The following is a 144,179-nucleotide window of genomic DNA, read 5'->3' as shown; positions in this document are numbered from 1 at the left end:
TTTCCAGAAATATAGAGAGCACTGAGAGTCCATCTTGTGAGGTGGCAATAGAGATACACAAAATATCAACACTGGACGGTCCTAATAAAGCACTTAGGAAGCAAGGGATTGGTGATACGGTATTGAAAGGTATCATATATTTCAATATTTCAGTCAAACAAATGAATACAATTAAATTAAGTAGTTATTCCTAATATGTCTGTACAAAATGGAGAAAGCAAAGAATGAGCTCAGGGATTTGAATTCCCAGCTCAGGAGCCACGTAAATGATCTGAAAGCTTCTACGTCTGCCTGGAAAACATGCTCATCTCCTATCTGTTTTCTGACAAAAAAAAAAAAAGATAAGTTGAATGGGGATATGATAGAGATCATGTATGGAGAATAGAAATCATAGAGCAATTAATGGCTGACCCAAACGCCAAATATTATTCTTCCAGTGGCTGAGTAACAAGGCAAACTGAACTCCCAGCCTCTTAAGGTATCTATGCTAGGGTGAGAGCAGTGATTGGGAAGGTGTGGGCTATTGAAAGTTGGAATAGGGATGAATGGAAGATTCACTCAGCCTTAAAATTCTCTGAGTTTTCTTTGCCTCTCTCAGTAGCCTCTTTGAGTTTTCTTTGCCACTCTGAGTAGCCTCTCCATCCACATCAGAGATTAACCCTACCCTGCTTGAAGAAAATGTAATGGTCTACTGTGAGGAAGTTGTCCTGCAAACACTAAGGCTCCCTTCCACAACCTCTCTTTGTTTCTTGTCCTATAATTAGACTAAAATCTCAGGAAGCTCTTAAAGGTCAGGTACAAAGTATGACCCATAAGGAATGGTGCTACTCTTCAAAAGAACTACTTGATTTTTCTAATTTAGGGAAACAGAATTTTGGGAAATATGTGTGGCAATATATATTAAGGTGTGGGATAATGATGGAAAAACCTCCATAAAATTGGATCAGACCAAATTTATTGATATGGACCCTCTCAACACAGATTTCTGCATTTAATATTTCAACTTGGGGAGTCAGAAAGGGTTCTATCAGATTGTTTGCTTGGTTGGCTGAAACAGGGACAAGAAGGTGATCTACGTTAAGTGAACTTGAGATGCCAGACCTGCTTCGGTTTACAGTAGAGGAAAAAATTCAAAAGCTTAGAGAAATTGGAAAGTTAGAGACAATTTACTATTTAGGAACCACTGACCTAGCCTGGGAGGTTCCAGAAGACACAACATTCAACATTACTGTGAGAAATTAATTGCTCTGTGATTGCTCTTCTCCATACATGATTTCTATCATATCCCCAGTCAAGTTATCTTTTTTTTTTTTGTCAGAAAACAGATGACAGTCTCTTCAATAAATGGTGCTGGGAAAATTGGTCATCCACATGCAGAAAAATGAAACTAGACCACTCTCTTGCACCATACACAAAGATAAACTCAAAATGGATGAAAGATTTAAATGTGAGACAAGACTCCATCAAAATCCTAGAGGAGAACAGAGGCAACACCCTTTTTGAACTTGGCCACAGTAACTTCTTGCAAGATACATCCACGAAAACAAAAGAAACAAAAGCAAAAATGAACTATTGGGACTTCATCAAGATAAGAAGCTTTTGCACAGCAAAGGATACAGTCAACAAAACTCAAAGACAACCTACAGAATGGGAGAAGATATTTGCAAATGACATATCAGATAAAGGGCGAGTTTCCAAAATCTATAAAGAACTTCTTAAACTCAACACCAAAGAAACAAACAATCCAATCATGAAAAGGGCAAAAGACATGAAGAGAAATCTCACAGAGGAAGACATAGACATGGCCAACATGCACATGAGAAAATGCTCCGCATCACTTGCCATCAGGGAAATACAAATCAAAACCACAATGAGATACCACCTCACACCAGTGAGAATGGGGAAAATTAATAAGGCAGGAAACAACAAATGTTGGAGAGGATGCGGAGAAAAGGGAACCCTCTTACACTGTTGGTGGGAATGTGAACTGGTGCAGCCACTCTGGAAAACTGTGTGGAGGTTCCTCAAAGAATTAAAAATAGACCTGCCCTACGACCCAGCAATTGCACTGTTAGGGATTTACCCCGAAGATTCAGATGCAATGAAACGCCGGGGCACCTGCACCCCGATGTTTCTAGCAGCCATGTCCACAATAGCCAAACTGTGGAAGGAGCCTCGGTGCCCATCGAAAGATGAATGGATAAAGAAGATGTGGTTTATGTATACAATGGAATATTACTCAGCCATTAGAAACGACAAATACCCACCATTTGCTTCAACGTGGATGGAACTGGAGGGTATTATGCTGAGTGAAGTAAGTCAATCGGAGAAGGACAAACAGTGTATGTTCTCACTCATTTGGGGAATATGAATAATAGTGAAGGGGAATATAAGGGAAGGGAGAAGAAATGTGTGGGAGATATCAGAAAGGGAGACAGAACATAAAGACTTCTAACTCTGGGAAATGAACTAGGGGTGGTGGAAGGGGAGGAGGGCGGGGGGTGGGGGTGAATGGGTGACGGGCACGGAGGGGGACACTTGACGGGATGAGCACTGGGTGTTATTCTGTATGTTGGTAAATTGAACACCAATAAAAATTAATTTATAAAAAAAAAAAGAAAACAGATGAATCTTAGAGAGTAGCAGTAGATACCATTAAGCATAACAAAGTGGTGACTCCAATTACAGCCACTTTACCAGATATGACTTCATTCCTTGAGCAAATTAACATATGCCTCAGTACAAAGTATGCCACCACTGAGGTGGCCAATCCTTTCTTTTCTATATCCTTGTAGAAAAAATTCACCAGAATTCGTTTGCTTTCTGCTAGAAGGCTAGTAATATACCCTAATTATCTTACTTCAGGCATATATCCAGCCCTATGCGATAATTTAATTTGCAGGGATCTTGATCACCTTTCCCTTCAATAAGATATCACACTAATCCATTAGACTAATGACATGAACCTTATGAGACCGGGTAAGCAAGAAACCACAATTATTCTAGACTTATTAAGAAAATTGTGTGTCAAAAGGTAGAAAATAAATCTAACAAAAATCCAGAGCCTTCAACTTCAGTGAAATTTCCAAGTGACCGGGGTGTAGAGCATATGGAGATACCTCTTCTAAGGCTAAGAATAGATAGGTACATCCGAACCCTCCTACAACCAAAGAAGAAGCACAACACCTAGTGGGCCCCTTTGGATTTTAGAGACAATATAGTCTTTATTTGGGTATGTGATTAATCCTTTTACTGAGCGACACAAGAGCTATTAATTTTGAGTGGGGCCCAAAACAGAGAGAGGCTTTGCAACAAGTCTAGACTCCTGTGTCAGTTGCTCTACTGCTTTGATCATATGATCCTGCAGATCTGGTGGTGCTTGAAATGTCAGTGGCCAGTAGGAACGCTATCTGGAGCCTGTGACAGTCCCCTAGATGAAGTTACAGTGCAATCCCTCAGGGTTTAAAAGCAATGTCCTGCCATCCTCTGTGCATAGCTGCTATACTTTCAAGAAACAGGTCCTAGCAGAGATTGAATGATTAATCATGGACTACGAAGTTACTATGCAACCTAAGCTGCAAATGATGAACTGGATGTAATCTGACTCACCCAGACATTAAGTTGGGACGCCCAGCAACCCTCCATCTCAAATGCGAGTGGTATAGACACTAACTGCCTGAGCAGTCCCTGAAGGCACAAGTAAATTATATGAAGAAGGGGCACAAACACCCATGATTCCCACTCCTGCTCCACTACATTCTCTCTCCTAGTCTGCAACTATGACCTCAGGAGGGGTTCCCTTTGACCAGCTGACAGAGGAAGAGAAGCCTCAGACCTGGTTTACACTACTTCTGGATGAGATGCAGGCACCACTGAAAGCAGACAGTCGTGGCACTACGACCCCTTGAGATCAGTGGTGAAGGGCAATCTTCCCAGAGCAGAGCTTTGAGAAGTGTACTTAGCTGCTTATTTTGTTTGGGAGGAAAAACGGCCAGTATATACTGAATCATGAGTTGCAGACATGGATTAGTGACAACGAAGTCTAGGTAGGAGCTTCCTGAATGGGTGAAAAAAAAAACAAAGATATTTGTCTCTGATGTGAATGGTCACCAAAAGGTTATCTCAGAAGAGGAAAAAAAAAAGTTAATGAAAGGGAATAAAGGGAAAGGAGAGAAAATGAGTGAAAATATCAGTGAGGGTGACAAAACATGAGAGACACCTAACTCTGGGAAACGAACAAGGGGTAGTGGAAGGGGAAGTGGGCGGGGGTTTGGGGTGACTGGGTGATGGGCACTGAGGGGGACACTTGGCGGGATGAGCACTGGGTGTTATGCTATATGTTAGCAAATTGAACTCCAATAAAAACAAATTTTTTAAAGGTCAAATGGATAGAATGACTCTCTCTGTGGATGCTAGTCAACCTCTTTCCCCAGCTACCACTGAAATGACCGAGGGTGGCATCTGGTTATAGCAGCCCACGCAGACTATATACTATCTGGAAGCAATTGGCTTTAAAGACTGTGGAGTGAATTCTTGAAAACTCAGTAATTGCACTAGCTGGGTCACCACATCTTGCTGGGCTGGGGCAGTGTTCCCCAGGAGGCTGTACATGTTCTGAATCCGCATCCAATAGATGCTCCCACAGCCAAGATGCATGGATCCAGGAGTCAAAGGGTGGAAATGGGAATGGCACCACTCATGTATTATTTCTAGTGACCCACGAGCAAAATTATTGTTTCCTGTCACCCCTTCCTCATGATATGCTGGCCTAGAGGTCTTGGTTTCTTAAAGTGGGTTGTTTCCACCAGGAGACACACAATGATCCTATAGAATGGGAAGCTAAGACTGTCACTTGGTCAAATTGGGCTTCTCAGGCAAAGAAGAGTTAATGTGCTGGCTGCAGTGATAATACTGATTACCAAAGGAAAGTTGTATTACTAACCCACGATGGAGGTAGGGAGGAGTATGTACGGAATACAGGAGCTCCCTTAGGGCAGCTCTTAGGTCACCATGCTCTGCGGTTAAAATCAATGGGAAACTATAACAACACAGCCCTGGCAGGACGAGGAATGGCCCAGACACTTTGGGAATAAAGATTTGAGTCACCACACTAGATAAAGAGCCATGAATGGCTGAGGTGCTTACTGAAGGCAAAGGGAAAACGAATGAATATTTGAAGGAAGTAAAAATCTAGTAAATACCAGCTACTACCGTACGGCCAGTGGTGAGTCCGTTTCTCTGGAAACCCCTGGCTAATATTGAAGGGCATGGAAAACATGGCAAGATGAAAAAGGAACCAGCACCGATTTCACAATAATAGGAAACTGACACCTGGCAATGTGGTGATAGGAAAATATTCCTCAATTATTTTACTATTTAGAAACAACAAAAAAAGGAGTTTATATGTACATTCCCATTTGCATTTGTATTTATTAAAACAAATATTTCAAAGTATCATGTTGTATTCTTCAATAAGTATCTCAAAATTGGGGTTCCTGGAAGGCACCATGGGGGGTGCCTGGGGGGCTCAGTCAAGGAAGCATCTGCCTCAGCATCAGGTCATGATCCCAAGGTCCTGGGGTCAAGCCCCTCATCGGGCTCCCTGCTCAGTGGGGAATCTGCTTCTCCCTCTTCCTCTGCTCCCCCCAACTTGTGCTTGCTGTCTCTGTCTCTAAAATAAATAAATAAATCTTAAAAATATAAGTACCTCAAAATTGCCACATATTATATAATATGTCTTGAGTTTTTCTTCCTCTTTCTTTAAATCCAGAGGATTTTAGACAAAGATCACAGTAAATAAGTTTTCTTTTTTATCAATAAAATAAGGTAAATTCTTTGTGATACTTGGGAGTAAATACTTAGATTTTCTCATATCTACATTTTGTTGATTTGAATAGACAATACAGATATGTAGCTAAAAAACAAAGAAAAAGAAAAAAAAAAACGAGATCATTAAAAAGAGTAAACTGTGAAGAATAAGTTACTCTTTCACTTCAGTTCCAGAATTTTCCAGAATCCTTCCTCAGAGGAGTCACTATTTATACTGTGACTCGTTGAGAATTCATATAAAAGTTCTTGTGTGCCTTTCATGTTTTATTTCATGTTTTTTTAACAGTATAATGATAGATTTTCTCCTGTACCATGCTTTTTTCTTATAATTGTCCACTGTCATTGTGTTTGATTTATGTAAAGCTTCAAATTAGTTGCACTGATGATAATTTTCTCCATCTTCTACTAATAAAATTTACATTGTTTATGTGTGTGTTTTCCCATTAAACACAATATTGCAATTGGCCATCTTATATACCCTTGTTTGATAGCCCTCTAATAAGACTTTGGCAGACATTTTAAGAGGCAAAACTGAGATACACTGGGTCATAGCAAAACAGTTAGAAAAAAGTCACAATAGCATAGTTACAGAATCAGAATTGAAATATATACCTATTTAGTAGGCACGCCCCCCCCCCACCAAATGCCACGTAAATGTATTTGAAAGAGGCCAATTCCTTAAAGACTTTTGTCCTATTCCATTTCTGTTAGAAATGCCTTCTTAATCTTCAGGGATTTTTAGGACACAGTTACACTTTTAACCCCTAAGCAATTCTAGCTCTGACATGTTGCTTCCTCTGGGTTTGTAATCTGTGTTGTGGACCTCACCTCCTCTTCTCTTTATACCTTTTCTTGCTCAGTTGTCCAAATCTCGAATCTTTTGTGTTCTGTAAGATGTCAACCAAACCTGTGTGAAACAGATTTTAATGAATGTCCTAGAGGTGGGAAAGTGGGAATTGAGAAGCTTTACAACAAAGACCACACTGAAAGTTACTTTGAAATTATGTTAATATGTCTTTATTATTTTATGGATCTTGATAGTTTTCATCAGTCATCTCTTCTCAAAGCTTTCAATTTCCCAATCTGTCACTGAACACATTCTTGCTCTGCTTTTTCCCTCTTTACCCTTCTACAGAAATCATGTACTATAGAAATGTTTATCCAATCTGCTTGAAATACAACTTTTACACTCAACTTTCTGCTTAGAAATAGACTATGGATACAGTCAGTTTTTTCAGTTCTTGCTTTAAACAAGTTTCTGCATGTGATTTTTCTCTTTCAATTACATAAAAAAATTGAAATAGAAGCATTAGATTAATGTTAAAGAGCAATAGAGAAATAAAGAGGTGAAAACTAAATTCTGGTGCTATGGTCATGATGATAAAATCTCTTAAGCTGCCACTAATGCTTCATATTCAATTGGTGATCCCATGAAGAGTGTATATATTAAATTTTTTTCTTTCTTATTTCTTATTCTTATATAAAGACCACAAAGCTAGAAAATTTTATTTTTTTATATAAACATATGCGTAAGCCCCAGATACTCCCCCCCCATGGTGTCAAAAAGTGAAACATTTTTTTAATAACAAAACCATTGCTATTGTGTTAGCAGATGCTATACAATAATTGACGGCTGTGGAATTTAAAGATGACATCTTCCAAGCTCTAGCCATAGGTAGTGGTGTGGCTATGAGGAAGTTATTTAATTTCTCTCAGTTTCCTCATATGTAAAATGCGAACTAAAACAGCACTTATTTCATGTGATCAACATAATGATAAACTGTTTAGCAAATGTACAATATTTAGAATCATACTCAGATTACACTAAGCCAAAAAAAAGTCATAATACACGTAAGACAACATTCAAATTTCGTTTTCTTTTTTTTTTTTTTTTAAATCCTTTTTCTTTTTTTTTTTTTAAATTTTTTAATTTTTTATTTATTTATGTATGATAGACACAGAGAGAAAGAGGCAGAGACACAGGCAGAGGGAGAAGCAGGCTTCATGCACCGGGAGCCCGATGTGGGACTCGATCCCGGGTCTCCAGGATCGCGCCCTGGGCCAAAGGCAGGCGCTAAACCGCTGCGCCACCCAGGGATCCCTCAAATTTCGTTTTCAATTAAAGGTAAATAATTCCATGGGAGAGTTAAGCACCAGAAAAACAGAAAGGCAAATGTGTACACCAAACTGAGAAGAAATGCAGGGGAATATGGGCTACAAAAAAAACCCCCAAAGTATTAGAATTTGGAAGAACGGTGATTATGCAAATTTATTTAATGTAAAACACATCATTGTCAGTCCTATATTTTCACATTCCTAAATATAGGTGAAAAAGATAATACTTTACAGGGAATCCAGACAGGAAAATAAAATCCGCATTTTAGCATTTGAATTTAACATGAAATGTATATAGTTGCAATTAAATGCGAGAAAAGCATCTAAAATTGTAGTTTAGACTTGATCTTTAGAGTTATTCATATTTCTGAGTTATTTAAATTCTGCTTACCAGAACAACAAAGTTGTGTATTTGGAAGATACCAAAAATATGAGTACCATCTAGTGGTAAAACAGGAGGTAAGCAGCAGGCTGTGAGAAGGGGGTTAAAACAGGTCAGGGGAAGGCACAGCAGGGATAAGATTATAAGGAGGAATGAGGTTACGGTCAGAAACAGTAAATCTCAAGAGTCCAAGTCTTTATTATAGTGGATATGGGTGATTGGATGGTAAAGCACCTGAGCCGTAACAAACAGGGAAACAATGCACATCTGTCAAAACCATGCTCCTGAACACATTTCTGTATAATGAAGACACAACCAAAGTTTAGAACTTCACCGTTGGAGTGACTGGAATTTAAACCTGGCACGTCAGTGCACAGGAACCACAACACAGCACCAGGCCGGAGACGGTGCAGGGGGCTTGGGTGGAGGGGGGGGGCACGCAGGTTGCGGTATAAGATACAGAGGTAAGCATTGTGAAAACTGACTTGTAATAGAGTCGTGGAGTCTCCATTCAGCATAACAGTAAAAATTATAGAAACAACAGTTTGTTTTGGAAGAGACTGCTTCAGTTATCTTAAAAATCCTGGTAAGAAAAGAAAAACACTGGTAAGGAAAACTAAGGCTCGGCCAAGAACTCAGACTTAGTCTGAGCAAGAATATGAGTTCAAGACTGGTTACAGATGACGAAGGCAACAAATACATGATGCTTTCTCGAAGTATATAGCAATAAAAAATTAATATGAATGTTGTTCTAGTGCCTAAGGAAACAAGTGTAAATAGCCTGATAAGTTATAAAATCCCAACCTGTCTCAAAGAAATCAAAACCCACAGAAGATGAAAACTATCTGTGCCATTTGTATATTATGAGCAAACAACAAAAGGAAGGAAGGAAGGAAGGAAGGAAGGAAGGAAGGAAGGAAGGAAGGAAATGGAAAGAAGGAAGGAAAAGAAGAAAAAAAGAAAGAAGGAAAGAAGGAAGGAAGTTATAAATCCACACGTATTAAAAAAAGTCTAATTTTAGCTATAGGAATAATTTTTCTTAGATACCTACATGAAAATGAATAGTTAATGATAGCAAAATTAACTAACAAAATGCAATATATATGTGTGTGTGTGTGTGTGTGTGTGTGTGTGTATTTCTCCTCAAACACATACGTATATAACATGTGAACATCTTTTTGAAGTCTGGATGCCATGATTCATAATGTGTTTGTCATTTTAATCAATTTGAGTTTTCAATCTCTGTTTACATTGATGAAAATTCATGAGGGTCCGGTAGAGTTTTGCTGCATGAAACCAAGCAATACTACAGATGGCTTGAAAAAAAAAAAAAAGAAATCAAAAGAAATAAAATGCTTACAGATATGAGAAAGGTAGGAGGAGTTTAAGAGTTAAGGCCTACTAGACAGTTGAAGGGCACACAGGTTCTGGGAGACCACCCTTACTTCTGACACGAACAGCAAGTTTAGGAGGTTCCTCAACCCACACTCAACATTCATCAATTTGCCAGAAAGGACTCAGGATTCACTGAGGGCTGTTTCTCCAAAAGCTACAGTTTATTACAGGGAAAGGATTCAGATTAAGATTAGCCAAAGGGAAAGACACAGGGGAGCCTTCAGAAGGAGGCCCAAGCAGGGATTTTACTGTTCCTGCAGGATCGGGGCTGCTGGAGGGGGTTGTCGTGATGAGCATCAGCAGACCCTGCTTTCGGGCACTGCTTACATTCCATGGTGGTTCCCACAGGGCAGTGTCCCACATGGACATCCCTGTCGTCAGCAGATTTTGGTTGCCCCTCTGCTGACCATGTGCCTAACCCACTGGCCATCACCCTTGAGCTAGTGACACCCAAACATAAGAACAAGCAACATATAATGTGACTCATTGCACGATACAGTGGCAGCCTTCTGAGCAGGACGCTGTCCATTCACGGGGGAACCACCAATAAACCAAGACATTTCTTCATTGGTGAGTGAAGAGCATGACTCACATGGCCCAAGTGAGCGTGGTATGACCATGGTTTCTAGCACCTCTTCAGGAGCTTCCAAAGTCACCCCTGAAGGACAAGAGGCTCTCTGGTTGTGAGAGTGTCCTCGTAGTCCCCTGGTAGCCTGTTCCTGCAGAAACCACCTCCTTTTCATTAGGGAACTCTTACGGGCACTGTCTTCTCCACTAGACTATCTTTGGCATCACCCAGGAAAATATAGGCTCGTTTTATAAGGTTTCGGGATTATTTGATGTCTCTCAGTCATAGTGACAGTTTTAATGATTCCTAATAGCAAGGAAGCAATTCTCTCCTCAATGAAAAACTGCCAATTCAAACCCCAGTGTCACTGCTGGGTGGACGCACAAGCTTTTGCCTTAAGCTCCAGGCTGCAGTCTACCCAAGGGTATCATTCAGCAAATTCACAACCTGTGGGATTTCCGGCAATCTTATGGGTTTCCATTTAGCATGTTCAGTCGACACTAGGGGAAGAGTGGCTTCCATGCTTGCTGTTCCACAATACGAGGTCTATCTCCATAATACATTCAGGTAAATGAAACACAACCCCATTACCTAAAATTTGTCCAAACATACACATTTTCATCTAAACTTTTACCTTAATCTCCTCAACCTTTACATTCCTATCTCCTCCTAGTCTAACTGTGCCTCCCATTGTAACTCCACCAACAGATTTTAGAACCATAATGAATGAAGTCCCCATTTCAAGGAATCCTAAAATTTTTTCACCTTCCTCATTTTACCCACTTATATGTATGACCTGCTGGGGTTGAGCCAAAGGATCTAGGCCTACTTCTCAGCACTTGTCTTGGTTAGATTACTGGACGAGTGTCCCAGGCAGTTGGAGGTTGGGCTTCTCATTGTTATCCTTGCCTGTGACCCTCTAAATGTCTTCAAACTAAGATTATTAAGCAGGTTTATTTAGTATTTATCAATGTTGGGGCACCATCAGTCCATTCTAGCTTCCCAGAATACTTTTAAGACCCTACTGACATCCACTGTCTTCATCCCATTTCTTACTATTAAAAATTTTCACCTTAGTGGGGTACCTGGGTGGTTTAGGCGGTTAGGCATCTACCTGCAGCTCAGGTCATGATCCCAGGGTCCTGGAACCAAGCCGGGGTTCAGCTCCCTTCTCAGTGGAGAGTCTGTTTCTCCATCTGCCTCTGTGTACCCCCACCCCACCTCACCCCTACTTGTGCTCTCTCTTTCTGTAATAAATAAATAAAATCTTTAAAAACAACATTAACTTTTATAGGATGAAACTCCAAGACCTTTCTTTTTTTCTGTTCTCTTGTAAATAATCCTAATTTTGTCTACTATCCATTGCTTTAGCTCAATTTTCCCCTTTGGTTGTGGCTCTGAATACAGAAACTGATACTCTGACTAGGATCCAAGCATGGTTCGCCATCAGGATTAATCCCAAGGTCCTGTCTTATTTTTGCTGTAGCTATTAGAGATAACAATAACCAGGGGATTACGTATGTCATTGATTTCTTGTCCTTTGCATTTACTTATGCATTCCTTAAGAAGTCAACTCATCAGAAGTCAGATCCATGATTCCTAAATTCACTTGACACCTTTCACTTCCAGGAACTGACTGCAGCATAGCTTCGGTTCCATAAAACGGGCCATCCCGTGGCCATCCAAGAGTCAGGGGTTTGTTCATCCTCCACCATCTCATCTTTTTTCACAACACATATTCCCATGAATCAGGGTTGTTTTAGCAAATCCCACTTTCAAGCCAAATGTCCAGTTACCCAAGCTGCACACAGTCCTCTGAAGACTGTCTTCACTTCTAACATCAACTGAAAGTTTGAGGAATTTCAAAAACCACCCATAGCTTTGATAATTCTCTGGAAGGACACACAGGACTTACTGAAAAACATTATTGTTGCAGTTAAGGCAATATTCAGGGGAAAAAAATAACAGTTTAAAGTCAGCCAAAGGGGACACATGAGTGGCTCAGCAGTTGAGCGTCACCTTTGGCCCAGGGCATGATCCTGGAGACCTGGGATCAAGTCCCGCATTGGGCTTCCTGCACGGAGCCTGCTTCTCCCTCTGCCTTTGTCTCTCCCTCTCTCTCTACCTGTGTCTCTCATGAATAAATAAATAAAATCTTAAAATAAATTATCAATCTTATTAGAAACACATTTAAAAAATAGATAAACTTAGCCAAAGAAAGAGACACACAGGCAGACTCTGAGAAGCTTCCAAATATGAGCCTTTTGTTTTTCTCTCCCTTACCTTACTATTGGGGTATCTGTATGTCAACATGCAAACAGAGTATTGCCAAACAATGAGACTCGCCCTAGCCCAGTGTCAGAGTATTCCATTAGATATTCATGATTGATTATTGTTTTCCCCTGTGGCTAATCTGGGCCCTTAGGTTGACTGATACCGCATGACCCCACTGTGGTCCCTTTGTGGCTCTGGCATGATCAGCCCTGACTGTAAGAGTGTAGCAGTGTGGCCTGACCCATCCTAAACAAAAACTCTCCTATCCAGTATAATCCAGACTCACTTTTAGAAGCTGAGGGAAATGCCATACCTCTCTTTGGGTAAGACAAAGTTATGTACTACACAGTAGTAGCACACTCGTAGGTCATTACAAGTTTCTAGGCTGGGAGTTGGGTAAGAGTTCATATTAACAAGTCCATGGGATGATAATTTGGGTTTACAATGTTGGACTTCATTCCAAGAATAACACAGCACCTTATACTTATATGATTTAAGTCTGAAGAGATTTAAATATGTATAGAAATATATATATGTCATAACATATATATATAATATATATATTGTGTAGATATACAGACATGGATATGGATACTATATAGATGGAGATATATAGATATAGTTTTTTTTTTTTCTGCAGCAACTGTGTATACAACTGGTCTATTGCTAATTAGGGATCAATTAGTCCATTGCAGGAATCCAAGTGAAAACTGATGGCCAGAGATGAAGAATATAAATTACTGTAAGTATCAATACTGTAAGTATCTAAGATGAGATCCTGGTGAGAAGTTCTATATGTAAAAACATTAAACAGACTATAGTATCATATTGTATACGGAGACTGGTGGATAGTAAGTGTTTAGAACGCCTTCAAAGAAGTATAATGTCCTAGACAGTGGATTAGAATTAAAAAGAGAAAAAACGATTATGGTAAGGAGAGTTTCCACTAGAGAAGTTAGTCTAAAAAAGGCAGGTTTGTGATTTGTATAGAGAAGAGCAAATCTGAGAGGAAACCTCTTCCCACCTGCACACACACCTGGACGACAGGAAGGTACATGCCCTCCCTCACATCATCAGGGAAAGGTTGTTTACACTATTATAGGGCAAGGACGGCAATGGAGCAGGACAGGTTAGGGAACCTTGCTTGCCCATCAAGGCCTGATAGAAAGTAAAGAACCACACCAGGCATCTGAGCTCTTAAAGCTACCGATATCGGCAGAACATGTGAGGATCATAAAAGGTAGGGTAGGGCTCGACGTCAGTCAGCGACGAAAGCAGAAAGTCAGAACAGATGTTAAAAAAAAAAAATCGCAAAGTAAAAATCAAAAACAAACAAAATCATAAAGTTTGTTGAAATTGAAGAGATGGTTTCTTGGGCAGGACAGGTAACCAGAAAGAATGAGGAATCCCCTGGAAAAGAAACACAAGACATAGCTTTCTTGATGCAAGAGAAACCACTTTAGACCCTGGCCATCTTGCGATTTATGCCTGACCAGCTCTGCCTACCCAAAGTGCATTTCTTGCAAGAACTTCTTGGCATATGTTGAAATTGCAGAGGAATAGACCTCGGTAGTTAAATGATTTTAAGGGAATCAAAGGATGTAAGGACAAATGGGCCCCATCAGGCCGGGAGGTGCCCTAATCACATCAGGGACAGTAAGTCAGAGATAAAACTCCCAGTGCTGATTCAAAAGTAAAGATTGATCGGACGCATATTCCTGAGTTATCTTTGCAGAATTGAAACCCCTTTGAGCGCTCAAATACCAGACCAGCTGGAGCCAGAGAACTGGTGATGCGGACTCTTGTCAGCCCTCATCATTTCGGACAATTAAGACCTGGACTCTCTCCCCTTAAGGTGACTTTTGCCCCGATTCCAAACTGAATTTCCCATTGCACGAGCCTCTCCGTGAATATGTGTGAACTATTTGCTTAAAACTTCCCCGGATTGGTTGTTTGAGGAGAACCAACTTTGGGAAGTATCCTTGGTGTTCTTCTCTACTCGCTGTAGGTAAGACCCTTCCTTCTCCTATTCTTTGGTGTGGTTGTGTCTTTTGGCTCAACACCCACCCAGAAGTGAGCCCGGTTGGAGGCAACACAGAAGCATAAGCAGACACCTGGGAAAGGATCAGCTCTTCTAGGGCCTATGGCAGGAAAATACTGCTTAGAAATAAGAAAACCAGGGACATCTGGGTGGCACAGTCAGGGAGCACCCAATTCTCAGGTTTGGTTTTGGTCGTGATCTCAGGGTTGTGAGATCAAGCCCTGCATCCATCTCTGCGCTCAGTACAAAGTTGGCTTGAGATTCTCTCTCCCTCTCCAACTCATCTCTCTCTCTCTCCCTCCCTCCTCTCTCTCTCTCTCTCTCTCTCAAATAAAATAAATCTTAAACAAAAATAAGAAAACCAAATATCTGTCCAGGACTTTCCACTAAGCACTTGTGGTAAACTAAACAATGCCCTCCACCCTGTATTTGCAGGAGTGATTAAACGAAATAATCAATCCCACGTTTGTATTCTCAATCTGAGACTGATTCATCTTGAAGTGAGGCCATCCTGGGTTTTCCAGGTGGGGCCTGATAATCCTGAACCTTACCTGTGATCCTAGAGAACAGTGTTCTGGAAAAGGGCTACTACAATGAATCACCTTCCCCATGTGACTTAACTAAGACCCATGGATACCACCTGCACCTCCCCGACGTGCCCTTGTTTACCTGCACTAGGACCAGGCACATTTTCCATATCCCCCTTATTTACCCATAAACAAATTGATTAAACTGTTAAGTCCTTACTCATCAATTGTAACAAATTCGTATCAACTAAATTGCAGTTAAGATTCTCTCCTACCCCGAAATTTGGCCACCGTCAAGCAGTCTGAGCCAGCACACAGCCCTTCCTTAGGGGACCCTGTGGGAAAACAGGCTGGCCTCGGGGTACAGCATCCTCTGATCTACCCTCCAGTCAGACCACCCTTTCATCTCACTTCCTTACATTTGGTACTTTCTGCTTGTTTGCTTGTCTGTACAAAAGAAAAATCTTGTTTTGCCTGTTTTCTGAAACACAGATCTTGAGTTCAGAGCTTTCTTCCTATTACAATAGTATTTGCAAATACAGTTTCTCCTACCCCTGGCCTTGTCTTGAACATGACAGCTCAGTGTCATCACAAGAATCTATGTAGGAGGGAGCCTGTGGAGCTGGAGTGAGAGAGAAGACAGGATGACAGAGGCAGAGGTTGAAAATGATACCATCGCACTGCTTTACAATCACACAATTAGGAATTAGGAAATGCAAGCTTCCTCGAGGAAGCTGGACCAGGCAAAAAATGGATTCTCCCCTAGGGCCTCCAGGAGGAAGCAGACCAGCTGACCCTTGACTAAAGCCCAGTGAGATTTATTCTGACCTACAGAATTGTAAAAATAACTAATTCGTATTTTTCTAAGCCACTGAGTTTTTGGAAAGTATTTGTTATAACAACAAAAGGAAACTAATACCCTTCCCATGTGAATTGGGCCGAGTCATTTCTTAATTTCCCCACGTGTGAAACGACTCCATTGAATAGGTTATTTTCCAAGGCTGTATTCAGGTTTAACCTTCTGTTATAATATTACAGCCAAGGCTATGTGTCCAGGGTATTAAGCCAAACAGCACAATTTTGCAGGTTTTGAACTTAGGCTTTAGAAATTAGGTATCAAATACTGAAATAGAAAGACATTTTGGTCTAAACGTGTAGGTGATGTGAATATGCCAAGGGGCAATGACAGCCTTCCAAAATTCATGAACTTGGAATTAGATTAGAAAAAGGCTGATCAATCGTGAAAGAATACAAACATGGGATTGTACAATCCCTTTACAATGGGATTGTAAAGGACCAGAAGCAAACCCCAATTACCAAGTGAAAAAACAACCAACCAAGAGAAGAGTTCAGCCACTAAGGCTGGGGAGGAGATATAAGTGGAAGCAAAAGACAGAATGACTCTCATAAAAAGCCATCTCCGCTCTTTTCATAGTGAGAATTAGGTTCATCCCAGGGTTATGAGAAGCCCATTGATTAGGATCAATCTAGGCTGAAAATGTTGACCTCAGACACGGAACTCACATAGCTCAGGAGACAAAGCAATTCCAGAACCACGGCAGGCAAATGCAGAGCTGTGACAATGTGACGGTGTCACAGCGACATAACCCTTCGTGTCAATTTCTGATAAAACTGCAGTAATTACCACAAATTACCACTAAAAGATTTCAAAAATGTACAAGAAAATTAGTGGTATTTTTAGGCTTCCCGAGAGTCCTAGGGGCTTGACACACATGTATTCTTATAAGTCAAATGCCTCCTAGAATATTGATATTTTCAGTTATACTCCAAGAAATATATATATTATATATATTATATATAATAAATATATTTTATTTTATATTTAAATAAATAAATTTTAACTTACATATATTGATTTTATATTTTAATATATATATTTCTGGGTTTGCGTGCATGCGTGTATGTGTGTCATGAAGAGCTATGAGATATTTACGAAGTGGTGAGGTTGCAGTAGTCAGCCCGGACCGCCATAACAGAATAGCACAGATTGGGTGGCTTAAACAACAGAAATTTATTTTTGCACAGTTCTGGAGGCAAGAAGTCTGAGATCAGGGTGCTGGCCTGGTGGTATTTGGGGAGGTTACTCTTCCTAGCTTGGACAAGCTCATCTAGCTCTGTCCTCACAAGGCAGAGAGCACTCTGGTGCATCTCCTTCTCCTCAAAAGACTTCCCAGTCGATCAGATCGGGGCTCCCCTTCAGGATCTTATTTAACTTTGATCACTTTCTTAAAGAGCTTATTTCCAATACAGTTGCTTAGGGTGTTAGGATTTCAGCATATAACTTTTGGAGAGACATAATTCAGTCCATAGCAAAGGTAATATGCAAAAATCCCAAGCTAAAATTGAGATTTTATTATTATTGGATAAAATCTGTTTATTTTCATAAAGGTGGGAAGCTATGACATACTAATAGGAACAAAATCACCTACATTCCCATTCCCCCCTGGTCAAATGCTCAGATTTATGGCAAGTTTGATTACAGTCATGGGTCTGTAAATATTGATTCTACAGAATAAAACTTCAACATTTGACATCACAGCAAAACTTGTTGCAATAAATTTACCAAAACATTATTTTATTATTTTATTTTTTATTTTTGTAAAAGATTTTATTTATTTATTTATTCATGAGAATAAATAAGAGGCAGAGACACAGGCAGAGAGAGAGGCAGGCTCCCTGTGGGGAGCCCGATGTGGGACTCGATCCCAGGACCTCGAGATCACACCCTGAGTTAAAGGCAGATGTTCAACCACTGAGCCACCCAGGCATCCCAAAAACATTATTTTAAAAACTTTAAAATATAATCAATCTATATATGCGATCAAAAATTTTTTTGAATAATAGACAAAAATAACAATACATTTTTAATCTTTTTTTGTTTTTAATTTTATTTTTTTTTCATTTTTTATCTTTTGTCTGTCTACTTCCTATCTTATTTTTCCACAAGTGGAAGATACATTAGTGCAGTATATCACGTTCTCCTTGGTAAGTACTCCCCTACTCTGTCTCTTTATGCCAGCACCCTCAATGTTCCGGGCATCAGTAGTTACCACAAATGTGTCCCATGTACCCCAGAGTACAGATTCCTCAGTGCTTGGGCTTCTAGGTGACTCCTGGGCATATGGGACCTCTTGCTGGTAACAGTTCCCTCTACTTATGCCAGGGGGTTGTACGGCACTCTGATGCTCTATGTGTGCCTCAACCTGAAAACATTTGGTAAGCGTTGCTTAAGACTTAGGTTCTAAAGATACTATGATGTGCTAGCCCCCAAAATAAAAAGTCATAATGAGACAAGTTAGTTTTTATTTGGGATCAAAATTTCAGGGAGCACAGACTTAGGTAGGACTCCAAATACTGTTCCATTTCTAGAGTGAAAGCAAGGAGTTTTTATGAAGGAAAGGAAGAGGGACATTTCCAGGAGTCGAAATATTTAAAAAAAATTTTCTGGGGTGCCTGGGTAGTCTGTTGTGTCTTTACTCTTGATTTCGGCTCGGGTCACGATGTCAGGATGGTGGGATGGGACCTCCTGTCAATCTTGAAGAAAAAAAAAAAGATTCTCTCCTTCTGCCTTTTCCTCTGCCCCTTCCCCTGTTTACAAGGTCTCTGTCTCATAAATAAGTGAATCTGATTTTTTTTTTTCCAAGAGTGTTAACAGGAACAGCTGCTCTGAATTAGATATGGATTGGCTACTGATTCTGTCTTCTGAAAACCCACAATCATCAATCTTGAGATCAGAAAGTCTATTCTCCCACCGGTTTCTCAAGCAATTGTTGAACACAACTGGCAATTTGGGGCCCAGTTCAAACGAAGATGATCCGGCAGTTTTTCTACAGCAGCTATGCTGCCTCTATGCTAAAATGACTTCGGTCATGTCATTTTTTCACAAGTGAACATATTTGAGAGCAAAACATACTCAGTGTTTCATGCCCCTTATTATCCTAGACTTCCTAGGAAGTCTGGGAGTGGAAAAAGGGATAAAAGTTTTCAACTAAAGAGTACAAACTGCAAGACTTTTTAAAAAAAGTTGTGCCAGTTCACACGCCCCCTGTTATGGTCTGAAGTGTATCCATCCCCCCAACTCACATCCCGAAGCCCTCTAGCCCAGTATGGCAATATTTGGAGACAGGGCCTTCTAGGAGGCGATTCAGGTGATAGGATGAGGTCATGGTGGGGCCTGAATCCTAAGGAACTGGTTTCTCCATAGGAAGAGGAAGAGGTGACAGGAGTGTACATGAAAAGAGGAAGGGCCCGTGTGGACACAGTGAGAAGGTGGCCTGCAAACCAGAAAGCGAGGTCTCTGGAAACCAAACCTGCTGGCATCGTGGTCTCAGACTTCCAGTCTCCACAACTGTGCGAAACTCAGTGCTGTTGTGCAAGTCACCCAGACTGTGACATTTTGTTATGGTAGGTTGAGAAGAAAAATACCCTCATTGCAAGTATAATTTTCATTTTCCCAAATAGTTATCTAACCTTGATTCAAATAGAGACCAAGAAAGAGAATGAAAAAACAAGTTAAAATAAACCACTACAATATCTGTGGTAGCATGCAGTATCACACACTACATGTACACGTGTGTATGTATGTTTTTTTCTTAGCAGGGTTTTTATTTTATTTTATTTTATTTTATTTTATTTTATTTTATTTTATTTTATTTTATTTATTTATTCATGAGAGATACACAGACACAGAGAGAGAGAGGCAGAGACACAGGCAGAGGGAGAAGCAGGCTCCATGCAGGAAGCCTGAGGCGGGACTGGATTCCGGGTCTCCAGGTTCAGGCCCTGGGCCGAAGTGACACTAAACCACTGAGCCACCCGGGCTGCCCCATAGCAGGGGTTTCACAAAAACAAACAAACAAACAAACAAACAAACAAACAAACAAAAAACCCACTGATTTCAAATCAAGTAATTGCAAGCATTAAATTTACCTGCATGATTTCTAAACTCAAAGACACTGGAACTATTATCTTCTCAATGTATGCTGCAACTGCCAAAGCAAGTAGCATTGAAAGAAGAGAGACAACATTTTAGAGATTTTTTTTTTCTGGAGACAATAACTAAATAAATAAAAATCACATTTTGAAAGATGTTTTGTCAATAAAAAACATTCTAATGTATTTTAGAAAAAGTGAATTGATGTTTGAAATTAAAAAGCATTTTCAAAAGCTACCAGTAGATGGTGTGACAGGAGTAATCAAAATTGAGGAAGCCTCCATATACACGTTCTCAATAACCACTCTTTTAATTTCCTTGTTCAAGAGTAATTTTTAATAATAGAAATTAATTTAATACGAGTCAATGTCTATATCAAGTTTATCTCAATTAGATCTACACTGCTGCATGATTGCCTCAGTTATTCAAACACAGATAACAAAAAGGATGTAAAATACATTTTTTTCATTTTTTTCTTTTTCGTTAAGTTCTACATACACACATTTCAAAGCTTTCTTGCCTATATGTACCTCATACCTCATACAGAATATGTGCACACTATGTTTGCATGTTTTTTTTCTTTCAGTGCAGCACATCCTCTTCTATAAATGTAAATAGAATCCATATTGGTTTGTGAGAAAATACTGTCAGTATATTAATGCTTGGAGAGGCATTGCTAGAATTAAATTAAATAATAGTCTTATTCCTTTAGTATCAATACTCTAACGTATATTTGATACATATATCTGTATCAAAGACGATATCTATGCCAGGAAGCATGTGTATACCTGCTTAGAGACTCAGTTTCAGCTATGAATATTTCATGAATACATGTGACCAGTCTATGAGAACCAGTGCAAAATCAAAATAATAACGTGCGAAATATAAAAGAACAACTGCTTGCACTTCCAAATATTCTACTTTGTGCGATCATTGCCACAAAAATTCCCTGTCGCCTCGGTGGGCTGGAATAATGACAATCACTTGATGTGCTATATGAAACAGTCGTGATCGTTTTTATGATAGAACTTTGTTATTCAGCTTTTTTATATGCATCCCTATTTCTTTTCTTTTTTTAAATATTTTATTTATTCGCTATTTTATTTTTATTTATTTAAAGATTTTATTAATTAATTTATTTATTCATTTATTCAGGACACAGAGAGAGGCAGAGACACAGGCAGAGGTCCCATGCAGGGAGCCCAATGTGGGACTCGATCCCAGGTCCCCAGGATCAGGCCCTGGACCAAAGGCAGGCCCTAAACTACAGAGCCACCCGGGCTGCCCTACATCCTTATTTCTTAGGCTAATTTACTCATGGGATGAACCTGGCCATTCCCCTAATGGCCTAAAGGACCATTTTATCATTTATCTAAGATTTATTCTGTACCCAAGGTTACCGACTGTGATGTTCAGAAATTTGCTCCAGGGCTACACCTACCCGCTCCCATGTAGGATCACACTTCCTACTTTTCTTCTGAAATAAAGTATGGCCCCATGACCTGGTTTTGACTCATTATTACTTTGTGATGATTTACGGATCAGTACAGGGTTCACCATAATTTTTCCCCTGCATAATTTGAACTTTATTAATCAAATAAATATATACTAGGAATATAGGGCAGTCCCTGGTACACAGGAAGTACCTAAGCAAGTGCTCACAATTCTCTACTACTTAACTACTCAATAGGCTTGTCTAACGTTAGTCAGGCCTCTTGCACTCCTCTTAGGCCCTAAACTTTGGCTCATCCTAAATTTAAGCCAGCACTAAAGTCCAAAACGTGCCCCTGAATCGCTCATGCCAAGAATCTACTGACCACAGAAAGACATTTCCTGCTGAAGCACCTGGTTTTGCCCCTCCTCACCCAGACGGCTTGCACTACTCCCCACAAAGTTCTTGCCAGTTTTGCTCATCTCTGCCTATAAAAGGAAAGCCTTTTCTCCATTTAATTTTGAGACACTTGCAATCCTGTAGTCATGGTGCTCTCCCTGTTGCAATGGCCTTTCAAAAAAAAATCTCTTCTTGTCTAAATCTTGATTTTTTTGACGTACCATATGTTTATTTGCTATTGTTATCAGCATCTATAAAGATGGTTCTATGTTTTTTTGTATCTTTTTAATATATTAATAATGTACGCTAATATATTTTCTAAAGTTGGCCCATATCGACTTGTTTTTGTTAATTTAGAAATACAATACTCATGCGTTTCTCATATTTAACTCAATCTGTACCTATAGAAGGTGAAATATTTGAAATTGCTGGCATTCATTTATTCGATCTATAAAATTGGCCATTTCAATGATTCAGCCTAAAATTTTGATAACCGAGGAACATTCCATATCATCTTTTTTCCATTCACATTTATGCTGGTTTATAGATTGAATTGGGAAATTTCTAATATTCATCGTTGCTCTTGTTGTTCCTCTTAAATCACTTACAAGCATGAGAAGTACAAATTTATTGTTATCCTTTTTTTAAAAAAAATTTGTTTTATTTATTCATGAGAGACACAGATAGGGAGAGAGGCAGGGACGCAGGCAGAAGGAGAAGCAGGCTCCATACCGGGGGCCCGATGTGGAACTCAATCCCGGGCCTCCAGGATGTGGGACTTCAGCCCTGAGCTGAAGGCAGGCACTTAATTGCTGAGCCACCCAGGCGTCCCAAATTTATTGGAATCCTATTTGGTTTTTCACGCATGTTAGGAACATCTTGATACTGTGTTGATCTTATAGGTGTATTCAAGTTTTCTGCTTATTTTGAAAGAAATTCTAAAGCAATATCAAAATTTCTTAGTAAACTTATAATTCAATTGGCTAAAGTTGTACATCGTTACTATTGCTTGTTTGGAAACCATGCATTACATCTTTCTTCCTCTAATGGTTATCAATAAATGTCTGACATTGAAATATGAATGCATCGTTTACTAATATGTGGAACTAATTACTCACCAGAGAGTAATCTTACCATTCTTTTCTTTCTGTTACACCAAACACCTTCAACAATTCACTATTTGATATCATATTAGGTGGTATTTTAAATTCTATCTGTTTTTTTAAATTTTGCTTTTTAATACCAATTTTAGGTTCACAGCAAAATTAAGGGGAAGATACCAAGATTTCCTTTGTATTCCCTGACCCCACACATCCATAGCATCCCCCATCATCAACATCTGCCATCAGAGTGGGACACTTGAACTTCCACCACAACTGATGAACTTACACTAATACCTAATAATCACCCAAAGTCCATAGTTTATATTAAGATTCACTCTTACTGTGGGTTTTGGGCAAATGTATAATGATATGTATCCACCATTATAATATATAGAATGTTTTCACTGCCCTAAAAGTCTGTGCTGTACCTATTCATTTCCCCACCCCACCCCTAGCAACCACTGATCCATTTTTCCGGCTCATTTTTAAGGTCAGATTCAGAATTAGATTTTATTACCTTCCTAAAATATTGCTGATTTTTGTTTTTTGCAGGTATATCAGTTACTTTGGATATGGTTGAATTTTTAGAGTAGTGTTTTCGTGGCTAGACACATGAATCTTAGCATATATTTATTGCAGTCTTCATTTAGCACTATCGCTAAAGCGCAATCTTTGTGGGGGGGTCAATACTTAATATCACTGGTGTTGAATGCAGTCTATCTCCCTTGATTATTCAAAGTCCGTCTATCTCTGAACTCTATCAGAAGTTTTTTGTGGAGCTGCCTGGATGGCTCAATCAATTAAGTGTTCAACTCTGGGTTTTGGCTCAGGATTTTTCATCTCAGAGTCGTGAGATGGAGCCCCACAAGGGGCTCTGCACTGGGTTTGAGGCTTGCTCCAGATTCTCTCTCCCCTTCTCTCTCTCTGCCCCTCCCCACACCCTCACTCACTCATTCTCTCTCTCATTTAAAAAAAAAAAAGTTCAGTTTTTCACTCAAAGATTTTTGGTAGTTATTCCTCTACTGGCCCTTGGAGTATAACTCTAAACATGCATATAGCTTAGCATTTATCCACTACTCAAGAGGGCCTCTATGCAGGCTACTTGGTCTCTTCTTTGTCTAATCTTTCCTTTCCAGTACTCTATCCCTCTATCCCTCTATCCCTCCGATCTGAGCTGTCAGTGTCCCTGATCTCTATCTCCTCAATTCATGGAGATTTTCTCCTCTGGATAGTGTCTGGAAAGTTTGTGTGATTAGAAACACAAGCAAGCAAAGAGCTCATATGTTTTCAAACTACCTTCATGTTATCTTCACCCATTTCCTTTATCTGTGATGCCCAGAAACTACCAGCTTACTCTGTTTCTGAATATTTTTTTTCTTTAATTCCACATATAGGTGAGATGATACAGTATTTCTCATTCTCCATCTGATTTATTTCAGGTACATGATGCTGACTAAGCTCTGGGCACTGTAACATACAGAATGGGGACTATAGTCAACAATACTGCATTGTTTACTTGAAAGTTGCTAAGAGAGTAAATCTTAAAAGTTCTCAACACACACACACACACAAATTATAAATATGTGAAGTGATGGACGTATTAACTAACTTTGTTGTGGTAATCATTTCACAATATATACATCAAATCATCTCGTCATACACCTTAAACTTACATGATGACATCTTGATAACAAGATTCAACAAATCTACACTTGCTAAAGACAGTTATTATGGCTTGTTTTTAACTAGGAAAATAGGAGTGTTAAAGGAGCTGGGATTTTATGCAAAAGGTCTTTTGTCAAGAGTCTTTGAAAAATAGGTCTGATGCCTTCAAATGCTTCAGCTCTCAAAGGATACTAGGGGAGTTTAGGGAGAGGGGTGGTGGGCACTATTTTCTTTTCAAGTGCTCTGTTTCCCAAAACATTTTATGAAGCCTGAAGGGACTCAGGAGTGTGAATTAGCCTAATCTGAATGTGGGAACTGTTTTCAAGGGCTTGGAGAGCTTTGAGAAAGGCCAGAACACTGGGGCATCTATCAGAACTGTTGCAGGGCAATAGTGAGTCAAGGGGAACTCGGGATTTCGAGGGTGAACATCAAATATCAAACTCCAATTATTAAGTAAATCTCTTCCGCATAGATTCACAGGCCTTCAAAACCTATGTTTGGCTTTATGAGGTTGAAAAGATACAAAAAGTGGTTTAGAAAAAATAAAATAAAATCAAACTGTAAGTTTTCTGATCCTGTCAGAGATTGTTTACCTACTCTGAGGGATTATGGTGGGATAATGTGTGGTGTTAAGTGTGGCGCAAGTTGTGTAAATGTCTATCAGAAAGGGTATCACATGCTCATCAACTGGGATTGTTATTTCACCCAGTGTGTTTAAGGGTTTTGGAGGGTCTATGGAAGCAAATCCTACAGAGAGATCATTGAATCTTTGAAGTTTGTTGGATTTGTTTTCCTTCTAGACAAACTGTAGCCCAATTTTCTGTTTCCTTGCAATATCTGGGGGTGTATCTGTCCATGTGAAAATGTAGGGAGGTCCAGGGAAACTTGAAAGCCTGGGGATTGGGTTTGAAGGATTTGAAGAACAAGGTGGAACAAGGAAGCTGAAAGTTCATTTGAGGTCAGAGTAGGGAGGGAACAACAGTGGAGAGGACAGATTATCCTTGAGACTTTCAGTAGGCTCAGATAAATAGACTGAAATTACTGCTTTGCCTGATTCATTTTAGACTGAAAAAGTTACATTTTAACTTCCTCGCATGATGAGGAATAAGCAAGCCATTGATCGATTAGAAGGGAGTTCCTGAGAATGCCAAAGAAGCCATTTTATTTATCCTTAGAGGAATTATTCTTAGAGGTATAAGCAGTATTAGTACTGTATTTGTAGAACATACAGTCACTGGGAGGGGAGAGGGTGCAAAGAGTTACTCATAGATAATGAAGTCAAAGATAAGAACCTAAAGAGCCAGGAAGCAATCCCATTCAAATAATTCCCATGCACAATCCCATCACCAGGGACCCAAGGAGCCAAGAATACTCTTCCATACAATTCCTAGTCTGGAGATTGAGGAAGAACAGAAGAGGTTGTGCAGAAATGTGAAGCAAAAGTCTCCTTGCCTGAAAGAATCAAAGTAATTCCTTACCCTGGTTCAACAGACAAGATGTCTATAGCACTGGCTTCAGAGTTGAACTCAGCAAAGTATCTCTGATTTAAAGAATAAGGGAACAATTCAAATCACTTACAGATGGCAGGGGTCTGTAGTTGCCGTCCAACCTCGATCACAGTTACAGGACTAGAAAGCCACCAAATCAAACCAAATCTGGAATTAATAAGAAGAGATTGTATTTGAAAAGCTATTTTAATAAGAGGCATGCTCCAACCGACAAGATCTGCAAGCATCTTAAAGATCAGGCAAAGGGGAGCTTTTCTTATATAGGAAGGATAAGACAAGGGTAGAAGGAACCAGGATCAGGGATGGGGTCAGGAAATATATTCTCAAATCTTGATACTTGGTAGGAGCAGCTCTGCCTTGCAATTCTTCTTGAGCTAAGGATGGGTATTTGTTCAGGGTCCTTTTGATCCTTATGCACAGGGTATACGCTAGTATGAGGTAAATATCAATTCTGAAGGCCAATTGGTGCATCATGGTATGTAGGTTCTCCAGAGAAACAGAACAATAGAATGTATAAGGAGGGAAATCAATTTATTTTAAGGAGTTAGCTCATGTGATTATGGAGGCTGGGAAAGTCTTCAATCGGCAGATTTAAGATATTACAGTTCAAGGCTGAAGACCACTTGCTGGAAGATTTCTTTCTCATTTGGGGAGATCTGTCTTTTGCTCTATTCAGGCCTTCAATTGATTGGATGAAACCAACTCAATATATGGTCGGCAATCTACTTTATTCAAAATTCATAATTCCAATATTAATCTCACCCAGAAACAGCCCCAAAGAAACATGCAGAATACTAGGTTATTAAATAAGATGTTTTTTATTTGTAATAAAATTATGTATTTATTTATTTGAGAGAGGGAAAGAGAGAATGAGTGGGGGAGGGGGAATGAGAGGGAAAATATCGAGAAAGAATCTCAGGCAGACTCCACGCTGATCATGGAGCCTGATGTGGGACTTGATCTCATGACTACAAGATCATGACCTGAGCTGAAACCAAGAAGCAGACACTCAACCAACTGAGGCTGAATATTGCTTGACCACATATCTGGGCACCATGGCCTAGACAAATTTGACACAAACAATTAATTATCAGAGTAGATAAGAAGATATTTTTTGCCAATCTCTCTTTTCTATTGCAGTATGACTCACAGAGTGATGTGCGTAGATTTGTCTGGGATATTACTTATGTAGTCAGAATTCCAGACACTTCTGCTTAGTATTCTAATTCATTAAACCTCAGATAACGGGCATGAATTTACAATTTTAGCAGTCTCCCAGGGGAATACAGATAAAGGTGGTCACGCACCTTCCTTTGAGAAACAATGTTAGTGATTTTCTTCTGACATTCAGTGTTTAATTAATGCTTTATGAAGTCGTGGGGTTTTTAAGCACCTACAATTGCTCATCACAGTCATGTTTAATAGTCTGGAAATAACATGTCATGATCTATAATACTTTTTAAACCCATTAGTTTCTTTTACTTTTTTTCATCACTAATTTACTGGGTTCATTACGTTTACATTTTTTTTAACACTCTGTATTGTAAGACTTGTTAAATGTGAACCTTAAATATCACGCTCTGTAGATATTCTCTTAGCTGACTTATTTATTCAGTGTTCAGTTAATTTGGTGAACACTGAGATGGTGATACCTGAATGGTAACAAGATATTTTAGCATTTTGCTCACTAGAAAATATAGGCCCATTTTACAAAATATGTGTAAAAATCCAATTCAAATTAAAAAGTAGAAATAAAAAGTTAAAAAAATGGGAAATAAAAATATATAAATTTAAACAATATAAGTATATTTATATTAATTTTGAAAAATATTAGAAAAATGTATATTAATTTAACAAAATAGTGGTTTGGGCTATCCTATAATTAAAAGAGTAATTTTTAAACAGGAGATTAAAGTATTTTAATTAAAAAAATAAAGTATTTTAATTGCCAACCCTTGGATATTTAAGACAAATTACCTGTAATAAATATAAAAATATAATAACTATTTATTGGTAATATTTCTAAACTTTAAAGTTCTCTGTGGTGTTTGAATAGATACAATATATGTGCAGCTACATAAAATAATGATAATCCCATTTTCAGCAAAGTCAGCATTTATAATATTGGATGCTACATGACAATAGAGGAATGCTTCCTGATTTTTAGTAAAATTTTAGTAAAAACAATTTGTAAGGTATGAAAACAATATATTTCCTTGTACTTGTGCGTGCAGACTGATAACACTCCTGTGCACTTTTTACAAGAAAATTAATCAAGAATGAAATTCTAGAAAAGAGAAACTAAAAGAAAACATGAGATTCAGGAAATATTGCCTTACTTTAATAATAAAATGGAATAGAATGCAAAAATATTAATTATGATGAAGAAGCATATTTTATTTACTTTTAAGATATAGGTACTTTGTATTGATAAATTACAAAACACTGTAAACTCTGAATTATATAACAGTTTAAAATCTTTTTGTTGATGCATATACTTCTCAGAGAAAAATAGAAAGTTTTATTTATTTTTTAAATAGAAAGTTTTAAAGAGCAACCTTCTCAACTGTCCACCACCAAAATAACAAACATTCCCTCTTTTTTTAAGTACATGAATATTCTACTTCGCCTGAATTGCTTATTTTCTGTACAATGAATTTCATCACTTCCGAACTCTTAAGGTAATATTCACTATTGATTGTCCTTTTCCATGTATAAGTTCTAAATCACCCTTCCTGCTAGATCTTTCACATCTGCATTTCAATATATTATTTTCTGTTCAATTTCAGAGATTAAGTAGCTCTACACCAGATAAGACTCAAATTCTCTGTCCTAATTTTTTTCTATATCCGATACTTAAATCTTCCCTTCATTAGGAAAAAATATGTCAACTAGCTCTATTTTCTATCCTTTGTTGAAATCTTCAATTTAGTTTAATTTTGGGTTGTGATCTTACTGCTCAGTTCACACTATTTCCTAAAGCAGTTTTCATCTTATAACAAATGTAAGCAAAATTCAAATAATTTGCATTAACAAAATTATTTCATTTGTTCATACATAGATATAGATATTTGGATTTGCTTATATATGTCAATAAATTAAAACCATTTCCCTGACATATCAGCTAAATATAAAATCAAGTAATATGTTTTAAAGACATTGTTTTCTAGTAGATGGGTTAATGTAGATTGCATTTATTTGAAGAACTTACCTGTTATTGTACATCTACTATCTTGTGCATTTAAATATGTTTGAATATGAACTTATTTTATGTTTTGTCTACTTTAAGAGAGTTTTAAGTAATATTAGGAAGTTGCATATCCTATTTTACTTCTAATACAGATTAATTTATTATTTAAAAATAGTATTTATAGGGGCGCCAGATGGTCCAGTCATTGAAGTGTCCAATTCTTGTTTGTGGCTCAGGTCATGATCTCAAGGTCATGGGCTTGAGACCTGTGTAGAGCTCTTCACCCAGCAGGGAGTCTGCTTGAGATTCTCTCTCTCTCTCTGCCCCTCCCCTGTCTCATAAATAAATAAATAAATAAATAAATAAATAATAAATGAATAAATAAATCTTTAAAAAAGTATCTGCAATAGAGAAACTTCACAAACATTTCTCCAAGTAATGATGGTTAACATCACTAATATGTCGTGTAAACATCATGTACACCCCAGACAAAGGTGAGCAGGGCACTTAACCTCTGATTTACTTTTTCCAAAAATCTACAATTCCAGTCTAACAATATGAAAAAAGAAATAGGCCTCGATTATGATGATATATATATACCTGGGCTACATACATTAAGAATGCAAAGATCATGAAAAGCAAGAAAAGAAGAAGAAGAAAACTTCACTGACCAGAGGAGGCTAGAGTGGCACAACATCTAAATGCAATGTGATATCTTGCATGGGATCCTGGAACAGAGAGAGAAGACACATAAAAAACAGGTAAAATCCAAATAAAATCTGGAGCCTAATAGTTCAAGTAATATACTGTTAGAAGATGAAGTAGGGACAGTCAAGTACCTTCCAGACTGAGAAGGCACTTTGAGACTGAAAAATGAAGAAAGTCACTCTAAACTGTTACATAGAGTTTTATCCAGAGTAATTTACTGATGGGGGGAATGGAGAGAACATCGGTCCAGGCCCTACACAGCTATTCTCCTCGAAGTCTGGACCTTCATGCACAGATGGGATGACAAATAGACCGTGGGAACATAAGATGTTAATAATGTGACAGACTTGGTGACAGGTGTTCAAAGGAAGCTCTGTATTAACTTTGTAGCTTTCCATATTCCAAAATATAAGTCTGTCTAAAAGGATTTACACAGGTGTGCGTGTATGTGTTTACTATGGACTTCAGGTACATTTGTTGAATGCACCCCCACATTATCATCATTTACATCCATTTCTTCCATTAAATAATTCTCTATAATATGTATTAATAATTTAGTTTAGTTTTGTAGATGTCTATGTTAATCACCAATAATGACAATTTTATTTCTTCTCTATTAGACTCATTACGAAAATGCCCCTAACTTCAGGGCCCATTCTGTATTTACATAATTAACAATGTTACTCTGCAGCTTCTCCCATGATGAGACTGAGTCTGTGGAGTCATTCCAAATTTTTGCATTGGCCTTAGGATCTGCCTTTGCCTGTAGCACGTAGTAGAAGTGTTGTCGCACCGCTTCCAAAAGCATACTTCGATAACTTGGCATGCTTCCTCTCACTCTCTTGGAAACCTGCTGCTGCCGTGTGAAAAGGTTTCGGCTTGCCTGCTGGATCCTGAGGAACACCCTGTGTCTTCTCTCCTGTTAATCCACCAGACAGACAGCCAAGTGCCAGTCATGTATCAGAGCTGTTTCTGGAAGAGCCAGTCTCCAGCCATACCTACAGCTAACTACTAAAATATGAGCGCAACCGAGGCCAGCCAAGCCTGACCCAGACCAGCGGTACTTGCTCAAGTGATCCATAGACATAAAAATCAATAAATGGTTCTCGTTCCAAGATACTATAGAATGGGTAACTGAGACACCTACTTTATATAAATCATATGTACATGTATAATAAACCTATTTTTTCTTTATACCTTATGGACTTTTTCAGTATATTATTTTTATGTAATTCAGGGAATTCACTTCTATGCTAGTCTGGCAAATCATTTTTCAAGAGTATAGTATTTTAGATTCATCACCTTTACTTGATCTATGAAACCAAAGAATTGTTTTCTCCATCAACTCATTAATTGTGTTGTCTACATTTACAGATCTTTTGATGATAAGCTCTGTTTCAATTCTTAAACTATAAAGCAGAGTTAACTTTGGCCATTGTTATTTTTAAGTTGTTTTTAACATGTATTTATTTATTTATTTTTGACAGGGGGTGGGGAGCGGGGAAGAGGGAGAAGGAGAGAGAGAATCCCAAGCAGACTCTGTCATGACCTGAACTGAAACCAAGTTCATCGCTCAACTGACTGCCACCCAGGCACCCCCACTTTGAGCAATATTTAAAAGTTAAATTGTGGTTTCAATTTTATGATACTTAAGATTTGTTTTTCATAATTTATAAATAAGACATACATAAAATGAGCTGTATATTGTTTATCTGTTCTAATTATTTTAAGTAAATATTCTAAGCAATTAACTCCTTCTTAGCAGTGAGGCAGAGAGATAAACTACAACATCTTGAAAGTAGCTTTGTATTAGGAAAACTAACATCAATAGTGTCACCACAGTTCCCTTTGGACTGAAATAGTGATAGTTTATATGTGTAAACTTGGCATATGTTTTCAATGAGGAAATGAGGAAAAACATCTTTAATTTCTGCCCAATGTGTATATTTTTGAAAATTTTGATCCCATGGTTTTTCAAAGCCAGCTTCTCAATAGATTCTCTCCTTTGAGGATTTCACATGCAAGTTGTGCAATGAGGGTGATTGGAAGTGGATGCAGAGAGCAGAGATTGAATAAACTTTCTCTTCTTACTTTTTAAAATTTTAGTTATTTACTTAAATAATCTCTGTACTCAATGTGGGGCTTGAACTCACGACTCCAAGATTGGGAGTCATATGCTCTACCAATTGAGTCAAAGTAGGTAACCCTGGAATTTCTTTTACTGAATTTTTTCAGCCCAAGACACAACCAGAATAGAGATATTTATCTTTTGCTCTCCTTTTTTCTTTTGAATTGCTATTGTATTTAAGGGGATCACTTTAACAATTAAGTGAGTTCTTACTAGTAAGAATTTTTGGTGATACATTAGTGGATTCATAGTAGATTTTATTACAAAACTTTCTTGATTCTATAATAATTTCAAATCCAATTTTATTAAATTCTAGATAATAATCACACTAATAAAATACTTTGATTTTATGTTTAAAGTATGTCTTTACAACTCTAACTACTGATCCCAATGATAATTATAAAGGGAAGATAACTACAAAATAAATTTTGATATGCATATTTACAACTATATAATTTAATTTGGCATCCAGGGAAATATACATTTTGCCATATTCTCCTGAGCATTCATATTTCTAATTATTACTATAGATTTTATAATACAACATACTTTATAATTACATAATGATTACAGAGATTGAGTTTAATAGACATTTATGATAATTCATTATTCTATGCTATTATATTTTCATGTAATATCTGGCTTATCCTTGCTCTTCTACAAAGATTTAGAAGTTGGCCAAAGCAATATAAATAGAAAATACATAAATAAAGAAACATCTTAATTGGCTGACAATTTTAGAAATGAAAGACCTGTAAAATTCATTCTGAATATCTGATTTGTTCAATGACACAGAGCCGTTAGTTTGAAAGGGTGATTTTTATTTTCTAAGATTTACTGAAAATTAGAGGTATGAGTTTCAAGCTCATTTAATTTTCTGACCTTTGTCCTTGAAGTAAAAACGTCTTACTCTTAAATATGTATGTAAAACTCTGCTCTATTCATGTTAGATTTACTATGGTGCTCAAAAAATAAAAGAGGTTTGATTAATTGAAACATGTATATTTAAAAAATAAAATATTAAAGAGTTTGGGGTAATAGATCATGCTTTATTTGTTGATTTGGATGGTATCATCAGGTAATTACTTTATACTAATTCTTCATATTTTCATGCATGTTTTCTGCTCAGTGATAGATTTATATATATGGTCATATAAATTCAAAACTTTTCATATGAACTTACTATCTTTTAATAATAAATAGGTTTTATTAAAATAATTTTAAACTAAGTCCACATTTATAAATCTAAGTCTTTAAAAGTATGCAAAATTCATTAATTTAAATGACCATTTAAGTAATATGATCATCTAGATTATGTTACAAGGATAATTTTTCAACATATTAGTTTTCAAGGATTTTAGGACACAGATATGTATCCATTTGAAGTTGGAAGAGAGAAATATATAAACACTCATACAGCGGGCTAAATCTGTCTGCTTAGGCTATTTGAACTCCTAACAAGACATGAATTATTTGATAAGGTGGATAAAGTTAAAAGAGTCATTGTCATTCTCACATATGATCAGTGTTATCAAGTCCTGCAGGATGACAATTAAAAGTTAAAATTGAAAAAAAGGACACATACAATTAGAAAAATATCATTTTAAAAATCCAAGGAATTTTAGTAAGTAATTTGAAATTCATGATGATTACATAGTTTAAACTTTGTACAAATAGCATATTATTACTATTTACCCTGGCTTCTCTCCACTTATTTTTTTAAATAAATTTATTTTTTATTGGTGTTCAATTTGCCAACATATAGAATAACACCCAGTGCTCATCCCATCAAGTGCCCCCTTCAGTGCCCATCACCCAGTCACCCCCACCTCCCTGCCCACCTCCCCTTCCACCACCCCTAGTTCATTTCTCAGAGTTAGGAGTCTCTCATGTTCTGTCTCCCTTTCTCATATTTCTCACTCATTTTCTCTCCTTTCCCTTTTATTCCCTTTCACTATATTTTATATTCCCCAAATGAATGAGACCACAGTTTGTCCTGCTCCGATTGACTTATTTCACTCAGCATAATACCCTCCAGGTCCATCCACATAGAAGCAAATCGTGGGAATTTGTCATTTCTAATGGCTGAGGAATATTCCATTGTATACATAGACCACATCTTCTTTATCCATCATCTTTTGATGGACACCGAGGCTCCTTCCACAGTTTGGCTATTGTGGACATTGCTGCTATAAACATCGGGGTGCAGGTCTCCCAGCGTTTCACTGCATCTGAATCTTTGGGGTAAATCCCCAGCAGTGCAATTGCTGGGTCGTAGGGCAGGTCTATTTTTAACTCTTTGAGGAACCTCCACACAGTTTTCCAGAGTGGCTGCACCAGTTCACATTCCCACCAACAGGGCAAGAGGGTTCCCTTTTCTCCGCATCCTCTCCAACATTTGTTGTTTCCTGCCTTGTTGATTTTCCCCATTCTCACTGGTGTGAGGTGGGATCTCATTGTGGTTTTGATTTGTATTTCCCTGATGGCAAGTGATGCGAAGCATTTTCTCATGTGCATGTTGGCCATGTCTATGTCTTCCTCTGTGAGATTTCTCTTCATGTCTTCTGGCCATTTCATGATTGGATTGTTTGTTTCTTTGCTCTTGAGTTTAATAAGTTCTTTATAGATTTTGGAAACTAGCCCTTTATCTGATACGTCGTTTGCAAATATCGTCTTCCATTCTGTAGGTTGTCTTTGAGTTTTGTTGACTGTATCCTTTGCTGTGCAAAAGCTTCTTATCTTGATGAAGTCCCAATAGTTCATTTTTGGTTTTGTTTCTTTTGCCTTTGTGGATGTATCTTGCAAGAAGTTGCTGTGGCCAAATTCAAAAAGGGTGTTGCCTGTGTTCTCCTCTAGGATCTTGATGGAATCTTGTCTCACATTTAGATCTTTCATCCATTTTGAGTTTATCTTTGTGTATGGTGCAAGAGAGTGGTCTAGTTTCATTCTTCTGTATGTGGATGTCCAATTTTCCCAGCACCATTTATTGAAGAGACTGTCTTTTTTTCCAGTGGATAGTCTTTCCTCCTTTGTTGAATATTAGTTCACCATAAAGTTCAGGGCCCATTTCTGGATTCTCTATTCTGTTCCATTGATCTATGTGTCTGTTTTTGTGCCAGTACCACACTGCTTCTCTCCATTTCTAATGCAGTATACATTCAGTTATTAGATTCAACTATTTATCCCTGCAAATTACAAGAGTATATTTTATCTCATTAGAATCTGAATACATTTTTATAGTTCTATTTCCTTCTCATCCTTATTTTTCTCTTTACCTGATAAGGTAATATTAACTTACCAAAGTTATTTATATTATTCTCAGGAAATTTAAAATAAAAAGTATCTGTAATGCCATGTTCATTGCAGCATTATTCACAATATCCAAGGTATAGAAACAACCTGAGTGTCCATCTATGGATGGGTAGATAAAGAAAATGTGGTATATATGCAATGTAATATTACGCAGCCTTTAAAAAGAAATCTTGTGATTTGTAACAACATAGATGAACCCGGCAGGCTTTAACTAAGTGAAATAACCCAGACAGAAAAAAGACAAATGCAGCATGGTATCATTTGTACCTGGCATGAGGAAAAAAATATCCAACTCAGAAACAAAGAGCAAAATTGTGGTTCCCAGCAGCCCTGCGTTAGAGGCAATGGCGAGATTTGGTCAAAGGATACAGATTTCAGTTATAAGATGAGTAAAATCTGAGGATTTAATATATAACAATGTGACTACAGCTGATGAAATTTTATTATATTATTGAAATTTTCTAAGATAAAAGACCTTAAATTGTTTACACACACACCCCCACAATGGTAAACATGTGATCTGATTGATGTGTTTATTAACTGGGAATCTTTTTACAATGTATAGGTCTAACAAATCACTTTAAATATTTTCCAGTTTTATTTGTCAATTATACCTAACTAAAGTTAAAAAAAAACTTACTCTGGAAAAAAAATTAGTGAGCTATATATATAAATATTTCCATTTGATATTATATTCAAATTATTATTATTATTATTATTATTTTATATATATTTAAAGTAACAATGATTTTTTAAGGTGAAATTATCAGAAATTTATAGCAGATGTCTCCCTGAAGAAAGATTTTCATATCTAGATATACAACAAAATATTTAAAATGTAGTCCAAATCCATGAAGTAGATAGAATATATTAATTAGGCTAATAGTTATAATTCTAATGATTTGGCCTTGAGCAATCCATTAATCTTTCCACAGTTTACATATTGGTGAAATTAAAATGGGTTGGGATTTTGAAACTATAGGACACAAGTATCTTTAGGTACATCTCCAGGCAACTAACCAATTCTAGGCTCCTCACTCCTAGACAATTTTTAAACCGGACATTTATGAATGTAACCATCTACTATATTATACTCTGTAAAAAGGTTTCTTTTGTAAAATTTTTGTATGTATTTTAAAAAGTGAGAGAACCAGTGTTAAATTAGAGCATATGTTCCTTCAGTCTTTTAAACACTGTGATACACATTTTCCAAAATATTACATTCTTACACATTTTTTAGGTATTCTTAATCTCTTATTTCATAATCAATTAGAAAGTGGCTGATAATAAAAAAATATGACATTAAAAGCAATTTTTAAAAGCAGAACCACTAGGAGATTTTGGTGACGGCAACTACTGTTTTTCTAGAGAGGATCTATACACATTCTCTCTTCTCTTTCAAAATCTAAGGATGTGATCTCTACACAGACCATCAATCAAATCTTCACTCTTGAGACTTTACACGTTGAGAAATTCACCCAAAGTTTCAAAATTGATTAGAGATAATCTCCAGAAGGAAGTGAGCGATTGGGCATGCCCAGATTTATAGATCCACAGATCATTTCCTTCAGTGACACTTCCCAGAGACAAAGGGAAAGTATTTGCAGTGACTTTGCCAGTGGCAACATCCTAAGTACAACATACTAATGCCTGGATCTCAGCTGTGCCAATCTTTGCTTTCCACCTAAATTCAATTCTCCATTCATCCCTTAGATTCTAAAAGAAATCAGTTAACCTCCCTCAAAATTCCCCCTTTTTCCCCTAAATAAATTAAATTGGCTTCTAATGTTTGAATAAAGAATTCTGACTTAGCATGTTGTCTCTATGTTCTCTTCCTAAAACTCTATTCATTAGTTCCTGAAAATATTTCATAAAAAACAACCACAGCAAGAAACTCCTTTACCCTCTCAATATTACTTCCTTATTTCTTGAATATTGAGACTAAAAAACAAAAAAATCTCACTATTGTCAAAATGTACTACTTTGCTCTCTGGAGACTAAAAAAAAAAAATAATGCAGCATATATAGGGCATCATTAGGTGTCCTTTTTAATGAGTGTGATACAAGCTAGACATAGAAGAGGTTTCATAACAAAATAGCAAACACTCAGGTCTTCAGTTTTTGGAAAAGTTGTTTATTTTTAATGTTACTGGAAAGGTCCCTAAGGATATTCCCCTAAACAAACATGTACTAAGTTTACTAAGTATAAGCACATGACTAGTCGTGTGACAGTATTCTCTGTGCTTAGACATTCCCTATTAGTTTTTATTTCTATGGCTATGTTAAAACAAATGGCTAATGTTCTGTTTTGGTGAAATCACTAAGGTTTACTAAATAAATCGAGCAAAACTAGACATTTAATTAATGTACAATGTGTACATGTCCTATATTTTGACACTATGTATCAGATGATAAGAATTTTGTGAAATGTTTAAATAAAATAAAAAACGAAAAAAAATGATGATCAGATTTCAATGTCTCTCAGGAACGTTATGTCCTTTCTCTTTGTCAAAATATATTTTTATTTTATTTTATACTTTTATTTTTAGAACACTTCAACAGTAACTTATTAGAGAAATTAAAAGCTAAGTTTTTGAAAATATTGTTTTTAAAATTGTGTCGTATATTTTTATGTTACTATTTTAATGAAGATGAGATCTCTTGTATTGGGGTCTTGATTCATTTAAACAAACCAACTAATATGAACATGATACTCATATATACATAAAAACAGTACTAACTTAAAACTAAAATCATTTGGTTCAATAAAAAAACATTTTTTTGCAAAGAGGGAAACTGAGGAAAAAAGAGACAAACAATTAAAGGACCATGAAGACAGATTAAGGGAAATAAATGACAGCCTAAGGAAGAAAAACCTACATTTAATTGGGGTTCCCGAGGGCGCCGAAAGGACCAGAGGGCCAGAATATGTATTTGAACAAATCCTAGCTGAAAACTTTCCCAATCTGGGAAGGGAAACAGGCATTCAGATCCAGGAAATAGAGAGATCCCCCCCTAAAATCAATAAAAACCGTTCAACACCTCGACATCTAATAGTGAAGCTTGCAAATTCCAAAGATAAAGAGAAGATCCTTAAAGCAGCAAGAGACAAGAAGTCCCTGACTTTCATGGGGAGGAATATTAGGGTAACAGCAGACCTCTCCACAGAGACGTGGCAGGCCAGAAAGGGCTGGCAGGATATATTCAGGGTCCTAAATGAGAAGAACATGCAACCAAGAATACTTTATCCAGCAAGGCTCTCATACAAATACTTGAAGTGTGTGATGCATTCATGTACAAAGCAAATAGAAATAAAAAATTCAGAGCGTCAAGTACATAAGGCAAATCAATTTCTCTTTCTGAATGAGGCCTCATCCTAAACCGAGAGCATGGTTATATCCTTGAATACTGCTTATTGACACTGAGAATGTGCCTATGTATTTCATTTCAAATTATGAATAAAATATGGGCTTATAGTTGTCTACATGGATGAGGTAAATTGAACAAACTATATTTGATTATCATCTTCTATTCCAAATTCAAACACAATTAATGAATGAACTATATTGACGATAAATTATGTCAGTTTTAGTGTGGAGAAATTGATGATATTCTAACAAAATTCCACTTAAGTGGTTTTGTAAGAATCTTACTAATGTGCGTATTCAAACACTACTAGTATTTCTAATGAATAGCACAAACTTCCAGCCTTGCAATATAATTTATTAACCCGGAAAAATAATTGACATTATTATACTGAGTAACTAGTTTTACTGATCAGTGTGTTCCAGAAAATGTAGTGAAAAACATAAAATATATTTATAGAATTATATTTTCTTTTTTAAAATAACACCTTTTTTACATTTATTTATTTATTTATTTTAGAGGGGCAGAGGGAGAGAGGATTCTGAAGCAGACTCCTTGCTGAGTACCAAGCCAGATCCAGGGCTGGATCCCAGGACCCTGAGATCATGATCTGAGCTGAATTCAAGAGTCAGACAACTCAACAGACTGAGCCTTCGGGTGCCCCTAGAATTGTATTTTCTTTATAGATTTAATTTCTCACAATAATTTAAAAAATCAATTTTTCAATGATAAAATACGTGTGTGAAAACATGCAATCAAAACACATGCATTATCCCAGAGTATCCATCTGTGTGCATTCTGGCTTTTGTAAAATTTAGGATGTGAAGGTAAAATTATTCTGTTCAGTTTTGTTAAGAAAAGTTATCCTAAGACTTTAATATTAAGTTGCAAAAGTATATATTTTTAAAATACTACATGATAAAAGTGAACAGAGAGTTCTGCAGAATATTTTTAACATTTGTTATTTGAGTAATTCGAAGAACAATACTATGTGTTTCCTTAAGAATACATTTGTTGATTATCACTAACAATGCAATTTGCTTTTACTGTTACTTATTTCTTCTTTGATCCTTTCACTGCTTTTTCTCAAAATTTCTCTAGATACAAGTGTTCTCATATAGTATCATGCTTGTTTGATTCATTTTCTTTAATAGTGTCCCATTTTCTTCAATTCTAAAATAGATTCATTAATAATGTAAAAAATGTCTTGATATGAATCGAGATGAAATGTCTTACAGACTACGACGGGAGTATTTTTCCGAAATATTTTCAAAATATTTTTCAATTTTATTTTGTTAATAAGAGTTTAGAGTCTATCCCTAGAGCACATATTTTAATTTTTATCGGCTTTAATTAACGCCAAAATAGAGTAGGAACCCCGAGTGTAGTTGCAAATTGTACATCACGCACAGGCTGCAGATGAGCAATTGAAACACAAATTCTATTGAATAATCACAAACATTCTTTTACTTGCGTGTCGGTAGCAATATATTCATATGTAATTAATACAAACTTTTTTTGTTGTGTAATTTTCCAGTTTATGTGTGAAGAATTTGGAGTTAGTTAGAAGACTTATTTCATCACTTTCATCAGGTTGCTGAATTTCTTTATGCCAAGCTTTTCGTATTATTAAAGTGGAGAATGTAATAGCATTTATTTATCTATGTATATTGTGAGATTCTTCAATATAATTCTATTATTTTAGAACATTTTATCCATTGGTTTGTTTCGAATCTGTGCTGATGAGTAATGGGAACTATTTAGTCATATCTAACACTTATTTAAAAACTGTATTAAATTCTGAGTAGATAACTGTATGGGTAGATTATAAGAGGGGAGACATATTTATTAACTAACAATAAAATTTAGTTTAGAATGACTGTCTTCTGTAGACATGACCTTAATTTACCTGACGTTTTATTAGGATCAAATTAACATCCATCATTTAAATGCCTGTAATTATCTATTATCTGTCTTTGAAATTTAACATTTGTTAAACTGCTCCTATGAAAAAGCACTTTGAAAAAAAAAAGGCAAGCCATAAATGCAACCCTGAAATAGCAGGTTTATAAATGCACAGTGACAGGGTTTATTAATCACCGCAATGAAATTAACAGTGCATAGTTAAGATGAAATCATTCTGTTTATGGGCTAGAAGAATATCACAGAGACCTTTAAATGTATTACTGTGATTTAATATAAATCCAGGTCTAAACTTTAAAAATAATTATGAGTTCAGTAAATTTCACCCTAAGCTAAAAATAGATTTGAAATATGGGGTTTATTTCCCCCCCCCTAATGAATGCCTAAATAATGCCTTCGAAAAACTTCAGGATGAACATCTCAAAATCAACTACAGTTTTCAGGGACAAACAAGTGGAATGTACATGAAGATATCGCATTATGTTCCAGAAGGTTTAGAGATGTTGGTTCTTTATCCTCCTTACGTCTTTAGAACAAATTACCTAAGAGGGAGGCTTGATTGTAGAAAAATTTCAGAAGTGATAAGTTTTATATAAACAAGATATCATAATAGGTTTAATTTGCAGAGGCTAGGAGCATAGCAGAGATTGTTGCTATTTATCCTGTCACTACTCCATAGTCAGTGATGAGGAAAGCAGTTTTCAAAGTAAGTGTTTTTTCTAGCATATATAGAAGAACGTTTCAAACCTTTAAAAACTACCTGATTAACATTAGTGAGTTTATTTAACCCCTAAAAGAGCTCAATTGCACCAACTAACATTTAAGTGTACAGCTTAATGCTAGTTATCTTGCATGTCGCGTCCTATGCTCTGTATTTTGTTTTATTTCTTACAGGTTGTAAAGAATTTGGACTTGGATAAACTCTTTTCAGTGACTTTTCTTTTCCAAACATTAAAATAAAATCCTTTTGGTAGAAGATTTGTTTCTTTTTTTTTTTTAAGATTTTATTTATTTATTCATGAGAGACACACAGGCAGAGACAGCGAGAGGGAGAAACAGGCTCCATGCAGGGACCCCGATGGGGGACTGGATCCTGGGTCTCCAGGATCAAGCCCTGGGCTGAAGGCAGGTGCTCAACTGATGAACCATCGAGGCATCCCAGAAGATTTGTTTCTTCAAGTAGTTCTGTGCGTGCCCTTTCAATCTTCTCTCCCTAAATATTCTCTAAATTTCCCAAAAGATGGTGTAAAATCCTAATATATGAAATAGAAAATAAACAAAGTTGAATTCCTTTCAGAAGGGCACGTTTCTATATTTATTTTGGTGTTTATATATGTGTATATGATAAAATAAACAAAGATTCCTAATGATTCTATCCCAGTTGAATCCAACCCATAGAATTCATTGTAGTCTTACTTATTTTGTAACCTCTTTTTCTGAGGGCAGGAAATAAATATGAGCGCCATTACCCACAATTCATTACTGATTTGTTCAACCCTAGTATACACGTAAATTCATAATTGGTAATCCAGATCACTACGAGAAATTCAAGTTGTCAACTAAGTCACAGTCCCTGCTTGCCTTCTTTCCTTCCTTCCTTCCTTCCTTCCTTCCTTCCTTCCTTCCTTCCTTCCTTCCTTCCTTTCCTCCCTCCTTCCTTTCTTCCCTTCTTCCTTCCCTCCTTTCTTCATCCCCCCTTCCTTCCCTCTTTCCTCTCCTTTCACCTTTCTTTTCTTCTTTCAGCTTACAGCTTTGGGGCACAAGAATGTTCTCTGGTGTTCCTAACTTGAGTTTCAGGGATGGTCTTCATTAGTATTCACCCTGAGATAGTCCTGGGTGCATCCTGTGCTCTTGCCCATCACAGAGATACAACTTTTTCCCTGCTTTTCTCCCTCAACCACAGTAACTTTAAGTGGTATTTTCATCACCTTTCACCTGAAGAGCAAAGCTTTTGTTCCTCCGGGGAGATAAGGAGACGTGCATGGGTGAGTTTTGATGGTTAACTCTGTCCTTCTCCCCAGGCTGCAGTAGCTTCCATCAGAGCTACTGGAATCATGGAAGTTCCCCCTGAAAGTTCAGCCTCTTGTGGGTGAAATTGTAGAGGTGGTGGCTGTTCCATTTCCAGCCTGGATCTTAGGGGAGGATTTGGAAGGACTCTCAGTTCTTCCCTGTGAGTCATTAAAGGGAAAACTGCAATGGATATTTGCAGAGTAGACTATATTCAAAACTATCTCAGGAGGACAAAGAAGTTAAATCTCACTGAAATGAAAAGCAGGTTTTCAAATGTTGAAATGAGCTAGTGAAAAAATACGGAAGGACATTAGGAGGAAGGCTGGTCAACGTGATTAGGTGATCTGGTCTGATAATCATTGCTTATCAAAGTTAGGTACCTATCCTATCTTAGACAGGGAAAGGGGGGCATTATTATTATTATTATTATTATTATTATTACTATTATTATTATTATTATTATCATCATCATCATTCATGCTTACATTTCAAAGGTATGGCCCCCAGGTTCTGGAGAAAGACATTCCCGGGTTTTAGAAGATATATATCTCAAAGAACAGACAAGAAAAATTTACCTTTGCAAATGTTCTAAAGTAAATGCTCTAAGAAAAGGGAGTTCAGGGTCCTGTAGTCAGGAGGAAGCCCATCCAAAATCTTGATCAGAATGCAGAACTTCCTGGATGAAAAGTCTGTAAGAGGAGCATGCATGTGTCTGGAATCCCCTGGTTGCCCCCTCACATTGACTAGCTCATACCTAGCTCATACTTGGTCTTTAGCAGCTCATTAAAACCAGCTTATTTCCCTAAGTTGGAAGGGCAGGCACTATGCTCTTTTGAGCTCCCTACATCTCTGAGATGAACCTGGAAGCGCAGTAGCTTGTGCTTTCAATTACAACATTTGAATATGGTAAGTTGAAACTATCAAGTCTCCCTATCAGACAAGAATATTCTGCAGTAGAGTGTTTAGATGCATTTGTTAAATTGATTTATTTATATACAAGAGCATCAGTTGTAATAGACTTTGTAAAAAAAAAAAAAAGAACCTGAGTGCATGTTCCTCATCATATAAATATAAACGTACATACTGAGGCAGAGAAGTTGTAAGTGCTTTCTTAAGCATCATATGTCTAATTTATGACTACAGCTTCTTGCTCCCAAGTGCAAGATTCTTTCCTCTACATCATCCGTTCACTTATATTAATAATTTCTTTTTTTTTTCAAAATGCACTTCTCTATCCTATTTATTATTTTCAGGCTTGCATTCACTCAATAAAGTGATGGAAAAATATACTGAGTTAGTAGTAAACATAGATAACTATGCTGGTGAAATAACAATAAGTCATTTAATATGGAAAACATTTTTCAGTCTTTTCATCCCTAAGGAATATTGACTTCCTTTTGTATCTAGTTAAAAGCCGAATTGTTTCTGATCTTTTGAGTTTCTTTTTTGAATTATGGACTAAAATCATTTAGCTTTCTGTCTTTAAATATTTAACTCCTGATGGTATTTTTTCTCCAAAATTTTGCCTTTCCATTATATATATCTATATATATAGAGAGATACATATATATATATATAAAACTTTAAAAACGAAAAATATATATATTTAAATTCTTTGTAAAATAGTCAAGCTATTTTCAATCTACTTCTGCAAACTACAAAGAAAACACAAAACAAAAAATGAAATTATAACATGCAGGAAGGCAATATTTTTGTTTTTGTCGTATATGATTCAAGCTAAAGAAGCCTGTGTGACTCATTGTGACTCATTAATGAATTTGACATGTCATTTTATATGTTGTTCAAGCTTACTGAACCCTCTAGTGATCTATAATATATAATATACTACTAAGTTTAAAATTATCCCTATGTAATTAAAATGAAATTTTAGGCTACAATATTCAGATAGTATAAAGAGTAGAAGCATCTAGTGTCACTGCTACGAGGACTGCATGGTAGAGAGCTGTTTTATTATCATGCTATATTTTTCTTTTCTTTTTTTCTAAGATTTTATCTATATATTTATTTGAGAGAGAGAGCTGGGGGGAGGACAGGGGGAGGGACAGAGGGAAGGGGCAAAGTAGACTGCCTGCTGAGCAGGGAGCCCAACATGGGGCTTGATCATTATCTGAAGGATCATGACCTGTGTCAAAGGCACACGTTTAATCAGCTGAGCCCCTGTGCTATATTTTTCCAAATTCCAGATGTTTATGCAAGGTTCTATGAAGTACTTTCCAAACAATACAGAATGTATTAATCTAGCATTTAGCAACTATACTAGTCATGGAGGACAATTAATAGACTTAGTCATAGTGATGAAAAAAAATAAGTAATGGAGATGATATTTAAAAATCATGATTCCTAAAATGGAAGAATGGACATAAGGCTATGGATTGTAAAGTATGGAAAGATTACTCGTCTTGGGTTGAAATAGAAATGTCCCATATATGATGCATGGTCATATATGAAGTGTCAGTCAAATTATTAGGGAGTTGTGTTTATACTTAGTTATTTCATCTCATAACATCTACATGAGTGAAATATCATTATGTCCATTTTATAAAAAGTAAAGAAATAAAATTGCATTTGGTACTTTTCCTATGACTGGGAGTATGCTGAGTACTGAACAAAAGAAATATGATCACATTTATCATGGCTCAAATCCTATTCTAGGAAGAAAGGCATTTAAAATTTATAATGTTAATTATTTCATTACGATTGTGTCAATTATCTGATGGAGAAGTAAAAGTGACGTGAAATTGTCTAACAGGAAACCTAATCTAGTCTAGTATGTCCAGAAAGACTTTTTCATTTCCAACTTGATGTATGACAGATGAATTGGAGTGAGACCATAACAAGAAAATTTATAGCAGTGATAACAGCATGTGAGTCTTGGGGCCTGTAAGTGACCAGAGTTTCTTCGAAGAACTGAAACTTGATCGGTTCACTTGGACATTAGTAAGCAATGGGGAGAAAAACTTAGGATGAGTTTGGAAAGTTAGAAAGAGGCCTGTTCATGTTCACCTAATACAGGGATAGAGACCTCCGTTATAAAGGCAAAGGGGAGCCATAGAGAGGTCCTCGGCGGGAAGTCAGCATGACCAGAATTGGAATGTAGACTGTTAATTCTTACATGAATTATGGCAACAGGAAGGTCTTTTGGGTGAGGGGCAGCAGTGATGGCTCTAAGCACTCAACCACCAGAACCCCAAAGGCAGCAGTGCAGACAACTGCCTCTAGAGGCATCTTCCCATTTAGTGATTACCTCTGACAAGAAGAAGGAGGTAATCTCATACTTTATTTATAACCACTGAAACCACATTCATGGGAAAATGACCAGGCATGTACTATGCCTGATGCAATTTCACTTATATGGCTGAGTCAATTATCTATCATCTATAAATTTGACTTTCCCTGTATGATCTCAGCTTCATTTTCTGAAAGAAGGCCCTTCGAGCTGACCAACAGTCCCCTCCTGTCTTCTTGTTGAAAGCAGTCTTTTCTTCCATATGGCTCCAAAATAATGTCTTGAGTTTTAAAGTTTTTACTGATTGTAATATTCAATAAATTTTATTTTTCTGAAATGTAGACCATATGGAATACATCTTATTTTTAACAGTACATATGCCACACACAAAATATACCCCAGACTTTCTGACAAGAAGAGAGGACTCTTACAGGGTACATTTTCCATGTGTATTATGACCTAAGAAACTTTTTAAAAATATTTTAACACAATGCATTCCCCTCCTGATTGCATCCATCAAATTTTTTCATAGAGATTCTATGTGTATCCTAGAAAATGAGAAGTTAAATGGATGTTAGTGTACACACTTCATCATGATTTATTAATTCCTTCTTTAATGAGACATCCCTAGGTGTTCAGAAAGATATGACACTTGAACTAGCACCTGAAAAAACACACATTTTCCTGATATCTTAAAGGATTGTTATTTGCCAGGCAGAGAAAAGAGAGTGCATGAAGACAATGATGCAAAAGAAAATCAAGTTAATAAATGTTAATTATCCAAGTCTATAAAGAAGCACTACTACCAGGACTTAATAGTAAACATAGGAAGACTGATTAATATCACAGAATTGCAATTAATTATACTAAAGAACAGAGAACTCCGAAACAGTGCCTCTTTTTCTTTCTTTATCAACCAACCAACCACAAACAGGTATTAATTAACAGGTTGTAGTTATACATAGGGCCTTCCTTTGTCCTGCACAGTAATTGCTTTGGGAAGCTTTCCAGACATTTTAATTTTTATTGTTCCAGTAAAAGCAATAAAGAACTAAAATTATTTTTTTTAATTTTTGAAATATTAATGGGACTGAAGGCACAGTTCCTAAGACTGTTCAGACCTTCCCAGTTTCATCAATGCAGAATAGTTACCTCTCATTGTATTCTTCTCAAGAATCTATTCAAAGCAAAAAGAATAAATATGAATATAAAGCAACCCAACTTCAATGTCAGTGACATGTGAACAGCATTCAATGAGGATAGAAGTCCAAACTCAGTGACAGAGGTCAAATATGGAGAGGCAATTTAGAGTCTGTAGTTACAAATTTCAGACCAATTTGGCACAACGTACTTCTTAAATATGAGCTTCAACTCAAGGAGAAAAAACCCTAATAATTGTTTGTCAGAACAACATAAATAGACCATGCAGGCAAAGAGGGAGCTTCATTGAGTCTTGTCATCACGGAATAGCAACAGAATCATATCTGAGAGAGAACAGCGATAAACACACTACTTTAGGAGTGTGCACTGGGCCACTTAACTGGTTTAATTTCTTTACATAATTGTGATTATTAGCACACATAGGTTTATTTCTAATTCATTGTTTGAGTTATTTATAGCATGCTTTTTTCCCTTTATGTGTTTTTCTTTCTCTGCTTTTTATTTATCTAATCCCTTACTTTCTGTGCCTCAGTTGGTTCTTTTAATGGTATCCTAATGAATGGAGTTCATTTTCAAGCTAATATCTATTCATTCAACAACCAGTATTCAGAAATAAAGTATTTTAACTTAAATTCCATTCATTTTTATTCTCCATATTGTTGCTGAAAGCAGCCACTTCCAATATATACATATATTATTCAGTTATTTCTTTAATGATTGATTATTCATTTATTTACCAATTTATTTTCTCAGTAGTTTTTTTTAAATTTCCATTCCTTCCTTGAATTTGTTTCCCCCTTAAATCTATCATTGTTAATTCTTTCAGCAAGGAACTATTAGCAAATGTTCTCAGTTTGTCTTTCTTAATTTTCCCCCCTACTATTGGATATAGTTGAGCTAGATACAAAACTGCAATGTGACCCTTACTTTATCTCCTTTTTTAAAAATATATTCTATTGGTGTTGACTTTTGCTCTTATTAATGAAAAGCCTTTTGTGTTAATGAAAAGCCATTTTCACCAGAATATTTTGTCCATTGTAGGTAATCTTTTTTTTCTTTCTCTCTCTCTCTCTGAATATTTTTAAAATCTTACAAGCTCTTTGTCACTAATAACTTCTACTTTCACTATGTATTTGGATGTGTGATTTACTTTTAGGGATTTTTGTTCTTCTCAGTATTTAGTTTCAAGGAGTACATTTATCCATACCGAAAAAACTTTACTCACTGTCTACTTAAATATTGTTTCTTCCCATTCTTCCTAATTTTCCCCTGAATCTCCTCAACAAACTTTATTGGGCTTTCTTATCTTATTATCCTGTTCCTTAATCTTCTATAAAAATAAATTCTATTTATACCTGAGTGATTTCCACAAATATATTTCCAATGACAGTTCCAATCATGTCGAATTAACTCTTTGAGTACTAGTTGGATTTTATTTTTAAGTTAAAAACATCTGCTATATCATGTTAGATTTTGCTATTTCATACTGAAGTATAATCTGTCACTCATTTTAAATTATGTATATAACATGATTATAAAATTTCAAATCTTATATTTTAGAACTTTGTACATGTTGAAAATTTTTGTTTTTCTCCATATTCTGTGTGAAATTAATGTTATAGAGATTGCTTTCTCTTTTCAATTTAACTTATTTATTTTGTTATATATTGGTACTCAAAAAATTTTCAGTTGAAATAGATTTAAAGCACGTTTAGAAGGATATGTTCTTCTCATGTTTTTTTTTTTTTCTTTTCTCTTATTCTCTCATTCTTTTCACTGCTATGTGTGGCTGGAATTGGCTGCTGAAATAAATACTCAGCCTGGAAATTCTTGATCTTTATGTTTAATATACTATTGGACTCCATGCCAATATGTGATATATGTTTTGGTTAATTCCTAACAAATTTTTAATGTATGCATTTGTGTGTGTGTGTGTGTGTGTGTGTGTGTGTGTGAGAGAGAGAGAGACAGAGACAGAGACAGAGACAGAAAGACAGACAGAGAGCGTTTTTTTACCTCTCTTACATGCTATGACAAACTTTATCTTTTTAAGGACCTATGATAATTAATTAATTAATTAATTACCTTGTGTTTCTTTGTCAATTAATGCAAAGCTTCCAGAGCCTTGATTTTATACTGTAGTCTTAACACTGACTATTGAGCTTGCCCAGGGCTAAACACAATTCTCCTGACTTCTTGTCTATCTCAAATTCCAATGGCCACTGGTCACTGGTCATTCCTATGGAATCTAAGCCATCCCTTCACATCGGATCATGCTCTGCTATCTCTTGATAAAATTGTCTTCTTCACCAAACCAAATTTTGTAATGCACATAATCATTACTTTAGTAATTGATGATCTAGTAGACTCATCTTTTTTGCAGGTTGGTAATGAACATCATTTTGATCAGGCTCTCATGTTTACAAAATTGGAAGCATTGCTATATATTTTTACTATGTAAATATTTTTTAAAAAATCTAAAATAACTAAACTGTTTTCTTGTGCATTAATATTTGCCATATATGATATTCTTTTGTCTTTTATTTTTCTGTCTATAATTATAAATTGAATTGGAAGTTTCTTTATTAAAAAATGTATGATACTTTCCACACAGACTGGTTTATAAGCTTATCACTTTTAAGTTTTTAGCTGAGTCTATATTTAGAATTTGAATATTATGTGTAAATGACAAAAATAATGATTATTGAACTATTTATCAGGTCTATAAGAATTTAGTCAAGCTTTAAATAATTTATCTTATGTGTAAATGTTACACCAAATCCTGAATAAGATAGGATTAAAATTAAGTAAATATAGGAGATTTTAAGAGATAGTCATAAAAAATTGACATATATATTTACAATTTTCCAGTTCTACAAAACTATTAGTTCAGTTACAGAAAACTCAGAGGGAAATTGTTTAACATAAAAGCAGTGATGATTTTAGCAAGTTTGAATTTAAATGAAAATTTAAAAAATATATCTCCATCAATATACTTTCTATCAATCTAGATAGCACATGTAAAAATATCTTGAAAATTTGTGATTTTCCAGGGTCTATCTTACTGCAGGGAATTTGGAGAGTGATTTTTTTTTTCTTGAGATTTTCTTGGCATAAAAGATACCAAAGTCATTTTGTTCTTTTCAACAATATTACTCCATTTCTACTTATAGCACAGCACATTAGCTTGTCAGGAAAAATCATCACCTAGCAGATCCAAATATGTTTATAACATTTTTATGGGCTCCTTCTAATGGATGCATGTCATCAAGAAAAACTATTTTGATATAATTTTTATGCAGCACAATGATGTTTCATAGTCTATATGAGATTTTCCATTTATAAGGGTTAGAGAAATTTACATATAAAGTGGGATAGTCCAAAGTGCCACATCATTAAGTTAAAGCATAGCACAACATACCCATTAGTTTAAGATTCTGTTGCATTTCTTTAGTTAAGCAATTTCTGTGTGCTATCATATTTCCACAGATAAGCATGGGAAAACAAGGAGCCATAAAACTTATTATTTGAGATCCACTGGTTTGTTTTTTAAGGTATTGTTTAGTTTTCATTAATGTTCTTAGAAACTTTATTGGCTATCTCTAAAAGCTTCTCTCCTCCCAGTGCTCTCATGTTATATTAGTAATGGGAATAACACCTTATTGGGAACATACAACATTCTGGGAAAGATATATTCTTCTCCAATGTGTGAGTCATCACCTTGAAAGTTCACTAGAGAATTTTGTGATCTTTTACTTTACCCAGAGTATAAAAATGTTCATATGAGAATTGACTTGGGTATGACTTTAGATTATGTCTTCTTATTGCTTCAGCACAATAATTAGCCTGGATAACAGGGAACCCATGTGTTCCCTCCCCATTACTCACAAAATATTTGCATCTTGGAATGACCACTTGGAATAATTTACTCAAGCATGTTTTTTTTTTTTTTCACATCACAGTTCCTTTAAGAGCTCAAGGAAGCCTGTAGGAAATGTCCATGGTTTTGTATTCAACAATATGGGACTGAAGATTCTCGGTCTGGTCTCCAGAGTGTCACAGACCCTGCTCCCGAGACCCATCTGATCATGCTCATTCTCATACTCTCTCTAAAGGAGCCAGTTACTGGAGGAAATGTCATTCTATGTAGATGTGCCCTTCAGTTTTCCTGGTTCACTTAAACCATTATTTTCCTAAATTACTATCTTATGTGCTTTAAATTGTTATATTCCTTTGTCTAAAAGTCTTCTACAATGTTTTCCTGACTATTAATGGGCCATTTCTTATTTCTTACCCCCTTGTTCATCATAACTTATTCTTCATCTTCCTTCTCCTCCTCCTCCTCCTGCCTTTTTAACTCTTTCCCTTCTTTCTCTCTCATCCCACGAGACTTTATTTCATAGAACAGCTACAGTGTCACAGGTGCCCCATATTTTATTTATATATAATTTTTATATTCAATTAGATCCTCAGGATGAAAGTCTTCTGTTTAAATGGCTGGATAGTGAGGGTAGGCTCAAACTCAGAATCCCTGAATGATTTATTTACTCTACTAATTGTAATGCATTTTTTCCATATGTAACAAGAGGACTGATGAAAAGTGGTTTAATTCAACATTCATCTTTTCAAACATAAAGTTCAGTGATGAGAAATTTCTGTTCTAATATCCCTCATTATGTGGTTTTTTTTCCTCATGATTTAGTTGAATACTGCAGTTCTAGATACTGCACCTGTTTTTTGAGACAGGAAGAATTGGTGAGAAGAATTGAGGAGGATAAAACACAAAGTCACACCTGTATCAGGAAAGCAAAAATATTTTCAGAAATCTCTAGCAGTATTTGGCTTATGATTTATTGTGAAGAATTATGCCATAAAGTCACTGTGGCTGCAAGGAATGAGATGAGACATTAAAAATGGCTCTCTGGAAAATACTCAATGGCTATTGTTGAACATGAATGCATTGGCATCTAGTACAATAGCCATTGGACTGGCCCCTTAGTAGTATATGGATCATAGCAGGAACATATATAACTGTTAAATCAATATATCATAAATCTTATCATTCTCACATAAATGATCCTATCCTATGTCTTCACTATGTCTGTTCATTCAGAATACGTGGACAATTTACCTTGAAATTTCTCATTCTTCTTTTTCTTAATCATGTTAATCTATTTTTTTTAAATTCTGGGCACTGAGGGGGGCACTTAATGGGATGAGCACTGGGTGATATGCTATATGTTGGCAAATTAAATAAAAAATAAATTAAATAAATAAAAAATAAATTAAAAAAAATAAAAAAATAAATAACCCCCCCAAAAAAAAATTCCCTACTCAGAAATTTAGAGATTGTCAATTAGAAGGCAGCTAATGAAAGTTTTGTTGACTATGTGAGTGAATGTAAAAAGGAATGGATAAGAGAATAAATAAGTAAACTAATGAAATGGGACTCACCTATAGCTATATATTAGTTTTTAGTTACAGCACATCAAATAAATAGTGGATTCCAGCATTGCAATGGAAACCAGTGAAAGACAATATAGTAGGTGAGTGTTACTTGTGGAAAAGCAGAGAATTTTCACTAGATTTCTACAACTGTGCTCTCTAAGAAAAGAAAAACAAGTATGAATTTGGTGCCATTTTTTCCACTCTCCTCCTCTTAGCAGTGTATCTAAATTTAATTACTCTCTCGTGCTGCTGAGATTGCATGTTTCCCATAATGAATAGTCTACCCTGGTGTTTATACACAACACTCTTCATTTCTCTTCCTAGTATAATTCCCTTTTACACAAGAGAAGACTAAGGAGCCAAAAGCTTAAATGACTTGTCTAAGACATCCAGCTAGTAAGTTGTCTAACGGAATCCAAAGCAGGCTATCTGACTCAACTGTCTGTTCTCAGACACTACCTTATTTTGTCCACTTCTCTTTTTAACTCTAAGTCCTGTGAAATCACAAGACATAACTATAGGAGAACTATTTCCTTGAAATAGTGGAAAATATATATTTGTACCTAGGAAGGGAGGTAACATTTCAAGAAACATACTCATGAGCCATCAGAATGTAAGTGTCTGTGAAAATCACTGTAACACAGAAGAATACTGAGAGAATAAACACAAAGGAACAGGGAAGAAAAACCAAGGGTAGACAAATGCAGAATAGATAGCAAGTGAAGTAAGAAAGAAGGGAATAGAAAAAGAAGAGAATAGTACTCCGTATTTCCAAATATCAGTGTTTCAAGTAGAGGGGATGAATATTCAAGGGAAAACTATTAAGGATTAAACAATGATTTTTAAAAATGGTGAATACTACACAGAGCAAACAAATATTAAGCAAATCATAGAAAGTAATAATCATGAAAGAAAAGGTGAATTATTAGCACATTATTAGAATGAACAACTTTTCTTGAACAAAAATTTCATGAAGACAAGGAACAAGGCTAAAACAGAAAGTATTTGCAGTACAAATATCTGAGTGAAACATCGTATCTAGAATTTTTTACCTCATAATTTAATAAGATACTGAGCAATAACCTAATTTAAATAAAATGAGCAAATGAGGATGTCAAATGGCCTGCAAGAATAAGAAAAAGTTATTCCAGAGCACTACTTATTCAACAAGTACGTATCAAACAAAAAGAACAAACATACACATTGGAGTCATAATTAAACAGTGATAACACCATATACTGGATAAAATATGAAGCCACAAGAACTCTTACAATTTTCTTGATAAAAGTGAAAATTAGTACCATAGCTTTTTAAAACACTTTGGCACAATCTGTTAAAACTAAATAGATACCCATTTTATGATCCAGCATTTATGAGCATATGTATGTGTTCAAAAAAATTAGTGCCTCTGTCCATAAAAAAATGTGAAATAGTTTTCATAGCATCTTATTCTAACAGTCAAAAAGCAAAGACAACCCAAATGTCCCATAGTGATAGAATGTCATTAAATTTTGATATATTCATGCAGTGTAATGCCTTATGAAGACAGGAAAACAAAGGAAGAAACAAAAAATGAGTTTTTCATAAACAACATTGAAAAAATAGGCCCCAAATAGCATATACTTTATGATATAATTTACAAGAAATTCAAGAGTAGTCAAAATTAATTTATGGTGTTAGAATCTACCTTGTTGGGAACTGATTGAGAGAAACTTAAAAGGTGCTGGATTTCTGTATGTTGGCAATTGAACACCAATAAAAAATAAATTTATTATTAAAAAAATTAAAAAGGTGCTGGAAATATCTTGAGCTGAGTGATGGTAAAATAGATGTATATTAATGTAACAAGTCACCTAGCTATATAAATATATGTTATTGTCTCTATCTCTCAAACATTTTAATAAATAGATCATAGATCATTAGTTATGTTTTTCTTCTAATAAACTTATATAAGTGATAAAAAAATTTATGTTATTTACAGTACATAGTCCAAAACCAGAATTTTGTACTGACACTTAAATTTATCATTCCTAATCAAGGCTACAGTTCTTTTCAGTCCATTTTAAAACAATATTTAATATATTCCTTCCAAAGATATTTATAAAGGTTCAAATTGTAGCTTTTCTTTCCTTGCATCATTAGGTGCATACAGTATACTTGAAGAAACCAGAAAAAATCTTGAAAAATATATTTTCAAATTTATTTTCAATTTTTTAAATACCACATGTTGTTAAATATAGCAATGACTGGTGAGTTAACAGTTAAAACCTAGGGAAAAATGTTTTGAAAACAAGTCTATTGGGCAATCATTTTAAATATCAATATCAGTATTTGATTCCGATTTCAGAACACTTGCAATGCATATATTTGAATAAAGTGATAATTTCCACCTTGTGGCAATTTCAATTCCTTTGGAATATATCCGTGATTAAAATACTTGAAGAAAAATACATATATCATTTTCTACTCCGCAAATATCTAAAATCAACAAAATTATCTAACTCTATAGATGTTAATATTTCATAAAGAGAGAATAAGGTCAGGATCCCTGGGTGGCGCAGCAGTTTAGCGCCTGCCTTTGGCCCAGGGCACGATCCTGGAGACCCAGGATCGAATCCCACGTCGGGCTCCCGGTGCATGGAGCCTGCTTCTCCCTCTGCCTGTGTCTCTGCCTCTCTCTCTCTCTCTCTCTCTCTCTCTCTCTGTGACTATCATAAATAAATAAAAAAAAATTAAAAAAAAAACTTTAAAAAAGAGAGAATAAGGTCCCAAAAATATGAGTGGAAACTTTTGCATTAGATAAGAAGAAATTAGATGAACAAGGATTCTAAGTATGTCAGGACATGTAAAGATGGGTCTGCCTAAAAATCTACATAATACTCCCAACTCAAGTATTTTTAACACTTTATATTTGGTATAACTGCTTACAGAAGGTGTTTAAATTGTAGATGATACTCAACCATAAGTCAGAGTAAAAGCATATCCCCAGATAACCACACACTCTTATAATTTATTTTTCTTAACAAATAAAAACAAATGTCTTTACTTGGTTTTATACCTAACAGTCTCTCCATGTCTTTAGTCCAGTCTACACCATAAAAAATAGTGTGGATGATGGGTAATGGCCAATGCTTAGGGAAGGGCCATTGTCTAAGGATGATCAATAATAAGATATTTGAATATGAGTAAGGAGGTAAGTTTAGAGATAAAATAGACTTTATATAAATCAAACAATCACTCATCTGAAAAACTACACATAGCAGACAGGTTAAAGAGGTGGAATTTTAACTTAAACCGTAAGCTATATTAAACTAGCATTGAGAAATTATTTTCAAAACTGAAAAAGGAAAACAAACCAAGAGAGCAGTCATTTCTGGGTGGTGTAAATATGAGGAATTTTAATTTTTCTTATTTTTAATATATATTTTCAGTTGTTTACACTGAACATAAATGCCCCCAAGACAAACAGCACCATGACCATGTGGGCAAGAACCACAGCAAAAAAAAATGGCAGCACAAAAATACGTCCCTATGGGACATCCTAAAGTCGCTTTTACATTTATAAGATTTAGTAGGTAAAATATAACCTAATAGAACAGCAATTATTAAAGCTGTGAGAAACAGGTCTTCAGGTAGATGCTGTTGTTGGTGAAGTCTCTGTAGCATGTTTTGTGCCACTCAGGGGTGTCACTGCCGGCAGCAAGTGGGTCAGAAGTACCTGTGGCTCTATGACACACTTTATTCAGTTCTGAATGCTACACATGAAATAATATTAAGATATTGAGATATGGGTGATGCTGGAGAGCAAGAATATCTTGGCGCCTTCAAGGTCCTTCTAGCAGCCAGACTAAGAATCAAATTGACATGAGACAGATGAACGGGAGAAAAATCTAAATTTATCTTCATGCATATGGGGAATCCACACAGACATGGAAATTCCAAAGACAGTCCAGGCAAAATGATGTATAAATGACGTTTTGAACTAAGAGGAAGGGGGTACAGGCCTGGGACTTCAAAGGGAAATATGCCATTCACAAGAAGATGAAAAAATATTGAAAAACAAATATTTGCTAGGTCACTCAGAAACAATGGGGCCCAGAGAACTTTGTCCAACAAGCCTCACTAGGCCCCTCCCTGTCTGCCACACCTCATCATAGACTAGCATCATTATCAATGACTATGGCTTTCTTCCTGTAGCAGGTATTTATTTATTTATTTATTTATTTATTTATTTATTTATTATATATTTATTTATTTTTTAGGCAATTGTGAGGAAGCTAAAGAGCTTTTCCTGAATCTGTTGGGGTTTTATTGTGTTCTTTTAACTCAAAATAGTCTTTATGCCAAGGTGGCCGAACTCGGGGTGGCCTGTACTTGGCCTCTTTAGTAATTTATCTTCTTTGAGGGATCTTTTTATTTACTTATGTGCTGAAAACATAATAGAGATCTGTACCAGAATATTTGATTCTCTAAAAGAGATTTAAATGGAGATTTTAGAATTTATTAAATGAAATTAAGAGTTCAATATATCATTTTAAGACCAGGCTAGATCTAGCAGAAAAAAATATTATTGCCTGGATGCACAGAAACAAAGAGAAACGAGAATGGATAACACAGGGGGAAAATGGTGTGTGTGAGTCTGTGTGTGTGTATCTGTGTGTGTTTGTCTCAATGGTAAAGAACATACAAAAAGCTGGGGGTGGGGGAAGAGCCTAAAATGCATATAAATTAAGAGAAAATACTTGAAGAATCATGAGCTGAACATTTTCTGAAACTCATGATAGACATTAACCCCCAGAGTCCTGAAGCACAATAAATCCTTGTAAGAATTGATAAAAAGAAAATTACACCCAAGCACTTCATCATAAAGCTGCTGAAATCTAAAGAAATGAAAAAAAAAATGCTGTGCAGAAGAAACACTTTGTTCTTAGTGGGGAAAGAGAAAATGTGAGAATAGAAAGATATAAAATATATATCAGGCAAATAACAGCCGAACTAAAACCTTGTATATGTACTACTGTGTGACAAAGTAGGCCTTAGGTTAAGAAAAATATGAGTGTTATAGGCTATAGGGGGTTGGAGCATATTTATATTTTAATTTTGTAATACAAAGTCTCTACCATGATGCCAAGCAAGATGTTCAATACCTGCTGTATCTTTGTCTGAGTACAGAAACTGAAGTAAAAATTGTCTAGCTCTGTGGGCCAGCTCACTTCCTTTATTTTATGGAAAGAGTAAAGTGTTTTACCGTGAATAGTAACTTACAGTAAGCAAGCAACTGCACTAAGAACACAGATATGCACTTACATAAATACTGAAATAGTATTTATAGTTGTCCCCCAAACCAAAGCCCCAGGAACAAAATGACTGCTAATACAGGTTGAAGTAAGTGAATTCTGAAGTTTTAATTTAGCTCTACAATGGAGTAGTATAAAGCAATGTAAAAGATTGTGGTAGGTCTGCATATACTGATGTTAAAAATGACACGTATATTGGATAAATTAGGCACAGTTGCAGAGAAATATTCAGTGTAAAATCTTGCTTATCTAAATTACATTTGCAATTTTGTATGTATGGGTCTGCATCTATAATATAATTTGTGCATGCATATGGAAATATATGCAAAATGTTGCAGTTATACCTCTGAGTAGTTGGACTAGGAAACTGCTTGGGGGTGGTGAAGGAGGAATCTTTATTTTTCTCCTATTCCCTTCCAACCTTTGTGTAATTTTGCTCTGCTCTGAGTGCGTGTGTGTGTGCGCCTGAATGTGTGTGTTTCAAAGAGTATTTTTACTTTCATAGAAAAATAGAAATGTGTTCACTTTTAAAGGATCACCAATGCACATAGACATACACACAGCGAAACAGGATTGCACAACATTTGCATTACCAAGATTAGTATGATTCCAGAGTCACAATGAATTGGTTTATCCATTCTGGATAGAATGCTACACCAAGCATATGTTACCATTTCCTAGAGCACTTTGAAGTTAGGACTGTACTTTGCCAAAAAATGTCAGATGGCCATCATATGCCAGTTGCTCGTAGTGACTATCGTGCCACATTTCAAACTTGGAATGAGGTTGAAATATGGTACAAAATATCACGAATGCCCCAGAGCAGATTGTTAGAAGACACTGGCTACTGTGAATTTCTAGGCACCTTCACCACCTGCATTTCACTGGTGGTTCAAAATGATCATAAAATAATAAAGCAATTCTGTGCCTTGCAAGGAATAAGCCTCATTTATACTGTTCCAATGAAGGGTGTAGAATTGTCTCTTAGATGACATTTGAATTTTCAAAACACTTTGTGGGTGCTTGTGAAATTTGCAGTGATCATTCAAAAGAAAGTTTATTTATTTTATGAGTTGAGTTTTAGTTCTTATCCTTGAAATTATCATCCCAACTTAAATTTAAAAATTAATGTAAAATCATTTTTAAATGCTCAGCTTCCTACTTCATATGAAATAAACAAATCTTTTGCTCATAAAAATTTAAAAGCTATTTAATGATTCAAATACACAAAAATGTAGGAGAAATTATTTTTCTTAACACCCACCTTTTCCACATCTTACCACCCTCACCCAATTTGTATCCAGGATTCTTCCTCTTCTAAGACTCTACTTTCTGAATCCTTAACCGCAAAAGTATACCAGTGAAGTTTTCCTGCATGTTCCTTATGCTCACGTATCGGTAGTAAGCTTTATCTCTTTTAGATTCTTGATCCTGAAAATTTTGAGTTTACTTAATACCATGGGCTACTTTTGCCATATATTTGCTACATATATTCAAACAGTATAATTTTTCTTAGCCAGTTTTCTTGCAAAATGTCAAATGATATTTAAAAAAATAAAATATAGTTTTAAATAATTAATTAGTTATTAATACTTTTCCATTTTCCTCGGTGAAGTACTAAGAATATTTTAAGGAAATTTTCCAAAATAATAAAAACATGTATGAAGTTATTTTATATTATGTAAAATATTAATATCAGAACTCTATGGGACACCTGGGTGGCTCAGCAGTTGAGGACATGCCTTTGTCTCAGGTGGTGATCCCGGGATCCGGGATCCAGTGCCACATTGGGCTCCCTGCATGGAGCCTGCTTCTCCCTCTGCCTGTGTCTCTGCCACTCTCTCTGTCTGTGTCTCTCATGAATAAATAAATAAATCTTTTAAAAAAGAAAAAAGAACTCTATGGATGTGTCATTAGATTCATAAGACATTTAGCATCAAGGCTTTAAGAAACCTTTCATTTTCTTTTGTTCTAGATCTCTTTCAATCTCATATTTGGTGGTGGTGGTGTAGAGGGGAGCTTACGGTCCATCTGCCTTTATTTTACATTTAAAAATTGTATCTTTAAATAAATTCTATTGGCACACCTGGGTGGCATCTGCCTTTGGCTCAGGGCATGACCCCAGGGTCCTGGGATGGAGTCTCACACCAATCTCCCCACAGGGAGCCTTCTTCTCCCTTTGCCTGTATCCCTGCCTCTCTCTGTGTCTCTCATGAGTAGATAAATAAAATCTTTAAAAAATTAAAACATTATAAATCAATTATATTAATGTTTGATAAAATATATATCAATGTCCCTGTAAATTATTTTTTAAATTACTTTTCCCCTTTTTTTTTCCAGTTTCATTGGAAATATTGGCATCGCTATGTAAGTTTAAGGTATATACAGGGTAACTTGGCTTACATGTATTGTGAAATGATTACCTAGGTATATGTTTCTTAACTCATATTAGCTAATTTTAAGGAGACTTTATTCATATTTATATTCCAAAATCTCACATAAAACTGATAAATCCAATTTCAGTATCCCCATATTTTGCTAACAACATATGATTAACTTTAAAATATTGTTTAATAACTTCTAAGTTTTGTTCTTTTGTTTGGAGGATAACATCCATTGTTATCTAAATCTTTAAAATATAGAAATAGAGAAAAGAGCAGTCTCCTATAGCCTCACCATACAAAGACATCCTTCTCTTATTTTCTCTCCCTATGGAAGATGATTAAATTTGCTTTTGGTGTTAATTCAGTTTTTGACACGATAACACACTAATATCAAAGAACCATGTTATTAAAATATTTTTAAAAACATTACTCCTAAATATTTTTTAAAGTAAATCAACTGGTTTCAATACTTTTTTATTTTCTTTTTTACTATCAACATAACTTTAGGCATTTTTCCTAGGAGTTTTATTTTAAAATTCTGATGTTATGAATTTAAATTAATTGGTAAATGTAAATATAAGCCTTTAAAATATTGCCAAATTGCTATACTAAGAAACAAAAGTTATCTTATTTGAATTATTTTTAAAAATTCAGAAAAAATACAAATATAAAGGTATAAAAATAACACTAGGAAAATAAACATCTCATTAGAATAAAATACAAAATATCATATATGTAATTAAAAGTGACATTTGAAAGTACTAGTTCAGCCTCAAAAATCCGTATTTCAAGCTTCACTCCACTATTGCCAGATTGTGAGCAAGTTGCTCACTATTCTTTATGCCTTTTTTTCCTTCTTATATGAAATAGAAGAAATAATTTTATATTACTCAAAATATTAATTTAAGAAGTAATAAAATTATTAGTAAAAATTCTGATGATATCGCTGGTGTGTATTTTGTTCTGAAATACTGTATTTTATTTTCAATGATAGTTTGCTAAATGTCATTAAAAGATAAGGTATCATTTTTCAAGTTATAATTTAAAAAAATGATTTCTAAGATCTAGTGTTGAGACTTCGCTTGAAAATGCAAATTCCAGAAAAGTTCATTCAGAGAATGTATAACCCTTGTTTATCTGCAACACTGAAAATGAAACTTGCAAAACTAATTTATTTTGTTGGTTGGGATAATTGAATTGTGTGCGGATTTTGGCTAATGGCATGTGGATTTCATCAAAAATTTCAACTGTGACCATGCAAGTTGAGTGACCAACAGGCCCTCAAAGAAGTCTATCCAATACCTTCTATAGATTTAAGGTCTATCCTTAAGGCACCTAGAGGACCAAAATCGAATGAGAGATTATGGGCAATGCGTAGATACAAAAGTAAAGCAATTCCCGAAGCTTGTGAAGGTGTGTGAAGGCTTCAGGGAGGAAGGGCAGTCTGCATTCATTCTGAAAAGAGTCACCATAGAACAATAAAGAATGAACATATCAATAAGTAGCATTATGAAACGTACGGAAAGAAATTGAAAAAAGTATATACATGAAACCACAGGTTGGTATCTGTTTTGGGATACAAAGACAAGAACAAGAATCGGTGCATAGTGACACTACTGAAATATTAAGAGGCAAAATCAGGAAAAGATTTCCAAATCATATAAAGGAGATTATATTAAAAAAAACAACAACTGTATTTTAAAAGGAAGCTCTTTGACTTTAAAACAGAAGATACATTTTAATTAATTAGTCTACTTATTTTTTATTTATTTTTTAAAGATTTTGTTTATTTACTTGAAAGAGCACACAGAGGGAGAAAGAGAAGTAAACTCCCTGCTGAGCAGAGACCCTCACATGGAACTCAGTCCTAGGACACTGAGATCATGACCTGAGCTGAAGGCAGATGTTTAAGAGACTGAGCCCCCCAAGTATTCTTACAACGATTTTTTTTTTTAATAAAGCACTGGAACAGCAGTGTAGATAATTTATGTTGAATGTGATTGAGATCGGGGCACTTTATTAGTATTCCAGGTGGCAAAAAAAGGGTCAACATTTTCGACACTGTTTAATGTTTAAAAAAAAAAAAAAAAAAACAAAAGAGTTTTCAGGTTTTTTGATGGGAAGTCAGCATTATGTGTTCTTTTGTAAAAGAAGGTAATTAGGGTCTGGAATGCAGCCACACATAACTGCCCAAATTCTTGCTTTAATGATCGGTTGGATTGAACTAATGTAAATTAAAGAATGGAGGGAGATAGGATTTGAAAGAAGCAGATTAGTTCACATTTGATCACTATGTATCAAAGTATCTCTACAAGATACTAATGGACAAATGGGGGATGACTCTAAAACTTGTAGAGGAAGACATAGGTTAGCTCTTGAATCTGTGAACTCTCAACCCTTGAGCATAGCTGAAATCATTAGAGAAGATAAAACTGCAGAGGATAGACAGGATGATGAGAAGTGCGCTAAAAAAAAACTTGAGGAAATATAGGATTATTTATATATTAAAAGTGCTTAATTGCAATTCAGAGTCAATTATAACTAACCCAGAGGAACTACAGGAAAGTTGTAGATTTTCGCGATTCCATATTAAGATTTTACTTGTTTTTTAAGGCATCCAATACAATGGTATTTATGAAATGTTTAACTTTGGAAATTTAAGTACTGGGAAGCGGCCAGTAAAGGGGCCACATTTCAGTGTAAACCAGAGACATCGGGCTTTATATAAACATTCACAATTGTTCAACTCTCCCAAAAGTAAGACAAGGTAATGCAGGTTTTACTAAAGCATAACTCATTCCTGCAATGCCCTGGGTGTTACTAAACATTTGGAATCTTGGTTAGTTGAAAAAAAAAAAAAGGCACTTTTTGATTGAAGAAAATATTCAACTTAGAAATAATTCAGCTTTTGTTATGGAAGACTTGCAGAGTAAATGCAATTCTTAAGAACGCAAAAGATCACCCCTGTTTGTAACAATCAACTTGTTTTCTGGTCCTTTAATACATTCAGCGTGAGAAAAGTCATGGTGTCAGTTGTTTCAGGGTAGATCCCAGTAGATTGCAAGAAACTCCCAGGACTCTTGTCAATCTCTTCAAAATAAATATTTCAAGTCAGTATAAGGTAGAACTTACAGTTTTGGCCTAAAAGGTACATAGTCATCTCCCACAACAAAAGAGAACCAAGTTTATTTATTTTTTTTTATAAATTAATTTTTATTGGTGTTCAATTTACCAACATACAGAATAACACCCAGTGCTCATCCCGTCAAGTGTACCCCTCAGTGCCCGTCACCCATTCACCCCCACCCCCCACCCTCCTCCCCCTCCACCACCCCTAGTTCATTTCCCAGAGTTAGAAGTCTTTATGTTCTGTCTCCCTTTCTGATATTTCTCACACATTTCTTCTCCCTTCCCTTATATTCCCTTTCGCTATTATTCATATTCCCCAAATGAATGAGAACATACACTGTTTGTCCTTCTCCGGTTACTGTGGCCAAGTTCAAAAAGGGTGTTGCCTGAGTTCTTCTCTGGGATTTTGATGGAATCTTGTCTCACATTTAGATCTTTCATCCATTTTGAGTTTATCTTTGTGTATGGTGCAAGAGAGTGGTCCAGTTTCATTCTTCTACATGTGGATGTCCAATTTTCCCAGCACCATTTATTGAAGAGACTGTCTTTCTTCTAGTGGATCGTCTTTCCTCCTTTATCGTATATTAGTTGAGCATAAAGTTCAGGGTCCACTTCTGGGAGAACCAAGTTTATTTTACTGGAAGTGAGGTGAGTTCTTCCTTCAGCAAATCCTGAGGGTCTTACCTGTTTGCTCTCAGTCTGGAGTCACACAGGAGAATTGTGTGGCATGAAAATTTGCCCTAAACATTCCTGCTCAATGACATCACATTTTTCTTTTTGGAAAAAAATTTGCAGAACCAGCAAAATTAAGCAAAAGAACAAAAGTAAAGATTAAAGATACAAGACTACTCCTTAAATCTTATTTTCTTCTCTATTATAGTCTCCTTTCATCGATCAAGAGATTCACATAACGAAATATTTTAAGGAAAAATAGAAACATTGACATATAGTAAGACCAATATTTGTTGAGGTATTAAAACAAATAAAGGAACTTGATATTTTTTTCTAAAATATTTGAAGTATCCAAGAGGGAGGAATTAAAGGTACTAGATTCTATCAAAATACAGATTTCATCATTGCAGCTCTCATGTACTCTGATCCAGTTGAAGGCAGCGAGAGATTCCTCTGAAACCAAGCTGACATCTGTCTCCTATAATGTTTATCATCCTTATTCTTTTTGAAGCTACTTCATGTCACCCATTCAAATACTTTATTTGCTCCAAATAATAAATTGAGAGTGTTTCTTTTTAAGCACAGAAAGATGTATTACATTTTCTCAAGCCTAGATGAAGTAATGGCATTATAATGCTCAGACTCATGTACCATTTGTAAATAAGCAAAATTACTATCATTTAGTTGTTTGCCACAAATTGCCTATCTGTTTCTCCTTCAGCAATGCGAATTCCTTTCACTCTGGAATAAGGGCTGTGCCCAAGCAGGGTGGACATGGTTCTCTTGGAGAACAATGACATAAAAAATTATTTTGGCTAGTTTTTACTATTTTTGTGTGAGAGTGAAAGTTTTTGCTTCTTTTAGAAGGATATTCATTTTCAGAAGGCGAGACTTGAAATAATTAAAACTGGATTTCATTTTGGTTTGTTTTGAATATTATACTTTGAGAAAAACCTTCTCAAGTACCAATATATATATAGTATATTATATATAGTATATATAGTATATTATATAATTATATATATATTATATACTTATATACTATATATTATATAATATCATATATATGATATTATATTATATAATATATAATTATATATAATGTACTATATATTATATATAAATATATATTAGAGAGGACTTTGACTACAGGGCTTGGTTTATTTTTTTTTCTATGTATATAACTGATTTGGGTGTGTTTGCGCATGTTAGATTTTCTCTCTAAGTAATTAGTGATAAAGTCCATGCTCTCATTCTACACCCAAAAATAGAAACCATCACTTCTAGCTAGAGATTTGTTAATATTACTATAACCTATCTATTTAAAAACCATACTTGTTTTTACAGCTCTGGTTACAAAAGGGAAAAGGAGAATGTTTACATAAGGAGCCATCAGATCTAAGAGTTGTTGCTATCTCATAATGTATTTCAATAAAGAGAATAAAAATGTTGAATATAAATAATTTAGCTGTGTCACAAAAGAGTTTGCGACCTGGTGAGATAAACACACTCACATATTTGAAAAAATGTCTTCCTTCCCTACATACTTTTCATACAGTGAAATGCACATATTTTTCCTTTATTGAGCTTCTCGTGGCTGAGAAATTAAAAATGTATGGTATGTGTTTTTAGTATCTACCTTCTTCCCCTCCTCTTAATGTCTTGAGATTCATAAATGTTATTATGAATATCAGTAGCCTATGCAATTCTTATTCTGCATGTCATTCAAATGTATGAGGATCACTCTGATTACATCTGCTTTAAGCGTTCGTTACAGATCTTTTTTTGTAGGACTATGTTTTTATTTCTCCTGGGTAAATATCTAAATGTGTCCTTAATGGGACATGTGTTAACTGAATGGTCATTCATAAATAACAGAATTCTAGTTAGTCCACATCCTCATTTTCATGGGTTTGCTGGCCCTGGCCATTTGCACGTGTGTGTGAATGGTTAGAAGCCAAGACACCAAGGCTGAGACTTGATCTCCAGGGACGTTCTTCTGTGTGTTTCATTCCTTGGCTTCAGATTGTTAGCTCGCACCCATGTGCTGTTCAATACCCAGCCGAACACTCACGTGACCCTTTGTAGATCTCCCTCATTCTGTTTACATGTAGGCCTTTCCTCTCAGCACCCCATCCCGCACAAATCCCCTTAGACTCCCAGCTTTGGTTCATGTTAGGGAATCCATAAATTCTACCTGGATTTACTCTCCCAGGGCCAGGATCTGGAAACTCTCTCCAGGCAGTAATTTGGGGTAACTGGAGGGCTAATATTTGTTCGTTGTTTCCAGTCTCTCTCAGGATGTCCAATGTACTGTTTCTTGTTTGCTTGTTTAAAAAAGTTCATCTATTTATATGAGAGAGAGAGAGAGCACTAGAGGAACACAAGTTGGGAGGGAGCATGGAAAGCAGAGGGAGGGGGACAAGCAGACTCCCTGCTGGGTGCAGAGCCTGAACTGGGAGTTAGTTCCAGGACTCTGAGATCATGACCTGATCCAAAGTCAGACGCTTAATGGACTGAGCCACCAAGCCCCTCGCCCCCGCCCCAAATTACTGTTTTGTATCCTAATTTTTTTAAAGATTTTATTTATTCATGAGAGACAGAGACAGAGGCAGAGACATAGGCAGAGGGAGAAGCAGGCCCTGCAGGGAGCCTGATAAGGGACTTGATCCCAGGACCCCGGGATCACAACCTGAGCCAAAGGCTCAACCACTGAGCCACCCAGGTGCTTCTGTATCCTAAAAATTGTTGTTTCATTTATTTCATGTGTTTCATGGGTTGTTACACGGGGGTAAATTTGGTCATTGTTACTTCATCTTATCATGGACTGTTTTAATTTTAATTTTATTTAATTTTAACTAATTTGTACTTAAATTCATCTAGCCCTATAACTAGTGTCAACAGAACTTCACATATAGCCCAGCTCTAGATGCCAAGAGAGGACTCTATTGCGTACTCAGTCTCACCACACAGCACTTTTTATATTCCTACTAGAAAGCCACAGGGTAGAAGTCCTGCAGTCAAGAAGACAGCTTAAATCGGCATTCACCATACTTTCTTTGGCTCTAGAAACATTTCATGGTGTGTTAGTTATTGATAGCTTCCTGTGGAAGTTGTGTTCCACTGAAGAGTTTTGGGAGATGCTGCTGAGAGAAATTATATTTAACACACTTGCCTTCAGCATGAAGAAAGGATTTTCTCCAGTGTAGTAAGACAAGAATTCCTAATTTTACTTATGTTGTGTGATTTGGGATTGTTTGGAATCGTCCTCGTTGCAGGAGTAGCTTTCCTGATAGAACTAAAACCAATAAAGGCTCTATCTTTTTTGGGCCTTGAGATCCATAATGTATATCTTCTGTACTTTATGTGTTATGTAATAAAAAAGTGAATAAATATGTTATCTTATCATTAAAAATATTTCCTAGATATGTTCACTGAAGGATTGAAGATGTTGCCTAACCTAGGACCAATGGGCTACCCTAGTAGTCATACTATATTCAAATTATAATTTTCCTTAAAGGAACCAGAATAAGCTAAGATATAAATAGTTACAGATCCGTGAAAGTAATTGAGAGCAGCACAAACATGAAGTATCTTGTTATGCAATACCACTCTCCTCTTACCCATCTCTGCATCTTGTGACACCTATGCACAACTTCCAAGTTTCTTTGTAAACTGTGATTTCAAAAGTAGTAAAGAAAAATAACTAGTGAAGAAAAAAATAATTGCTCAACCCATTAGCAGTGTTGAATTGTGACAACGGCCCTCAAACATGTATCTTTTGGTATTTTGTATTAGTTATTTTGGCCTTTAGAGCATTAGCAGGCTGCACTTCTGCTCCTTAAGTATCTTATTCTTTTTTCCCATAACTATGCCACCGTATTTCTTCCCAAAACCTAAAATTTCTACCTGGATGTTGGTTTGAAAAACAAAGAAAAAGCCACAGGCATGTGTATAAATATAGAATATTTTTATATTAATGTAATTTCCTCAAAGTAGAAGAACTTGCAGTATCAACACATAGGACTCAAAAATCTTTATTCTTAATAACTAAATTCATTGAAACAAATACAAAGAGTTGTGCAAATATATTTATATATCTAATCATATTTTTTTAAGATTTCCTTTTTTATTTATTTGAGAAAGAGAAAGTATAAGAGATGGGGAGAAGAGGGAGAAGTAGACTCCCTGGCTGAGCAGGAAGCCCAATGTGGGGCTGGATCCCAGGATCCTGGGATCAGGATCTGAGCTGAAGATGGACCCTTAACTGATTGAGCCTCCCAGGCACCCCTCTAATCATGATTAGTAACGTGTTCCAGGTAGCATAGAAATCAGACTAAGAACTAGGAAAAAAACCGACGAAAACTACTGTTCTGATAAGATCATTTAATACACAATTAAATGATTTAGAAAGACTCATGTTTTTAAACACTGAACACTGATTTGTAAAAATTTGAGTCTAAGATACAATGGTTACCATTAAAGATAAATTTTGATACTAGTAATATGCACAAAAACAACAATAATATAAACTTCCTTATGAGAGATGTCAGGCAGTATATGAAGTACTTAACATGAACTGCCTAATGTCTCAATGACTCTGAAGCATAGACAGTTAAGCCATTTGATTCAAAAAGCTCAACTCATAAAGAGCAGAATGACTATTCCCTTTTACTGGATTCATCTTTTTCTTTTCTATTTCATGATTTCTTTTCATAAATACAAAATATATCTCCATGCTGTACAAAACCAGAAAAAGCAAAAAAAAAAAAAAAAAAAAAAAAAACAGCCAAACATGAAAGAAATTTTAAATAATATTATCAGTGATCATTATTCCATTAATGTAGCAATTTTAGTAAAGCTTAGTCATGCATAGGTTACATTCATTTATTTTTTACAATTTACCATTCAAAACAAATTTACTTTGCTTCATCCATTCTTTTTTGTTTTTCATGAAAACAAAAGGGAAGGAGGGGGCAGGATGAAAGGAAGCAAGGAGAGGGGGAAGAGAAGGGGAAAAGGGAGCAAAGGAATGATGAGAAGAGAGAGGGAAGGAACAAGAGCAGAGGAGAGAGAAAGAAAAAAGAGTGAGAAAAAGGAAGAAGAGGAAAAGAAGAAAGAAGAGGTTACATGAGTGAATCAAATATATTTAAAACATTAGGAAAGATGTGAAAGATAAATAATAAAAATGCAAGCTATGTTAAAGGTTTTAGATTCAAATGGGAACAGATTGTCATTTGTTTCATTATCCATTTTTAATTTATTTTGTCATGTTGCATTAAAAAAAATCTGCCCAGACTTTGTTGATAACTCTTTAACTGGATATTTTCTTTGAGCTATGTTGCCTTACATATGTATCCAACAATCTCGAAAATGTGTATACAAGATTAACCAAAAACTAAGTAATATTTGTAAACCATATATATAAATATATTTTATTTAAACTTTTTGCTATTTGGTGAGATTTTTATTGCATTTGTCCAATTTACCTGTATAGACAATTAATGTTGAAAGTTTAGGGTTTTTTTTTTTAATGCAACTGCATTTCTCTGGATTTTTTTTATTTTTGTGATAATTTATAGTTCTATATTTTGATGTTAGTTTATCTGGTGCATATATAATCTTGACTTGTGTGTTTTTGTAACTTTCTTCTACTACTTTAATTTACATGAAATGGCTCATGTGATATTTAATAGGCATGTTCCTAAATTTTGATATATTAACATTTATTGAGCTTTTCTTTTGTTTCATGTTTTTCTCATTCACATTTGCTTCCCTTTCCTTGTAACACACTTTCAGATTCAAAGTTTTGTAGCAAGCAATTCAAAGCTTGATATTTATTTAAAAATTATGGATACAATTTCTTAAAACTGTATATCATCCATATATAACACTCTATCATGCAAAGACACCTTTTATTTCATCTACTCCAAGAGAACAAAAGCCCTGCCAGTATATGAAAAAAAAAATTCTCATTACGGAATTTTTCTCAAACATTGTCTTCTGGGCTCTCACAAGTACCTGTGTTGCATTATTTTTTCCCACGTTTTATTGAGGTATAATTGACAAATAAAAATTATTGGGATGCCTGGGTGGCTCAGTGGTTGAGCGTCTGCCTTCAGCCCAGGGTGTGATCCTGGAGACCTGGAATCGAGTCCCAGGTCAGGCTCCCTGCAGGGAGTCTGCTTCTCCTTCTGCCTGCGTCTCTGACCCTCTCTCTCTGAGTCTCTCATGCTCTCATGAACAAATAAATATTTTTTTAATTATATATATTTAAAGTCTACAACCTGATGTTTTGATAGAAATATACATTGTGAAGTAATAATCACAAACCGAGATATCCATTACCTCATATAGTTAATGTGTTTTCTTTCCTTTCTTTCTTTTTTTCCCTGTAAGAACACTTAAGATCTACCCACTTAATAAATTTCAAATAAAATACGGTGCCAGTTTCAATGCAGTCTTTTTAACTATAGTGACATTACCGTTTATTACATCTATAGACCTTATTCATCTTGCTTAACTGAAGCTTGGAGCCCCTTTGAAACGCATATTCATTTTGCATAACTGGCACTTCATCCCTTTCTCTACTCCTCAGCTCCTGGCAACCAACATTCTAATCTCTGTCTGCAAGGGTGTGACGATGTTAGAGTCCACCTGTAAGTGAGGTCATGCAGTATTTCTCTTTCTCTGTCCAGCTTATTTCACTTATTTCACTTATTTCACCTCCTCGTGACCGTCCTCCAGAGGGCCATAAAGTCATCAGTGTTACCAAAAATAGCAAGACTGTATTCATTTTTAAGCCAAGATTATATTCCATTTTAGGTGTATACCACATTTTTAATCTACTTGTTCACATGGAGGTTGACCCCGTATCTTGAATACTGTGAATAATGCTGCAATGAACATGAAGTGGAGATACCTTTTTGAGACACTGATTTTGTTTTTTCAGATATATACCCAAAAAGTTTAATTGCTGAATTATATGAATAGTCCTATGTTTTCAAATTTTGAGGAACCATCATAATGTTTTCCACAACATCTGGGCCAATTATCATTCCCACCAACAGTACGAAAGGTCACATTTTCTTCATAATCCTTGCCAACACTTGTTCCCTCTTTTTTGTTTTGTTTTGTTTTTGATAATTTACATTTTAATAGGTGCAAGATGAAATCTTATTGTGGTTTTTATATGCATTCCTCTGACGATTGATGCTGTTGAGCTCCTTTTCATGTGTTTTTTGGCCACTTGTACGTTTATTTTTCTTACTGATAAATGTTTATTCAGGTCCTTTGCTCATTTTTTTTAATTGGGTTATTTAGATTTGCTGTGGAGTTGTATGAGTTCCTTAAATATTTTGGATATTAATTCCTTATCAGATATATGGTTTGCAAATATTTTTCTTCCATTCCATAGGTTGCCTTTCCACTTGCCGAGTGATTTTTTGCTCTGCAGAATCTCTTTGGTTTGATGCAATACCACTTATCTATTCTTGCTTTTGACCCTATGCTTTTGGCGTCACATCCAAAAAAATTAATGGCTAGAAACTAATGTCCATGTTTTCATATAGTAGTTTTACTATTTTACATTTTATGTTTAAGTCTCTAATACATTTTGTGTTGAATTTTGTATACAATATAAAGGTCCAGTTTCATTCCTTTGCATGTGGATATCCAGTTTTTCCAAGACCACTCAAAGAGGCTATTCTTTCCCTAGTATACATTCTTGCCAGTTAATCATAAATACATAGATTTATTTCTGGCTTCTCTATTCTGTTATATTGGTCTATAGGTCTGTTTTTATGTCAGTATCATACTGTTTGATCACTATAACTTGGTAATGTATTTTGAAATCCGGAAGTGTGTTGCCTTAAATTTTGTATTCCTTACTTAAAATTGGCTGGACTATTTGAGATCTTTTGTAGTTTCAGGTCCATTTTAAGATTGTCTTTTCTATTTTCATAATAAAAATCCATTGGGATTTTGATTGGAATTGCTTGAACTTATTATTTTTTTAAGATTTTGTTTTATTTATTCTTGAGAGACAAAGAGAGAGAGAGAGAGAGAGAGAAAGGAGAGAGAGAGGCAGAGACACAGGCAGAGGGAGAAGCAGGCTCCATGCAGGGAGCCCGATGTGGGACTCGATCCCAGGACTCCAGGATCATGCCCTGAGCCAAAAGCAGGTGCCAAACTGCTGAGTCACCCAGGGATCCCCAGGAATAGCTTGAATTTATAGATGATTTTGGGTAGTATGGATATTTTGACATTAATTTTTTCATGAACACAGAATATCATTTATGTTTATCTTCATTAATTTCTTTTGTCAATATTTTATACATTTCAGTGAAGAAGTCTTTCACCTCTATGATTATTTTTTATTCCTAAATATTTTAATTTTTGTTCTTTGTTTTGAATGGGATTATTTTCTATTTTCCTTTTCATAGTTGTTTGCACATAGACAAATGACTGCTTTTTGTACACTGATTTTGTATCATGCAATTTTACTACATTTATTAGTATTAGCAGTTTTTTTGCTCAGTATTTAGGGTTTTCTGCATATACAATAATGTAAGCACAATCAGGTAATTCCACCTCTTCCTTTCCAATTTGGATGCCTTGTATTTCTTTTTCTTGTCCAATTGCTTTGGTTAGAACATTCAGTAGTAGTTTAAATATAAGTAGCAAGAGTGGGCATGCTTATCATATACTGGCTTTTAGGAAAAAAAGCTTTCAGTTTTTCCACATTATGACATTAACCATGGGCTTTTCATATTTGGACTTATTGTTCTAAGATATGTTCCTTCGATATCTAGTATGTTGAGAATTCATTTATTTATTTATTTATTACTCATGATGGATGTTGAATTTTGTCAGTACATTTTTGCATCTATTCAGAAGATCAAGTGTTTTTTTTTTCTTTTATTCTGTTAACATGGTATCTGTGACTCATCATTTCCTTTTTAAAAAAATTATATATTTATTTATTTATTTGCTTATTTATTTATTTATTTATTTAACAGAGAAAGAGCACAAGCAGGGGGAGCAGCAGGCAGAGGGAGAGGGAGAAGCAGGGTCTCCACTGAGTAGAGAGGACCCTGGGATCGTGACCCAAGCCGAAGGAGGACACTTACCCGACTGAGTCACCCAGGCTTCCCAACACATCATCCCTTAAAGGAGTGCTCCACTATTGTTATAAACATTTTTCTCTGCTCTTGACAACCCTTCCCCAAGTGTTCATGCTTATGAAATATTGTGAAACAAAAATTAAACAAGAATTTACTAAAATGTAAGTGAAATCATTGATGCACATATTTCAATTGAGGTGAGGAAATAGAAATAGCTTATAACTATTTCATAGATATTTAGATAATACCAACAAGAATGTCTCAACCTGCCCATCAGTGATCATTAAATTTGGCTTGGTTTGGGAAGTGCTACAATGAAAAAAAATAAATGTCTTAAATGGATAAAATATAGAATATGAAGCACATCAGTAAATGAATAACCTCTATGCATACCAATTGTACACATAAGGTTAATGTTTTTTTGTGTATGTTAGCCCATATACTGGCTGGATCCACTTGGTATTTTCTATCATTGTTAAGCAGACTTCTTTTAAATTTAAGCAATATAATTTTAAAACCATGATGTGAGCTTCTTTTCTTTCTCTCTCTGTCTCTCAAAAAGTAATAACAATAATATTGGAATAGATACTATGGTGTTCTTCCCACATCCCCCAACAAGACTTAGAGCCCCATTCCTCCAGTTCCTGGGAATGTTGATGGATGACAATTTTGCTTTAAATCCTTCTTCAGGAACTGTCCTCAGGTCCCTCATGAGGGCAGCCCGCAGCCCATAAGTGCTTGAGCATAATGTTTGTTTACCACGAAATATAAAGCACAATTTATCTTCTCCCATATCATCTCCATATCAGATGAATTTTAAAACTGATAATAGCCAAGAACAAAATAACCCTTGAAACGGTAGAGCCAGAAATCCATATGAGATACACAAGCCAAACTCGGATTCAATTATACCACTGGGGAGACATAAAAATACCCATTTTAGAAATGGCATATACAGAAGAACAGATGTTTTGATAATAGTTATCAAACAGACTTCATGTTTATAGTACACAAAAGTGCTAGCTGCTATTGCATTAAAAAAAAGACAAAATATGCCATGGCACTTGCATAAAAATAAATACAGACACATTTATTGTCTTTTAACCTTAGAATCTGAATGTTACATGCCGTCTGCTCTAATGGATTACAAATAATCGAATCTAGAATCTGTTGACAGAGTTATTCAGAACTTTCACCTCCACGTCAAAGAACTATGAGAATTTGTAAAATTTAACCACAGGACATCTTCTATTCAAAGTCGGAAGTAATACACAAATATAAAGTTATCATACTTACTAAAACTTACTGGGTTTATAATGATAATATAAAGACATTTTAGTAACAAAAATCACATCATTTACTTCTTCATTTTTATAATTATTTATCAATAGCATTATTTCCTAGGGATGATTGAGAAGTATATTTATGTTTCAAAGATCATATTAAAATATTATCTTGATTTTATAGAGGGAAACACAGAGTTCCACATCACTTTAAATAATTTTAACCTATTTACCTTTTTATTCTTTATAGCCTGAACCCACTCTTTGTTTTATTCCCTATAGAGCTCGGGTATTTAACAGTATTTAATAGCTTTATTTCCCTGATTTTCCCCAAACCAGTTTACCTATCAGCTTTTGGGGAATTAATATGAAATTAAATATAAACTATGTTTATTATAGAGGTAAATGATCAGCTTCAGGGTTAATTAACAATGAATGCTTCAGTAGTGCTCCAAATTTGTACATTAAGTGAAGTATAATAAAACCGCTTCAGTTAACTATCGCTGCATAAAGCTACCAAACACCCTGTGGCTTGTAACAATACTCATTTATTAGTCGTAACGCATCTGCTTGTAACTGAGGCTTGTTGTTCTAGGAGAATGTTGGCTGGGCAGCTCAGTTGTGATAGTTCTGCTGCCTAAGACTCTTCTTCTCTTTCTGGGTCCATGATTCTCTCATGGTGATGTCAAAAGTGCAAGCAAGCCACTGAAAAAAAACCTGATAATTTTTCAGGCCTCAGTTTGGATTAATGCGCTGGGAATCTGACTGCATTTATGGACCATTGTCCCTAGAAAGTCTTCTGGCCAAGCCCAAGGTCAAGAGCCTCTGTCCCCAATGAGGCATGGCAAAGCTAATAGAGATGCAGAGAGGGGTAAAGAATCAGAGTCACAAATTTAGCCCACCATACATACACACCACCCTCATCAACAGAACAAACTCTCCTTCTCCTACTATTATGGTTTTTGTTTGCTTGTTTGTTTGTTTGTTTAGTTCTATGAAGAATAGAAAGGGTTTTTACCGGACTGGTGTTAGTCATATATTTTCTGAACTTAGGGGGGTAAATCTCTTACTGAACTCGTCCCTTCTTTTCCCTAAGCCTATGGGGCACTTGAAAACTAGATAATAGACATTTATTTATGATGGCCAAAGGAGAGATTGCCAACTATTTTATCACATAAAAATGTACTAGAGTTCATTATCACTTCAATAAAAATTACTGGAATTTCTTATGTGATCACTTACTGGAACGGGGGAATGCAAAGGCTTACAGGGTGGAGGTTCACATGGCATAAGAGATATGGAGAGTGCAGATAGAGGCTAAGGACAACTATACCATACTGTAAGCATGAAGTCGAAAAGATATGCCAAGTATTTATCATATTCTGGTTTAAGAAATAGAATTTTCCAATATTTCTATTATTTCAATATAAATCTAAAGGAAGATAGACAATATGAGTGCCTACAATAAGCAAGGTGAAGGTTGAATATGATGTGTTTTACAGCAATAATGTTGGAAAAAGAGAGAAATGTATAGTTTGAGGATCATAAAAGAGGCAGAACCAACATGAGTTTGTAACTGATTAGGAAAGAAGAATACGTCAGAGGAATAAATATACATAAATATAAAGCACATATATAAATGTATAAATATTAATATATATCATATATCGATACATAAATATATCATGATAGATAGGTAGATGATAGATACATATTTTTAATCTTCTTTCACCCATATCATTTTTTTTATATATTCACTGCTGGCAGATACTTAGGTTATTGCCATATCTTAGCTATTGTGAACAATGCTGCAATATTCAGTACAGATATCTCTGCAAGGTACTGATTTCATTTTCTTCAGATGTGTTTCCGGAAGTGTAGTTGCTAGATCATATTTTTAATACTTTTAAGAACCTTCAGACTATTTTCCAGTGGCCGGACCAATACACATGCCCACAGACAATGTATAAGAATTCCCTTTTATCTACATCCCTGTCAGCACTTGTTTTTTTTTTTTGTTGTTGTTGTTGTGTTTTTGATTAAAGCCCTCCTAATAGGTCTAAGGTAGTATCTTAGGGTTTTGATTTATATTTGTATTAGTAATGTTGAGCGCTTTTTCATGTGCCTGTTGGCCATTTATTTGTCTTCTTTCAAGAAAAATCTATTCAAGTCTTTTGTCCACTTTTTAATTGAGTTCTTTATTTCTTTTTGGTATTGAATTATATGTTTCTTACATATTCTGGATATTAACTTCTCATCAGATATATGTTTTTCAAATATTTACTGTCTTCCCTTAAGTCACATTTCACTCCATCAATTGTTACTTTCACTGTGCAAAAGCTTTGTAGTTTAATGTAGCCTACTTGTTTAGTTTTGCAAACTCCTGTGCTTTTGATGCCATATTCAAAATCATCATTGAAAGGGCAGTGTCAAGGAGATTTTCCTTGTGTTTTCTTCTAAGAACCTATGGTTTCAGGTCTTATGTTTAAGTCTTCAAGTCACTTTGAATTAATTTTTGTCAGTAGTATAGACAGCAGCCCAACTACATTTTCTTTTGAATTTGAATATCAGTTTTCCCAACACTATTGAAAAGACAGTCTGTTGTCTATTGTTTGTTTGTGGCACTCTCGTCAAGGATTAGTTGACTGTATTTGTGTGAACTTATTTCCAGTTTCCCTATTTATGGACTTGAGGATTTAACGTATTGTTAAAATGTTCATAAAACCCAAAGTGATCTGCAGATTCCATGCAATCCCAAAAACACAATAGCATTTTCACAGAAATAGAAAAAACTATCTTATATTTTGCACGCAGAAATTATCCCAAATTTCTGCACAAAAGATTCTGAATAGCCAAAACAATCTAGAGAAAGAACAAAGATTTTCTTATTTCAAAATATATTACAATGATCAAGGTAAATTCTAAGATTCAAAAGACAGTGGGTTATCACAGGAAGTGTGGGAGACTAGAAAATTAAAAAAAAATAATTACTATAGAAGTCACATATCTCGGGATCCCTGGGTGGCGCAGCGGTTTGGCGCTTGCCTTTGGCCCAGGGCGCGATCCTGGAGACCCGGGATCGAATCCCACATCGGGCTCCCGGTGCATGGAGCCTGCTTCTCCCTCTGCCTGTGTCTCTGCCTCTCTCTCTCTCTCTCTGTGACTATCGTAAATAAATAAATAAAAAACCTTTAAAAAAAATTTAAGAAGTCACATATCTCTATAAATTCTTCCTGTTTTTATTTCTATTAGCCATCTAGTTATATTTAGGGTATGCTCTAATGATTCTAGATAAATTCCATGTAATATTTCAGTCTGGTGAATAATGGGTTTGTTTGGGGCATTCACCTTCATCTCATTCTGAACACATCCTGTAATAATATCTTTACATCCAAGAGCTCAACTAGCTTATACTAAACTCTAATACAGAGGGTGCATCTGTATCTATTGACTAGTCCTTCATCACAGGGGAAATAATTAGCTTAAATGTGTCCAAGACCAGTATAACTACTTAGCAACAAATTGTCTTTGGTTGTGTAAAAAGATAATATAGTAACAATATTTCTTTCAAATAATGTGAATTTTTTATGGTCGAATCTAATAGGTTTCCTAACTGATTTTGATTGTTGATGGCTGTACCCAGTTTCTTTTCCCTTTATTGCCACAGTTCATCTCTGCCTACTGGAGTCTCATGGTCAAGTCTAGAAAAAAAAAGAATATATTAAATATCAGTACTTTCTAGTTCCAAATTCAAGTTACCATCCATATCGCGCCACCATCCCAGGGAGCTCTGTCCAGGTCTGATTTCATGCCTACTTTTCCACACACTCAACAACCCAATCACACAGAATGGGAGCCTGCTTATTAAAGTGCTGCAAGCAAAAACATTTCAAAACTTCATTTCTCCTAGCCATGTTTTTTTTCTAACTACGTGGTTGCGCTTTTACTTTTTAATTTCATATTATATAAATTTTCCTTTATTTCACTAGTATGCCTGATGCATCAACTTGGTATTAGAGGAAATTTTTCAAAGCTCCTTCCAACCATCTTCCCAAGGGAGGAAGCTGTATCTTGCTTCTTATTCACAGAACTAATAGAAAGAAATATTATCTGGTCTGTTGCAGATTTCAGTCATTACCTGAATTTCCTAATAGTAAGTAATAGTGAGAGCTTTCTATTTTTCAGGTACCATTCTTATTATTTTACGTGAACAATATAATTAAATTCACACAATAGCTCTATATATTTGGTACTGTCTTTTCCCCAATTTTATAGAAGTTCCTGAGGCACATAAAGTTAAATCACTTGCTAAATGTAATGAAGTTAATAGTCAGTGGAGCCAGAATTTGAAATAGATTTCACCATCATAAATAATATGTAATGGTGGCTCTTCCTCTATTTAAACAAAAATATTTTTGGCATCAAGTGCTTCAAGAGCTTAAAAAAATTACACTCCTTGGACTATGGACCAATGTCTCCTCTTTGTCACTTTAAATTGGGTGACTTCTCAGTTTTAATTCATACACTCTATGCCCCTTTTATGTTTTTGAATTTTTACCAAATAATTGAGATATATCTTTGATATTTTTCCAATTTTATCAAGTTAATTGCATCCTAGCAAATTTTTCAGATAGAGGTCACCAAGCCTTGTAATCAATTCAGGATTGTGCCGCATGCACAGAATACATTCAACTCTATAAAATATTAAACGAATGTCAGATAAATATCACTTTTGCATTTATAATTTAATTAATGCAAAAACTACCGTTGCATCTTTATCAGTGATGTTGACAAGATGTTCTTAAAAATCACGTGAAAAAACAGCCATGAGGAAATATTATTGATGCTCTTAAGATGACTAACAGAAATGTCAGAGAAATTATTTTACATTGCTAGGGAGTAATTTACTCAATTTACCAAATAGGAGTTAAATGCTTACTCTGACTGACACTGTTTCAGGGGCAAGCAGGGAGTAATACATCATCACACAGTCTACGGTGCTAATCATCAGGGTGCCATTATACTTTGTTCCTAGGGGAGGAGCCAATTTACCACAAATTATGTTTGCCAAAAGTGGTAATACTGCTTTGAATTGTTTTCTTCTTAACTTACAAGAAAGTCAGAAGGGATAGATATATAAAGCTTCAACGGTAAAAGTTCATTTTCAGTTCAAATATGTTTCCTTATTAAAGTGCACTGCATTTTCTTATCTTATTTTCGAGGTTTCTAATGCCATTATGAATGATTTCTCCTAGTTATATATCCCCATTGTTATTTTCCAATGTTTGGAAAGCAATATGACCTGTTTTGTAAAAAAAAAAAAAAAGGACAAAATTGAAAAAATAGAGAATTGTATGATTATGAGGAAGTATTTAAACCAGTAACTTAATGTGGGTACAGAGGATAGAGGGAGAGAATGAGGGTAAGAAGGGGAGAAACGAGAATACAGAGGAAATAAGCAGGAAATGTCCAAGTTGTACTAAAATAAAATAAGCATGTTGATTATGATCCCATTTATTTAATAAACTATTAAATGTATATGCACATATATATATATAAATTTTCTCTATGTATAAACATTTTGAAGATTCAAATGTATTCGATATTGCAAGTGCCTATCTATAGCTACGCTTCCAAAGAATATTCCAGAGAAATGTAAGGGTTGCATTTAAAAAATAATAACAGGGAAGCCTGGGTGGCTCAGCAGTTTAGTACCTGCCTTTGGCCCAGGGCTTAATCCTGGAGACCTGGGATTGACTCTCACGTCAGGATCCCTGCATGGAGCCTGCATCTCCCTCTGCCTGTGTCTCTCCCTCTCTCTCTCTCTCTCTGTCTCTCTCTCTCTCTCTGTCTCTCATGAATAAATAAAAATCTTTAAAAAAATAAAAATAAAAAAATAATAACAAAAAAGGATATTTTAAAGAACATAGAAGAATAAAATACATAAACGCTGGCTCTGTCATCTACACTCTCTTGAAAGGTACTAACTTGTGTAACTTCTAGACTCTATAGTCATTTTTCAAAACTTGGAATTTATATTTTGAAATATTTACTAAATAGCTATATCCCTTTTGGTAAGTCAGCTCATAGAAAATTAGTGTAAGTACTTTCACTCCTTTGGATAAATAAAAGAAGTGATCAATATTGGATAATTTTGGTTGGTACGTAGCAACTCATTAATGTCTTTTTGGCAAATACAAAGGTTGTCACAGAAATAGCTGCCCTTCAGCTAAAGCAACAGTAGCAACAACAAACAAACAAAACACCTCCAACTGAACTCAAAGATAAGGAAGCAAAGCCCTTTCTGAGAAACCTACTGATAAACTCAGTGCTCTGTCTAATGATGCCATTGTAGAACCTGCGCTCCCCTTAACTCTCAGCATTGTCTGCAAGGATCAATAAAGTAACACAACAGAAATACACATTGCTTGAAACTAGGTGATAACAGATTATTAGATGCTGAATACATTTTCCTGATGCAAAGAAGTGATCACACCTGTACCAATGAGGAGAGGGGGAAAAAAAAAGAGAATCAAGAATCAAAACAAAAAAAAAAGAAACCAGGTGGAGGAAGAACAAAATCTTTCATCCATTTGATCACTGGTGTTCATTAAATATTAGTGGGAATAAAACTTGAGGATTGAATATCAGAAGATTATGGTTCATTTTTTAATTGTTTTTCTGTTTTTATAATCACATTTATTTTGTTTCATTTTAAAATCAGTAGAAGTGTGGGATGCCTGGGTGGCTCAGCGGTTGAGCATCTGACTTAGGCTCAGGGCTGATCCCAGGGTCCTGGGGTCGAGGCCCACATCGGGCTCCCTGCATGGAGCCTGCTTCTCCCTCTGCCTGTTTCTCTGCCTCTCTCTCTCTCTTTGTGTCTCTCATGAATAAATAAAGTCTTTAAAAAAATCAGTAATAGTGTACTTTTTTAAAATTTTTGATTATAGAAAATATTTGACTCAGTTATAAAATATGAAAATTATTAAGATAATGGGTTGACACCTATTTACTAAGATCCACATTAAACAAAATATGTTTTTCTGGAGTTGGGGCATATAACAGCTTCATTTACAACTTTTTTTTTCTAAAATTCTGCTATGAGTAAACATTGATTAGCACAATTCAAATGATTAGCCTAGAAAATAAGAAGATGGTGCAGTTGACACATAATATTTGTTAGTTTCAGGTGTACAATGTAGTGATTCAGTATTTATATACATTAGGCAGCTATCAGCAGGATAAATCTAGATCCCTACGTTACCATACAAAGTCATTACACGTTACCTATATTTCCTATATTGCACATTGTATCCTTGTGTCCTATTCATCTATTAATTTTATGAGTGGAAGTTTGTACCTTCATCCCTAGTTTATTCATCAGTGCTCGCCTCTGGCAACTACCAGATGGTTCTCTGTATCTATGATTCTGTTTCTGTTTTGTTTTATTTGTTCATTTGTTGAGGTTTTTTTTTTTTTAGTTTTTGTTTAGTTTTTCACTCATATCTGAAATTGTAGAGTATTTGTCTTTTGTCACTTAACCTAATATTCTCTTGGCCCACCTTGTTGTCACAAATGGCAAGGTCCCTTTCTTTTTTATGGCTGAGTAATATTCCATGGATTCATCCTCTGTACTCATTCATCTATTGATGCTTCCACATCTTGACTATTGTAAATAGTGCTGCAGTGAACATAGGGGTACACATAGCTTTTCAAATTAGTGTCTTTGATTTTTGTTTGTTTTGTTTATTGTGTAAACATTCAGTGGAAATGCTACATTGTATGGCAGTTCTTTTTTCTTTTTTCTTTTCTTTTCTTTCTTTCTTTCTTTCTTTCTTTCTTTCTTTCTTTCTTTCTTTTTTTTTTTTTTTTTTTTTAGAGAGATTGAGAGTGCATGCACGTGCTGGTGGGGGAAGAGCAGAGGAAGAGGGAAGGGAGGGAGAATTCTTAAGCAGCCTCCACACTCAGCATGGAGCCCAATTGGGGACTCTGTCTCTCAACCCCAAGATCATGACCTGAGTCAAAATCAAGAATCAGGCCTTTATAACCAACTGAACCACCCAGGGGCCCTTGACTGTATGGTGGCTCTATTTTTAATTTTTCTGAAACATCTCCATATGGTCATCCATAGTGGCTGCAACATTTTGCATCCCTACCAGCAGACCCACAGGGCAGGAGAGCAGAAAATAGATCGTAGTATTGAAACATCTGTCATGAAAAAAATCTCATAAGCTATTTTTAATATAACTTTTCTTACACATAAGGTGTTCTCAAACATTTATTTTCTCCAAATCACAGGTTTATCTAGCATTTGTAAGAATTATTCCTTCAATTTTAATTATTTTTTCCTATCATCAAGTCCTATATGGCTATTGATACATTTTTGACTGCTTCAATACATATTATCATTTTTAATTACAGGAAAATTTAGGAAAGGTGACAGTTTCACTTTCTCATCAAAAGTAAAATATTCCAAAGCTTTTTATATTACCATCACATTATTTATATATATATAATTATTATATATATAATATATAATTAAAATTATATATTTATATATAATTATATATTATATACTATGACTAATTATAATATAATTAGTATATACCAATATATATTTGCTAAAATATATTTACTTATGTATATTTACTAATATATATATTTACTAATACAGATATATTTACTTGTATATATATTTACTAATATATATATATATATTCTAATGAAGCTCATTTCATGCCATAGTGATGTTTATATACTTAATATTAAATCCTTTAATCTTTAATGTCAACAAATATCACAGTGTATTTTGTATTAAGTCAAATCACGAGGCAGCTTCTTTTAGCTGAGGACAATTGCTGGAGAGAATTCAGCTTAATCATTAGCAACTCACAGCTGGGAAACAGCGCCTCCTCTTGAAAGAGGGTCTGAATACTGAACCCACCAGTTTTCACTCCAGTCCACTTTGAGCACTTCTTTGATGCTCTGGCTCCATAGAATCAGTTCACACCATCTGTGAATCACTGCTTCAGGAATTTGGGGATCTCCTTTTTCTGGGGAAACTTATAAAGTGAAAGGTCAAAAAACCAACCCCAACCCCTACGGTGAGGTTTGTCTTGAGCCTCAACTAGTACATGAGTATCACTGTCTCCCTCTTCCACAGTCCCTTCTGGATCCCCTCATTTTCAGTTAGCACTTTTACTGATCTAGGTGACTTATTCCACAGAAGGACCCAGACTCCTAATTCCGTGAGGTCTCCTCTCCTGGTCACCATGCCCCTCTTGCCTGTGACTGGCAAAACAGGGTACAGGAGTATCAAGAGACCTCCTCATAGACCAATTTGTGCCAAACATATTCTACTTTTCCCTCTTTGTTTTAATGGTAGCCTTACCTCCTTCTGTTAGCAACACCTACTCATGCTAAAATGTTCCATTTTCTGAGATTTTCAATATACTTTTCCAGCATCTGTCATGGCAGTCTGGTTTGTAAACATCACCTACGATGGCCACCTGATTTCCACGTTCTCAAGATCTACGGTGGCAATGCATTGCTGACATCTCCTAGGATCTTTCTAATGGTGTTAAATTCTAGATCACGGCATCAACTCTCTTTTATATGATATTATGTTTTTGTCCCCTCAGGTCTGCTCTTAAAAGATCCATCCTATATATCCCCTACTGGATCTGATAAATATTGGTTAGATCTTGAAGAATCTTCTCTTAAGAAAGCAAGCATTTCTGTAAAATGTTACGACATGACATATGTCATTAGTTTCATGCCCTGAAGAAAAGGTAGGAGGAGATTCTGAAGGCAGCTCATATTTCCTTGGAAGGCAGAAGCCTCTTCACTGCCTTCAAGCTGAGGATTAAGCTAGAATTTAACCAAGAGGAGTGGGCTAAGTCTATAGGTCTATAGGGTTCTTGGCAATATAGAGATTTTAGATTTTCAAGGTACTGAACCTGGATGTCTCTATTCCAAGCATCGAGTTCTCAGTCCTTTCAAATCCGGGTCCCATCCTTGAGGTAACAGACTTACTAGTGTTGAGAATTTAACTTTCTTTTGAACTTTACTAACTTTATAATTAGGTACTGGGTCTGATCTTAAGTACTTTTCTCCCTCTGGTTGTAGAAGGTGAAAAATCTTTTTAACAAGTGATCAAAGAAGACCACCGTCTTCTTGCTTTTTTTTAATTGGTAATTAATCATCCATAGCCTTTCTTCTTTCTCCAATGCACGGATGATCCACAGAAGGATCGATCCATCAATACCATAATCCTTATAGTTACCATTACCTGAACCTTTCAAATTCTGGTAACATTACACCTGTCGGGAACTTTCTTACAACGTTATGGTGCCCCAATTCACCACCAGTGAAAATTGTAAGAATGACCCCTGTATAAGTTTCCAGGATAGGAGTGGTCTATCTTTGTAGGGCCACCGAAGGAATACACCATTGTCAGCCAGTTGGTTATCAGCTTTAGAAACTTATTTTGGAATCTTCTTCCTTTTTAAGTTAAACGGTGTATTTATTTATTTATTTATTTATTTATTTATTTATTTATTTATTTGAATCTTCTTCCTATGATAACTGCTGGCACCAATCATATTTGATCAGGTTCCCTAGGAAACATACTTTATGATGGTGATTTTTATGGAGATGGTTTAACAGACCAACTCATGTTAGGTATAAGAAAACTAGGATTAAGCAAGGAAGAAGTTGAACTGCAATGAAGGTTGACAACAGTCTCCACCAGATCCCACAGGATCCTTGGGACTAGGATGGCCCTGGTCCCTTTACACTACTGTCACAGTAAGATATGGCTGGGGACTTCCTGCTTGGAAGTGGTATATCCATGTTTTACAGCTCACTTTAGCTGAGGGCAATGCCCCCAAAAGAAAGCAACTGTCATCTCAGTATCCAACGTTTGGGGCATCTGAGGACTGAGTGCCACAGAGTATCACAATCTTGAAGGAAGAATCTGCAAAAGTACCATATTGTTGCAGGTAGGCTGGATCCAGAGACCCAGAGGATGCCCCACAGGACTTTCTAAGAGGGTCCTTGGCTCCCTGCAGGATAGAAACCAAATGTGAGCTGAGAGGAAAGGAGAGCAGACTTTATTGAAGACACACAGAGAGAGTATAAATATAGACAGAGCATCTGGGAGACTCAGGTAAGTCTAGTCTTTGCACAGGGTCTGGGCTTTTTATTGAGGATGGTGGTCTGGTGCATGTGACTTCTCAGTAATCCAGGTGTGTAGGTGTTCTCCAGAAATCACTCACATCCTGCAGCCGGGGGTCTTGATGAGTCAGTGGTTTTGGAATAACATTCATGATGACCCAGCCCAGTCACCCCGAGACGTTATCTATTGTGTCGGAAGACTCCAAAGAAATCATTAAATCCTTGACCTTTACAACGAAGACATATCTGTTCTACAAAGTGTGTGTAAGATCGGGGTGCAGGTCCTAACAGAAATAGAAGCAGGAGAAGGAATGAAAAAAGTTTTTTCATGGAATTCCCTTAGTTTTCCTGTCTCAGTATCAGCCAGGAAAATATTATGGAGCAAATTACATGTCTCTGAGACCTAATGTGAGCTATCTTAAATGAAACAATAAAAATCCCATTAATAACTTCAGAATTTAAATATTTGTGCTGTTGCAGATTTAACACTCATTTTCCTGAAATGATTCTTTTTCTTTTCTTTTCCAGTCATACATATACATATCTACTCCATATCAACATAGCTTCTTGCATTTTACTTCTTTTTTTTTATGCATTTTAGTTCTATCTTCATGAACATCATAAAAATACCTTTTTTTTTTTCAGGAAAAATTTGCAAACAGTACATTCTCTGTCATTTCATGTGTTTTTTACTTGCTATTTCTATTGCTGTTTTAAAAATAGTAAGTCTTTATTTTCTCCCTCAGCTCTTCTGTGATTCCCAAGAGCCCTACAGCGAGGGCTTCACACCCCAGTCTCCTGGTCTCTTAAGGTCTTTCATATTTCCTGGCTTTTCCTCCCTGTGCTGCCTTCTGTGCAATTCTAGTCACAGTGAGTTGTGTTCTCATAAGGTTTTAATGGCACATTTAATTTTTGCTCACATTTAATGGGCTTTTCTATGAAAATCTCTTCTAACCTGAGACTAGAGAATCACTAACCAAGCATAAATTTTATATTTAAAACTTTTTTGGGTGGAGGAGAGCAGATGTTTTCACACATTGTGAATCATGTAAATTCAAACCCCCAAACACCATGAGTTCCAGTGTTTTGAAATGATTTGGAGATCCAGAGCCTAGGAAGAAGATGATAGTTGGTTGTCTCTGTGATATCTTATCCCTGTGATAGTAAATTTTTTCTGATTTTGTTTTTCTAGCTTAGCATGTCAATAGAGGTATAGCTCAAGAGGGAATGTTTAAAGATTAACTTGATAGATTTTACATATAATTATTGCTAAATCAATATTAATGTACTCTTAGATAAAGTTAATAAAATATTATTAGAACTTTATCTTATCCTGCATACATTTGTACCAGCATAGGTCTACACCTTGAAATAAAGTTTTGCTTTTTGATTAACATTTTTTAAAGATTTTTTTAATTTACTTATTCATGAGTGACACAGAGAGAGGGAGGGAGAGAGAGAGAGAGAGAGAGGCAGAGACACAGGCAGAGGGAGAAGCAGGCTCCATGCAGGGAGCCTGACGTGGGACTCGATCCTGGGACTTCAGGATCACACCCTGGGCTTCAGGCGGGTGCTAAACCGCTGAGCCACCCAGGGATCCTCCTAAAGTCTTGCTTTTTGAAAGTTGAAAATATTATAAAGTTAATGTATATAATCAATTCAAAAAGTGTTCTTGTTATTGAGAGATTAAGCTATCATGTTTTTTATTTTAGGAATTTAATGATTGCTTATACTTTGTAGAACTATATCCTTATTGAGTTTACAGTAATAGCTTTTTTTTAAAGATTTTATTTATTTATTTGACAGAGAGAGAGAGCACAAGTAGGGGGAGCAGCAGGTAGAGGGAGAGAGAGAAACAGGCTCCATCCCAGGACCCTGGGTTATAACCTGAGCCGAAGGCAGACACCTAACCGACTGAGCCACTTGGGTGTCCCAGTAATAACTTTTTCAAAATGCTTTTTAAATTTGTTTTATGAAGAAATAAAATTTCTCAAATCAACTTCAGGTGATAATAATTTGTGTGTGCATTACTGCACTATGTGACCATGCTAGAGAATTAATACACGAAGATGGTTGTGGGTTCCATCCAAATACTAATAATTTTCATATAACTGATATATTGAAAAATTACTGTGTTTTGGGAACCACGCATTACACTGAAGTTGCAGATGTAAGAAAGCCAAAGTCAGCCCCTGAATTCATAAAAAATTTCATTTTAGGTTTCTGTTTTTACTTTTAATACAGCATGAATACCATTTCCCAAAAATCAAGGTGAGACTACTACTGTTTCTCAAATAATATGTGTAACCCTTTCAGAAAATATACATTCTTCCTAAAGTTTTGATCTACAAGTTACTGAGAAACTGTGCTCAAGATCGCTAAATTTCCTCTGTCTGATGCAACAAGAATGCTATTTGAAATCACATGTCATTCTTGAAATGTCAAGAAAATTGAAATTTTACAAGTTTGCCTTTCTGACCCCTCTTTAGAGGACTTGAAGGAGGGTATTGACTTTGTATTCATACTCTTTCTTTATTCATTTTTGGTGCTGTGAAAGAGAGGGAGAAAGAATGGAAAGGAAAATAAAAAGAAAGAAACAAGGCAGGAAGGAAGGAGGGAGAAGCCCACTACTTAATGGCTTAGCAACATCCTCAAAATAAAGTAACTAATCCAGTTTGTTGAATAGAGCAAATGAGGAAAGGCTTGAGTTGCCTAGAAAAATAATATGGAATATAGGAATACAATAGCAAAGAATCTGAGAAAAGGGTTTGGTTCTCGATTTCTTTCTCCTTATGTATATACAAAACCTTGTTTTTTTCACGACTCATAGTCCCAGAGAAAAATCTAGTTAGCAACCACAGCATATTAATTTTCAAAACTCCCATTAAAGCAATAGCATAGGGCCCAGGTAACCTCAATGATGCACTTTTGAAGCATGAAGGGAATTACTACAAGCACATTACTCACTGCACTGTTTCCAGGGCATTCGAAGCAACCATCTTCTACTGTGATATTTCCAGCATACAGCAGAGGGCTCTAGTAGCATTGCTCATAGACTCGGATCCTTATGAGTAACGTGAACGGAATATAGAAACAGACATTTATTAAACACAATATTGGAAAATCAAAATAAAATGAGAAAGGACAATGGTAGTTATCATTTGAATTGCTGAGTTTGTCCCAATGCAGTTCAGTGTTTTGCTTTGTTTTCTCCTTTTTCTTTTTTTTTTAAGAATTACATTAAATCTGCTCAGATTTCCTCCTTTGCCAGTATTATTATATGAACATTATATAGATCTTCAAAGTAATCATGAGAGAGGCTATTGCTTCCTTCATAAATCATTTTGGCAATAAGACCATTAGAGCATCATTATTATCATAAAAACAATAAACAATCTTGCTTTTAAAGCAGAGGGGATTATGGTTCATAAATAAAACACCATTGTTGAAAAATTGATGTGTAGAAGGCACTGGGCTACCCACTGAAGTGAGACAATTGTGAATAAACCACAGTGTCTTCTCTCATGGAGGGTAAGTTATGTAAAAAGATAAATAACCATATAAGACAGGATAGAGCAAGTGTCATGAAGGAGGGAAACCTAAAGCAAGGCCCTGGAGCAGTTCAAACAAGGGTCATGTCCATTGTTTACTTGGGTGGATGGTTGGGGAGAATGAGGGTGAGGAGCTTTGTAGGCAGCGCTTAAAACTCTACGAGGCACACCATTAGGGCAGACACGGAGACTATCCAGGGAGCTACAGATGCTCAGTCTGACACAAGAGTAGGGTTTACCAAGGGGGTTAAGAAAGAGAGAGGTTTTGTGAGTTGCAATGGACTGATGTCATTAACATCCTATAAATGCCTTGCCGAATAGTTTTACTTAAAATCAGGTGGGCTTCAGTATGGGCCCTGCTAAAACCAGAAGAAGACTCAAAATTCCATATAAGCCAACTATGTTAAAGTCTTCGGGTGGATGCACGGATTCAAATATCCACATACCTAATGAAGCTCGATAACTATTGATAGCATTACAGTGTAAGAATCTCTGCTGGAATATATGGAAATCATTTGTCTTGGATTTAATAAAATTTGACGATTTTAAAAATAGTTTTGTTTTGCTGCAGCATCGTACTTTTAAATCATAAACCTCATGTACATTCCAGAAGCTTCCATTATGTTTTTCCCTGAAACACATAATAGATTTCTGTTAGAGAAAACAAACAAGTAGCCTCCTATATCTAGCATTGGGTAAGATTTGACAAGAAAATTCCATGGAAGCTTTCGTCCATTTAAATTTATTATGATTACAAATGTATTTTATAAAGTTAATTGCGCTGTAGAAACAAAGCAAAAACAAACCAAAAAACAAACAAACAAAACATAATTGCTCTGTGCTTTCAGCCAATCAAGTTCATTTACTATTACTTGAGATGGGTTTTTCAAATTAGTCTCCCAAAATACCCAAGGGACAGAACATTTTATGTATTTTAATTAAAGGCACACTTCCCAACAAGACTTGCCTTTTTGTTCATTCATTTGTTTTATAGCTTAGCCCTGTTGTAGGGCTTTTATGAATGAACTGCCTCTCCCTACCCCAAACTTGGCTTCTCAGACTCCTGTTCAGTTTATAAGATTCCATAGTGATGAAAAAAAAAAAAGATTTCATAGTGATATAAGTCTTTAATATTCCTTCCTGAGTGAGAATAAAGGCCTCCTCCGGTGTTATCCTTAAAGTTTAAGGTGTCCTTTTAAGCTCATAAGCAAAGTCCCATCTACTCAGTCATGGCGCGATCGTTTACAAATTCTTAGAAAAGAATTTTATCCAGGAACAGCACTTTGGGTAGATTTAGTAGGCCAAATATAGCTCCTCAATTTGAGAACTAATTTTGGGGCCAGTGTTGATCCAACCTGAATGTGTCTCCATTATTAAATACAGCATCTTTACACGGTAGGATCACCAAAGTTGGGGTTCTCTATGAACACCCGTGTTGGCTGTTCCGTGAAACATTTAATAGGGCACATTCTCTGATAAAGGCAGCAGGGCCTGAGCATTCTATAGGACTTCCCATTAGTGGCCTATATGACCATCAGAGGATCATGGTCAATGATATGTGGTCACTTTATCATCGATACGTTCATTTCTTCGAGGTGATCCATGTCCCATTATCTCTTTTCTTAAAGGTATCATGGCCACATTCAGATTTAATAGACATGAAAGAGTGAAGCTGTGACAAACTGGGCAGGTGGCTAAATGTGCCTCTCCTCATATAAAGTCATCTTGGCCGTGTGTCATTCAATCCGCAGCGACAGAGAGGGCAGATGCTCAGCTATCCAACTGCCTCTGCCCTGTGTGATTCCAAGGTAATATGTCTCTCTAGGTACCTAAAAAGGAAAATACAGCTATAAAGCCAGGAACCAACTATTGTAGTTCCAACAAGACGATGGTGAGCTATGAGGTGGTGCTTAACACCTCAAATCCACACTATCCAGGTCAAGTCTATAGGGGGACACTGGGCGTAAACAATGGTCCAATTTTCCTATTCTGGAAAAAGGAATTTAGGGTTTTGTTTTGTTTTTTAAGCATCAGCCATTTGTCGGCACCAAACCTGACAAAAATGCACTCGGAGAATTGTTCTCTTTCCCTGTCAAAGTCTTATAAACCTTCTTCCCATTTGCCACAATCTCCATCAGGTCAGTGTAGTGCATTATTTGACCTATCTCGGGTGAACCACCCCATTTGGCAGTACTGCTCACCCAGGGAACAAGTGGTGATGACAACACTGACGTGGTCTCTCCTTCACCTCCTCCCCTGGAAGATGTCATAGGATTTGACAAGTAAAAGATTACACTACATCCTTCCACTTGCTAATGTAGTCACAAATAACTCCATTTTACCTACAGGGGAGGACATTATGATCCATCCGAGCCTTTAGTCAAGAATGTGCAAGCCAGATTTAATGGTATGGATTCACGTCTCTTGCAGTGACATTTTCTCCCACTGGCCCAGGAGAGCCGCTACCCTTAGACAATCCAGTAAGTCAAAACAAAATACAAAATTTGGAGACCATTAAAGACAACAAAACTGCATGATCATATCATTCCCTCATCTATTTCTACACTCCGATATTTGGAATTTGTTCAGTACTGTCTCCCCCTTCTGTCCTTCCGTCTTCAGTGGGAGAGTGCATTTGCATAGCCACTGTCAAGACTTTCTTCCCTTCTGAATTAACTTATGTTTTTTTTTTAATATTTTTTTAAAATTTATTTATTCATAGAGGCACACAGAGAGAATGAGAGGCAGAGGGAGAAGCAGGTTCCATGCAGAGAGCCTGACGCGGGACTTGATCCAGGGTCTCCAGGATCATGCCCTGGGCTGCAGGCGGTGCTAAACCACTGAGCCACCAGGGCTGCCCAACAACTTTTGTTTTAACTGCATACTAAAGCTTCATAGTACCAGAGCATTGAGTGTGACACTGTGTCCATGTAATGTGTTTCTTAGTCCATTGTTGTATTTTGGCAATGTAACGTGTGTAGAGTGATAGGAAGAAATGTATTCAAGGGGGCCAAACTGATAGACTATTCTCTGTGTTGGCAGTTTGTTCTCCTATAGGATAAGCAAACCTAGAATAGAGTAATTTGTGAATTGAAACACACTCATGGGTACAGCTCTAGAACTATTGATACTCCCCTAGAACTATAGGATAACAAAAGCCTAGAATTAATATTCATTAATTTCCAGCATACCCATAGGTACTGCCCTAGAACTCCTTTTGCACTATCTTTGCACTGAGAATACCTCTGAGTTATTCTCAGTTTCTCAGAAATATTGAAATCTTATACATTTAATAAAAGTGCTGGATATGTTGATTAGTAATTTACTTTTTCTGTTTTACTGAGAGATAATTGACATATAGCATTATGTTAGTTTTAGATGTACAACATATTGATCTACTATTTGTACGTATTATTAAATGATCACCACAGTAAGTCTAGTTATACGCTACTTATTTTAAGAAATAATGCACCGCAATAAGTTTTTTCTGGATTATAGACAGAGTGCCATTCGAATGACCCACAATGGCCAAAATGACCATATGATGAGTTGTTACCCCATAAGGTTAATCATTCCTATAACTATGTGATCTAAGTGTATTGTTTTAGATCAAATTTTAAACTAACAATTTTTTAAACCAATAACAAATCAGTGATAAGGCTTTTTTTTTTTTTAAGATTTTTGTTTGTTTATTCATGAGACACAGAGAAAGTGAGGCAGAGACACAGGCAGAGAGAGAAGCAAGGCCCCTGGCCCCTGGATCACACCCTGAACCAAAGGCAGATGCTCAACCGTTGAGCCACCAGGCGTCCCGTGATAAGGCTTCCTTTAGCATGTTGTACGTGTTACTCGGTCTTCTCAGCCACCTCTGAGCTGGATTGCATTACTCTACCCATTTTGAAAACGAGGAAACAAAGACTGAGAGGCATCTCAGTCATGGTCACAAATTTGGAAATTTGTAGAGTTACATCTAAATGTAGGTAGCCTAGCTCAATTACCTGCTGGAATTGTACAGTATGTCATTTTTGGTTTACTTACTTACTTACTTACAAGCTAGCAGCACTGTTCAAACATATATGAGCTGATTTTCCCAATACTCCATTTTCATCCTTCTCACATCACTTACAATGTTTTTAATACAAATATTTTAATTAATATTTCTCAAATTATTATTTATATCTCTAAACTACGCTATTGACAAAGAGAATAATTGCAGAAGAACATGGTAGTTAACAACATAAGATTTTTGATACTATCTTCTTAGGAAAACCAAAATAAGACAAAAATGACCCACGCCACTTCTAACCTGAGACTTGAACTAAATATGAAGTTTTCCTGATGATTACTTAAGGTTCAAGATTAGAGTCACAGTGACAAACACACTAACATTTTAATAGATTGATTGGACTGGATTTTCCCATCTGAAATATTTGAGATGTGCAGGGAAAAGAAAGGGAGATAAACAAAGAGCCAGCCTTGGAATTTTCCATGCTTATTTCTTTGTTCCACTTTTAAAATGATTTAGAAGCAACTGTGCAAGGATTTGTGGTCTGTGAATATACTTTATGACAGATGAATAAGCATAGATTTTGTAGTTGGCATGACTGCTACTTTAATAAGCTTTCTCAGTGACAGGGTTTTATAACCTTGGGTGAAGTAATACATTGCGAGTCACTGTCCTATACAGTGCATTAAAACCTATAATAAGGCTCTATCATTAGGGAAGGTGATACTGATTGATGAAATTCAGTACAATCAATTTGTAGTGGCCATGAAAATTTGCCACTTTGGTCTTCACACAACTGATGGATGGCTCCAGCTGTTGGCTCTGTAGATCCCCACTATGCCCTGCACACTCCTCCGAAGATGCTACCGGGGGGAAATATATATTCTTATAGGGATTCTTGGAATCAAGAGTTATAAACAATAGGACAGATTTACATGATAGCAATAAAATTAGAAAATTATGGAAAAAAGGGAGCAGATTCTTAAAAGTTACTGTTGTCTCCAAAAGGATAGACTTTGCTTGGATTCAAAAAAAAATTTTTTTAAGACTACACATTTATTTTTTTATGAAATTCGGTGATTTCTTTATTGAGGGTGAGCTAATAAAACATCTCCTTGTTGCACTTGTAAGAGCTCTAAAATAAAATGACGAAAGGTACTCCTTATACAAAAGTGCTTAAAAATTACCAGTGAATAGAGGTAGACACAATTGTTACAAATTAATACCTTTCCATATCTGCTTCAAAATGAACAATACCCAGGCACTTTTATAAATCAACTATGTACTACACGATGTTAGGATGACTGTCTTTTCACATATCGTTGCGCGGAAATCCTCCCAGCTTTGGCCTCCTTTTCATCTGGTGATCAAGTGAGGAGAGAGGTCTCAACCTCCCAAAATATTAGAGCATGAAAAGAAGGAAATATCATCTATGATCGTTACAGATGAACTTAGTACACTAATCTTAGTTTCATTCTTTGGGATAAAAACGAAACAAAATACAAAGTTCACCTTTAGAATTTAATCATCCTACTGTCACAATAACTATGTTTAATTTTATTTGGATTGTTTTGAATCTGTAACCCCTTGATATACGTTAAACATCAAATCAGTTGCAATGTGTACTTTGAAAGCTCTTCATCTATTTTGTTCCCATTCACTCCATTGTCCAATATTGCTTTACAAAAACCCACTGCCTTTATTTAGTATTAATTTTTTTTAATTTGGCTATAAGCAAGCATAAATACACACAATTATTTGTATATGTAATTAACTACATTTTGATTATAAGATGTAATAAAAAATATTACAGAGTGTATGGTGTCCTAGCTGGCATCCCCCAGAGAGCATGCAGCCACAGTGTGATTGAGAGAGTTTAGAGGAGAAAGTGGGGAGTAGAGGAGGAATAGTCATGTCCCCCGGAGAAACAGAACCAATAGGTATACACAGATGATATATAGGTGGAGACTTATTGTAGCAATTGGCTTCCATGGTTACGGAGGCCAAGGAATCCTGTGGTCCATGGTCTGCACACTGGAGGACCAAACCAGGAAAGCATGCTCTGTAACTCGGTTCGAGTTGGAAGTCCTGAGAAGGAGGTTGAGGGTGCCAGTGGTGTTAGCCTGGTCTCAGTTCAAGAACCAAGAGCTCCAATATCTGAGGGCAGGAGAATGCTCTGTCTCAGCTCAAGCAGGAGACAGAGAGACAGAGACAGAGAATTTGCCCTCTCTCTGCCTTTTTGTTCTATTTAGGCCCTGAATGGTTCAAAGGACGCCTTTCCATATTAATGTGGATAGACAGTCACTCGGTGTACAGTTTCAAATGCTATTTCTTTCCAAAATGCCCTCACAGACATACCCAGGAATAATACTTCACCAGCTATCTGGGCATCCATTATTCCAGGCAGATTGACACACAGAATTAAGCATCACACAGGGATTGACAGGGTTAAGGGGAACTGTGGGGATGGAAAAGTAAGAGACATTGGCACGTTGTGACCACTGTTAAGTCTCAGGAGATAAGAGGAGAGACCGAGTCCTGGAACCCCAGTGCAGGAGCCCTAGTGGTTGGTAGGAGCCCAGGCACTGGGAAACATGGAGCCAGAAGACAAACCGTCAGGATAACACGCACGTATCTCTCCTTATATACCCTCTCACTGTCCAATATTCCTCATGTACCTCCAAGGAGATAGACCCAGAGAGAAGCCAGAGGAGAAAGGACCCCAGGTAGATTCCATTCTCCTGAAAACACACTTGTGAGGTTTTGTCATCAGCTAGCCTTTCATAGCATGCATTTCATGGTACATATTTCAGTGTATAGACCGGCAGAGATGGTAAGATCTGGGGACAGAAAAAAAAAACTTGGTTCAACTCTCAGCTCTCCCACTTAGAAATTGTGTGATCTGGGGCAGGTCATTTTCTCTCTGACTTTTGACATTCTCTATTGAAAATGAGATGTATCTACTCTACGGTTGTTTTAATGAAAAGGTTAGTTGTAGCTCAAATATTAGCTTGGAACATGTAAGTTGCAAGAAACACCTAGAAGACTACAAAAATGACCCTTTCTCTGTGGGTGTCCATACACACGTATATCTACGTGCATGTACACGTACGTATCTTCACATGCTACACGTGCTACAAGAAGTTAAGAGGTACAACTGGCTTACTTGCTGATACGGGTTTTGCCCTTTGATCATAGGGCCTACTTAATATCTTTGTGATCCCCTCTGCCTTTCCTTCAGGGTCCCGAGGTGGCTGACACAATTCTAGCTGTCACAGCTGCACTTAGGGAAAAGAAGGAAGGGGAAATCGGGTGACAACAGCAGATTCTGTTTCTACCTCATTGTCTGGAACCGCATCATGAGGACTCTCCTGCTGTCTAGGAGTTCTCGGATAAAGCAGTAATCCAGCCGCTTTGGGGGGTGTCTCTAGTTGAGGCCGAGAAGGTAGTTAGTAGAAAGTCACACATGGACATTGGGTGAGCAAAACTGGAGTGTAAATTTAAACATAAAATTCATTAACTAGTGTATAATCTATAGCTGGGCATGGAATTTGCCAGCTAATACTATTATCACTATTATCCTGCCTGGGTATTTCATAATTATTTTAGTGACACTCTATTTTTGAGATTTGGTCTTTTTAAATTAGAAAAAAATATGTACATTGTAAATGCTTCTGTTTAATTCACTGGGACAGAGTGTTACAAGTAAAAAGTAAAAAAATCTCTATATAGAGATCTATAGATATACAAGTAGATAGCTGGGGCACACGCTTAGATATCTGTTTATACGTGTGTGTGTGTATAAAGCAGATTCAGGAACCTCAGCATTTGGTAGGAACCCAGGCACCAGGAAACATGAGCCCAGAAGAGAAGGAATCAAGAATATATACTTTAACTTTATCCTACTGCTGAATTTATATACATGAATATTTATCTCCTGGAAATATCATCAATAATATACTATATAAAAATAATAAAAATAAAAATAAAAAATAATATACTATATATGTCAATAAATATATTACTTCCTGTCATTAAGGAAAATTTATTTCTGCCATCTGATTTCATTTTAGTCCAAGTTATTCCAACTTCTTCTATTGATTTCTTTGATTTCTTCAGTGTGTTTTTGTTTTATTCTAAGTTTTTTGAATTTCGATTTTAATTCTGTGCAAATCTGCCCCTTCCACCCAATTGCTGTGAATAAGTGCATGTATTTGATAGAAGATTAAAACATCTTAACCGGAGGCTTTACAGTAATGCAAATGTATGTAATAATTCTTCACCTCTTCCTACCCATCTCTAGGGGTAGGGGAAACTTAAATAAGTTCTACCTAATGTTATAAATATATGCAAAGTCATCAACTTGATTGGATTAATGTTCAAAAACTAAAGCCTATGTCACCCCAAATGAAACACAGGAAAATTCAATTTTTAATTAGATTCAAGAGAAGTTCCAGTTTGAAGCAAAATTTTCCGTTGGTGAACCCAACTTCTTCCTGAGAATAATAATTTCATCTTTGGGAGAGGAAAAGTTTGAGTTTTTTTCCAGTATCTTAGCATTGGCTAAGATTGGCTAAGGAATCTATTTTTATGTATCCAAATTTTGGGTCAGATATTGGTGTCTATGTTCTATGTTCTCTTCTTTATTTTTTTTATTCTGGAATGTATAGAAAATTTGAATACATCACAGCATATTTTGGAACTAATTTGGGGGATGTGGGAGCATCCATATGCAGTTTGGTGAAATTCACTTTTTTGCATGACCTATTATGGAAGCAAAAATAAAATACAGTATTAATGGATCTACTAAGTATTACATATGAGTAAGATTTAGTTTGTTCTTTTCTTTTTAATTTTTACTTATTTATGATAGTGAGAGAGAGAGAGAGAGAGAGAGAGAGAGGCAGAGGGAGAAGCAGGCTCCATGCACCGGGAGCCCGACGTGGGATTCGATCCCAGGTCTCCAGGATCGCGCCCTGGGCCAAAGGCAGGCGCCAAACCGCTGCGCCACCCAGGGATCCCTATGAGTAAGATTTAAATGATTAATTATTGAAACAGCTTGCTTCCACTGACACACATTTTTTCATACCAGCTTTTATGCTGAAAATGGCAGCATGTAATTTTGACCATGAATTTTAATAATAGTTTCTTCAAATTTTACAGATAGACACAACCATGTCATTTTTTAACCATATCATTTTTACATAAGTAAATTAAAAATGTTAAATCTGTTCTTTAACCACCTTTTCAAAATTTACAACAGAGAAAATTACAAGACTTAATACCTTCACTTTCTTTCTATGAACAACCGTAGTATTTCAATTTCCATGAACTTCTAAATGAATTTGGATCCATTCAATGCAGTCATTAAGTCCATTTTTATTAATATAAGAAATTTCAAAATAATTAGAAGCCCCAATTTTCAGCACACCTGTCTTGGCAGAGTAGCGATGTTTGGAAGTTTGTTTGAATAAAATTAAAAGAGACTTCAGCTACAAAAAGACAGGACTTCTGCCTGAAACTGAACCAGCAAGGAGACCCTACCAGTGGCCATATTTCTTGGACAACATGTCATTCTCCCCAGCTCCTGGAACATAAACCCATCTGTTAACTCTGGGGGTCATTTGTCTAAAATACTCTTGAAATAAATATTCTAGGGCTAGAAGTTTCTTTGGCTGTAGTCAGTATATGTTGACAAAGCCCTGTGTGCCAAATGCAGCTCACATGCTTTCTAATTTCTGGGCTCATGAGACACAGTGTCAGCCCGTATTCTAATGGTGCCAAGACCAGGGATCCTCCACAAGGCTGCTTATACACCAAAAACAGCAATACCTAGAGAATACCTTTTACTCCAGAGCCTGCAGCCTCTCTGAGATACCTTGGATTTGTAGTTCATGCAACATATTGTCATGTCAGTAAAAATCATGGTAGTTTCTTATTGAAAAATTGAATAATTGTGGATAGTTTGAAGAGACAAAATAGCACACTCCTTAAAAATGTACCTCTTGCCTGCAACAGTTATGTTTGAAAATAAGTTTCTTTAATATCCATACAAATTACTATGAACTAGGCATTTTTATTAGCTCTGTTTTATAAAGTTTACAGAAAAGGTGCTTGTCCCAGAAAGCAGAGTTAGGAACCATCTCGGGCACTACGCTCATGGAGTCTAAACTCGACTATCCCTTTATTTTAACCAAAAAGCAAAGGAAGACAATCTGTGTAAGGGGAGCTGAAGGAATCCAGATACTCCACAATGACAGCTGGAAGGGGAAATATATACAACACATTTCTGGCTCTAATCACAGCCCAATCCCACCCTGAGTGTCATAAGCAGTGTCCGTAGCAGAAAATACTCAACAACTGGCTTCATTTTCCTTAAAAACACTTTGCATCATGCTCTCAGCTTCCCTTGCCATTAGTCTGCCTTTCCCAAATCTTTGTCATCCTAGAGCCAAACCAGGCTGCCCCTTTCCTAATGTCAACTGGTAGTCTAGTTATGACACTTTTTCTTTTTTTTTTTTTTTTTAGATTTTATTTATATATTCATGAGACACACACAGAGAGAGAGAGAGGCAGAGACACAGGCAGAGGGAGAAGCAGGCTCCCTCCAGGGAGCCCTAAGTGGGACTCGATCCCAGGACCCTGGGATCACGCCCTGAGCCAAAGGCAGATGCTCAGCTGCTGAGCCATACAGGGATCCCAAATTATGACACTTTTTATCAAATTATGTCTGGATTTCCTGACCCACCCCTTTAAGTAACTACACTGTGTATCCCCCACAAAGAATCAAACTGAAGAGACTGAATGAGTCACTAGCAAGGAGTTCTTTATCTCTCGAGGTGCAGGTCTACAGCTGATTTTCCGTGGCCATATATTAATGACTTACTGCATGATCCATCTGCAGTTTTTCCTTCATTCTTCATTATTATTGGGAGTTTAGTGATTTAGTTCAAAAAGTTTTAAAGTTGACAAGTTAAGTAAATGATATATTAAATGAAACTTTCTTATAGCTCAAATGATCTGCTAAATGTGCAAACACACAGTGTTTCCTACACTAGGTATTAATCCTACTTAATCTATCAAAATTACATGTTTAACATTCTGTTCTGATTTACTGTCTCTTTTCTAACAAGGAGATTAAAGATTCTTCTTATGCTATCTATTGAATAATGTCATAGTAATAAATGGGAAGAACATCCCTGCCTTCTGGATTCTTATTTCACTTGCAAGATAACATCAGAAAGATAAAAATATATTGATTATCTAAGAAACTTCCCTCAAAAATGTAAACAGATACATGAGTGGATGTAATTATTCCTTAATTTTAAATCTCAAAATTAAAAGCAGACAAACAAAAGAAGATTCCTCACTAATGAGATGTTTACAAAACTATGTCAGGGATTAAACAAAAACTTAAATTCAAATTTCAGAGATAGAGTGTAAAGGTAATGTTATTATGAGATATCACCAAATATCTCATCCAATTACCTAATAAAGATGTATCCCTTACTTATCAGTTTCTGTATTCTCCATAGAAAACAGTCAAAAAATCAAACTATTGATGAAAAAAATGGGTATTCTCACCTTCATTAACATGAAATAGTAATCACTATGAACAGAAAGCAAATTTATCATTCTAATGTGAAGTCAACAATCTAGAAAATATACAGTGAGCAGAGCAGATGTATTATGTGAGAACTAAGTGAGTTTTTTTTTTTTCTAATTGTGGTAAGAACACAGAACAGGAGATCTGCCTCTTAACATTTTTCAATGCACAACACAGTATAGTTAACCATAGGGACAAATTCGTACAGCAGATCCCTAGAACTTTTTCGTCTTGCACAACTGAAGCATTATAGACCTTTCAAATGGCAATTCCCTGCTTGCCCCTCACGTCAGCCTTGGCAACCACTATTGTTGTCTCTGTTTCTATGTGTTTGACTCTCTTAAATGCCTCAAAAAGGTGGAGTTGTGTACTATTTGCCCTTGACTAACTTCTTTTACTTAACCTAATGCCTTCCAGGCTCCATCCAAGTTGTCACATATAGCAGGATTAAATCTCGCAGGATTCCCCCTTTTTAAGTCTGAATAATATTTCACTGTATATTTTAAAAGAGGCTTATGAAATTGAGCTACAATGGACTGTAGAAGTGCTGCCTTGCTGTAGAAATACTTCCTATCTTGTTTCTATCATAAGTATTTTGTTTACATATGGCCTATTTTCAAACAAATGGATGAGACACTTAGTGTCCTCGCTAAACAGGATGAGGAGCCCTCCCCCTGTGGCCTGGACCTGTATTCACCTTAGAGTGGGCTGCACCCGTGTGGGTACTGCTGTGTTTTCTCCAGCCACTTTCTGCTCCTTGGATGCTAGGGAAAAGGTCGTGTTGAATCAAGATTAAGGCTTTTCCAAAAAAGGGTAAAAAAACAAGTAAGGAGCGTGAGAGTTGATGGATTATTAAAGGCGAGGATCCTATGGTTTCCACGATATTTGATCTCAAAAGAATAGAAGTCACTGCATAAGGGACAGATGGTAAAAAGGAGTTGAAAGTCAGAGAGCAGAACGATTGCAATCCGCTGACAAACCAAAGGGGAGCTTTATGTTGGCAAATCAAACTTCAATAAAAACAAATGAAAAAATAAAAATTAAATAAAGAAAAAAATGACATTAAAAAAGCAAAACAAAGGGGAAGTCTCTAGAGAATCAATAGGAGGTTGAAAGTCATTCCCAGGAATCTTTATTCAGCCCTCCAATTTATTTTTCTCTGTAACATTTATCAGTTTAATGTAGTAAATACTACTTATTTTTCATAAACTCTCCAATCCCCTCATTCTCGAGAAATATGAGATTTGCATCCCCCTGCAATGTTTGAGTTTCAAGAACATAATACTGTAGTATACTCACTACACCAGTCATGATATCAGCCCATAGAAGCGTTGGTTACGTTGGGCCTCTAAAACCTAATAATTAGCAACAAGCAGAGAAGCTATGATTAGAAATGTTTACTTTATTAAACTGAGAATAGAATGTAAATTCATTTTCCCAAACCCCTGAGAGGCAGGCATTTCTTCAGAGTGATGGCAAAGGGTGAAGCTGAAAGCTCAAAAGGGGCAACTGAGACCGGCTGTAAAGACCCAGGAGACGGTGAAATTCCTTCGGAAATCAGGAAATGAATGTTTTTATCATTGGAGATATTTCCTAATTATATTTACAAATAATGCACGCACCCTCTTTGTTCTTGCATTTCTGTCGAAGGCGAAATACCCCTGAGTAAGAACAGGAAAATAATAGATATAATTATTTTCCTGAGCGTTTATTCTTCGTTTTATTATCTTGCCTTTATTTTCATTTAGTTGGAGTCAAATTATTACCTCATAAAACAGGACAATGATACTATTACTGCTCCTATTTTATAGAGTTTGCAGACAGAGTCTATGTAATCAGACTCTGAATTTCAGTCTTTGTAAAGTCAGGAACACATATTTTTAAATTGAGGGGTGGTTTGGAAAAACAAATGTTTCACATCACCTTGACTTCATTATATTTTAATGGGAAAGTAAACAGCTCAAACTTGGATTACTATGATTAGTTCTGGATGTTCAAAACGGTGCAAATATAATTCAATAATCAGATTCACACTACACTATCAGAAGAGTGAATGCCAAGGAATCTCTTGGCATTCAGGGTGCCATTACCTTAAAGCTAAAATTGTGAATATCATTCATCACAAAACTAATTTTTTTCTTGCACTGCCCTATTTGTAGGCATTAAAAGCTGAGGCACAGACATCTGGATATTATGTGATTCTTTCAAAGCAAATCTGGATAAAAATTCATTAAATTCATGACACACATAGAGTTTCCTGAAGTATTATTTCATACTTCTGGAATTTCCAAATGACTATATATTCAGTAATGTAGATATGTAGCCATTAAGTTCCTAGAATTTTTGCATCATATTGTGCATGTATTGGCAAAGGAATTTAATGAAATATGCACAGCCACACTCAAATTATCTTAAGCACAAGTAAATGTTAAATCATCAAATCTTTCTCATAAGTGTTTTATGAACATATGCAAATAGTGTAGAAAACTATTTTAATATGTGAATTATTTACTAGAATAGCAATCACTTAGGTAGTTAAAGAGTGTTTATCAGCAGCTCCTATGGATTTATTGTGATTTACAGTGGAAGCCCACAGACAGCATATGAGAGATGTTTTTACGTGGTTTATTTTCCTTCCACATTTCAATTTAAAAGCTTCAATAATGTTTGCATAATTCTGTACTGTTTCTTCATGTATGTGGTTGTTGAAAGGCCCATGCTGTTATCACCAACTAGCCTAGATGATAGATATACTTAAGACAGAGAATAACATAAACGCCTGCCTTAGTCATCTTGGGTTGCCATAGCAAGATGTCACAGTCTGGGTGGCTTAAGCAGCAGAAATGTATTTTCTCATAATTCTGGAAGGTGGAAATCTGCAATCAGGGTGCCAGGATGGTCAATTTCTGTTGAGAGCTCTCTTTCTGGTGTGCAGAAGGCTGCCTTCTTGTTATTTCATCACATGGCCTTTCCCTGAAGAGAGTAAGCTTTCTTCTATCCCTTCTTATTAGGGCACTGATCCTATCAAACCAGGACCCTTCTTTTTTTTTTTTTTCTTTTTTCTTTTTTCTTTTTTTTTTTTAAATCAGGCACCTTCTTATGGTAAACCATAATTATAAACCATATTAAACCATAATTACTTCCATAGGAATCCCACCACAAATACACTACACTGGCAAGTAGGGCTTCAACACATGAATTTGTGGGGACTAAGGGGACACATTCAGGCCATAACGATGCTGGAGCATATCATTTTCATTATGATATTAAGTGCACAGGAGTCATTTGGAAAAACTCAGGTCACCTGTGGACTCACAGAGTAGATATTATACTGAGGATTTCTTTGGCAATTTCAGGAAAATTTTAACTATGATGATGGATTGTCATCATGCAGTATATCTAATGCATCATTGTATATTATATCTAATATATCTAATATCTATCGTGATTGACTCCATTTTCTATTTGGATTATTGCCACAGCCACTGGAAATATATTTATTACATTTAAGTGGTATTGTTGCATAATCCTCCTAAGGCATTAAAGAACTTTTTTTTTTTTTTATTTTTATTTACTTATGATAGTCACAGAGAGAGAGGGAGAGGCAGAGACACAGGCAAAGGGAGAAGCAGGCTCCATGCACCGGGAGCCTGACGTGGGATTCGATCCTGGGTCTCCAGGATCGTGCCCTGGGCCAAAGGCAGGTGCTAAACCGCTGCGCCACCCAGGGATCCCCTAAGGCATTAAAAATAAGTAAAATAATATTTATCATTATATGATTATAATTAACTCCAAAATTAAAAGATTTTCTTTTTACATAAAAATTCCAAATCATGTCAAAACTTGCTGACTTATAAAAGTACATATGTCTATAATCATTTGTATTTTCTTGCTTTCATTTCATTACTGAACAGTGTTAGGTAAGGTATTTAATACCAGTCTTCTGTGTTTCTCTGCAGTTACCTTCAAGTCACAATGGTTTCCAAACTATTAGCTCTCTTTTTGCTCCTGACTTCTGTCTGGAGAGAATTAATATCCATGTCTATCTCCTTTTCCTTCTTCATCTCAAGACTCTCAATACCGTTTTCTAGGAATTTGGTGACTACCTATGAACTTTCTAGTAGATGTTATTGATGCTCTCGCTTTGATACAATTGTGTTTGCTAAAAATGTGCATATTATGCATATTGGCTAGTTAAGATAGAGATATGCTACAATCATGATGGAGAAGTGTTTTAAAAAGAAATTTGTATGTAGGACAGAAGGAATCCCTGTCTGAAGGATTATTCATGATTGGATCGCTCAAGAAGTAGGTGAAGATGATTAACATGAATTTACAGAAATAAATCAGTCATTAATTTCTTTCAATATCCACCATTTCTCCAATGGAAAATGGGGGAAAACTGACCCCCAACCCCCCAAAAGAACAGAAAATGTGGATTTAAGTAAATTTAAGTAAAACAGAAAATAATTGTAATTTTTATTTTGGGAGGAGTTTAGATAGATGTATAAACACTGTTGATAGGAGGCATAGGAAGTAAGACAGTTCTTGTCACCTGAAAGAAGACAAATTGGCTAAAGAAAAGTTCAACAATTTCTTTAGTAAACACACAAGAGAGATTACCTTAGGGGAAGATTATTTTATTTATTTATTTTAGCAAAATCTAGCTGTTTTCTGCACCTATTGTTATTTTCAATAAAAACCTTACTGTAGAAAATAACTGATTTAAAGTATTTTTGCATTTTATTTCCTGTTGAATTTTCCATTCTCACAGTTTTTCCTTGACTGTTTCCTTTATTAACAAAAATATTTTCTGAATACATCATATATGCCAGAAACTTTGACAAATACATAAAAAACCTGAAATGAAATATACTAGGAAATACACGAGTTGTTCTGTATCTTCGTGCAGGAAATAGTAAACTGGAGAGAAGAGAAAGATTTGAATGTAGAGACAGAGATGAAGACATTGTAAGTGAAAAATAATGCCAGCGAGCAGTTGATGTATATTAATCATCATCTTTGTGGCAAACAGCAGATCCAACTAATTTAATCAGGAACATAATCCATTGGAAAAGTATATTTAAAGAAAATCCAGTTTCTAAGAAAATGACAGAAAACAAGATCCATGATGGCAAGAAGATAAAGAGGGGACCTGAAACAGGCACCAGTAGGCTGGGGACCAGCGTTGGTCCCACTTCCACCCTCTGGTGCCATCCCTGCTCTCTCAGCCCCACTCCTGCCCTTGTCTATATGCCCCTGCTTCATTCCCACAGGACACAAAACAATAATTTCCAGCCTTGGCTACCCTTCTTCTAGCTTCAGGGATGCAGAGAAAGATTTTTTCTAATATTGGGCAACAAAAATAAGGTAATTTTCTTCTTCAGGATGTAATTATCATTAGTGTTGCTAAAAAAAAAAATACTAACTCTATGAGTAATTTTTTTTTTTTTAGAATATAGAAGAAAAAGTAGGATATGTTAAAAAATGTTATGGATATGCAAAGAGATTCAGAGGGTTAAATCCAAATCAGATATGGAAGATTTTGGAAATTGAAACTGAAAAAGAGTTTCAGTTAGAATAAAAGAAGCAATAAGTAAAGAAACAGTGAAATAATTTCTCAATTGTACAAAGACCTGACTCAGTCATATTTAAAAATAATCACTTTTATTTGAAAAAAAAATCAAATATAAAATAAGGAAAAGATAGTTTTCATCAAGGCAACAAAAAATAGTTTGATATTACTTTTACTGTGAATCTCATTACCTTACCCCCAAAATAAATGAAAACTTTTTTTGTTTGTTTGTTTTTAAAGATTTTATTTATTTATTTACGGCAGACACAGAAAGAGAGAGACAGAGACACAGGCAGAGGGAGGAGCAGGCTCCATGCAGGGAGCAGAACGTGGGACTCGATCCTGGGACCCCTGGATCACACCCAGGGCTGAAGGCTATGCTAAACCACTGGGACACCGGGGCTGCCCCAAATGTAACAGTTTTAAGAGGAACCATGAATTATTTAACAATGCCAATAAAACTGTAGCCAAAAATAAAATATTTTCAGGTATAAAAATAAATTAAATATGTCCTTTCTCTGAAAACTATTTTGAAAATGAATTATAACACAAATTAAGAAAATTTTAAAGAAAAAACAAAGAGGATGAGAAATTAATCTTTAAACGTTGAAATAAATGGTGAATTTTAAATGATCCCTGTAAATGTAATCACAACACTGAATGAAAAGGTAATTTAATCAGGTTATGGACCTATTTATTATAAAAAAGCATTTGATTTAGAGTAGTTAAATATAAAGTATATTTATTTCCTTAGCAAAGGTTTAGGACTAAAAATTAAGTTCTTAGTCATGTATGCCTTATGTTTTTGATTATAAAAACTACCACTAGCAACATGAAATACATGTTTTTTCTCTACCAAATTAGTCTAGAGGTTTATTTTATTTTTTTTAAACATTTTATTTATTCATGAGAATACACAGAGGAGACAGAGAGATAGAAGCAGAGACAGAGGCAGAGGGAGAAGCAGGTTCCATGCAGGGAGCCCGACGTGGGACTCGATCCCGGGTCTCCAGGATCAGGCCCTGGGCTGAAGGCAGGCGCTAAACCACTGAGCCACTTGGGCTGCCCAGTCTAGAAGTTTAGAATAAGTGATAGTACATACAGAAAAATTAAGAATAGTAATTAAAATTATATTTAAATGTATTAAGAAAAAAACAATTAAGAGCAAATAATACACAAATGGGAATAATAATCTGAACATTGTACCCATAACATTGGCTGATTGCTCACTTCACAAACAGAAAAGAATGAGTTACGTATCTATAGTAGATATTGATCTAACACAATTCCTGAGACATAGTAAAAAATCAGTGATTTTTTAAATGCTATTATTTTTTATATATGCTAATTTTTCCATGAACATTCTCTTCTTTTTTTGTAATATAACTACTGAGCTCTTGCAAGAACATTTCTCAGCTTAGTTTGTAAACAGACATGGCTTTATGGCCAACTCTGGTCGATGGGCAGTGTGGAGAAACTATATCCATCGATCATAGGTCACTTCCTTAGAAAGAAGATTGCCTTTTACATTCTCCATCCTGCAGGCTAGAGGGCGGTGAGCCCCTTGGCAATGCAAACTCCCTCACACCTTAGGGGGTTGTAACACTTTACAAAACAAAGATATCCCAAGAACCCAGACGTTCTTGTGGAGCAGAGCTTCCTACCAACTCTGGGCCATCAAATAGCCTCTGCACTGTTACATAAGAAGGAAGAAATATCCATCTTGTGTTGGATTCTGTTCGAGAGGCTTAACCTACACTCCATGAAAACGTAAACTTGATACTTGGAAGTATAACACTGTCATTAAACACCTAGACTCCATGACGTTGGCTCAGGGGCCGGCATGCGGACAAGAACACGTAACGCAGGATAGAAAGTTTGTCTCTGTCTTGACAATACAGGTGGTAATATGAGCACCCGTGATTGTTTAGAAGACGGAGCCTGTGCTCACTGAACTTGTAGCTCTATAAAAGTGATCGGAAAAACTGAAATTATTAGTGCTTCTTGATGCTTCTGGCATCAAGCAAGTGAGTGATTCATGCAAAAATCAGTTAATTTGCAAATAGAAATGGAAGGGAATTTCAGCTCTGCTGTAGGGAAATTTCTATGCATATGGCCCACAATTTAAATTGATTGAAATTTTGGTAATGTTGGTCCTCAGAGTTGGAAAAGCCAAAGGCTCTCGAAGGCCAAGCAGCAGGAGATAGGATTGTCATTCAGTCTCTTTTTTCAAGAGACTCTAGTTAAATGCCAGCTAGTGGAAGCCAGCTCAGCTGCAAAGAAGAGATTAATGGCACTGCGGTCCCAGCTCACCCCAAGCCTGCTGTTTCAGCTGGCCTCTCTAGAATTGTGACCAGATGTGATCTGCGGCTGCTGAAATCATGGGAAGCAAATGAACCGAAGCCTCTGAGGGGGATCTATGTCCCCAAAGATAACATAAACCTGCAATCACTAGGTTTAAAAGGCTCTTCGGGCTGTAGACACCAATGCCCACTTTAAATGGGGCCAAAGAGAATAATCAGCGAGAATGATCCTTCGACAGGGGAAAGCCAGGGCCCACGGAGGATAATGAAAAGGAGGATTCCTAAAGGATAGAACTAACGTTGCCAGACCAGTAATCATGAAAATTTCTTCATGCAGAGCAGAGAGTTTTCACACTTTCTACCAACAGAGGTTGAAACCTTCTATCAATTACTGGCTGAATATGCTTTCCACTCTGCTCCCTTCTCCTACTTTTTTTTTTTTTTCCATATCTTGCTCCTTCTTCACCAACATTTATATATGATGGAGTAGATCATTTGTCTTTTAGTGTATCAGTCACCAGGAAATGAAGAGCTGTGTTTTGATTGGCTACAAATACAGCGCCTCACAAAGAACTTGGATGATGGGCTACACTCAGTAACTGTAAGTCCTTTGGAAAGTCATGGACACTGACATGCATAGAAATTTGAGTATACTGAAGCGTGTTTTTTTCCTGACTTTTTTTTTTTTTTTAAACTAATAGATTCCCCAAGTCAAGAATGAGTATATGGCGACACAGGACTGGTCCAGTCTTAGTCTCCTTTGTCTCTATTGACTGAATAGCAATATTCTGGTCACTAAGGGTACAGAAATGAGAAATGCAACTTGCTTGGTTTATATTCATCCGAGACAGCTGCTTGCCATCTATTTTCTCATTCCTTCCTCTTACAAGCTGCACGGTGACATATTATGAATGATTCAGCTTTGACCATGTAAATGAATAAAATACCTTCAAGGCACCACAGAACAAGATTGAAGAGACTTCATAGAATAGAGCTAGCTCTTCACTCTCATCTGTCCATTTATCTACTAGGTATAGGCGGCTCCATAGCTCAGGGGTTAGAGCACTGGTCTTGTATCTCCTAGGTTTATTCTTAGAATTTTGTAAATATGGACCCTTTCTTTCTTCTTTCTTTCTTTCTTTCTTTCTTTCTTTCTTTCTTTCTTTCTTTCTTTCTTTCTTTCTTTCTTTCTTCTTTCTTTCTTTCTTTCTTTCTTTCTCTTTCTTTCTTTCTTTCCTTTCTTTCTTTCTTCTTTCTTTCTTTCTTTCTTTCTTTCTTTCTTTCTTTCTTTCTTTCTTTCTCTTTCCTTTCTTTTTCTTCTTTCTTCCAATGACAGTTTGAAAAATTATCACATGATTTTCTTATTTTAATCATAATATACTACTTCAACTCATGACAAATTCTTTTTATTTTGAAGTGCGAGAAATTTATAAAGTCATGCTTAGGGGTTAATGATTCTGTATTACATTTTCCTGCAATGCGGTACAGAATTTCAATCTACAGATTCATTTTTTTTTCTTGAATTTCTAAATGCATTATTATTCTAGTATATATGTATGTGTTCACCAGCCAATATTCCAATATTCTTAAAAACATGTTGTTTTTTTCATGGTATATTGGTTTGCTGTTGCTGTCAGATAAATTTGCATGAAGTTAGTGGGCTAAAACAACACAGAAGTGTTCTCTAATAGATAATAAATGGGGTCAGAAGCCCACCATGGGTCACACCGGGCTAAAATCAGTGTGTTGGCAAGGCTGCAGTGCTTTCTGGAATATCTAGAGAACAATCAGTTCCCTTACCTTTTACAGATTCTAGAAGCTTCCACAATCTTAACTAACTCATGAATCTTTCTCCATTTTCAAAGCCAGTAATTCTCACATCTCTGATCTTTCCTGTCCTCACATTTCTCTCTCTAGACACAGACTGGAAAGACCCTTTGCATTTAAGGATTCTAGATTAGATTAGGCGAACCTAGTAACAGATTTTTCCATCACAAGGTCCATCCTTAACACATCCACAGGGTCTCCTGTGATTCAGTGGTTGAGCGTCTGCCTTTGGCTCAGGGTGTGATCCCAAGATCCTGAGATGGAGTCCCACACTGGGCTCCTTGCAGGGAGCCTGCTTCTCTCTCTGCCTGTGTTTCTTATGAATAAATAAATAAAATCTTAAAAAAAAAAAACCCACATCTACAAAGTCCCTTTTGCCATGTAACATATATATTCATAAGTTCTGAGGATTAGGACATGGGTCCCTTTGCAGGGATACTATTATGTCTAACACACAGGGTTTATTATTACCTTTTATTTGTTTTAAACATTTAAGAAGGAAATAAAAACAATTCTACTCAAGCTCTTTCTGAAAATAGCAGGAACATTAACACTTTCTAATTTTATTCTTCCAGAATTACCTGAATACCAAATGAAGACAAAAATATTGCAGAAGCAAATTACAAAAGCCAATATTTCTCAAACACAGATGCAAAACTCCTTAGGATACCCAAACTCCTTTGTATTGTCCAATCGTGTCTCCTAAAAGGTCTAAACCAGGTTTGGGTTTTTAACGTCTTCATAGTTAGCATGTAAAACACTACTGGGAGGGAACTTTATTTAGAGAGTGTGGACATGTGTAATTTTTTGTGTGCCTACATTGTTTTTCTTTGTTGAGTATACAAAAATATTTGGTTCCTGTGATCAAAAGCAAGCAAAATCTCCATTATCTGTTGTATCTTATAAAGATCAATGAGTGTTTAAAATAATCTGTGTTTCTTTGTCACGGCTTTATAGTTAAGATTCTTTTTTAAATGTTTTTCTACTGTATCTTTTTTTCCCTTTTTCTTTTCTATTACTACTTCCATCATTAATTTTCTCCTCCTAAGCCAACAGTGACCTGAAGACACACCAAAATTAAACCCTAAGTTCGATCTTTACTCCTTAGTTAGATGGAAATATTGTATTCCTCTCTCACCTCTTCCTATATACATGAAAACCTGTCTTGCTAAATTTGCTCATTTTTTATTATCTCAGAGCCAATATATATATTGTATAAATATATAATATATAATATATAATATATATATATATATATTTCTGCCTATGCTCATATTTGCAGCGTTAAATTCAAGAAATCAGTCTGATTTAGATACTTTTTGGAGAGTGGGAGGGGAAAATCAATTTTTTTTTTTACTTTTTGTTGTTTTACTCAATAATATATGTCAAATAAGATGTAGTTTACATTTAAGTCACACTTGCTGATTTGCCTGCTTCCTGGCTAGATAACAGTGTTTAAACATCTACGGTAGGTATTACAATGATTGTATGGCCATAGTTCCAAAAGAAAAAGCCATTAACCACAGATGGCAGGGACATGGTTGTGTGTCACGGCTGCAGGGGGTACTATCAGCTATTAATAAAACCTCCTACAGGTATACTAATAATGAAATTAAGAAGATATCAGAAAATAGTTTTAGTTTCACAATATACTTCCTTCTCTTCAAAAGAAATTATACATTTCCTTAAGAGTGGTCATAAGACAAAAATTCTAAGAAAATAGAAAATTAAAAAGAGGGAGAGAGTTTGGGAGACCTGAGTGGCTCAATTGATTATGCATCTGCCTCTTGATTTCCACTCAGGTCATGATCTTGGAGTTATGATATCAGGCCCTGCGTTGGGTTCCATGCTGAGCATGGAGACTGTTTAGGACTTTCTCTTTTTTCTCTCTGTGCCCTCTGTATTAAAAAAAAAAAAAAAAACAGAATAGAGTTTTAAACTTCTGGATAATAATCAATTGCTGAGCAATAAACAGCAAAAGAAAACAATAAATCATAAAACACTAATATAATTGTCTCTTTTATATAATTCTACTATTCGATGTTGATTTTAGTACACTCACTAACTATGCTGTTGAATTTTCCCTATATACTTCAGTTTGAACATGCATGATCACTTCCATACAGATAAAACACTAGCTTAGCTGTTAAACATAATTAAACACTATCAATGAACTATACTCATATATGTTAGGATACACCTAAGTTATCTAATATTGAGGGCGGCAATGACTGTTATGCAACAAGTTAGGATTTTTCCATGACACTAGAAAACAATTCTGACTAATGAAGTTTAATGGGATTTGAGGCAAAAATACTAATTTATTGATAGGTGCCTCTTTTTAAGTTAATAATTCTGATGAAAATACCTGTTCTTGGAACATATGCCCACTCATATTGTGTAGAGGGTAGAATTTATTGGTAGAGAAAGTTATGGTGGGCACAAAACTGTCAAACAAAAGTTATAATAATTATGTTATGAAATACAAAGGATGATAAAATCCCAGAAGTAAAAAACAAGAAACAAATGTAAAGTTTAATAAAAGAAAATACTATCTTTAAAAACAAAACAAAACAAAAAGGTAAAAAAAGAGGGTTATTCATAACTGTGCAACAATTTTGACCTCAACCTGCTTGAATAACTCTTTCTATGGGTCCCATGACACTATATTCACCTGGTTTTCCTCCTACCTTTTTGGAAAGTTCATCTGAATAGTTTTTTCATCTGAATAGTTTAATGTCTCATTTTCCTCATCCTGGTTTGAGAGGAGGTCTTTTTAATTCTTAATTCTAGGCTCTCAAGCTGTCATCTCTAAAAATGTTTTCAGACCCTTGTCTTGATGCTTCTAAGTTTATAGTAACCAATTCAAACTTTTCATAAGAACTATATTTCCATAAACCTATCTAATAAAATATCTACTTGAATAGTTTAAAATCATCCCCTATACAAAAGTTTTGATTGATACTTGAACTACTTTTTTTCTTTTTCTTTTTCTTTTTCTTTTTCTTTCTTTCTTTCTTTCTTTCTTTCTTTCTTTCTTTCTTTCTTTCTTTCTTCTTCTTCTTCTTCTTCTTCTTCTTCTTCTTTTTTCTTTCTTTCTTTCTTTCTTTCTTTCTTCTTTCTTTCTTTCTTTCTTTCTTTCTTTCTTTCTTTCTTTCTTCTTTCTTCTTTTTTTTTTCCAACGTATAGATTATTTCTGTCACCCAAGTTGGGATCTTATTTTTAAAATGATAGATGTTTTTCCCAGAAGCAAAATGGCAGAAAATATTTTTTCCATATAGAAACAATATGTACATTCTATGACAAAGCCAGGTGTTGACAAGAATTGATTTGATCTATACATAAAAATAAAAAGCCCCAATGAGTATATTTTCATTTGACTCTTTTATATAATGTCCATGTTTCTACTAAATATATACATATATATTTTATTTGATTGTTTTATATAATGTGTATACACACACACACACACACACACACACACACCTATGTAAGTAGACTCTGCACCTGACATGGTGCCCAACATTGGGCTTGAACTCACAACCTGGAGATCAAGACCTGAGCTGAGATTAAGTGCCAAATGCTTAACCAATTGAGCCATCCAGATGCCCCTCTACTAAATTTCTTTTATACGAACATGTTTACTTTTCCACTATTTATTAGCACTGTTTCCCAATTTTGTTTGTGTGTTGTTATGGGACTTCATGTCAGATATTACATGTAAAAGAACAGCAGAAGCTAAGGTAAACAATATTCATACCCAGAAGTAAGCATGTCCCTTCTTCTGTCATTCTGTTCATGTGGGGTTGACTCAATCTGGTCTGAAGGTGTGCTGGAACTGGGCTTTGACTCCTCATCCCCCTTCACATACTAAAGCTTTCAGATTTTTCTGTTGCTTTCACTCTCATTTTTTTATTTTGAAGAGTAGAATCCTGGAAGACTTCCCCCTAATCTCAGATCTTACACAACAGGTGTTACATACCAGTGCGGCACAGAATTTCTCATTCCACACTGCTCCTCCCACAACAGTAGACTGTCCAGTCTCAAGTTAGGACATTCATAGAATTCTTGCCCTTTGAATAAGTGACATCTTCTTCCTCCTACTTCCACCTTCTTCCTCCTTCCAGTGACTGAAGGTCCCCACCTTGTATAAGATATTTCTGGTCTAGAGGCAGATGGCCTCTTCCTTCTGCTAGGGGAGAATGCAGGCCAGATTTTCACTTGCCCCTACTCAGCTGGAGTCCAACCTGTACCTAGTATTAGTGCAGAGTTCACTTTCTTTTGTTTTTGTATGAATCTACATTAAACGTATCCAATACTATGCATTGTCACCTTGCTGCTGTTCCTTCATCTTAGTGTGAAGAAAATTGATATTCGATATGAGTGGTTTTCAATCATTCCCATGATTAGAATAACCTGGAGGTTTTGTGACTTGTATTAATAAGCACTTCCCTCTAAAGTTTTGAATTCAGTAAGTTTGACAGAGAATGTGAACCTTTGTGTTTCTATTGTTTCTAGGTGTTATAGATGGTTGCTGATCTGGAGATCACACACTGAAAAATCGCTGCTCTAGCTCAAAATCAGCAGCCTATGTATCCAAATTCCACAGGCCTCCTATTTTAGGAAATAAAGATTTATTGGAACAGAGGCATTATCATGCATTGACCAATTTTCTACAGCTGCTTTAATGTTTGAACACAGAACTGAGTAGTGGAGACAAAGGCCATACCATCTGCAAAACCTAAAATGCGTATTACCTTCTCTTTTCCAAACAAAACCAGAAAATCCCAAAGCCTTTGTTCTAGATGATACCTCAGAATTTCAGAAAGACATTTTCTCTGAGATTTGAATATATAGGTTATTTATCTATTACATCAATAGTTGAAGAAAATCATTTCAGATACAAATTCTTTGACCGAGGCTGTCTTTTCTGGTTTCTTAATACCATTAATGTTGTCATACATTATTTTGTTGGAACTGATATTCTATCCTTAATAAGTAACTTGATATTCTGACCTGAAATCTCAGGAGTTGTTTGTTTGTTTGTTTGTTTGTTTTACTTTACAATCTAATAAATTTACCAGAATATACATCAGAGCTAAAGATTTAGGATACGTATCCCCTCAGATCTATCTATAGATTCCAAGCAAACCCAATCAATATCTAACAAGATAATTTGTGGAAATTAACAGGCTGATTCTAATATCTATACAGAGGTGGATGTAATCTAGAATACTAAAAAAGGTTTTAAAGGGAAATATGTTGCAATACTTATACTTCCTTATTTAAAAAATTAACCTAAAGCTATGGTAATCAAAAGAGTGTGGTATTGTCAAACGAATACCTTAAAGTACTGAATACAAAATAAAATAAAACATGGAAATAGATCATCACTTACATGCTCAGTAGTTGGTTTTTCTTTTCTTTCTTCCTATTTTTTTTTTTTTTTTGCAATAATGGTGGAGCAAGTTTATGGGGAAAGGATATTCTTTCAAAAAATGATAAGAGGACAACTTAGTGTTTATATTACAAATAAAAAAGAATAGCAAGAATATTAATCAGTTTCTCGTAGCATATACTAAAATTTATTTGAATTGGACCACAGACTTTAAAGACAGAATCTAAAACTGTAAAATTCCTAGATGAAAATATTAGTGGCTTTGAGGTTGACATGGTTTTCATAGATAAGATAGCAACAGCTAAGTGATAAAAATCATACATACTATATGATTTAATGTATATGAAATTCAGGAAAAGACAAAATTATAGTGACAGGAAGCAGGAAAAGGTTTGTTATGGTCCAGGAGTTGAGGGTAAGACTGCAGAGGGGCATGAGGAAACATTTTAAAATAACAGACCTTTTTCATATCTTGTTTGTGGCAAAGGCAACACGACTGTCCAAAAATGAACAAAACTTATTAAATAGTATGTCTAAAGTGAGTGAATTTAATGTATGAATATTATTGCTTAATAAAGCTAGTGAGAGAGGCACATATTCTGTGAAAGCAGAACTTCATCTGTATAAAATTAAATATATATATATATATACACACACACAAATATATACACATATTCTATGATCTAGAAATGTCACTCCTAAATATACACCAAAGAGAAATGAAAATACATGACTGTAAGTAGATTTCAAAGATGTCTGTAGTATTTTTAGTCACAAAAGACAAAAACTAGAAAAAAAAGAATTTCTAAAAAAAGGTAAATCATGGACATCTCTCAAAAATATTTTGGTCAGCAAAAGAATTGAGGCTTTAAATAGCATACAGTATATTCCTAACTACATGGATTTTTAAATCTCTAAATTAGAGAAAGCCAGCCTATCAAGACAAATCAGAACAGTATCCTCCCTTAGGAAGATTGACTGGGAAGGCATAAAGTATTTCTGGAGTGAGAAATACTCTAGAGTTTGACAGTGTTGTGTCAAGCATACACACTGTCAAAACTCATAGTACTGTACAATTAAGATTTGTACCTTTACTATATGTAAATTATATCTCAATAAAACACCTGCAAGTTATCCACAAGTAAAAATAAGAATTACATTTAGGATTATAAATCATTAATTTGCATTTCAAATACTTGTAGGAGTATTTTTGGTTTTTAAAAGCATTTTATTTGACATTTGTTATTACCAGAATTTCATAATTCACATAGCATACTAACCACAACACACTAAAAATTATATCTGGAGAGATATACAGAATATCTCTTCACATTACTATTAATTAAATAGATGAAAGTCTTTCTAAACATTGCATTCAAAATATGTTACTAAATATAACAGCTGCTTGCAAAAGAAATAATATTCCATTTTTATTTTTTCTTTCTATACTCTAACGTTTCATTCACCTTTTCTTTATCTCTCATTTGTCTTGTTTGAGCTAAAGACCACATATGAATCTTAACTCCTTAATTTGGATTTTAACATCCGTATTTTGTATTCACTAGCCAATTCTTAGACCTCTAAGATTGTTTTTATGGCAAGACGAAAGATACATTACTGACTGAGTACCCAAGGATTAAAAACAGGGGCGCCTGGGTGACTCAGTTGGGTAAGCATCGGCCTTGTGCTCAGGTGATGATCCTAGAGTTTCCAAGATGAGCCCCATGTCTGGCTCCCTGCTCAGTGGGGAGTCTGCTTCTCCCTCTCCCTCTGCTCCTCCTCTCTGTTCGTGCTGGCTCTCGCTCTCTCTCTCTCAAATAAATAAAATCTTTAAAAAAATTGTAAAAAAGGATGCATTAACTTTCTTCTTGAATAAAAATTTCTATATAAAACATATGCGTGTGTATAATATACTTCATTGATTACCTTCAATCAATTTATCTTTGCAATTGTTAGTATAACATCAAAAAAGACATAGAGAATATTAAAGCCGATGCTTGTATCACAACACCCTCAATAACTCAACAATCCACATAAGTCCTAAACAATGGGAAAACCTTTAAAAATTTCTGTATGGATCGAGCAAGCTGGGGTGCAAGATTAATGACCTACAAAAACTTTTGTTGCCCCTTCCTTAAACATAGATTAAAAGCAGATTTCATTGGACACCTTATGTTGGAGGCCAAATTAGTGATTTTAAAAAGGTGAAAGGAAGAACAAAGAGAATGAAACTATTCACCCCATGAAACCTTTTATTTGATTTATTCAAAACCATTTTTTTAAATTGCATTCCTGAAAACTTTGTGTCAAAATTTTTTCATTAAAATACTTTGCAATGATTTTTTTTATAAATAACAAAATCAAATCCATATTATTTCAGAATGAACCATCATGTTTTATGAGAAATGGGGGATTGGTGGAAAATCTTGAGCAAATACTTCATTCAACATTAAACTATTCAGTAGCAAAGAAGGAAGAGAAAAGTACTATGAAGTAATATTCAATTGACTAATAAATAGCAAATTAATAAATAAACCATTTTTACTATTATAACCATATATAAACCCCATCTCTGGTATGTGTTTACTATAACATCCTCAAACCAATTTAAGTTCTGAAAAAGAAAATATTATCTATTAAAAATGAAAACCATGTTCATTCTTGCTTTACAAAAATCCAAGTGTGAAAATAAAATTGAATGGTAAGGTTCACTGAAAATCTATTACAAGCCATGTGATCTCTCTCCTGGCATGTTTTCTACACAAATGTGGAATCATTCAGTCATAATTTTGAAGTACTGAGTTTACCTTTATATCTATTTGAAAGTCATAAAGTAAACTGTTAAGTATATTCTCGTTAAAAAATACATTTAAAATATCAGAGGACAAGAGTATTTTACTTTAAAGGAAAACAGTAGAGCCCTCATTATATTTTGCAGCATCTAAAAACATTCTTAAGCATTTTACATGGTAATAAGTTGGCTGTTTGAATAGGAGTGTATGGTGTTTACAGGAAATATATCAATTTTTTTGGAAATATATCAAATTTTATAGCATTTTTTTGTCTGCCTTCAGAGTAACATATCTCGGTTCCCTAGAATTAGGCTCTGTCCATTGGTGCCATTCATGTCAGGACCTTTCCATTGTGACTTATCGCCATATTGGATTTGGACATCAGTGGAAGTATTAAGTAATCACATAGTAGATATTTTTCCATAGGATGATTAAATGTGATCAATGTCTTAAACACATGCAAAGAGAACAAGTGATTTGTATAACCTATATTTAAATTTTAAAATGTGTGGCAAAAGAAAAAGCCAACATCAATTACTCTGAATACTCAAGTCATACCCTCACTTATATGGTAGTTATAGTTCTATTTTCTCTTGCTTTCTAGAGCCTGGTACCTGAGTACCAGAAGAGGATGATTTTGTTTTCTATTGCTGCCATAGCAAAAATAAATAAATAAATAAATAAATAAATAAATAAATAAATAAATAAAACAAACAATAAAAAAAAACCTCAGTGGTTTAAACAACACAAATTTAGTATCTCATAGTTTTGTAAGTGAGTTCTAGTTGGCTCGGCTGATTTCTCTGCTCTGGATTTTATGAAGCCAAAGTCAGGTGTCCGCCAACTGGACTCTTCTCAGGAGACTTGGAAAAAAATTGCTTCCAAGTTCATTCAGATTGTTGGCAGAATTTAAATCCTATCGTCACAGGACTGAGATTCCATTTCCTGCTGCCTGTCATCTGGCTGATGCCCCTAACTCCTGGAGGTTTTCCTCTGGTCCCTGCAAGTGGGACTCTATATCCCAAAGCCAGCAAGGAATCCTGTGCATGCTTGTAGTTTTCTGACTCCCCTTCTGACACATCTCTTTTGCCAGAGAAAATTCTGTATGTTTAAGGGTTCATAGCATCAGATATATTCATCCAGATAATCTAAAATAATCTCCCTGTTTTAAGGCCTGTGGCTTCAATTTCCTGTGAAAATACATTTATGCCACGTAATATAACATATTCACACTTTCTGGGGATTAGGGCAATGGCAACCTTGGTGGGGTGTATTTTTATTCTGCTGGCCATAAAACCATTTCAATACCCTAAAGGTGAGAATTTCTAGAATCAGAATTTAAGTGCAGGGCTAGTTCAACTACACCCACACTGAATGCCTCGTTTTCCTCAGCTCTCATGTTGTAAAACAAAGCTTGCACGTTTCAAGTAGACACAAAGGCATTCAACCACACAATCTACTGTGATTGGAAAGTTAGAATTCTAATTCATATTGGAAAAGAGATTTACTAAAGTTATGTTAATGGAACAAGTATCAAATCAGTATATATTTAAATGTCGCTCTATGTGTATACACACATATGGTTGTATATCTGAGCAGGATTTTGGAAAAAGGTGGGTAGTGATGTAACGATTTATATCATCTACAGCATATATATGTCTGTGTGTGTCAGTGTGTGTGTGTGTGTGTGTGTGTGTGTGTGTATGTGTCTGTTGGATTATATCTGAGAAAAGAGTAAAGGTTTGAGGTGGTTAACCGGAGACAGATTCTGTGAAAAACAAAAGGCAGTCAGATTAGCATGGTAAGTCCTTCTTGCCTTGCTCTTTCTTGCTCTTTTTGATAAGTCACGAGGTAGGTACATTAATTTGTTCTTGATAGCTCTGCTTCAGTGCACAGGCTATATATCTTTTCCTGAAGGCCAAAATGTAGTAAAGATACGGAATGTGTGAAAAACACAATTACAATTTGGATCTATTCCCGCTATTAGGGAAAATACATTTGTCATGAGCATAAAGGGGTTGGATTACATGCAGAAAATGTACAAGACAAAAGCACGTACCCATGTATTTCATTTACAGTAGAAGATCGGGATTATTTTTAACACGATTCCATTATTTTTTTCAATTAAACCTTGAAAGCATTATGCTAAGTGAAATAAGCCAGACACAATAAGACAAATATTCTGCTTATATGAGGTTCCTAGATTAGACAAATTCATAGAGAAAGAAGGTGGAACAGAGATTTGCCAGGGGCTGCAGGAAGGGTGGAGGGTTATTAATTTAATAGGCACAGAGATCTAGTGAGATTGATGAAAAAGTTCTGGAAATAGGGATATTAGCTGGATAACATTTTGAATGTACTTACTACCACTGAATTGCTCCCTTAAAAATGTTTAAAATGATAACTTTTATGTCACACACATTTAACCGTAATAAAAAATGCTTTAAAAATTACACCAGACCTTGGAAATCACATACACACAAGCCTTCACTATTTTATGGTTCGAAGAAAAATTAAACAAACACTTGATCCTAATAACTGTAAAAAGACCACATATGAAAATGGTTACCTGCCATCAAATCTGTAAATATGGGTGAGTTTTCACACAAATATTTTATAAATTAAAAAAAAAACAGGGCTATAAGGTTATAAAGTTTTGGGGGGAAATAACAAAATGTAACCAAATAAGGTAGGAAGAAAGAGAACTATACACGGGCACAAATACACGAAATAGAGTGTGTTTGTTGGCAAACATAAAAATTGATTAGTTGGGGATCCCTGGGTGGCGCAGCGGTTTGGTGCCTGCCTTTGGCCCAGGGCACGATCCTGGAGACCCGGGATCGAATCCCACGTCGGGCTCCCGGTGCGTGGAGTCTGCTTCTCCCTCTGCCTGTGTCTCTGCCTCTCTCTCTCTCTCTCTCTCTCTCTCTCTCTCTCTCTCTGTGTGTGTGTGTGACTATCATAAATAAATAAAATTAAAAAAAATTGATTAGTTGAAAGGTAATAATAAAGATAATTCCTTGGTAAGACTATAAAGGAAAGGATTGAAGTTACAAATAAGTAATAAAAATAATAAAGAGGACAAATTATGTGTCTATTTTTTGTCTGCATTTCTCACTAACAAATACTTTCTTGGTATGTAGAGATTTTCCTCTGTTTTACTTACGGTTTATGACTGGCAAAATAATGGTTCCCCAAAATGTTCATTTCCTAATCCAAGGAAAGGTAACAGTTGTTTCCTTATTTGGAAAAGGGACTTTGCAAATGTGATTAAGGATTTCGAGATACAGAGAGCCTCCAGGGTTACCCAAGTGAGTCTGGTGAAATCATATCTAAGTGAAGGAGGAATGAAGGTCAGCATCGGGAAAGATTTGAAGACTTTCTGCTGCTAGCTTTGAAGATGGAGAAAGGGATGTCAAGACAAGGTGTGTGGGTGGCCTCTAGACGCTTGTCAAGATAAAGGAATGGAGGCTCCATTAGAGGTCCCAGAAGACTCTTTGATTTTAGATCAATGAACCTCATGTTGGACTTCTAACATTCAGCACTGTAAGATAGATTTGTCTTGTTTTAAACCATTATGGTTTTGATAATTTGCTATCACAGAGATAGATAACTAACGCACTGCTATATTCTCAGCATGCGGGATAGTCCCTGGCACAAATTAGCCAACTAACAAGCAATTCTTGGTGTTAAACAAATGAATGGGAGCAGAAAATATTAAACATGGAGATACACAGATCTCCATGTATAGTATTTAGGTATATATCCCCCCACCCCATAAGGTGGATCATAGTTACATGGTTTTCTGGTATTAACCTTTAACTTTTTTTGTTCTTAAATATTTTAACTATATAAAAAAAATTCCCCCACACTTAAATATTTATTTCCCCCATGTGAATTCTATCCTTGCACAACTCAATATAGGAGTTGCAGATTTGTCCAGTTTAATACAGAATAAAATTAAAATTATATTAAACCTCAAAATCTTGACTTGGGAGGAACCCTAAATAAAGAACAGTTTTTAATCTCACTAGTTTCCACTTAATAGCAGGAATATCCACACATACATGCCATGTAAGCTACATGAGGGCTTACACAGTCTATAGCAGTCATAAAGGATTCTTTAAAAATATTAATGATTATTTTGAGTGTTTAACAAACTTGAATGGGAATCAGTTTTACATATCCTTATCCTGAGGAAGATATCACTGACTGCTATCTACTTTGGGAAAGAGCAGAGAATAACACTAATTAAAATGTGATATTATTATCAAATGGTATAATGGACAATACGGTGAACCAATAGCATTAAGATTATGCTGCTTTTCATATCCCCTAAACTAAGAAATTGAATGAGCATTTTAATGATCAATAATGTTTTGAGCCATTGTGATGCATGTACAAATCTAAACTGTTCTTTATAAATTAGAGTATAATTTTATATCACAAAAGTTCAAGTTGTTTTAAAGAGCTAAGTAATGACATCAGTTAGTCTCATTTTGAAATCTAGAACCACAGAAGTACCACAAATCTAAGTGTATGGCCCATACTCTAGGAATAGAAAGGCATGTAAACAAGATTTTGGGAAATAGAGAAACTTGAAATTTTGAAATGAAATACTGCTTTTTGGTATAAGGAGATATAGTATTTCTTTATTACTTCACTTATTAAAATATAGGGGGAGGGGAAATTCACGGTACTGTGTGTTTGTCCTTAGGTATGAAACCCTTAAAATTGCTACAGGGTTCTTTGCAGAAAGCTTACCGAATGGTATATTGAAAAGTCCACATATCACTCCAAGATCATTGGCATTTCATAACTGATTATAACCGAATGTTTAAATCTACTGTATTAATGTTCGTATATAAACAGTATCTCTGTCTCAGCTGAGCATTGGACACTGGAATGCACATCTAAATAGAGGACAGAAAGTCAGAACTGGAAATATTAGGTGGCTCAGACCACAGATTTCACAGATATATAATAGGATTGGGTTGGGTAATTTCTAAATTCCTTTTCAAGCGTGACATTACTGTAACAAAAGGTCGAGAAAAATTAATTTGTCATAGGTGGCATTTTCAGCATTATTACCTGTTTCACAAGAAAAGTTCCTCAAATTAAAACTTATAAATCCATGTAAGAAATAGAATTATTTCTTACAGAGCCTAAAGACAATCAGCAATAGGAGATTTTCAGGAATGTAACAAAATGAAACAAAAACCCATCCAGTGGCTTTTGATATGACTAAATATTTTACAAGACTCTTTTTTATGGCAACAGCTACATAGGTTTCAGCATTTTAAGACTTCATGGGATGCTATGATCTATGTCACTCATTTCTTCATTGATTAATCAATCAATTCATTAATCCATCAGATATTAACTGAATACTTAAAATGGGTCAACTAGTGTTCGAATAGTGTAGAAAAATAAAATCCATTTCTTGCAAAGGCACAAGCCATCAGTGCTGAGATCGTTAGAATGGACCTCACTTACGAAGATCTAAGTCCATTACAATTTCATTTGATTGACTAAATCCTGGCAAAGTCATCAGATAATCTAGAAGACCTATGTCACTTCAATTTCAATTGGTCACAGAAAGGTTATCACTATAACAGCCACTAAATCTTTTGGAAGGTTCTAAGGTTTTTTTAAAAACATAATATGAAGTAAGAATAATTTATTAAACATACTTCTCAAAGATATATTTACAGGTTTTATAACAAGAAGGCACTTATACTGAAAATTTGGTTTACTCCTTCCAGGCTACGTGGTTATTAAAAGTTATTAAAAGGTAAGACAATTACTCACCCTGTCCACATTTCTTTACTTCAGATATTTCCTTAAGAATTTAAGACAAAAAATAAAATAAAAATAAAAAAAAAGAATTTAAGACAGTCCCACTGTCAGAGCATGAACTATCAAATAACCCTGAAAAAAAATCTACTTAAAATAAGAGACTTGGTTTTCCGAGAAATATTTAAATTTTATACCTCAACCAATGCAAAATGAAAAGTGATTTGACATAATGCCTTGCTGTGAAAGTTATTTTATGATCCCATCAAAAGATTAACTATAAAGGTACAAAGATATGTTTCATGTAAAAAATCTTAGTTTTAAGGAAGGATAGAAGATGATATGTAAGCATATTCTTGCTAAACATAATAATGTTCAAAGTTTCTGATTAGATGTCAACATTTCTTGAAAAAGTAAGCAGATTAGTATTTGTAGACTAAACTTCAATTCAGCTCTTTGCTGCCTTTTATTAGGTGAACATTCTAAACTACAATTTCTGCTTATGCCTGCAGTTGACCTCATTGTATTAAAAAGATGATAGTTCATACATATTTTCTTATGAAGTTTTCTCGTTAAATTTGTTCTCAAGTTTTAAGTCCTATTTTCCTGTACATCACCCAACCCCACATTGAACTACGTGTTGTGTTCTATCAGGAGCAAAAATGACAACAGAGGAAGCAGGAAGCAGCCATAGAGATAACAGTCTAGTGGTGAGATAAATTTTCTAACACACCACAAAATTATTTTAAAATGTCAAATAATACTGCATAGGTTTCCGATTAGCACTCACATTTTAATGCCAACTTGGATACTCTGGAACCACTTTTCTAGGAATTCCCTTCTCTGCATGGTTCCCATTTACACTTTAAAAATGAGAGAAAGTTGAATGAAATTTGGAGGGCCGAAGTAAAGCACCCTACTTTAGTTTCTGAAGATCACTGTGATTAGATGAGCCGAGAGAAAACTTCAGAGGTGCTGTTGGGTTTCCACTTGTCTCTGCTCTACTTCTTGTGTGAGAGCTAACAAATAAAAACCAACAGGCTCCTATTTGCTGTTCTCACTCACTCTGCATCCAGTTCTTTCTCCCAATTGCTCACTGGGTGAATTACCAATTACCTAATGCCTACTACCAAGCATAGAAGCCAAGTCATCGTACTTTCCTGTTCAACCCTGACTGAAACAGTTATTGACGCCAGCAATAATTCTAGAGGAACTTAAAATTAAAGATGAGAATCTTGGGATGCCAGGGTGGCTCAGCTGTTGAGCGTTTCCCTTTGGCTCAGGTCGTGATCCTGGAATCCCGGGGATGGAGTCCCACATCAGGCTTCCCTTGAGGAGCCTCCTTCTCCTTCTGCCTAGGTCTCTGCCTCTCTCCTGTGTCTCTCATGAATAAACAAATAAAATCTTAAAAAGAAAAAAGATGAGAACCTCTCAGTGGTACTCATGTCTGATTTGACTTAAATGTCCTTATGCCCTACTGACAGTGTTAAACATCAGAAGGCCACGTCATTAGAGAATACTTAGGGGAATATGAATAATAGTGAAGGGGAATATAAGGGAAGGGAGAAGAAATGTGTGGGAGATATCAGAAAGGGACACAGAACATAAAGACTTCTAACTCTGGGAAATGAACTAGGGGTGGTGGAAGGGGAGGAGGGCGGGGGGTGGGGGTGAATGGGTGACGGGCACGGAGGGGGACACTTGACGGGATGAGCACTGGGTGTTATTCTGTATGTTGGTAAATTGAACACCAATAAAAATTAATTTATAAAAAAAAAAAAAAGAAAAAAAGAAAAAGAAAAAAAAAAAGAAAAAAAAAGAAAAAAATAATAAAAAAAAGAAGTTTTAAAAAGAACTTGACAATTTCTATAAAAAGCCTGCTGGGATTTTTGATTGGGATGGCATAGAATTTATAGATAATTTAAGGGAGAATTGGTATCTTAACAATATTGAGTCTTTTAATCCATAAACTAATATAATTTTACAATTATCTAGGTTTTAATTTCTCTTACAATTTTTTTTTATTTTTTAGCATAGAGGTCTTATGTTAGATTTATTACAAATTTTTGTTAAATTTTTACACTTTTTTGGAAATATTTATTCCATAAATGTGTTACATTTTTGATGTTGTACATAGAAATATTTTTTATCTTATATCTTAGCTGTCTGCTGATTATACATAATAATATAATTGATTTTTGTATATTAACCTTATATCTTTGACAAATTCACTTACTAATTCTGTTAGTGGTTTTGTTGATTCCTTCAGATTTTCTATAGAAAGGAATAAAAATTAGAAACTTAAAAAAAAAAAAAAAAAAAAAAGAGAATACTTAAATTATCACCTGTAGACATCTGTAATCAAGTGCATATTGAAAGTATAGGTTTAATTCATCAAGTAAATTCTAGCATATTTGAATACCTCATTGAAAATAAGGAGTATGGGATCCCTGGGTGGCGCAGCGGTTTGGCGCCTGCCTTTGGCCCAGGGCGCGATCCTGGAGACCCGGGATCGAATCCCACATCAGGCTCCCGGTGCATGGAGCCTGCTTCTCTCTCTGCCTGTGTCTCTGCCTCTCTCTCTCTGTGACTATCATAAATAAATAAAAATTAAAAAAAATTAAAAAAAAAAGAAAATAAGGAGTATAAGGAAGTTGGGGGGTGCTTCTACGTACACTGAGAAACTGGGGAAAGAAATTTATCAGATCAGGGCAAATTTTCAGGTCAAGGTTCACATGAGAAACCAGAAAACTACTATGAAAGAAACCTTCGTTTTTTTACGACCACATTGCTTGAAATTTGTAAAACCAATCCCCAAAATTAAAATGTGCCTGAATACAATGCAAATTGAATTTATAAGGATGAATATCTACAATGTTAAGTTTAAGAATGATTAGGAAGTTGTGGAACCTTGAAAATTGGGGAGCATTCTTATGAACATATGAGGATGGCCCTTTAGATCTTGAAATGCATCTTCCTTTTAAATGATATGCATGTATAGTGCCACTAATTTATCAACTTTTTAGATTGGTTTCTTTTTTTGTTTTGGCTTGTTTGTTGTTTTTTTTTTTTTTTAGATTGGTTTCAAACAAATACTCATAACAGGAAGCATAGAATATTCTTTGGACCTGGTAAATGCATTGAAACCCACAGTTAAAATCAAGATACACTTAAAACCTCATACTCCATGAAAGCAACTATCAGTTAAATCCTAACAGCTTTTCCCAGGGCTTATTAAAATGTCTCACAGTAATCTGACATTCTACATCATGCCTTCTGTTATCCATGTAAAATTTTTGAAGATGGAATTTCAAAGCTTATGCCCCAAAATGAGTCTTTTCTTTGCTTATTGGGGCTAGAATTCAAACTATTCACTCATAGAAATTGGATTTTTTGCAAGGGGACTGAAATCCCATTTCCCATTTGGGTATCAAATTGGGCAACAGACTCGTTGAAATAAATCCCTACCTCACTATGCAAAGAAACAGTGGACTCTAAGGACTTGGCCAAGTCAAGTGAGGATTAAAAAAATACGTAGTGAGCTGGAGCTGTATTTGCCCCAGTTTGTCAACAATGCATGGACTTCCTTTTGGTCAGGTGGTCAATATAAGGCTAAACCAGAGTCAACCATAAGGATCATATTCAAAAGGACTAAAAATAATTGTTTTGTGGAGCAACACCATTCTTCATGGTGTCAGTCAGAAGTTAACAGAAATTGAGAGGATAAAAAAAGTCAAGCTTGGTCCACGAAACTATAAAGAGAAAAATATCATGGGGTCTTCAGAAAATTTACTGATTTGACATTGGAGGTCTGCTACACAGAGGTCACAAAGGGAGGTGAATAGGACATTGTAGAATAATCTTGATGGAAGAAGAAGAGCGGAGATCAGCTACATCAAATACAAGTTTTGATCTGGACTTTGAAAACCATAGAGATAGAGTGGGCTAGAATTAACCTAATTTGAACCCCAATAAGTCATGCCAATTTATAATCTCCTTATCTTGAGTGTGAATGGATAGAATGAATTGCTTCTAGGAAATAGAATATGGAAAAAGTAAAGAGATGTTGCAGATATAAATTTAATTGCCAACCCAGTTGATTTAGGGTTAATACAGGAAGAAATTATCTAGGGTGGGTTTAACTTAAATGAAAACCCTTAAAAGAGGGAATTCAGGGATTAGAGACTCTTTCTCTCCTATTGGCCCTGATGAAGCATGAAGCAACAATTAAATAGTAGCAAGGAAATTAATTCTACAACAACCATGTGAACTTGGAAGAGGACCTGGGCCTCAGATGATACCCCAGCCTTGCGGATACCTTGATTACAGGCGGGTGAGATACTGAGCAGGGGACCCAGTTAAGTTATGCCTGACCTCCCGACCTAAAACTATGAGATCATAAATAGTCTTTGCACTAGCTGCTATGTTGTGGTAATGTGTCTGCAGCAGTTGAGAACTAATTCAGTGTGTTTTTTTCAATCCATGCAATCATCTTAAAAAACTAGGCAAAGCACCTAGGAATGCAGCAGAAAAAAAAAAAAAAAACATAAAGTATGTCATTGAAAAAAAAAATCCTGACAAGGAGTCACAGCTGCAAAATCTATGACTAGCACAAGTGGTGTAGGTTCAGTAGCCGTGTTGTAGGACCAACAGGAAGGCAAAGAAGAACTGTAAAAAAAATCTAGCAGGTAGGTAACTCCGAAGTCACCAAAATAGGCATTCTCATGATCTCCATTAACCTCCGTTCTAATCAGCAACACAGAAAGCACCAAAAAATCAAAAGAGAAACAAACAAAAAAAGTATGCATCCTCTTCCTCTGTACTTAGTCACACTTTTTGAGTGAAAATCCCTTAGAGAGGAATTAAGAACATTTAATATTGGGAAAAATCCTCACAGGCTCTCAATTGTAGATCAATGCTCAGATAAAATAAGTCTCTTTTTAAAAAAAGAAAACAAAAATCATGGAGAGATGCATTTACAAAATATGGGAGAATTAAAGAGGGCTGGGAAAACAGGAAATTATTTGGAAAATGAAAATATCGCAACCATATCACACGGATTGGACAAGAATAGATTCCAGAGGGATCAGACACCTGAATATAAAAAATAAAACCATAAAAGTGCTGGGGAAAATGTGAAGAAACTGCACTTTAGGAATGGAAGATGATCACCTTACAGACATGATTCAAAATATGGAAACAATTAATAAAAAGATGTTAAATTAGACTACATGAAAAATATTTTCTGCCAAACAACACCCCAAAGGAAAAAAAAAAACAACTTACATAATGAGCAAATATAATTCAACAATTATTCAACACTATAATGATAAATGCTGCAAATTAAAAATGGGCAAATTATTTGAATAGACATTTTATGAAAAAGATACACAAATGGCCAATAAGCAGAGGAAAAGATGTTCAACATCATTAGTCATTAGAGAGATACAATTCAAAACTACAGGGATGAATGAAATCATGGCACTGAGATGGAAAAAATAAAAAGATAACAAATGTAGTGATGTGGAGAAATTAGAATCTCACATGTTGCCAATAGAAAAGTAAAGTATATATATATATCACCTAATTCTATTAGTGTTTAGCAATCTTCCTTTTCCACTGCAGAGAGCTGATTTTTTTATAAAATGGCTGTATGTTATTTTACAACCTCATAAAAACAGGTGAAGATTTATAGAATTTTAGAGACAAGGGCCCTTTTTCTAAGATTAACCCACAATCAGGAATCTTTAAAGAAAATATTAATAAATCTTGCTACTTAAAAATTAAAGTCTTCCAGACAGCTACAAAAAGGAATCATCAACTGTCAAATACAAACAAAACTTCAAATTGGAAACTCATAGAAAATAACTTCTCAAAGAATGAATATTAACGTCGTACAGTTTAAAAAAAAACAATGCTAAATTCTCATAACAAAATCAGACAGTATATAATCTAGATTATGAGACTCCATATACTACTGGTATAAATATCAAAAGAAAGCATAACTAATTTTAGCCTCACAAAAATTAACTACACAATGTAATTAAAACAAAAAATAATTTCAGCTAACATATTGGCAGAGATGAATTAACAATGCTTGTAGTTTGTGACAGTTTGTATAAATATCACTGATGGTAGCCTAAATTGGAACAACCTCTCTGGATATCACTTTCGTGACTACTTATTAAAAACCTTAAAATACGTGTTCCTATCATTTTGAGATCCTACTTTTGGGGTTTATGTCAAATAAGGAGGCTGATATGCAGTGATATTAAGCATTACAAACGCCTGATTTATAATAGTGACAATGCACCTAACACAGAGGCATGTTTAATTAGATTAAACAGAAATAAAAGCATGCCATTAATACTGATAAAGGTGTAAGCTTGTTTTGAAAGTTATTATTTTGCAGTAAGTTTTCGATAAAAAGTATAATGTAGCATATTTTAGTGCACACGGAGGTATGACTGTTTCTGCCCCAAAGTACAGAAGTCAGAGCACTAGATATTGGGCACCACTGATTGTCACACTTTCCAGGTGTTTCATTCTTCATCCTCTCTTGGTTATTTTCTTCCCCCACTGCTAGTTGGGGTCTATGTTATTAGCAGTGATACCTGTTTTCTAAGCAAGATACTCCCATGATGTGCTCTCCCCCTTGATGAGATCAGTAAAGATGAGATCAATTTATTGACATTAAAATTTAATTGGACCAGTCATATCAAAACTTAAAAGCTTTCTGGGATTCTTGGTTACATAGAATACCCAAATTATAGAAACATGGTTCAAACTCAACAAAAATACTGAAGTTCATTTGCTGTCTTTTTGAATTTGTCAAATATGTGATTAGATGCCAGTGCAGAGCTTTTTTTTTTTTTTTTTTTACTTTAGTTTGCAACAAAAACCCAAGGGAGCTGTTTTTGTTTAACTGCAGAAAATATTCTCCGAACAACACTCTGATAGCTGAAATGGCACAGGTCAAGATTATCCATGTTTACAAAGGATAAAGGCATATTCCTTTGCTTTAAGGTGAAAATTAACTGGAAGGGAAATGTCAATAAACTGAAAACCGGTCATAGAAGAGTTCAGCCTATGAAGTGGCACTGAGATTTTAAAAACCAGACTTTTCTCAATACACATAAAAATAATAAATTGTGCCCAACCAAACCATGATGCACTTGAACTGTTTTAACGCTCATTCATTCAAATCCATATAGGCTAAGCTAAGAGCAAACCAAACAATAATTTCACATGGATTTAAATGTTTTAGGAAGACTACTAGTATTTCCAGTAACTCCTTACGAATTCTGACCAATCTCTGCCGAGACCATCATATGAGTAACTCCAGTCTCTGAAATCTTTAAGAATCTTGTCTAATTTCTACTTTTGGAGATAATACATGCGTGCCTTGGTGTTTTCTCACTTGCTGAAGCAAGTTAAGAAGAAATCTAAGCTTGTTTGAACACAGTGTGTTCCTGGTGGTCTTTTGGCACTGAGATTCAACTAAGTAAATGGAAATAAGAAGGAATAAGGAGTTTCTGTTAGGTAATTGTACTCGATTATTAGAAAATTTTACCAAATATATGCCAAAAATCAATAAGGATTTGTTGTCAAAAGTATAATTGATGTTCTGTTCACAACTCACTTAGATTCCTTTTACCTTTTTTAAAAAGATTTTATTTACTTATCCATGAGAGACACAGAGAGAGACAGAGACATAGGGAGAGGGAGAAGCAGGCTCCATGCAGGGAGCCCGATGCAGGACTCGATCCCGGAACCCTGAGATCATGACCTGAGCCAAAGGCAGACACTCAACCGCTGAACCACACAAGTGCCCCAGAATCCTTTATCCTTTTACTTCTTAACAGAAAAGAACTAGAAATCAATAGGCATAAAAAGGATATATATCCATTTACTTTTTCAATTGAGATGCCAGGAAGTTTTTATTTGGGCATAGGAATGGGATGTAGCATCACAAGTGTGGGACAAATTAGAGATTTCTTTGTGAAGATAGAAAAAAAGTCATTAACATAGGGATGGGAAGCACATAGAATCTGCCTGTTTTTCTGGGAGCAGGCGTGTTTTCAGACTGTGTACAGATGGAAGTTGTGAACTGAAAATAAATATGTTTTAAACTATCTTTGCACATAGAATTGCATATATCACAGTTTGAAGATTCCCCAGCACTAGATGACCAGAATCAGATAGCAATTGTAATACTAAGACTCTTGAAGTAGAGTAGTGAACTCTAGACAGAACTTGGTGATTAATTTAACACAGTCTGTCGTTGTAATCCTATGTTACCCCTTTGTCCTTTTTTTAGACAAGATCCTTTCATTTGTGTTAATGTACCTATCAGAATTTTTAAAACTCAAGAGTTCATATCATCCTCAGATATCTTCACAAATATCAATTTTTAAATAAATGACAGTGTTGAACTAATGAAAGAAAAAGTTACTTGGAAAAAATCAGGAAAGAGAAATAAAAAAGCCTACTAAAAATATTTACAACAAAAGATAAGGATTTTCGATAAAATAACTAAGACAACGATAAATTAAAATCATGGTTTAAGGATAATAACTAAAACCTTACTTCATTTCTCCAGGGCCAGGGACCAAGAAAAAGGATTATCGGTAGAAAATGAAACTACCAGTGATAATGAGACTAAAGTGACTTGAGATGGAAGGAACATAAAAGAAATGGAGAGATGATGGCATAATTAAGCCTCCCAGCCAAAGCTCAATGAAACACACATGACACGATCTGAGGCTAGCTGTGATAATTATTTTATACGTGTCTTGGAAACATATGGCGCCCTGAAATGATGTGTCCACATATGTTGTTGTGTAATGAGTTTTCTTACTGAGCTTATGCAGATTAGTTATTCAAGTGTAGTACAGAGCATGATACCACCTGTCATTTTTCTAGCTGTGACACAGACTGTAAAATTAGTGTATGGCACATGCAACGCAGGGAAGGTGCTGATTACTAACACTGAACATTTTACACTGGGAATGATACCCTATTAACGCATGCATAATCAACTCTCACGTGTCGGTAGTTCTGGAATAGCATACAATATCCAAAAAAAAAAAAAAAGAGTGTGTGTATGTGTGTGTGTTTGAGATGAAAGTGAGAAGAAAACACTTAGCTTCTGAATAGAACATTGATACAAGAGGATCTGGAAAAATGGATTGTTATTGCTCTCTTTGCTTCTTAATAACTTGATGCAATGATTCTTCTTTGAAACTTATAATTTTCTATTGACCTACAACAATTTGAATATTTCTCTACCAATATTCTTGTGAAACAAAGTTGCAAAGTTTGATCTAGAGTACACAGCAATTATTAAAATCTAAAGTCTAAAGTCTTACTTAGGAGCATCTGGGTGGCGCAGTTGGTTAAGCTCAGGTCATGATCCCAAGGTCCTGGGCTCCCTGCCTCGGGCTCCTCTCCCTCTCCCTCCACCTGCTGCGTCCCCTGCTTGTTTTTTCTCTCTCTCTCCAGTGAATAAATAAAATCTTAAAATAAAAAAAAAAAAACTTAGGTATAACAAATGATCTTTATATCAATGTATGGCTGAAAAAAAACAATGCATGACTGTATTTAAATCACTATATTTCCATTAATATTTTAAATGAAATTCTAGACAAGAATTAGTTGACTCTATTCTCTATGAGGAAAGAGATAATCCTGTTTTCTACTTTGTAGTTCCAGTAGACCTTATTAAGGGTGATTGTATGTTACACATGAACGTTAGAGCAGAACGAAAGCTTTTCTGGATGGAGGACAGATCATGACTTCAAAAGGTACGAGTTATTGGTTCTTATTTTTACTAGAATTAAAAACATTGTTTTAAAAATCAAACAAATGAGAACTCTCGACTACTCATAATAATGGAAATTTCTTTTGAAAACTATTTTCTAGTCTCTTTAAAATATTGATATGCAATCTATTAAATTTGTCATAATTTTCCAAGGCTTTGTATCTCTCTCTCTCTCTCACACACACACACACACACAGTGCAAACAAGTGACTTCATAATTCATTTTTTTATCTAATTGGGATCATCCCATTTATATAATTTCGAGAAAAGTTCTCTTCCTTAGTCCTAATTAAATAGTGTTACTATTATTCTTATTCAACTGTCTTACTTTATTAGATGTCTTCTTATTTTTGGTGTGGTCTATAGAACAATGTTCAACTTCCATGGAAAAGAGTATGAGGTTTACCCACGGGATGTAGATCGCAGTGCTTTGACAAGAGTATCTTGGAAATGTGAGGGAAGTGGGGCTAAGTACAGAAAGAAGTTGAATGGTGATGCTATCACAACAGAGATCTCAGTCCCTGTCTTTCCAGTTTGATGCAACAGGGAAATGGCTTTACACATCAAGCATTACCCAGCCATTGCGTCCAGGCTGTTCCTGGGGATGAGCTATGCTCTTGAGGGAAGGGACTCTCTTTCGGTGAAAGCAATTATCAGAGATAAACTTAGTTGAGACTCTTTATTCCCAGAAGCAAGAGGAATGAGTGTCACCACCCTTTGGAAGGTCTGAACACCGCACTATGGAATCCACTACAACCCATTGCATTCCATTCTTCATACTGCTTAGAACCACCTATTTTGTAAGATACACATAGCTAAGGCCGATAATCCCCTTCGATTTTGTTCTGTTTTCTAGAAGAAACTGATATGACTAAGGTACTGGGACAATCGCTATTCTATAACTAATGTTTTCCAGAGGGGAAAAAAACCGAACAATATTTATTTATATTTATATAAATTTATTTATATGTTGAAATTATGTATCTAGCTCATATTTATACATATCATATAAGAATTTATGGCCCTATATTATATATTATCGTCATAATATGTTACACATATATGAATGGAACTATTTATTGTGACGAATTGGCTCATGTGTTTTTGGAGGCTGAGGTGTTCCAGAGTCTACCTCCTGTAAGCTGCAGACCCAGGGTAGCCAGTGGTATAATTCAGTCTGAGTCCAAAGGCTTGAGAACCAAGGAAGCTGGTGGTGTAAATCCCAGTCCAAGGACAGAAGAAGATAAAATGAGATGTCCAGGTCAGTTGGTGACACAGAAAAGGGGGATAGAGTCAGCCTCCCTGCACCTGTAGTTAGATTCAGGCCCTCATTGAATCAGACTATCCCCAATCATGTCACAGTGGGGAGAATTATCTACTTTACTAGATTCAACAATTTAGATGCTAATCTCATCTGGAGAGGACCTCATAGACACATTCGTAAGCGATGCTTAATCTGGGCACCCTGTGGCCAGTCAAAGCGACACGTAAGACGAATCATCACAGATACTCAACACAGTCCTTTCTTTCCCCTCATCCTCATGTAGCACCTCTGCTCATTTCTAGGGCTTCTCTTTTTTTTTTTTAAATTTTTATTTATTTATGATAGTCACAGAGAGAGAGAGAGAGAGAGAGAGAGAGGCAGAGACACAGGCAGAGGGAGAAGCAGGCTCCATGCACCAGGAGCCTGACGTGGGATTCGATCCCGGGTCTCCAGGATCGCGCCCTGGGCCAAAGGCAGGCGCCAAACCGCTGCGCCACCCAGGGATCCCTCTAGGGCTTCTCTAACAGAATCAATGACCCCCTCATCTCTAAGGCACAAGTCACTTAACTTCCCAGGCCTGGCTTCTGCATTTGTCTTCTCACTATCAGGACTAGGAAGAGGATTCAGAAGCAATACTTCAGTGGATCACCTGGATACGAAGAGTATTGGTCTCTGACCCTACTGTGTAACACCAGTCCTATCTGTTGCTGCTGTTGCTGGTCAGTTTTAATTACACATCCACAGCCCCCCCTCCCCTGGCCAGGACAATATCACAGATTTCATTTAAATAAAAATAGCCATAGCTGTGTATCTAGTCCCCCATGCTTTTTCTGAAATTTGGCAATTTCCTATCAAGAAGCGGAGTCTACTTCCAGATGAACCCGCAGGCTTATGCCTGCTTTACCCCAGAGGATAGGGTAGACAAGATGATGTGTGACTGCTGATGTTAGGTTTTCCTCTTTGGGGGATGCTTGCAGCTCTGGGGAAAATAGTCACCATGTTTTGATGAAATCATAAATAACTGTGGTTCATACATGGAAAAGTCCACATAGAGAAAACCAAAGAACCATCCCCCCCCCCCAGATTTTTGCCAGTACCCATCACCAGATATGAAAGCAAACTTTCAAATGTTTCTAGTCTTAAATTTTAGTCTTCCTGCTGAGATTTCTGGTATCATAAGGAGCTACTCCCACTATCCTTTTCTAATTTTCTGACCTATAGAATCCATGATAATAATAAATATCTGTTTCATGTTTTGAAGTTGTGGGGTAAGTAGTTACATAGCAACAACAACAACAACAAAAACAGAAAGATAACTCCTTTACAGTTAATGTCTTGCCACATGTGGCTCAAAGTGACAGAGCAGCAAACATAAAGTCAAATGGAACTTTCCTTGGTGCTCCTGAGGTGAGCATCTCCATTCTGGAAGCCAGCATTTGTAGATCCACAGAGCCTTGATTTGTACAGAAAGTCTGTATTCCTAAGTAGGTTACTCAGTAAGACCACACTTACTTCCACCCTTGGTTTCCCTCAACACACATCCTGCCTATTTGGGACAAAGTCTCATAAAGTGGTTTACACAGTATCCTAGGAGATGGAGTCCCATTTCTGAGAGCATCATCTTCAAGCTATTATGTCAACTGTGCCTTCAAAGTCCTCTCTATCCTTCTGAGATGGGTGGTTTCTGAGTGGTATGACCTATGGTCATATATGGTCAATGGATATCACTGTTATATGGCTGCCACCAAAAGTGCTTTCTGTAAGGCAAGTGCTTCGATTGAATGTGATGTTATGCAAAATCTTACATCAATATATCAAACATCACGATGCCTGGGTGGCCCAGCAGTTAAGCATCTGCCTTTGGCACAGGGCGTGATCCCCAGATCCTGGGATGGGTTCACACGTCAGGCTCCCTGCAGGGAGCTTGCTTCTCCCTCTGCCTATGTCTCTGACTCTCTCTATGTGTCTCTCATGAATAAATACGTACAATCCTTTTAAAAAAATACATCAAATGTTATGTAAGTTTTCAGATAGTCTGGCTGAGCCTCTTTGGTCAGAAAGTCAAACCCATACACAGAATATATGTCAATTTCAGTGAAAGCAAGCCATGTTCCTTTCTCACTGGGAGACATTTAATAAAATAATAAATAAATAAATAAATAAATAAATAAATAAATAAATAAATAAAATTTCCTTATTACTAAGTGGTCAGTTGGTCTTCTCAAGAGATCTTGGCATCTTAGTATTTGTCTCAATTGCTAGTAGGTTATACATTTGACATTTCCATGGGCTAATACACCTTTGATGAGTTAAGAGGTCATCCTGGTAGGTCCATCCTTAAACTGATTCTTGCCACCCTAGGTACAACACTCATAACCCTGTTATGCAGATATGTAGGTGGTCATAATACGGACTAGCTGATACCCACTAGCTGACATCAGTTGGCCCAGTTGGCTCGGTCATTTTGTCCAATTTGTTGTTTAGTTATTTTTCCATGGTGAATATTTTCTAAAGTGTGTTAACATGGAATACAAATAATCTCATATTTCATGAACACTTTCGTAGATCTGTTTCTATGTTCCTCTCCCCTAAATAAACTTCCCCGAAATTAATCATGCTTCTTTTACCGGGCTTACCAGACAGCTAAGGCATTTGCAACGGCTCATCTAACGTAAGCCTTCTAAGCACAAGTCACATCTCTTTGGACACAAAGTGTATCAACAAATGCACTTGACACTCTTGCTTATTTGGGAGAATAGTTGCTCGGCTCTGTCTTTTAGGACCATCCCTAAACGGAGCTGTATTGCAGTCACACACAATTTCCAACTTGTACTCATTCTATTTTGACCCATCCATGGCCACGAGTCAAGCTTGGCCTTCTTCAACCTTTAGCAGATTGTTATAGCCAACTCCTCTGCAGTCATAGTTGTGAGGTGAGGGAGAGGCAATGGCCCCATAATGGTGGGTTTCATAGACTGAAGCTCTGGCTTGTGTGACTCTCTTGTATCCTCTGGCCAGTCTATGGTATATATATGACTCATGTACAATTTATGATATATCAATGCTATATCTCAATTGATTTCTAATGGTTCTGCCCTATGTTATGACTCTATTAGCCCAATAGAACCCATCTTTGGCACATGGTCACTTCATCATCTAATCTTCCTTCAGAATTAACTCCAGGGGCACATTAGAAGCTATATTTTCAAATAATCTATAATTCTGTGGGTGGAAACATGGCCTTTTTCTGGAAGCCACTCGGCTTCTATTTTTCCCGCTTTTTTTTAATTTTTTTTTAATTTTTTTTTAATTTATGATAGAGAGAGAGAGAGAGAGAGAGAGAGAGAGAGAGAGGCAGAGACACAGGCAGAGGGAGAGGCAGGCTCCATGCACCGGGAGCCCAACGTGGGACTCGATCCCGGGTCGCTAGGATCGTGCCCTGGGCCAAAGGCAGGCACCAAACCGCTGTGCCACCCAGGGATCCCCTATTTTTCCGCTTTTAATGAAGCTCGCCATACACTTCTCTTATATTCATGGAATTTTTTCCTACCAGACAGATTTCTAAGTCTATAGGGTTTTTTCACTCACATAGTTCAAAGAATAGATAGGACTCCTTAGACAGAATATGTGCTTGCTTCAGACACTGTTCCTACGGTAGACCCTGCTCAAGCCTGGCACACTTACTTCTCGTGTTGTAAATGCATTGGTATAACATTTCAAAGTATTGAATATGATGGTTCCATAATTTAAAGAGAGTGATGATATATATGTGTTTCTGGTGGTGATAGGTGCAAAAGGCAATGATCATGTGTTTTGTTTTGTTTTGTTTTTTTCTTTTTTTCTTTGGAGGACTTTTTCATTTCAGGGTTAATTCCTGTAGACCACTGACCATTTCAGTGATGTGTTGGGTCCCTCAGTCATTGCTTATGTATCTCCAAATATTGGTATTTTTTTTCAAATAAGATCTTCAATATGCTCCTCATCCGGGTGTCCTTTTCAATTTCGCCAGCAGTGGTGTGGATGATAGCTGCAAGAGAGGTCAGGCACACCCTCTTAGATTTACAACATCTTAGATATTACAACATTGGGTTGTAGAAGTTTGGGAGACATAATTTGGTCTGAATATAAACAAACCAAATATTTAACAGAATTCATTATTGAGAGGCAACACTGTAGGTGAATTTTAATATTTTCCATTTAATATTTAAATATTTAAATATTTCCATTTAATATTTTCCTATCTTTTTCAAGTTACGTTTTCTAAAGTATACATTTTTTCAATAAGAAAAAAATAACTAATGCTACAAAAACAATAAAAGGTGATGTGTAAAATTAAATGCATTTTTATGACTTGTAATTATACACAGAAACCCTTGGGAGTAACTCTCCTTGGAGTTAACACAGAGGTAACATAATCATTGTCAGGATGTTTTTACAATATGATGCTTTGCATCTTGTGTGAACCTATAATTATAAGCCCTATTGGGCTTTGCAAATATAACACCAGTAATATCTACCTTATAGGTATTATAATGTTAATTTTCTCATTAAAAATGGTGAAAAGTCATGTAAGTGAGATGCTGTTCTCTTAAAATATTCTTTTTTTGTTGTTTTAGTTTAGTTGGAAACAAAATTAAGTGGAACTCACTTGACTTGAGCAAATAAAATGGTTTTTCAAAAATTAATCAAGTGAAGTGCTCTCCGGGGTTGGTAATCATAATATGGAGTGGCACATTAGGGAGTGCTGACCAGGAAGTAAAGAATGAAGGGAATCATTATCAATTAAAAAATAGTTTACAATTATTTTAAAACATTAATGAAATACTCCCAAAGAAATATGGTAATCAGAAAAATGCAAACTACTGATTACACTTCAGTTAGCAGTGAATTTGCAGCATATGGTGCAATTAAATCTTTATGGATCAATGAAAACTTAACGAAGGTGCTTTCCAAAGTCAGTGTTGAGATCACTCATGAAGTTAGAGAAACATGAAGGTCTTTCAAGTTACAGGAACTTTACAAATCCATTGAAAAGCAACTCTTTTTTTTAAAGAAAGTCATAATTCAATTCCTCTATTAAAATTCTTATGAATCATTTTTTAATTCATAAATTCACAGAATCTAAAACATAGAGTAGTGATTAAGTTTCTGAAAAAAATCATAACTTGAATAAAAGAAAAATGTAACTTATTTGAAACCTTCCCAAGTCACAATAGTTTCCTTTTATAGGTCAGTTCATTCTATATTATGTAATTTACCAGAAAATAACATTATACACAAATCTAAACAAGGAGAACCAAGTGAAAAAAAAAGTAAATTACTAAAATATTATTTATACCCAACTAGAGCATTTGTTAGTTCTCTGAGAACTGTGTGCCTTGAAAAACTATGCCGTTATTACATTTTGTTTTTATAGGTTTTTCAGTTTCTTAACTGAGACATAAGGAATATTTTTAAACTAAACAGTACAGCTGACAGCATTATAAGTATAGCCAATTCTATTAAATAATTTCCTCAAATAAATGTTCATATTAACTGAATTTTAGAAAGAGCATAAACTGGAAATATTATATTGCATTTTACTATTACTAATATATACAAAAGAAAATAAATATTTCCCCTGTGCAGTTAATATCACTACAATATAAAGATACTAGATCAATAATTTTAATTAAAATGGAAAATTGCTAACATCATTTTTAAGACTAATTTAAATTATATAAAGATGATCTTTTAAAGAAAGAAATAAATTTTTAACCTTAGTCGAGTTCATTACATTTTTAGATAACTAGGTAAAATTAGATAATTTATTAAATGTCCTTTGGAATCTTTTTTTTTTGTCCTTTGGAATCTTATATATACATTTCAACTATGAATATATTCACGAAACTAATGATTTTTAAACATACTTCCCTAAACACACATACACTCACATGTGCATATACACACATATGCACGTATCCACTTATATTTTCATATGCCCTACAATTTGGGATACTAATTAAAAAAATATTTAAGTTAAAAAGAAAAGCATAAATATTTTTAAAGCATTATTGAAGGAAGAAATTAAGTGATAAAAATGTGTCTACTTTCACACAAGTCTTATAGCAAATGGACAATCTATTGACAAACATGGTATTTTCTTAAAAGTGAACTTGAATAATTAAAAGGAAGATATAAAATAAATACATGATACTATAAAATAAAATTACATGAGATAAAGTGTAAATTCTATGTTACATAGTGTGTAAACCATATGTCATCTATACTATACCATGCAGTATATATACACCGTGTATACTATCTTACAGTATATATATATATATATATATATATACTAAATATATTATACATAAATGCCACATAAATACTATATAGTTAATATTGAGAGATAATATATTTCCCAAATTTGTGTTAAATTTGACAAAACTAAGATGTGACTCTTTTGGAGTGTTTTCAGTATTTCTTCCTGAACAATAGCCTTTGGTTACGTGCCACAGTCATGATTAACTTATGCTTCATGAAATCTCAATGATTTCAAGATTGTATTGTTTTAATAACAAAATTAGAAAGCTCATTCAAAAGCCTATGAAAAACAACGGAATATGTCAAATAGAATCATTGCATATTAATGTAGGAATGTGTCAGTGAAGACAGACATATTTCATGTCACAGAATAAATTTTGATGCACTTTTTACAGAATGAGGGGTTTCAAGAAGATTGTTATTTTTCTGAAATTGTTTGGCTGAGATAAAATGTTAGTAGTTGATATTTAAGGCTAGATTCTGGAATATTGTTTGCCTGTACTTCAAGGAACTATAACAGAATTGACTCTCATCAATGAATATAACTATCCATATGTATTTAGAAAACTGAGGCCCATTGCTCATGTAACTCTACACTTTTGTATAAAACAATTTTTTCTGTAAAGTATTCCATTTTCTGGAAATTCATATTACTAATTACATTTTGTATTTTTTTCCAAAATACAAAAGTTAAGTGGTACCAAAATACTTTGAGGTGTTGTTTTGTTTTGTTTTGACTGAACCCAAAAGATTTCAATGATACAAACATTAGATATTTTTGTTGGAGTCTCACATATCCCAGAAGCTCTGTTCTTTTTAAATTTTTTTTCAGTACATTAGTCTCCTATGTTAGGATTAGGTATTTTCTGTCCTCAAGTTCACTAATACTTTACTCTGTCCTTTCAATTCTGCTGTTGTATCCATCCATGGAATTTTTTTCCCAAATGGTACAATCTTCAATCCATTGATTTTTGACAGCAACAAAATATTTGAAGATGTGGATACACTATAATTCACCCAGCTATTACCCTGATGGTGGACATTATTCTTTCTTTCTCTTCATTCTAAACAATGTGGCAGTGAATATTCTTGTACCTATTTTTTATAGTTTCTTCAGGAGGGAAGCTGTACAATGTATTGGCTGGAGCAGGTGCTTTTGGACAAACCCACTTGAATCTGAACCTCACTCCACCTCTTAGCAGCTGTATTAACTTAAGAGACTTCACTTCTCCACCTCATGGTGTTAGGAAGAGAAAGTCAGATAATGTATGCAAATCTTTTTAGTTGGTGCCTGAAACATTGAGATTTTTATTCCAGTCGTTGGATTTTCAGTTCTAAAATCTCCATTCGTGTCTTCTTTATATCTTCATTTTCTTTGCTGAGATTCCTCTTTTGCTTTCTCTATATCTTTACATCGATTCATTTGCCTCAAGCACGTTCATAATCATTCATGAAGCACTTTTATGGTGGCTGTTTTAAATCCTTGTCACATAATTCTAACATCTGTGTCATCTCAGGGTTGTCATCTGTTGACTATCTTTTCTCAATTAAGATTTCCTGCTTCTAGGTATGATGAGTGATTTTTATGAAAACCTGGACATTTTGTATATTAAAAGAAACCGAATCTTATCTGGTAAAGTGGGGATGCTGACTTACGACTGCCAGTTTTTTCTTTTGTTTTGTTTTTTGTTTTGTTGGTTGGTTGGGCTTTCTTAAATTAGCTCTTGGACTTTACTTTGAAGTAAAGCAGTAGTTCAGCTGTGCCTCTGAATCCCGTGGGGGATCGTTCCAACACAGGCTGCTGGACTCTCCTCTCGGAGTTTTTGATCCAGCAGGTCTGCCATGGAGTCTGAGGACCTGCATTTGTAACACGTTCCTAGGTGATGCTGATGATTTTGTTCTAGGGTTAGAGAATCTGGGTAATGAGCAAAGGGGAAATAATTGAGCCTGTTGATTGACATATTAAATAACCAAGGGTGAAGGTGTTTGTGAGCAGGAGGTACAAAGGGAGTCTCATACAACCATGGAGAGTAGAAAGAGAGGAAAATGTAAAATGTTTCTTAAGGGTTGTCAAGGCAACTTTAGAATTTCTTTGAAACTACTCCTGATGAGTACTAGGTGTTTCTTTGAAGAGTGCATCCAGTTTCCACGGCCCTGGGAATGATTTGAGCTGCATGAA

Source organism: Nyctereutes procyonoides, unplaced genomic scaffold (genome assembly GCF_905146905.1).
Source record: "Nyctereutes procyonoides isolate TBG_1078 unplaced genomic scaffold, NYPRO_anot_genome, whole genome shotgun sequence".
NCBI classification, from domain to species: domain Eukaryota; kingdom Metazoa; phylum Chordata; class Mammalia; order Carnivora; family Canidae; genus Nyctereutes; species Nyctereutes procyonoides.
The sequence above is the reverse complement of the archived record's forward strand: the minus strand, read 5'-3'. Positions refer to the sequence as shown.